This window comes from Balaenoptera borealis (genome assembly GCF_965194805.1).
Source record: "Balaenoptera borealis genome assembly, contig: HAP1_SCAFFOLD_1224, whole genome shotgun sequence".
NCBI lineage: Eukaryota > Metazoa > Chordata > Mammalia > Artiodactyla > Balaenopteridae > Balaenoptera > Balaenoptera borealis.
Window position 1 is genome coordinate 6,283 of NW_028122992.1, and position 144,179 is coordinate 150,461.

Below are 144,179 nucleotides of genomic sequence, written 5' to 3' on the forward strand. Positions count from 1 at the left end.
TCTAAAAATAGAAAATAAGGGAAAAAATATTAAGAAAACATTTATTAGGAAAAAAAATTTTTTTGAGTGAACAAAAAAACAAAGAAAAAAAACATGGACGGACCTAACCCTAGGACTAATGGTGAAAGCAAAGCTATACAGACAAAATCTCACCCAGAAGCATACACATATACACTCACAAAAAAAGGAAAAGGGGAAAAATTAATATATTCTGCTCCCAAAGTCCACCTCTTGAATTTGGGATGATTCGTTGTCTATTCAGGTATTCAACAGATGCAGGCACATCAAGTTGTTTGTGGAGCTTTAACCCACTGCTTCTGAGGCTGCTGGGAGAGACTTCCCTTTCTCTTCTTTGTTCGTACAGCTCCCGGAGTTCAGCTTTGGATTTGGACCCGCCTCTGCGTGTAGGTCGCCTGAGGGCGTCTGTTCCCCGCCCAGACAGGACGGGGTTAAAGAAGCAGCTGCTTCGGGAGCTCTGGCTCACTCAGGCCGGGGGGAGGGAGCGGTATGGAGGAGGCGGGGCAAGCCTGCGGCAGCAGAGGCCGGCGTGACGTTGCAGCAGCCTGAGGCGCGCCGTGCGTTCTCCCGGCGAAGTTGTCCCTGGATCACGGGACCCTGGCAGTGGCGAGCTGCACAGGCTCCCGGGAGGGGCGGTGTGTAGAGTGACCTGTGCTCGCACACAGGCTTCTTGGTGGCGGCAGCAGCAGCCTTAGCGTCTCCCGCCCGTCTCTGGGGTCCACGCTGATAACCGCGGCTCACGCCCGTCTCTGGGGTCCGCGCTGTTAGCCACGGCTCGCGCCCGCCTCTGGGGTCCGCGCTTATAGCCGCGGCTCGCGCCCGTCTCTGGAGCTCGTTTAGGCGGCGCTCTGAATCCCCTCTCCTTGCGCGCCACGAAACAAAGAGGCAAGAAAAAGTCTCTTGCCTCTTTGGCAGCTGCAGACTTTTTCCCGGACTCCCTCTCGGCTAGCACCGAAGCCCGAGCCTCAGCTCCCAGCCCCCACCCGCCCCAGCGGCTGAGCAGACAAGCCTCTCGGGCTGGTGAGTGCCACTCAGCACCGCTCCTCCGTGCGGGAATCTCTCCGCTTTGCCCTCCGCACCCCTGTGGCTGCGCTCTCCTCCGTGGCTCCGAAGCTTCCCCCCTCTGCCACCCACAGTCTCTGCCCGTGAAGGGGCTTCCTAGTGTGTGGAAACCTTTCCTCCTTCACAGCTCCCTCCCACTGGTGCAGGTCCTGTCCCTATTCTTTTGTCTCTGTTTTTTCTTTTTTCTTTTGCCCTACCCAAGTACGTGGGGAGTCTCTTGCCTTTTGGGAGTTCTGACGTCTTCTGCCAGCGTTCAGTGGGTGTTCTGTAGGAGCAGTTCCACGTGTAGATGTATTTCTACTGTATCTGTGGGAAGGAAGGTGATCTCCTCGTCTTACTCTTCCGCCATCTTGCCCCTCTCCCTATACTTCTTTAGACATGGTTTCATTTAGTTCTTTGAACATATTTTAAATAGCTATTTTAACATCTTCATTTAGTAAGTCCAATGTCTGAGATTCCTCACAGACAGTTTCTAAACTTTTGTATGGTCCATATATTTTGTTTTTACTTTGAATTTCCATATCTTGTAACTTTTTGTTGAAAACTCGACATCTTAAAAAATATAATGTGACAACCCTGGAAATCAGAGTCTACTACCTCCCTACAGTTTCCTGCTGTTGCTTTACGCTGTTTTTTTTTTAAGTAACTTTTCTGAACAAATTCTATGAAGTCTACTGAAGCTGCCACTCAACTAGCTTAGTGGTCAGCTAATGCCTAGATGGAGGTATCCTTAAACATCTAGAAACAATAAATCTCCCAGTCTTTGCCGAGGGACTACGTGCACATAGCCATCAATGCTGAGGGCAGGGAGTTATCAATTCTGCCTTAGCCTTCCCTTTCTTCTTGCCCAGAGCCTCAAGGGCAGCCAAAGGTAAAGGGTAGGCCCCTCTCAGATCTTTCCTGAGCATGCACTCAGGCCTGTGCACACTTGTGGTCTTCTAGAGTCCTAGGAATATATCAATGCTTTTCAAAATATCTATGGACATCTCATCCTCAGTTTTTCCGTTAAAGCTTTTGGTTAGTCTATTGTTTGTCTAAAGTGTTATCCACTGCCTCCTGCATTGTGACATTAAAACAGTTGCCTGGGGACTTCCCTGGTGGTCTAGGGGGTAAGACTCCGGGCTCCCAATGCAGGGGCCCCGGGATCGATCCCTGGTCAGGGAACTAGGTCCTGCAACTAAGGAGTCCGCATGCCGCAACGAAGATCCTGAGTGGTGCAACTAAGACCCGGCGCAGCCAAAATAAATAAATAAAATAAATAAATATTTAAGAAACTAAAATAAAACACTTGCCTGTAAGTGTTTTTTGACAAACACCTCACACATAGACACAGAGGCTCATACGCACTGGATAGCTCTGGGTAAGGTCAAATAAAGATAAGCCTTTTGAGTGGAGTCTTCCAGAGAGCCATCAGACAGATCAAATACTGACAATTCTTTGGGAATGAAATTGTGAAAGAGGTCCAGCTCTGTTCTGCTCCCTCCAGTCCTGGGAATGCAGGCTGATATTTTTCAAGGTTATCACTGAGCTGAGTGTGGCAATGAGAATAGGGCAAGGTAAAATGCCACAAGCTTACTATTCTTATCAAGGTTCAGCCATTTTTCTTGAATAAATGCTTACTACAAAAGCTACAAGCCTTTGGTTAATTTCGAGTTTTGGAAAAGTTTTCCATAAAGTTTTGCCAAAATTCTGTTGCTTTTATCACAGGGCAAAATGTTGGAGGTCTTTACTCCACCATTTTTTTCTGCTATTAACTCCTCACTTTGTTTTAAAAATCCCAACCAGTTCTCTCCCCATGGCTTTTTGCTCCTATTGACAGTACTAGTACACAAAATATTTAAATGTCTTTAAATGAATATAAAAATAACATCTATATTATATATTGGTATGAGGTATAAAATGGCTTACAAAAAAAAAGACATAGTACCTATCTTCACAGAACTTACTGTCAGATATAAATGAAATCCTGTTACTACTTCAGAGTGTTACTTGACCTAATGAGTAAATCTCTAACATCTATCTCTTTCTTTGCGAGGTTACCTTTGCCTTGTTTTTTTGTTTTTGTTTTGTTTTTAATTTATTTATTTTTATTTTTGCCTGTGTAGGGTCTTCGGTGCTGTGCACGGGCTTCCTCTAGTTGCGGCGAGCGGGGGCTACATTTCGTTGCAGTGCGCGGGCTTCTCATTGCAGTGGCTTCTCTTGTTGTGGAGCACGGGCTCTAGGCATGCGGGCTTCAGTAGTCGTGGCTCGCAGGCTCTAAAGCGCAGGCTCAGTAGTTGTGGCGCACAGGCTTAGTTGCTCTGTGGCATGTGGGATCTTCCCGGACCAGGGCTGGAACCCGTGTCCTCTGTATTGGCAGGCGGATTCTTAACCACTGCGCCACCAGGGAAGTCCCTTTGTTTTTGTCTCTAAAAGAATTTTATGAGTTCAATTGTTTACTCATTCTCAACTGAGGAGAAATTATTTGGTCCAAATATCTGCAATGGTTTATGACTTGCCCTTGGCCCCAAACTCTAGTTGGATCTTTCTAGTATCTATAGAATCACAACATACTAATAGACACTATCTATCAGAACAATTCCTAGGCTTTCATCTAGATCAGCTCTACTGGTCTAAGAAACTATTATTTTCTACTGTCAACTCCCTCACTCTCAGAATAGATGCAGAACATGATAAATGACAACCTCAAGTATATATAGCCAACAGATCTCTTCTTGTCTAACTGATGCATTCAGTACTTTATTTATACGGACAGTATTTCTCAGGATACAGTGTACCATCCCTGAGTCATTTCCTCTTCCCACTACTGTCCAATTTTTCTCAAAGTTAATGTCTCCAAAGGGAAGAGTTAGGATGTAAATGAATAGAAGTACACAGGAGGCCTCAAAAAATACTGGAACACCTGATTAGACTTCTATTGGTACATTCTGTCTTCTGAACTAGGGGGCTGAAAGTGAGACTGAGATAAAAGATTTTCCTACCTACAATCAATTAAGTAAGCTTGTTTTATGTCTCGTAGCCACTAAGTGAGTTTTTAAAATCATAGCCATGCAGGTAGTGAAAATTTCTTCCAGTTCCTGGTTATAGGCTTCATAATCAATCCTAACATATGAGCATTTTGTGGTTCTTTTTTTCAGTGGCATCACAGTGGGAAATCAGGAGCAATTATATCGGGGCTTTAACTCAGTTACCATTAGATACTAGTTGGGTCCTCTTAAAATTAACAGAAAATCTGCGTAAGACCAGGGACAACTACTTTCTTTTTAATTTCTACACCTATAAAGATGTCTATTGACAAATCATGAACAATTTATATCTAAACTGAACCAAGTCAACTCCTGTGGACCAATCAATATGTTATCCCAACAATCAAAACCCCGCACCATACCAACTCTGTATCCTTATAATTTTCCACAGAAAATATTTATTCAGTTCCTCCACAGGATGCTATTCATTTTCTAAATCTGCAGTTCTATTGTGGTGATCTCACAGGGATGTTGTGGGATATTTTAAAATTCTAGAGAAAGAGTGATATGTAATATCTGGTGTACAGGACAAAAACTAATCGCTAAAGATAGTTTAAAGTTTCAACATTAGATACTGCTACATTCCTTTCAATGCTGCTGTCTGTATCTCTGCAGAGTTGGATTTTTGACGGTTTCTGTAACAAAAGCAATAAATGAGGGTGGTTGTGTCCAATCTCATCTCAAGGTTTGAGAAACTGTGCCCTAATAGCCACACATATCTCGTTAGCAAGTAATTATGCATATTTCTGAACAAAGTAAAATGTTTTCTTTCAAACACAAAACGAAAAATATTTTTGCTTATTAAGCTGTTAGATCAAAACGCTAAGTATTTTTATACCCTAATAACATAATAGCTTAGTGTCTGAAAAAATACTTCATGTATTTATATGCTGCTGATGATTTATATCCCCACGATGATGAGAAAAGAAATCACCCAAACACTAAGGTGACTGTGAACAGAGAAAACTTGGAAACCTTTGTCCTAGATGGAGTCCACTAACCCAAACAAGTAACTGTTCATACAATTTTCTTCAAATATTTATCAAATGTTTGAGTGTACACAATACATCTGACCAAATAACTCACCTATCTGAACCAGAGCCTGTGTCATGAAAATCTCCATGTTTCACTTAAAGATTAAAGAGCACTGAGCTTTCATATGTCATCCAGAATTAAACAGCCAATCCACAAATAAAATTTCAAAAAATAAAATTTTGAATAATTTCTGCATAATACCTGAGTGTGAGCTCTCAATGGTGGTGTCTGACTTGGAATCCAGAGATGAAGGAATTTGTCTTAATTGGGGAACATAGTACATCTTTGTACTACCAGAAGGCTTATATGGCAACAGTAAAGGCTGGCCTAAGGACATAAAGATCAGAATAATTAATAAGAAAACATTTATTAATTAACTGAACAAATATTAAGCACCTTTAATGTGCCAAGCAGTGGTCAAGATTCTTGGAATGTATCAGTAAACTAGCATTCTAGAAGAGGGAGATAGACAGTAAACAATTAGCATACTAAATAAGTAAATCATCTAGTATTTTTATAAATTATTAGTGACATAAAAAATTAGAAAATACTGGGACTTCCCTGGTGGTGCAGTGGGTTAAGAATCTGCCTGCCAATGCAGGGGACAGGGGTTCGATACCTGGTCTGGGAAGATCTCACATGCTGTGGAGCAACTAAGCCTGTGCACCACAACTACTGAGCCTGCGTGCCACAACTACCAAAGCCCGCCCGCCCTAGAGCCCGAGCGCCACAACTACTGAGCCCATGTGCCGCAACTACTGAAGCCCACGTGCTCTAGGGCCCTTGTGCTGCGAGTACTGAGCCCTCGTGCTGCAACTACTGAAGCCTGTGCGCCTAGAGCCCACGCTCTGCAACAGGAGAAGCCACCACAATAAGAAACCCATGCACCACAACGAAGAGTAGCCCCTACTCACCACAGCTAGGGAAAGCCCGTGTGCAGCAACAAAGACCCAAAACAGCCACTCCCCCCCCAAAAATTAGAAAATGCTGAGGAAGATTAGAAGTATTTGGGAAATTGCAGCAGGATGCAGTTTAAATAGAGTGGTAAGGGTAGGATTCATTGAGAAGACGACTTCCTAGCAATCTATTCCATATTTAGATGGCTCTAACTAAGAAACACTTTATCTTATATTGAACCCAAACCTGGTCGTTGTTAACCCCTACTACTGATCTTTGAAGGTTCTCCCTCCAGAGTCATAGAAAGTAAATCTAATTCTCTTCTATGTGGCAGATTTTCAAAATAAGTTTCCCATTAAAAAAGTATAACTTCTCAATATTAAAAAAATACACAGAAATAAAAAAGACAAAGTCTTACCACTCAAAGATAACTATTATTAATATTTTAATGTATTTCTACAGGTCTTTCCTCTGTATTTCTTATTTGTTTACATAGTTGTGTATAGTATGTATAATGTGGAATTCAGTTTTTCTACTTTACATTGATAATAAAATATTCATTTTATTTCCTATCGTCACATTTTTTATCATTCTACTACACATTAAGTGTATTTAACCCTTCTCATAATGTTAAAAATTTAGGCTGGATTAAATTTTCAATAATAAAGAATTCTGTAATAAAGACTTCCTGTTTATAGCATACCCATTCTCCCCTGCTGCCCCATTTCACATAAGTTTTCTGATTTCAGAGTGAAAAATTATGTCATTTATAAAGTTTCTTTTTTTTAAATACTAACTGCTAAAATTCTTTCTAAAATGTCTGTGACATGGTAGTAATTTGATTATTATAGAAGATGAAATCTTTTTCTTCTTCTTCTTATTTTTTTGCTTCATTGGGTCTTCATTGCTGCACGCGGGCTTTCTCTAGTTGCGGTGTGGGGGGGCTACTGTTCGTTGTGGTGCGCGAGCTTCTCACTCTTCTCACTGCAGTGGCTTCTCTTGTTGTGGAGCACAGGCTCTAGGCACGCAGGCTTCAGTAGTTGTGGAGCATGGGCTCAGTAGTTGTGGCTCGCAGGCTCTAGAGCACAGGCTCAGTAGTTGTGGCACACGGGCTTAGTTGCTCTGCGGCATGTGGGATCTTCCCGGACCAGGGCTCGAACCCGTGTCCCCTGCACTGGCAGGTGGATTCTTAACCACTGCGCCACCAGGGAAGTCCCTGAAATCTTTTTCTATACACTTGTTTTTCTTTCATGATGTGGTAGAAACTCTCTCTCTCTCTGTAACAGCATTTTGATATTTAGCTGGGTACATACTGCTCATCTGTACACTGTATTTCCCAATCTCCCTTGCAGACATGTATGGACATATGACTAAGTCTGGGCCCATAGGTCAAGGGTGAGAATAATGTCTGCAACTTCCAGGCATCCCATTAAAACACTCCACCGGCTGCTGCTAAAATTTATCCTCCCCATTACTCTTCTTTTCCAGTATTTTCTTTATTAGTCTTCCGGAAAAAACTTAAGATCAATTAAACAAGTTCAAAAGAACAATTCCATTAGAATTTTGAGTAGAATTACATTAGAGTTTAAATTCATTTGGGAATAAATGACATCTTTAAATATTCAATTTTCCCATTCAGAAATATCCCATCCCTCCTTTTAGTCTACTCTCCTTTTCTATGCCTACACAAAGGATTAGTATTGCCATCACATGAGTCCTATAAAATTCTTGTTTAGGTTACTCCTCAGTATTCATGGGGTTGTACTGCTCATTCAAATAGAATTTTGTAGATAGCTACCACTTCTCCTGATTAAACACAACAGCTTCTTCAGTTTATCCTTATGGACCATGGTCTTCTCTTGCATCCTGTAATCACCTCTAGATGGACTCCTAGTTGCCCATGTCTAGTTTATAAAAATCAAAATACTCTAGACAGAGTCTGATAGTCCCAGAGTAGAATGAGATCTCCTTCATTCTGGACGCAATAACAACTTTTATATTACTTAGAATTGTGTTACCATCCTTGACCACTCCATCATTCTGATGATTTGACATGGAATCCATATTACTAGTACCCTGCTTCCAACCAAGGAACTGACTTCATAGTGAAGGAAATGAGACAACAGGCTGATGCCTAAAGGGAGTCACTGTTCTCCTCACAAGCCTGATCACCCACAGCTATGGTAAACTCAAAAACAAAAAAGCGAGTGAACAATTTACTGATAACTGTCATGGCACAAGCTGGGAGGCATCACTTTCTGAGGCTGGAATGCTAGCTTGCCAAATACGGCATGTGCTCAGAACCACATATGGCACTTGCCTATCCTACAGACAGAATGCATATATTTAGGAACAAAGGCAGAAGCCTTTAAAATCTTTTGCTTTCTATCTCTGTGACTCTGCTTTGTTTGATGGAAGATCTTAGAAATAAGGGAGGGGCACTTCTACCGGGAGACAGGAGCCATCTAGTCATTTTACATTCTTTATGTCACTGAAACAATACAGGGAATAGGATGCCATAGTGTTGACTAAAACTACAATTGACCTTAACTATCAGGGAGAAATAAGGTTACCTTAAAAGAAGAAAGTCAGTAGGAGTATGGCTTACACCTAGGGGACCACTTTACCAAGCCTGGTCATAGAAATTAACAAAAAATGACCTTAAACCTATGCAGGGCTAGCAAAGCCTTAGACTACTTAGGAATACTTGTACCAACCTATCAGGCAAAGCCCCAGCCAATGAGAACCTGGCTGAATTCAAGGAGAATGAAGAAATGTATAGAGGCTGGAAGAATTTAAATAACAGGAAAAATAGGCTGTAGCCTCTACTTCTCTTTGGACGTTGCTGTAGTCATTATTGTTAGAATATTGACTTAGTAGTTTTCTTCCTCCACCAGTGTATATAAAGCTTGGTGGTGATGGTTAAATTTACCATTTAGTTCAAAGTTTGCAGAAAATGGACAACAACAATTGGGCAGAATTACAATGGACCCAGGGCAAGAATGGCTACCATGTGGAGATGGAGAATTCAGAGGCAAGATAAGTGGCTTTTTGAAATTCTCAACAACTTTCTGTTTGGATGCAGAAGTCTTAAAGTTACTTTGGACTGCCTATCTCTGGGGGAAGAAGCGACTATTCAGCAAATAATGGTTGTTCCTGGGAGAGAAAGAAAGGACTGCAGAAGGGTAAAGAAGAAAGTCCAACCATAAACTTTATTCCTTCAAAAAACTTGCAAATGGAACTAAATATAAACATATAGCATATTACTCTTAATTTGTTAATTCAGAGCAGTGGACACATAGTCATAAATTCAACATGCTATTCTGTATACTTTTAAAATATTTTTAAAATTTTACTTCTGAATCCACAGAGTTAAAAATCTTTTATTATTAAACCAAATAATATTTCTCTTTTAAAGGAGTCTTTTCTACCAAGTACCTGTATGTAAAGGTAAGACCGTGAACTGTGGGCTCTATGTAGACCGATCCATTTGATGTCAGAAGAGGTATAAAATACACTTTCACAGTTGGATTTCCTCTCCTGTGCTCTGCCACCAACATGAAAACAGCATACCCAGAGTAGCCTGGGTTTCAGTACAAGGCATGTGGAACAGACCCAAACCGTTTTTGCATCCTGATGCCAAACTCCAACTGACTCATAAGCCCATGAGTGAGGAAAGCAAATGTCTGTTGTTACGAAGCACTGAGATTTTCGAGGTTCTTATACAGTATCACGGTGGCAATAGGTAACTGACACATTAAAGGTGTTCTGTGTGATATTGATTAGACTATACATTTGGGGGGCATAATTTTATATCACAATAAAAATGTATAAGATATATAACCATCTCGGGTTTCCCTGATAGCGCAGTGGTTAAGAATCCGCCTGCCAATGCAGGGGACACGGGTGCCAGCCCTGGTCCGGGAAGATCCCCCATGCCGCGGAGCAACTAAGCCCATGTGCCACAACTACTGAGCCTGCGCTCTAGAGCCCGCGAGCCACAACTACTGAGCCCATGCACCGAAGCCCACGCGCCTAGAGCCCGTGCTCCACCACAAGAGAAGCCACCGCAATGAGAAGCCCGTGCACCGCAACGAAGAGTAGCCCCCGCTCGCCGCAACTAGAGAAAGGCTGCACGCAGCGATGAAGACCCAACACAGCCAAAAATAAAATAAATAAAAGTAAAAAAAAAAAAAAGAAAAGAAATATAACCATTTCAACATATAAATGTATTTATTCAAATTAAATTCAGTGCAATTTACATGTGGAACTAAGCAATTTTCTTTATACATTTAGGCATATTCCATTTATACCTACAGACAGGTAAACTTTTTGCACAAGTAGGAAAACTTAAAATATATTTTGAATAGATTTGTACAAACTGTTGAATACTTTAAAATTAGTAATTGAAAGTTCCCACCCTCATTTGGAGGTAGAATGGGAACTTAACTTTCCAGTTACTGGTCTGAAAAAGAAAATAACTTGCTATAATTTTGAATGTTATATAGTATAAGCACTATAAAAATATCACTGTCATGATAGCATAGGAACACTCTAAATGTAGACCTTATGGTAGAAATTGCTAGCTGTTCACCAAAACTCATTTCTTCTTCATCCTGGAAAGCACAGCTAAACTATTCCTAGTCAGTGGAAAGTGATGTGGGCCACACCTAGGCCTAGCCCATAAAAGCCTCCCAACATGTGCTCCTCCATGCTTTTCGTCCCTTCCAGTTGACTATGATGATGAATCCAAGGTTCCATGTTTTAAAGAAAGCAGAGTCACAGTCAACCTGGGTCCCTGCTCAACGTTTCTTGAGCAAGAAATAGACTGGTATTGTGTTTGCTATCTGTTCACTGTATCATGCAAAACAATAGTAAAAGAAACAATGCCAAATAGTTATCTACCTCCCTAAAATTGAACCTCTATAGTTTTTATGTTTTCATGAACTACTTGCATTCTTATGACAAGTATTATGAGTTGAAAATACGTCAGCCACAAGTAGCATGAGTTTCACATAGGTTGTTAACTTCACTAGAAATTGAAGTAAAAACATAATAAATTATATTCTCTTCATAGCTATGTAAATAAAAGATGTTTTAATCATGTACAACCTAATGCTTAAAATTAAAATTAGGTTTTCTAACTAGAAAGACCCAATCAAGAAATTTCTTAGTTAATGACACACAAAAGTTGGTAATGTGACCTAAAATTCTCTTACCATCTGTGCCATGAAGAACAGTAATCTGTTGGACTGAAGATGATGAAGCAAACTTGACAGGAACTTTGCCCAACTTCTGTGTACTGAGGTCTGGAATATCATGTCCACGATCTTCAGCATTAACAAAAATCTCAGATGAAAACATGGTTTTTCCTGGACTCTCTGTTGTTATCTGAGTGACTGCATCAGATGATAATTTTCCAGAGAAGGGAGAAAACGGGGTCTTAATCTCCTTTGGTGATCTGAACAAAAAAGAGAAAGCACACAGCAGGTCATATCCTTGGCTTATCAAATACTGTAATTTCTTTCCAAATGTGGCTTCAATATTTTTTGGAGACACATCCAACTCAAATGGTTAAGTTATTTCTGCAGTACCCTGTGCTTTTTTACATACTTATTACAGGGTGATCATGCATGAGTTTACTTTTACTTATTTTAAAATCTACTTTTATTTTGGATTTAGAATGCTATTATATAAGGAAAGGGTACTTTTCAGTTGAAGTGGAAAGATATCCATTAAAAAATAATTACTGGAAGTCCACTATAAATTAGGGGACTATGCTAAACGCATAGAGTGTACAAAAATAAAAAAGAAACAGAGCCTTTCCTCAAAAAGTTTATATGTCAGTGGGGGAACCAGAGGTTTTTAAGGTTGTAATTATGTATATAGATTATAAAGAATCCATATTAAAACATAATGGAGTAAATAAATGAGTGTATAAATAAATAAATAATAGGAGGGAGGGAGAAGACAAATCTTGCCAACAGAAGAATTCCATATGTAGGTAACCTCCCCCCCGCCCCCCCCCGGCATCCATCTCCTCCCCAAGGAGGTGGAGGTGAAGCTTAATCTTCCCCTTAAGTCCAGTCCTGGGCTGGCCTTAATGATTGAATTCCAGAGACAGTATAAAATGGGAGAAAAAGTAACTTTACAGTGGAGAAACCAAGCAAACACCATGTTATGCAAGTGATGATGTTTCACATCACCAGTGATGTCACGGAGACACTACATACTCTCTGTTATGATGTGATGAGACGGTTACTTCGCTTCTGCGGTATTCTTTGTCAAAACCTATAACTCCAGTCGAATCATGAGAAAAACATCAGCCAAACCCAGACTGAGAACAATTCTACAAAATATCAGACAAATATTCCTCAAGACTGTCAAAATCATGAAAAACAAGGAAGGAATGAGGAACTGTCATAGACCAGAGAAGACTAAGGAGACATGACAACTAACTAAGTGGAATGTGATATACTGGATTGGGTCCTAGAACAGAAAAAGGTCATTAACAGGAAAACTGGTGAAATCCAAAAAAAGTCTTAAGTTTAGTTAATAGTAATGTATAAATGTTGGCTTTTTAATTTTGAAAAATATACTATGGTAGTATAAGATGTTAGCAATAGGAAAAACTGGGAGAGAGGTAAAGGGAACTCTGTTTGTATCTTTTCTGCAGATTTGAAATTATTTGAAAATGAAAAAGGTCATTTTTAAAAAATGGAGTAATACTGTATTGTATTATATCACAGAAGAAGAAGACCTTTTAAAAGGTCTTTTAAATCTCTACCCTCTATATACTATTCACTAATTAAAAGGACAATTATGAGAAAAGAAAATAGGCCCATCTCCCTTATGTATACAGAAGCAAAAATCATACACAAAATGTTAGACAATCAAATGTAGAGTGTGTGAGTGAGTGAATGTGTGTGTGTGTGTGTGTGTGTGTGTGTGTGTGTGTGTGTGAATTCCTACCAAGTTGTTTTACTCCAGAAATGCAAGGTGAGTTAACATTCAAATATCAATAAATGTCATGCACCACATCCATAAAATAAAGGAGAAAATGTATATGATCATATCAGTATAGTCAGATAAAGCATTTGATAAAATTCAATAATTATGTATGATTAAAAACTCATAGCAAAGGGAAACTACAAAAAACTTTAGAGCCACCATCCTATTTATAGTGAAATGTGGAGAACGTCCACTGTAAGATTAGGAACAAAATAAGAATGCCAACTCTTACCTTTTCTATTCAACCTATTAGTAAAAGTATTAAATGGCATTAGCAGTAAGGCAGGAAAAAGAAATCAGAAATATAAGGCTAAGAAAGGAAGAAATCATACTGTCACTTTCCATAGTTGATATAATTAAGGATACAGAAAATCCAAAACCATCTACAGATAACTTATTAGAATATCAGTTAGTTTTTAGAAGAGTTGCCAGATAAGAGACCAAACATTAAAAAATTCCACTAACATTTTTCTGTGTCTGAAAAGTTATAAAATTAAAAACTAAAAAATATGCCATCTACATTATCATCAAAACATCATATACCTAATAATAAGTGTAATAAAAAATGTAAGAACCCTATTAGAATAGAAAACTATTGATATATCATAGAGAGAAATTAAAGGTGATCTAAATAGGATTTCTGCTTTGAGGCAGGATGTATAGGCATACCTCACTTTATTGCACTTCACTTTATTGTACCTTGCAGATAATGCTTTTTTTTTTTTTTTTTTTTTTTTTTTTTTTTTTACAAATTGAAGGTTTGTGGCAACCCTGTGTCAAGCAGCTCTACTGGTGGTGCCATTTTTCCAACAGCATTTGCTCACTTCGTGTCTCTATGTCATGTTTTGGTAAGTCTCACAATATTTCAAACTTTTTCACTATTATACTTGTTACATGATCTGTGATCAGTGATCTTTGATGTTACTATTGCAAAAAGATTACAGCTTGCTGAAGGCTCAGATGATGGGTAGCATTCTTAAAGTCTACTTTCAAATTAAGATATGTACTTTTTTTAGACATAATGCTATTGCACACTTAATAGACTACAGTATAGCATAAACATAACTTGTACATGCACTGGGAAACCAAACAACTCGTGTGACTTGCTTTCTTATGATATTCTCCTTATTGTGGTGTCTGGGACCAAAGCCATATCTCCATAATAATATGCCTGCACTAGGTAGGCACAGGCCATCACTCCTGCTGCAACGAGCAAACAAACTTGAATAAAAGATCATCGAGCTAAGGAAGCAATCAAGAAACAATATCAACTAATATGCTAGAGAGGGACATTTAGAGATTTGGAGCAGGGGTTTGGTGTAGGGAGACATACTCCACTGGAAAAGAGAAATCACCATATCTTTTGATGAACTCATTTGCTGGCATGATGGAGTGAAATCTAGCAGAATGTCAAGCCGATTTCCCCCACAGGACATTTCCTTAGTGTCAGGGTGGTATAGGATGATGGGGGACTGAGCCAAGAAAGCAGAGTGAAATTTCCTGCACAGTCATGGCACTAACAAACCAAATCCCGCTAGATAAAGGGGCCTGTGACAATCATTAGGTCTCCTCTTCAAGACATTTGCCAGTTTTTGAACCTATATAAAGCAGGAAGCTAAATACCTAATGCCTGAGGGAGAGAACTTTCCAAAGTGAGGAATTAGAGACCTACCAGACTCACAGTAAAAACCCAGAAGTGCCATCCCCAAGAAGGGGGCTGAGTCAGAAAAAGTGAAGTCATCTGCAATGTTTCAGTGTTTATGAGACAAATTTTCACTGAGAAAGTGTAACGGCAACAAATACATAGCTGGTCTCTCCTTACATTTGCCATACTCTGAAGCTGTGAGAACTGAGAGCCTAAAGAGCTGAATTCAAACATCTGAAAGACTGAAGTCAATAACTGACTGTATTTATTGAAGAATCAAAGACCTGTCAGGCTCACAGCAAAAATCCAGGGAGGCCACAAATTAGGAAAAATCATAGGTAGGATGAGACAACTAAAGCTCCAACCCAGTTCTGACCTAGTAAAATTCCTGAAATGACTGAAATGATCAGCCACTCTGATTAACAGAGAAAAGGGTAAATCTTCTCTGGTGCAAAGTAATAGCATCTTCAGTCTCTATGAATTTTTTATTCACCACGTCCAGCACACAATCAAAAATTATGAAATTCCTGAAGCAGGAAAAAGTGACTAAAACTTAAGACAAAAAAAAAAACAAAAAAAAAAAACCAAGAAAAATTGATTTAGAGGGAATTCAGATTCTGGAGTTAGCACAGAACTTTAAAATGACTATATTGAGAGTAAAAGATGGGGATTAATAGATTAAAATATGGAGAATCTCAACAGAAAATTGGAATCAATTTTAAAAAATCAAATACAGATAAATGAAAAATAAGAAAACTGATCCCCAGCAGACCTTAGGGAATACTAGAAGAAATTTTTTTGGGCTGAAGTAAAATGGCCCAACATAGAACAGAGCTGGGCTCTCGGTCCCATATTGAACTCGAGTTGGAAGAGGCGAGTCCGGTCTCAAAACGGAGGTAAAACCGCCGCCCGGTCGCCCCCAGCCCGACTCCGGCCGCCGCCGCCGCCGGGGGGAGGAGGGCCATGATCCAAAGGAACCAGAACAGTTGAGAAAACTGTTTATTGGTGGTCTGAGCTTTGAAACTACAGACGATAGCTTAAGAGAACATTTTGAGAAATGGGGCACACTTACAGATTGTGTGGTGATGAGAGACCCCCAGACAAACCGTTCCAGGGGCTTTGGTTTTGTGACTTACTCTTGGGTTGAAGAGGTGGATGCAGCAATGTGTGCTCGACCACACAAGGTTGATGGGCGTGTAGTGGAACCAAAGAGAGCTGTTTCTAGAGAGGATTCTGTAAAGCCTGGTGCCCGTCTAACAGTGAAGAAAATTTTTGTTGGTGGTATTAAAGAAGATACAGAAGAATGTAATTCGAGAGACTACTTTGAAAAGTATGGCAAGATTGAAACCATAGGAGTTATGGAAGACAGGCAGAGTGGAAAAAAGAGAGGATTTGCTTTTGTAACTTTTGATGATCATGATACAGTTGATAAAATTGTTGTTCAGAAATACCACACTATTAATGGGCATAATTGTAAGTGAAAAAGGCCCTTTCTAAACAAGAAATGCAATCTGCTGGATCACAGAGAGGTCGTGGAGGTGGATCTGGCAACTTTATGGGTCGTGGAGGAAACTTTGGAGGTGGTGGAGGTAACTTTGGCCGTGGTGGAAACTTTGGTGGAAGAGGAGGCTATGGTGGTGGAGGTGGTGGCAGCAGAGGTAGTTATGGAGGAGGTGATGGTGGATAAAACGGATTTGGAGGCGACGGTGGTAACGATGGTGGTGGTCCTGGTTACAGTAGTAGAGGAGGCTATGGTGGTGGTGGACCAGGATATGGAAACCAAGATGGTGGATATGGTGGCGGTGGTGGAGGATATGATGCTTACAATGAAGGAGGAAATTTTGGAGGTAACTATGGTGGTGGTGGTGGGAGCTATAATGATTTTGGAAATTATAGTGGACAACAGCAATCAAATTATGGACCCATGAAGGGGGGCAGTTTTGGTGGAAGAAGCTCGGGAAGTCCCTATGGTGGTGGTTATGGATCTGGTGGTGGAAGTGGTGGATATGGTAGCAGAAGGTTCTCAAAACTCAGAAGAAAAGGGCTACAGTTCTTAGCAGGAGAGAGAGCGAGGAGTTGTCAGGAAAGCTGCAGGTTACTTTGAGACAGTCGTCCCAAATGCATTAGAGGAACTGTAAAAACCTGCCGCAGAAGGAACGATGATCCATAGTCAGAAAAGTTACTGCAGCTTAAACAGGAAACCCTTCTTGTTCAGGACTGTCCTAGCCACAGTTTGCAAAAAGTGCAGCTATTGATTCATGCAACGGAGGGTCAATTAGATGTACATTCCTGAGGTCTTTTATCTGTTGTAGCTTTGTCTTTTTCTTTTCATTACATCAGGTATATTGCCCTGTAAATTGTGGTAGTGGTACCAGGAATAAAAAATTAAGGAATTTTAAACTTTTCAATATTTGTGTAGTTCAGTTTTTCTACATTTTAGTACAGAAACTTTAACAAAATGCAGTTTTGAAGGTGTTTCCTTGTGAGTTAACAAGTAAAGAAGATCATTGTTCATTAATATTTTGTATGAATTTTGCTAAAGTTAACTGTAAAGAAACACCTGCTGACTTGCAGTTTAAGGGGATCTATTCTCCCCATTTCCAAACCATGAAATGAATGGGCTCTGACATGTGGAGAGAATAGATATTTGTATGTTTGCAATGTGTGTTTTAGATAATAGAATTGGGTATTTAAATTAGCATATTTGTGAATTTAATAGCTTTAAGATTTACTTCAAATGAAAAATCTCAGAATTCAAAAAAAAAAAAACAAAAGAACAGAGCTGGGAGCGCGATTGGCGCTGCCTGCGGGGGAGGAGCGCCGCCGCCGCCGCGAGCTGGGAGCTCGATTGGCGCTCCCTGCGGGGGAGGAGCGCCGCCGCCGCCGCCGCCGCGAGCTGGGAGCTCGACTGGCGCTCCCTGCGGGGGAGGAGCGCCGCCGTCGCCGCCGCGAGCCGGGAGCTCGATTGTCGCTGCCTGCGGGGGAGGAGCGCCGCCGCCGCGAGCTGGGAGCTCGCTTGGCACTGCCTGCGGGGGAGGAGCGCCGCCGCCGCCGCCGCCGCCGCGAGCTGGATTGGCGCTGCCTGCGGGGGAGGAGCGCCGCCGCGGCCGCCGCCGCGAGCTGGGAGCTCGTTTGGCGCTGCCTGCGGGGGAGGAGCGCCGCCGCCGCCGCCGCCGCGAGCTGGGAGCTCCATTGGCGCTGCCTGCGGGGGAGGAGCGCCGCCGCCGCCGCCGCCGCCGCCGCCGCCGCCGCCGCCGCGAGCTGGGAGCTCGACTGGCGCTCCCTGCGGGGGAGGAGCGCCGCCGCCGCCGCCGCCGCGAGCTGGGAGCTCGATTGGCGCTGCCTGTGGGGGAGGAGCGCCGCCGCCGTCGCCGCCGCGAGCTGGGAGCTCGCTTGGCGCTGCCTGCGGGGGAGGAGCGCCGCCGCCGCGAGCTGGGAGCTCGCTTGGCACTGCCTGCGGGGGAGGAGCGCCGCCGCCGCCGCCGCCGCCGCCGCGAGCTGGATTGGCGCTGCCTGCGGGGGAGGAGCGCCGCCGCCGCCGCCGCCGCGAGCTGGGAGCTCGTTTGGCGCTGCCTGCGGGGGAGGAGCGCCGCCGCCGCCGCCGCGAACTGGGAGCTCGATTGGCGCTGCCCTGCGGGGGAGGAGCGCCGCCGCCGCCGCCGCCGCCGCCGCCGCCACGAGCTGGGAGCTCGATTGGCGCTGCCTGCGGGGGAGGAGCGCCGCCGCCGCGAGCTGGGAGCTCGATTGGCGCTGCCTGCGTGGGAGGAGCGCCGCCGCCGTCGCCGCCGCGAGCTGGGAGCTCGGTTGGCGCTGCCTGCGGGGGAGGAGCGCCGCCGCCGCCGCCGCGAGCTGGGAGCTCGACTGGCGCTCCCTGCGGGGGAGGAGCGCCGCCGTCGCCGCCGCGAGCCGGGAGCTCGATTGTCGCTGCCTGCGGGGGAGGAGCGCCGCCGCCGCGAGCTGGGAGCTCGCTTGGCACTGCCTGCGGGGGAGGAGCGCCGCCGCCGCCGCCGCCGCCGCGAGCTGGATTGGCGCTGCTTGCGGGGGAGGAGCGCCGCCGCCGCCGCGGCCGCGAGCTGGGAGCTCGATTGGCGCTGCCTGCGGGGGAGGAGCGCCGCCGCCGTCGCCGCCGCGAGCTGGGAGCTCGATTGGCGCTGCCTGCGTGGGAGGAGCGCCGCCGCCGTCGCCGCCGCGAGCTGGGAGCTCGATTGGCGCTGCCTGCGTGGGAGGAGCGCCGCCGCCGTCGCCGCCGCGAGCTGGGAGCTCGATTGGCGCTGCCTGCGTGGGAGGAGCGCCGCCGCCGCCGCCGCCCCCGCCGTCGCAGTCGTCGTGAGTGAAGAAGCGCCTCGGTGACGCCTGGTGAGGGCCCTCGCCGACGCCTGGGCTTACCTGCCGCCCGGCCAGCTCCGCTCGTTTCCCGTCCCCCGCGGCCCGGCGCGGGGCAGGCCTGCCAGGGCCATGGAGGACGAGGTGGTCCGCATTGCCAAGAAGATGGACAAGATGGTGCAGAAGAAAAACGCGGTGAGCGCGGCGGGCGGCGCGGGCCGGAGGGAGGCCGGGCGGCGGGCGGGGGCCAGTCGGCCTGAGGGGGCTCCCGGCCCGCGGTGAGCGCGGCGGGTGCTGCGAGACGGCGGCGAGGCCCGCGCTCTGGGGAGGGGTTCCTGGGGAGGGGGGAGCTTCGTGTCCCGCGGCCGCGTCCCGGGCAGGGGTTCTGGGGGGCGTCCTGTCCCGCAGCTGCGTCCCGGGCAGGGGTCTGGGGGGCGTCCTGTCCCGCAGCTGCGTCCCGGGCAGGGGTTCTGGGGGGCGTCCTGTCCCGCGGCCGCGTCCCGGGGAGGGGGTCCTGGGGGGGTCCCGGGGAGGGCGTCCGGTCCCGCGGCCACCGGCGCTGGGATCCGCCCTGGGCGCCCGAGGCCCCTCGTGATTAGCGCAGCCCGGTAAACTCTATGGAGGCATCCTCCTCATTATTTTAAACGTGACGGTGGTAAAGCCTCGCTGGTTTAGCTGAAGAGTGCAGAGAGCCCTCCCTGTTTGAAAGAATTGGTTCTCTTTCCCGGGCTCATTGGCCAGCAGCGAGAAAACAACATCAAACAGAGGTTTGTGATCAGTTTTAGACATGAAACTGTTCAAGCAAAACGTGAATTTCCTGGATCTTATTTTTGAGGAAGGCTGAACATTCCCTTGATTGTCTCAACTCCCCTGCATGTTTGCTTAGCAATTAAAAAAGGTGAACTACGCCAGTGTACTTGGCAAGTTGCTAAACTTTTTGGAAAAAGTGGATCTTGTTAGGCCGCGGAGTGCGGGGAGCTGTGTTTAAGGCATTGCCGCCGACGAGGCTGTGCTGCCGGCTGGATTTGGACACATGTCGTTGCTGGTCCTCTCAGTGGTTTACAGTTGCTACCGGTGGCGTTTTCTGTCACTGATAACGTGTGCACGTGAACGTGGTCTCTTGCGGTTTGTATGAGGTGCTCCAGTTTCTGCATTTCTTTCCACCTGTGTGGGCCACTCTCAGTCCCTTGCTTCCGAGTCGTCTGTATTTTCAGCTAAACTTCTGAAATTCTAAGTCCAACGAATGTGAAGGAGAGAAGGGCTGCTCTGATTTGCACAGCACTTTGGAGTTACAAAGCGTTTGTGCAGAATTCTTTGGGGACTCACGACAGCTGTGTTGCATTCATTTTACAGAATAAGAAACTGAGTCAGACCAAGCAGTTCACCTCCTTAAATGAAGTGTGCGTTGTGGATTAAGCCAGGACCCGAGTTTTCTGCTGGGCAGCATGCAGAAGTAGTGTTAAACACCGAATTCTTAAGACTTCAGACTTGGTGTGCGCCTCTTTTCCTTTAACAGGTGCATTGCCCGGCGTGTAATTTCATACCCTGTTCATCTGTCTTTGCAATTTTGGCTTTTTAAAGGATTTCCTGTTTGTTTTCTGTTGCAGACGTTGCCGGTGCCATTTATTGTTTCTGTTGATACAGGCCTTTCATTCCTCACTGCAAGTGATGAGTTCTGTATATTTGATTGGCTGAACGTTTCTGTTATTCTGTTTAAACTGGCAAGTTTTTTTTCTTTGCCTAGAGAACCCTAGACTCCCCTAGTAGAAGCTGGCTCCTAGGGAAAAAGGCCGTTTCTTCGGTAATTTTTTTCTCGAACTCAGGCTATAAAATGTGTACCTTTTAATCATCTAGTGCACTAGGTGTTTTTGTTTGTTTCCTTTCCTTGAAATAGACGTTTCCTAGAAATGAGGAATTCCTTAGTGAGCAAGTATGGAGAAGACCAGTTTGTATTTATCTGCAGTTCTCAAATTATAAACATATAATGCGTCAGCAGGAGAATGAGGATAAGCTCCACAGATGATCCTCAAGTCTCACTTTTCTTTTCAAATCTTATATTTCTAGTAGTACAGAACTTTACCAATATAAAAACTTGCCCCCCCCGCCCCCCAAAAAAAAGAACACAACTGCAGGAAAGAACAAAGAGCACTTAAAGTGTGTGTGTGTCTAATATATACATGTACATATACCCAGGTACATACACCTTTATATTTATATGTTATTTTGTAAATAAGTGACAATAATAATGTCTTGTGGAGATGTAGAACAGAAGTATACAACGAAAGCACAAACAGCAGGAGGGGCAAATGGAGTTAAACTGTTCAACCTCCATGGGATGGTTCCATGGAGGAGGCAGAGAGGGGGATGGGATCCTCGAAGAGCTGCTGAAGACCTTGCATTTTTTGCAGATCTCTTTAGAATGCTACTTGCATATTGTGCTCTCACTGAATGCACCTGGCTGAGCTATGGCACATTAGCACGGTAAACATTTGTCAGATTTGCCCTAGTCAGAAAATTTTCTATACCTGCCATCCTGCTTGGCACTTAAAAAAAAATTTTTTTTTTTTAAGCTCTCTATGATATAGGGATGATGGGTGAAGAAGGTAGGCTGCAGGGTAATATGTAGTATGTATGATCCCATTTTGATACAGTAAACAGAAAGTATTAAATGCATGCCTGTTTGTATGAGCAGTGAGTTTGCATGGTTATCTCAAGAGGGAGGGAATGGGACGGGTAGAGAAAGAGACTGACCACAGACTATTGTTTTACTTGTTACAAGAGGCATGTGTTGCCTTCATTTCTGATTAAACTTTTTGTGTCCAGATTATTGTAGGTTTACATGCAGTTGTAAGAAATAATAGTGCGATAGCTCCTGTGTGTCCTTTACCCAGTTTTCCCCAATGGTAACATCTTACAGAATCATAGTATACTGTCACAACCTGGGTATTGCCATTGACACAGTCAAGATAGAGAACATTTCCATCCCACAGGATCTCTCCTGATGCCATTTTATAGCCACTGCTGCTCCCCCACTCCCCACCAAATCATAGTGATCTGATAGTGCAGTGGATAAAGTTGCAATTAAAGTTTTTGTGCAGATGATCAAGGGAAAATACCCCCTGGGGAAGATGGCCCATCTCCCACTCCCCCGGCCCTATCTGTCCCTGGCAACCTGTCATTTCAAGAATGTTATGTGGGACTTCCCTGGTGGCGCAGCGGTTAAGAATCTGCCTGCCATTGCAGGGGACATGGGTTTGATCCCTTGTCCGGGAAGATCCCACATGCCGCGGAGCAGCTAAGCCCATGCGCCACAACGACTGAGCCTGCGCTTTAGAGCCCGGGAGCCACAACTACTGAGCCCACGTGCCACAACTACTGAAGCCCGCGTGCCTAGAGCCCGTGCTCTGCAACAAGAGAAGCCACCGCAGCGAGAAGCCCGCACACTGCAACAAAGAGTAGCCCCCGCTCGCCGCAACTAGAGAAAGCCCACACGCAGCAACGAAGACCCAACGCAGCCAAAAATAAAATAAATTAACTAATTAATTAAAAAAAAAGAATGTTATGTGAATAAAATCATATAGTGTGTAACCTTTTTTTTTTTTTAAGTAAAAAAAATTTTTTTTTGGCTGCGCTGCCGGTTGTGCGATCTTAGTTCCCCGACCAAGGATTGAACCCAGCCCAGGTAGTGAAAGTGCTGAGTGCTAAACACTGGACCGCCAGGGAATTCCCAGTATGCAACCTTTTGGATTGGCCTTTTTCAATCAGTGTAATTCCCTGGAGAGTCATCCAAATTGCATGAATCAACAGTGCTCCTCTTTTTTAAAAAAAATATTTATTTATTTATTTATTTGGCTGTGCGGGTCTTTAGTTGCAGCATGCGGGATCTAGTTCTCTGACCAGGGATGGAACCTGGGCCCCCTGCATTGAGAGTGCAGAGTCTTAACCGCTGGAACACCAGAGAGGTCCCAGTGCCGCTTTCTTTTTAATTGCTGAGTAGTATTCCATGGTTTGGCTGTACTTCAGTTTGTTTAATCACTTGCCCATTGAAGAACATCTGAGTTTTTTTCCCATTTCCTGACTATTACTGATAGAGATGCTGTGGACATTTGTGTACCTTTTTTTGTGCGAACATGCGTTCTCTGGGATAAATGCCGTAGGGTATGTGTTGCTTTTTTTGTTTTTTTTCCGGCTACGCTGTGCCACATGTGGGATCTTGGTTCCCCAATCAGGGATCGAGCCCGTGCCCCCTGCATTGGGAGCTTGGAGTCTTAACCACTGGACTGCCAGGGAAATTCCTGTATTGCTCCCCCCGCCCCACTTGATTGATTGATTGGTTGATTGGCTGTATTGGGTCTTAGTTGCGGCACGCGGGACCTTCGTTAAGGCATGTGGGATCTTTATTGTCGTTGCGGCGCACGGGCTCTTCGTTGCAGCATGAGAGCTTCTCTCTAGTTGTGGCGTGCGGGTTTTCTCTCTCTAGTTGTGGCACGTGGGCTCTGTAGTTGTGGCGTGCAGGCTCCAGAGCGCGTGGGCTCTGTAGTTTGCTGCACGTGGGCTACCTCATTGAGGTGTGCGAGCTCAGTAGTTTGGTGCGAGGGCTTAGTTGCCCCGCGGCATGTGGGATCTTAGTTCCCCGACCGGGAATCGAACCCGCGTCCCCTGCATTGCAGGACGGATTCTTTACCACTGAACCACCAGGGAAGTCCCTGTATTGCTTTTTTAAATTCAAAAAAAAAAAAAAGGAAAAGCAATTAGAGGTGAAACAACTAATTATATGATGGCCTTTCAAAGTACATATTCAAACCCTACATTCTTGGTGTACATAAGTTATTTATGTTGATTTGTGGTGTTTAGCTCTAGCAACAAGGCAATAATAATAACGCTGTAGTTTTCCTTGTTTCTTTCAACTGATGATCTGTGTATTTATTACAAATATTAATTAACACTCACAAGCTACCAGGAGGCAAGTAATGGTTAGCGCTGGTGTGGTTAACTCCTTTATAGATAGGGAGGTTGAGGCATGGGTATTGTGGAATTTGCCATGTTGAGGCATGGGTATTGTGGAATTTGCCTAAGGTTATATAGCACTGTGTTCTGACTCAGATTCATTCAGATTTATTCCTTCCCTTTCTGTCTCCTGAATTAACGCTTTGTAATTTTGACCTAGGTGTGAGGACACGAAAAGGGTTTTTTTCTGTATCTGAGGTTTAGTGCTTGTTTTATAGAAGCAATATAGTATAGTGGTTAGAGTAGGCACTTTAGCATCTGAGTTTTGTTTTTTTCTTAAGTCTTTAATGAATTTGTTACAATATTGCTTCTGTTTTATGTTTTGCACATGCCGGAAAGGTAATAGGCCTTGGCCCCTGGGCCTGGGCTTCGTCTCTTGTGCTGTCTCCTGTCCCTGTTGCCCCCGCGCGCTGGCCCGTCCGCGCTGTGCCAGGGGGTATTGGTCGTCTCGCGGCTCAGTTCACAGTAGCTGAAAGGGACTGTGTGTGATGGTCTCATTTCTGCCCATCGTTTTCAAAGGGAGGCTCTGGCCATTGCTCCTCGGGTAAAATGCAGAGGGAGTGCTTTTTAAGATGGGACTGTCAGTGTTGGGGACACTCCTTAATTACCAAAACGGAATCCCCTTCAGTTCCTCCAGCTGTGTTGTTTTGGCACAGAAGATGTGAGTAATAGGAACTGGAGCTAAGTTGGAGTGAAAAAACGCACCGGTCCCGCCGAATTTTCCATCGAAACAGTTGATTTGTGTTGTCTGTAGGAATTCTAAAGGGCGTACCGTTGCTTCCTAACCGGAGTCATTTGAGAGATCTACCTCTGTACGTTCAAATGATTAATTTTGAGACTTTGCTCATGTGTGCAGTAAACCCTTTAATTCCCTAAGACCTTCCTTTCCTCCATCTCCTACCCCATTAAGCCCGCTTCAGTTCATCTCCTGAATTTCTTTGGAATCTGTCAGCTCTCCCTCAACACCCTAATACTGAACTTGCCTGTGTGTTGCGATTAGGTCCTAACTAGTGTCCATATATCTTGTTTCCTTCCAATCCATTCTTCACACAAAAAACCTTCAAGGCAAGTTGGAACATTGCTCATAAACATCGCTCACAAACATTGTTTTGAGAATAGAAAACACAGTGTTTGTTGGCCTTTAAGACTCTGCGTGGTCTAGAATCCTCTCTGCTTCTCTAGCCCCATCTTGTGCCACTTGTGCCCTCACTTTCTATGCTTCAGATACACTGAATTAACCTTAGTTCTCACTCATCTGACAGAAGTCAGTTCAGATATTATTTTTCACTGTGATCCCTAGCATTAAGCAAGTTGATTATCACGTTTTGTATGAGGACTAAAACTAAACTGGGAAGTGGAAGAATTGAGTTTAAACTGTTTCAGTCAACACGCATGTATTAATGATACCTACATATTGAACACCGGGCTAGGTTTCATGAGGGATACAGAAGTTCTGGCCATCTCTGGTTTTGGATATCCCTTATTTGTTGAGACCTTTGCGTTGTTTGGTTGCCTTTTGTCTGTTTTCAAGATGGGAAAACAGGAACGAGGGAAGTATAGGTTATTACTAGGTGGGGTTGAACAAGTGGAGCAGCAAACTGCAAGGCAGAAAGAAGAGGGACGTACTATAGAGGGATATGATTTCCATTCTCAAGGCGCCTGCATCCTGTGCAGGGAGACAGCCTAACATAAAATGTGCCTAACAACAAATATATTGACTTCTTACTAAAAATCTGCAGTTCATATAACCAAGGGGTTTATAACTTCTCCTTTAAAAGTGATATTCCTGGGACTTCCCTGGTGGTCCAGTGGTGAAGACTCTGCGCTTCCAATGCAGCAGGCGTGGGTTCAATTCCTGGTTGGGGAGCTAAGATCCCACATGCTGCGCAGCCAAAGAAATTTTTTTCAAAAGTTATACTCCTGTATTATTGAATTTAGTGGTTTAGATTTTGTTTTAATGTTAAGAAGATTTCAGTTTATTTACCAGGAACAAACAAAACATAATGTAAAAATAGTTTCCCAGAAACGATTTCCATCATTCTCTTCTTCCCTTTCTCCCGCAGACTGGTGTTTCATCTTTACAAGCTCTCTGTCTTTCCATAGGAAAGCTGTCTGGCTTGGAGGTTGCAATCCCAGGGAATTTTTCATCAGCGGGGAAGTCTCCATCACTACAGAGGGATCAAGGGAGAAGTCAGTCCCTGGTAAGTGAGATGCTCCCCCTAAACACCAACACAGCAGTCGTGTACCTTTTAAGGGGTTCAAGGGCAAGATGGGCTAGGCATTTCTACTAACTCTTCTTAAGGATCATGGACAGTGCCGTAAGCTACGAGGTAAGCGGTGACTGTTGTAATTCTTACTGGTGATCATTTCCTGTCACTGATTCTCGGCTTTCTTTGTATTTCATAGGACTGTTGTCAGTCCAATAGAAAATGAGTCTTATTTTTAAAAAACTGAAATGTTTTACAAAGCCTAGCATTCTCATATAGAGTCCCTTCAATTCTCCCCACTTTCCCAAGAGGCTATGAACGCTTCACACCATGAACTAGGAGAGGGGGTAGAGCCCTTTCTGATGAAATACATCAACAAAGACAGAGTCTTAGCCTGCTTGCTCTCTGGACAGGATCTCGGACTACAAGGTCTTCAATCCTGGTATAAATGAAGGAAGTGAGGACAGTTCAACTGGCACTCTCATAACAAGAGTTGTGAAACACCTTCCAAAGAGACTATAGCAGTAGATGAGGGAAGGGAGTGCTACAGTGTGGTAGTACAGGGGGAATGATCGGCTACAGCAGTGAAAAATGTGGTACCTATTGGTGTGCTCTCGGGGTTCTTGTACATGTAGCATAGATGACCTTTACAGTGGCCCTCTCACCTTCCCACCTGCATTAGGTGTTCTTTTTTTTTTAAATTTATGTTTATTTATTTATTTATTGTTTGAACTTATTTATTCTATGTGTTTATTTTTTTGGCTGCACTGGGTCTTCATTGCTGTGCACGGGCTTTCTCTAGTTGGCGGCTAGCGGGGGCTACTCTTGGTTGCGGTGTGCGGGCGTCTCATCGCGGTGGCGTCTATTGTTGCGGAGCATGCGCTCTAGGCGCGTGGGCTTCGGTAGTTGCGGCTCACGGGCTCTAGAATGCAGGCTCAGTAGTTGTGGCACATGGGCTTAGTTGCTCCACGGCATGTGGGATCTTCGCAGACCAGGGCTCGAACCCGTGTCCCCCGCATTGCATTGGCAGGTGGATTCTTAACCACTGCGCCACCAGGGAAGCCCTATTCTGTATACTTTTAAAATATTTTTTAAAATTTTACTTCTGAATCCACAGAGTTAAAAATCTTTTATTATTAAACCAAATAATATTTCTCTTTTAAAGGAGTCCTTTCTACCAAGTACCTGTATGTAAAGGTAAGACCGTGAACTGTGGGCTCTATGTAGACCGATCCATTTGATGTCAGAAGAGGTATAAAATACACTTTCACAGTTGGATTTCCTCTCCTGTGCTCTGCCACCAACATGAAAACAGCATACCCAGAGTAGCCTGGGTTTCAGTACAAGGCATGTGGAACAGACCCAAACCGTTTTTGCATCCTGATGCCAAACTCCAACTGACTCATAAGCCCATGAGTGAGGAAAGCAAATGTCTGTTGTTACGAAGCACTGAGATTTTCGAGGTTCTTATACAGTATCACGGTGGCAATAGGTAACTGACACATTAAAGGTGTTCTGTGTGATATTGATTAGACTATACATTTGGGGGGCATAATTTTATATCACAATAAAAATGTATAAGATATATAACCATCTCGGGTTTCCCTGATAGCGCAGTGGTTAAGAATCCGCCTGCCAATGCAGGGGACACGGGTGCCAGCCCTGGTCCGGGAAGATCCCCCATGCCGCGGAGCAACTAAGCCCATGTGCCACAACTACTGAGCCTGCGCTCTAGAGCCCGCGAGCCACAACTACTGAGCCCATGCACCGAAGCCCACGCGCCTAGAGCCCGTGCTCCACCACAAGAGAAGCCACCGCAATGAGAAGCCCGTGCACCGCAACGAAGAGTAGCCCCCGCTCGCCGCAACTAGAGAAAGGCTGCACGCAGCGATGAAGACCCAACACAGCCAAAAATAAAATAAATAAAAGTAAAAAAAAAAAAAAGAAAAGAAATATAACCATTTCAACATATAAATGTATTTATTCAAATTAAATTCAGTGCAATTTACATGTGGAACTAAGCAATTTTCTTTATACATTTAGGCATATTCCATTTATACCTACAGACAGATAAACTTTTTGCACAAGTAGGAAAACTTAAAATATATTTTGAATAGATTTGTACAAACTGTTGAATACTTTAAAATTAGTAATTGAAAGTTCCCACCCTCATTTGGAGGTAGAATGGGAACTTAACTTTCCAGTTACTGGTCTGAAAAAGAAAATAACTTGCTATAATTTTGAATGTTATATAGTATAAGCACTATAAAAATATCACTGTCATGATAGCATAGGAACACTCTAAATGTAGACCTTATGGTAGAAATTGCTAGCTGTTCACCAAAACTCATTTCTTCTTCATCCTGGAAAGCACAGCTAAACTATTCCTAGTCAGTGGAAAGTGATGTGGGCCACACCTAGGCCTAGCCCATAAAAGCCTCCCAACATGTGCTCCTCCATGCTTTTCGTCCCTTCCAGTTGACTATGATGATGAATCCAAGGTTCCATGTTTTAAAGAAAGCAGAGTCACAGTCAACCTGGGTCCCTGCTCAACGTTTCTTGAGCAAGAAATAGACTGGTATTGTGTTTGCTATCTGTTCACTGTATCATGCAAAACAATAGTAAAAGAAACAATGCCAAATAGTTATCTACCTCCCTAAAATTGAACCTCTATAGTTTTTATGTTTTCATGAACTACTTGCATTCTTATGACAAGTATTATGAGTTGAAAATACGTCAGCCACAAGTAGCATGAGTTTCACATAGGTTGTTAACTTCACTAGAAATTGAAGTAAAAACATAATAAATTATATTCTCTTCATAGCTATGTAAATAAAAGATGTTTTAATCATGTACAACCTAATGCTTAAAATTAAAATTAGGTTTTCTAACTAGAAAGACCCAATCAAGAAATTTCTTAGTTAATGACACACAAAAGTTGGTAATGTGACCTAAAATTCTCTTACCATCTGTGCCATGAAGAACAGTAATCTGTTGGACTGAAGATGATGAAGCAAACTTGACAGGAACTTTGCCCAACTTCTGTGTACTGAGGTCTGGAATATCATGTCCACGATCTTCAGCATTAACAAAAATCTCAGATGAAAACATGGTTTTTCCTGGACTCTCTGTTGTTATCTGAGTGACTGCATCAGATGATAATTTTCCAGAGAAGGGAGAAAACGGGGTCTTAATCTCCTTTGGTGATCTGAACAAAAAAGAGAAAGCACACAGCAGGTCATATCCTTGGCTTATCAAATACTGTAATTTCTTTCCAAATGTGGCTTCAATATTTTTTGGAGACACATCCAACTCAAATGGTTAAGTTATTTCTGCAGTACCCTGTGCTTTTTTACATACTTATTACAGGGTGATCATGCATGAGTTTACTTTTACTTATTTTAAAATCTACTTTTATTTTGGATTTAGAATGCTATTATATAAGGAAAGGGTACTTTTCAGTTGAAGTGGAAAGATATCCATTAAAAAATAATTACTGGAAGTCCACTATAAATTAGGGGACTATGCTAAACGCATAGAGTGTACAAAAATAAAAAAGAAACAGAGCCTTTCCTCAAAAAGTTTATATGTCAGTGGGGGAACCAGAGGTTTTTAAGGTTGTAATTATGTATATAGATTATAAAGAATCCATATTAAAACATAATGGAGTAAATAAATGAGTGTATAAATAAATAAATAATAGGAGGGAGGGAGAAGACAAATCTTGCCAACAGAAGAATTCCATATGTAGGTAACCTCCCCCCCGCCCCCCCCCGGCATCCATCTCCTCCCCAAGGAGGTGGAGGTGAAGCTTAATCTTCCCCTTAAGTCCAGTCCTGGGCTGGCCTTAATGATTGAATTCCAGAGACAGTATAAAATGGGAGAAAAAGTAACTTTACAGTGGAGAAACCAAGCAAACACCATGTTATGCAAGTGATGATGTTTCACATCACCAGTGATGTCACGGAGACACTACATACTCTCTGTTATGATGTGATGAGACGGTTACTTCGCTTCTGCGGTATTCTTTGTCAAAACCTATAACTCCAGTCGAATCATGAGAAAAACATCAGCCAAACCCAGACTGAGAACAATTCTACAAAATATCAGACAAATATTCCTCAAGACTGTCAAAATCATGAAAAACAAGGAAGGAATGAGGAACTGTCATAGACCAGAGAAGACTAAGGAGACATGACAACTAACTAAGTGGAATGTGATATACTGGATTGGGTCCTAGAACAGAAAAAGGTCATTAACAGGAAAACTGGTGAAATCCAAAAAAAGTCTTAAGTTTAGTTAATAGTAATGTATAAATGTTGGCTTTTTAATTTTGAAAAATATACTATGGTAGTATAAGATGTTAGCAATAGGAAAAACTGGGAGAGAGGTAAAGGGAACTCTGTTTGTATCTTTTCTGCAGATTTGAAATTATTTGAAAATGAAAAAGGTCATTTTTAAAAAATGGAGTAATACTGTATTGTATTATATCACAGAAGAAGAAGACCTTTTAAAAGGTCTTTTAAATCTCTACCCTCTATATACTATTCACTAATTAAAAGGACAATTATGAGAAAAGAAAATAGGCCCATCTCCCTTATGTATACAGAAGCAAAAATCATACACAAAATGTTAGACAATCAAATGTAGAGTGTGTGAGTGAGTGAATGTGTGTGTGTGTGTGTGTGTGTGTGTGTGTGTGTGTGTGTGAATTCCTACCAAGTTGTTTTACTCCAGAAATGCAAGGTGAGTTAACATTCAAATATCAATAAATGTCATGCACCACATCCATAAAATAAAGGAGAAAATGTATATGATCATATCAGTATAGTCAGATAAAGCATTTGATAAAATTCAATAATTATGTATGATTAAAAACTCATAGCAAAGGGAAACTACAAAAAACTTTAGAGCCACCATCCTATTTATAGTGAAATGTGGAGAACGTCCACTGTAAGATTAGGAACAAAATAAGAATGCCAACTCTTACCTTTTCTATTCAACCTATTAGTAAAAGTATTAAATGGCATTAGCAGTAAGGCAGGAAAAAGAAATCAGAAATATAAGGCTAAGAAAGGAAGAAATCATACTGTCACTTTCCATAGTTGATATAATTAAGGATACAGAAAATCCAAAACCATCTACAGATAACTTATTAGAATATCAGTTAGTTTTTAGAAGAGTTGCCAGATAAGAGACCAAACATTAAAAAATTCCACTAACATTTTTCTGTGTCTGAAAAGTTATAAAATTAAAAACTAAAAAATATGCCATCTACATTATCATCAAAACATCATATACCTAATAATAAGTGTAATAAAAAATGTAAGAACCCTATTAGAATAGAAAACTATTGATATATCATAGAGAGAAATTAAAGGTGATCTAAATAGGATTTCTGCTTTGAGGCAGGATGTATAGGCATACCTCACTTTATTGCACTTCACTTTATTGTACCTTGCAGATAATGCTTTTTTTTTTTTTTTTTTTTTTTTTTTTTTTTTTACAAATTGAAGGTTTGTGGCAACCCTGTGTCAAGCAGCTCTACTGGTGGTGCCATTTTTCCAACAGCATTTGCTCACTTCGTGTCTCTATGTCATGTTTTGGTAAGTCTCACAATATTTCAAACTTTTTCACTATTATACTTGTTACATGATCTGTGATCAGTGATCTTTGATGTTACTATTGCAAAAAGATTACAGCTTGCTGAAGGCTCAGATGATGGGTAGCATTCTTAAAGTCTACTTTCAAATTAAGATATGTACTTTTTTTAGACATAATGCTATTGCACACTTAATAGACTACAGTATAGCATAAACATAACTTGTACATGCACTGGGAAACCAAACAACTCGTGTGACTTGCTTTCTTATGATATTCTCCTTATTGTGGTGTCTGGGACCAAAGCCATATCTCCATAATAATATGCCTGCACTAGGTAGGCACAGGCCATCACTCCTGCTGCAACGAGCAAACAAACTTGAATAAAAGATCATCGAGCTAAGGAAGCAATCAAGAAACAATATCAACTAATATGCTAGAGAGGGACATTTAGAGATTTGGAGCAGGGGTTTGGTGTAGGGAGACATACTCCACTGGAAAAGAGAAATCACCATATCTTTTGATGAACTCATTTGCTGGCATGATGGAGTGAAATCTAGCAGAATGTCAAGCCGATTTCCCCCACAGGACATTTCCTTAGTGTCAGGGTGGTATAGGATGATGGGGGACTGAGCCAAGAAAGCAGAGTGAAATTTCCTGCACAGTCATGGCACTAACAAACCAAATCCCGCTAGATAAAGGGGCCTGTGACAATCATTAGGTCTCCTCTTCAAGACATTTGCCAGTTTTTGAACCTATATAAAGCAGGAAGCTAAATACCTAATGCCTGAGGGAGAGAACTTTCCAAAGTGAGGAATTAGAGACCTACCAGACTCACAGTAAAAACCCAGAAGTGCCATCCCCAAGAAGGGGGCTGAGTCAGAAAAAGTGAAGTCATCTGCAATGTTTCAGTGTTTATGAGACAAATTTTCACTGAGAAAGTGTAACGGCAACAAATACATAGCTGGTCTCTCCTTACATTTGCCATACTCTGAAGCTGTGAGAACTGAGAGCCTAAAGAGCTGAATTCAAACATCTGAAAGACTGAAGTCAATAACTGACTGTATTTATTGAAGAATCAAAGACCTGTCAGGCTCACAGCAAAAATCCAGGGAGGCCACAAATTAGGAAAAATCATAGGTAGGATGAGACAACTAAAGCTCCAACCCAGTTCTGACCTAGTAAAATTCCTGAAATGACTGAAATGATCAGCCACTCTGATTAACAGAGAAAAGGGTAAATCTTCTCTGGTGCAAAGTAATAGCATCTTCAGTCTCTATGAATTTTTTATTCACCACGTCCAGCACACAATCAAAAATTATGAAATTCCTGAAGCAGGAAAAAGTGACTAAAACTTAAGACAAAAAAAAAAACAAAAAAAAAAAACCAAGAAAAATTGATTTAGAGGGAATTCAGATTCTGGAGTTAGCACAGAACTTTAAAATGACTATATTGAGAGTAAAAGATGGGGATTAATAGATTAAAATATGGAGAATCTCAACAGAAAATTGGAATCAATTTTAAAAAATCAAATACAGATAAATGAAAAATAAGAAAACTGATCCCCAGCAGACCTTAGGGAATACTAGAAGAAATTTTTTTGGGCTGAAGTAAAATGGCCCAACATAGAACAGAGCTGGGCTCTCGGTCCCATATTGAACTCGAGTTGGAAGAGGCGAGTCCGGTCTCAAAACGGAGGTAAAACCGCCGCCCGGTCGCCCCCAGCCCGACTCCGGCCGCCGCCGCCGCCGGGGGGAGGAGGGCCATGATCCAAAGGAACCAGAACAGTTGAGAAAACTGTTTATTGGTGGTCTGAGCTTTGAAACTACAGACGATAGCTTAAGAGAACATTTTGAGAAATGGGGCACACTTACAGATTGTGTGGTGATGAGAGACCCCCAGACAAACCGTTCCAGGGGCTTTGGTTTTGTGACTTACTCTTGGGTTGAAGAGGTGGATGCAGCAATGTGTGCTCGACCACACAAGGTTGATGGGCGTGTAGTGGAACCAAAGAGAGCTGTTTCTAGAGAGGATTCTGTAAAGCCTGGTGCCCGTCTAACAGTGAAGAAAATTTTTGTTGGTGGTATTAAAGAAGATACAGAAGAATGTAATTCGAGAGACTACTTTGAAAAGTATGGCAAGATTGAAACCATAGGAGTTATGGAAGACAGGCAGAGTGGAAAAAAGAGAGGATTTGCTTTTGTAACTTTTGATGATCATGATACAGTTGATAAAATTGTTGTTCAGAAATACCACACTATTAATGGGCATAATTGTAAGTGAAAAAGGCCCTTTCTAAACAAGAAATGCAATCTGCTGGATCACAGAGAGGTCGTGGAGGTGGATCTGGCAACTTTATGGGTCGTGGAGGAAACTTTGGAGGTGGTGGAGGTAACTTTGGCCGTGGTGGAAACTTTGGTGGAAGAGGAGGCTATGGTGGTGGAGGTGGTGGCAGCAGAGGTAGTTATGGAGGAGGTGATGGTGGATAAAACGGATTTGGAGGCGACGGTGGTAACGATGGTGGTGGTCCTGGTTACAGTAGTAGAGGAGGCTATGGTGGTGGTGGACCAGGATATGGAAACCAAGATGGTGGATATGGTGGCGGTGGTGGAGGATATGATGCTTACAATGAAGGAGGAAATTTTGGAGGTAACTATGGTGGTGGTGGTGGGAGCTATAATGATTTTGGAAATTATAGTGGACAACAGCAATCAAATTATGGACCCATGAAGGGGGGCAGTTTTGGTGGAAGAAGCTCGGGAAGTCCCTATGGTGGTGGTTATGGATCTGGTGGTGGAAGTGGTGGATATGGTAGCAGAAGGTTCTCAAAACTCAGAAGAAAAGGGCTACAGTTCTTAGCAGGAGAGAGAGCGAGGAGTTGTCAGGAAAGCTGCAGGTTACTTTGAGACAGTCGTCCCAAATGCATTAGAGGAACTGTAAAAACCTGCCGCAGAAGGAACGATGATCCATAGTCAGAAAAGTTACTGCAGCTTAAACAGGAAACCCTTCTTGTTCAGGACTGTCCTAGCCACAGTTTGCAAAAAGTGCAGCTATTGATTCATGCAACGGAGGGTCAATTAGATGTACATTCCTGAGGTCTTTTATCTGTTGTAGCTTTGTCTTTTTCTTTTCATTACATCAGGTATATTGCCCTGTAAATTGTGGTAGTGGTACCAGGAATAAAAAATTAAGGAATTTTAAACTTTTCAATATTTGTGTAGTTCAGTTTTTCTACATTTTAGTACAGAAACTTTAACAAAATGCAGTTTTGAAGGTGTTTCCTTGTGAGTTAACAAGTAAAGAAGATCATTGTTCATTAATATTTTGTATGAATTTTGCTAAAGTTAACTGTAAAGAAACACCTGCTGACTTGCAGTTTAAGGGGATCTATTCTCCCCATTTCCAAACCATGAAATGAATGGGCTCTGACATGTGGAGAGAATAGATATTTGTATGTTTGCAATGTGTGTTTTAGATAATAGAATTGGGTATTTAAATTAGCATATTTGTGAATTTAATAGCTTTAAGATTTACTTCAAATGAAAAATCTCAGAATTCAAAAAAAAAAAAACAAAAGAACAGAGCTGGGAGCGCGATTGGCGCTGCCTGCGGGGGAGGAGCGCCGCCGCCGCCGCGAGCTGGGAGCTCGATTGGCGCTCCCTGCGGGGGAGGAGCGCCGCCGCCGCCGCCGCCGCGAGCTGGGAGCTCGACTGGCGCTCCCTGCGGGGGAGGAGCGCCGCCGTCGCCGCCGCGAGCCGGGAGCTCGATTGTCGCTGCCTGCGGGGGAGGAGCGCCGCCGCCGCGAGCTGGGAGCTCGCTTGGCACTGCCTGCGGGGGAGGAGCGCCGCCGCCGCCGCCGCCGCCGCGAGCTGGATTGGCGCTGCCTGCGGGGGAGGAGCGCCGCCGCGGCCGCCGCCGCGAGCTGGGAGCTCGTTTGGCGCTGCCTGCGGGGGAGGAGCGCCGCCGCCGCCGCCGCCGCGAGCTGGGAGCTCCATTGGCGCTGCCTGCGGGGGAGGAGCGCCGCCGCCGCCGCCGCCGCCGCCGCCGCCGCCGCCGCCGCGAGCTGGGAGCTCGACTGGCGCTCCCTGCGGGGGAGGAGCGCCGCCGCCGCCGCCGCCGCGAGCTGGGAGCTCGATTGGCGCTGCCTGTGGGGGAGGAGCGCCGCCGCCGTCGCCGCCGCGAGCTGGGAGCTCGCTTGGCGCTGCCTGCGGGGGAGGAGCGCCGCCGCCGCGAGCTGGGAGCTCGCTTGGCACTGCCTGCGGGGGAGGAGCGCCGCCGCCGCCGCCGCCGCCGCCGCGAGCTGGATTGGCGCTGCCTGCGGGGGAGGAGCGCCGCCGCCGCCGCCGCCGCGAGCTGGGAGCTCGTTTGGCGCTGCCTGCGGGGGAGGAGCGCCGCCGCCGCCGCCGCGAACTGGGAGCTCGATTGGCGCTGCCCTGCGGGGGAGGAGCGCCGCCGCCGCCGCCGCCGCCGCCGCCGCCACGAGCTGGGAGCTCGATTGGCGCTGCCTGCGGGGGAGGAGCGCCGCCGCCGCGAGCTGGGAGCTCGATTGGCGCTGCCTGCGTGGGAGGAGCGCCGCCGCCGTCGCCGCCGCGAGCTGGGAGCTCGGTTGGCGCTGCCTGCGGGGGAGGAGCGCCGCCGCCGCCGCCGCGAGCTGGGAGCTCGACTGGCGCTCCCTGCGGGGGAGGAGCGCCGCCGTCGCCGCCGCGAGCCGGGAGCTCGATTGTCGCTGCCTGCGGGGGAGGAGCGCCGCCGCCGCGAGCTGGGAGCTCGCTTGGCACTGCCTGCGGGGGAGGAGCGCCGCCGCCGCCGCCGCCGCCGCGAGCTGGATTGGCGCTGCTTGCGGGGGAGGAGCGCCGCCGCCGCCGCGGCCGCGAGCTGGGAGCTCGATTGGCGCTGCCTGCGGGGGAGGAGCGCCGCCGCCGTCGCCGCCGCGAGCTGGGAGCTCGATTGGCGCTGCCTGCGTGGGAGGAGCGCCGCCGCCGTCGCCGCCGCGAGCTGGGAGCTCGATTGGCGCTGCCTGCGTGGGAGGAGCGCCGCCGCCGTCGCCGCCGCGAGCTGGGAGCTCGATTGGCGCTGCCTGCGTGGGAGGAGCGCCGCCGCCGCCGCCGCCCCCGCCGTCGCAGTCGTCGTGAGTGAAGAAGCGCCTCGGTGACGCCTGGTGAGGGCCCTCGCCGACGCCTGGGCTTACCTGCCGCCCGGCCAGCTCCGCTCGTTTCCCGTCCCCCGCGGCCCGGCGCGGGGCAGGCCTGCCAGGGCCATGGAGGACGAGGTGGTCCGCATTGCCAAGAAGATGGACAAGATGGTGCAGAAGAAAAACGCGGTGAGCGCGGCGGGCGGCGCGGGCCGGAGGGAGGCCGGGCGGCGGGCGGGGGCCAGTCGGCCTGAGGGGGCTCCCGGCCCGCGGTGAGCGCGGCGGGTGCTGCGAGACGGCGGCGAGGCCCGCGCTCTGGGGAGGGGTTCCTGGGGAGGGGGGAGCTTCGTGTCCCGCGGCCGCGTCCCGGGCAGGGGTTCTGGGGGGCGTCCTGTCCCGCAGCTGCGTCCCGGGCAGGGGTCTGGGGGGCGTCCTGTCCCGCAGCTGCGTCCCGGGCAGGGGTTCTGGGGGGCGTCCTGTCCCGCGGCCGCGTCCCGGGGAGGGGGTCCTGGGGGGGTCCCGGGGAGGGCGTCCGGTCCCGCGGCCACCGGCGCTGGGATCCGCCCTGGGCGCCCGAGGCCCCTCGTGATTAGCGCAGCCCGGTAAACTCTATGGAGGCATCCTCCTCATTATTTTAAACGTGACGGTGGTAAAGCCTCGCTGGTTTAGCTGAAGAGTGCAGAGAGCCCTCCCTGTTTGAAAGAATTGGTTCTCTTTCCCGGGCTCATTGGCCAGCAGCGAGAAAACAACATCAAACAGAGGTTTGTGATCAGTTTTAGACATGAAACTGTTCAAGCAAAACGTGAATTTCCTGGATCTTATTTTTGAGGAAGGCTGAACATTCCCTTGATTGTCTCAACTCCCCTGCATGTTTGCTTAGCAATTAAAAAAGGTGAACTACGCCAGTGTACTTGGCAAGTTGCTAAACTTTTTGGAAAAAGTGGATCTTGTTAGGCCGCGGAGTGCGGGGAGCTGTGTTTAAGGCATTGCCGCCGACGAGGCTGTGCTGCCGGCTGGATTTGGACACATGTCGTTGCTGGTCCTCTCAGTGGTTTACAGTTGCTACCGGTGGCGTTTTCTGTCACTGATAACGTGTGCACGTGAACGTGGTCTCTTGCGGTTTGTATGAGGTGCTCCAGTTTCTGCATTTCTTTCCACCTGTGTGGGCCACTCTCAGTCCCTTGCTTCCGAGTCGTCTGTATTTTCAGCTAAACTTCTGAAATTCTAAGTCCAACGAATGTGAAGGAGAGAAGGGCTGCTCTGATTTGCACAGCACTTTGGAGTTACAAAGCGTTTGTGCAGAATTCTTTGGGGACTCACGACAGCTGTGTTGCATTCATTTTACAGAATAAGAAACTGAGTCAGACCAAGCAGTTCACCTCCTTAAATGAAGTGTGCGTTGTGGATTAAGCCAGGACCCGAGTTTTCTGCTGGGCAGCATGCAGAAGTAGTGTTAAACACCGAATTCTTAAGACTTCAGACTTGGTGTGCGCCTCTTTTCCTTTAACAGGTGCATTGCCCGGCGTGTAATTTCATACCCTGTTCATCTGTCTTTGCAATTTTGGCTTTTTAAAGGATTTCCTGTTTGTTTTCTGTTGCAGACGTTGCCGGTGCCATTTATTGTTTCTGTTGATACAGGCCTTTCATTCCTCACTGCAAGTGATGAGTTCTGTATATTTGATTGGCTGAACGTTTCTGTTATTCTGTTTAAACTGGCAAGTTTTTTTTCTTTGCCTAGAGAACCCTAGACTCCCCTAGTAGAAGCTGGCTCCTAGGGAAAAAGGCCGTTTCTTCGGTAATTTTTTTCTCGAACTCAGGCTATAAAATGTGTACCTTTTAATCATCTAGTGCACTAGGTGTTTTTGTTTGTTTCCTTTCCTTGAAATAGACGTTTCCTAGAAATGAGGAATTCCTTAGTGAGCAAGTATGGAGAAGACCAGTTTGTATTTATCTGCAGTTCTCAAATTATAAACATATAATGCGTCAGCAGGAGAATGAGGATAAGCTCCACAGATGATCCTCAAGTCTCACTTTTCTTTTCAAATCTTATATTTCTAGTAGTACAGAACTTTACCAATATAAAAACTTGCCCCCCCCGCCCCCCAAAAAAAAGAACACAACTGCAGGAAAGAACAAAGAGCACTTAAAGTGTGTGTGTGTCTAATATATACATGTACATATACCCAGGTACATACACCTTTATATTTATATGTTATTTTGTAAATAAGTGACAATAATAATGTCTTGTGGAGATGTAGAACAGAAGTATACAACGAAAGCACAAACAGCAGGAGGGGCAAATGGAGTTAAACTGTTCAACCTCCATGGGATGGTTCCATGGAGGAGGCAGAGAGGGGGATGGGATCCTCGAAGAGCTGCTGAAGACCTTGCATTTTTTGCAGATCTCTTTAGAATGCTACTTGCATATTGTGCTCTCACTGAATGCACCTGGCTGAGCTATGGCACATTAGCACGGTAAACATTTGTCAGATTTGCCCTAGTCAGAAAATTTTCTATACCTGCCATCCTGCTTGGCACTTAAAAAAAAATTTTTTTTTTTTAAGCTCTCTATGATATAGGGATGATGGGTGAAGAAGGTAGGCTGCAGGGTAATATGTAGTATGTATGATCCCATTTTGATACAGTAAACAGAAAGTATTAAATGCATGCCTGTTTGTATGAGCAGTGAGTTTGCATGGTTATCTCAAGAGGGAGGGAATGGGACGGGTAGAGAAAGAGACTGACCACAGACTATTGTTTTACTTGTTACAAGAGGCATGTGTTGCCTTCATTTCTGATTAAACTTTTTGTGTCCAGATTATTGTAGGTTTACATGCAGTTGTAAGAAATAATAGTGCGATAGCTCCTGTGTGTCCTTTACCCAGTTTTCCCCAATGGTAACATCTTACAGAATCATAGTATACTGTCACAACCTGGGTATTGCCATTGACACAGTCAAGATAGAGAACATTTCCATCCCACAGGATCTCTCCTGATGCCATTTTATAGCCACTGCTGCTCCCCCACTCCCCACCAAATCATAGTGATCTGATAGTGCAGTGGATAAAGTTGCAATTAAAGTTTTTGTGCAGATGATCAAGGGAAAATACCCCCTGGGGAAGATGGCCCATCTCCCACTCCCCCGGCCCTATCTGTCCCTGGCAACCTGTCATTTCAAGAATGTTATGTGGGACTTCCCTGGTGGCGCAGCGGTTAAGAATCTGCCTGCCATTGCAGGGGACATGGGTTTGATCCCTTGTCCGGGAAGATCCCACATGCCGCGGAGCAGCTAAGCCCATGCGCCACAACGACTGAGCCTGCGCTTTAGAGCCCGGGAGCCACAACTACTGAGCCCACGTGCCACAACTACTGAAGCCCGCGTGCCTAGAGCCCGTGCTCTGCAACAAGAGAAGCCACCGCAGCGAGAAGCCCGCACACTGCAACAAAGAGTAGCCCCCGCTCGCCGCAACTAGAGAAAGCCCACACGCAGCAACGAAGACCCAACGCAGCCAAAAATAAAATAAATTAACTAATTAATTAAAAAAAAAGAATGTTATGTGAATAAAATCATATAGTGTGTAACCTTTTTTTTTTTTTAAGTAAAAAAAATTTTTTTTTGGCTGCGCTGCCGGTTGTGCGATCTTAGTTCCCCGACCAAGGATTGAACCCAGCCCAGGTAGTGAAAGTGCTGAGTGCTAAACACTGGACCGCCAGGGAATTCCCAGTATGCAACCTTTTGGATTGGCCTTTTTCAATCAGTGTAATTCCCTGGAGAGTCATCCAAATTGCATGAATCAACAGTGCTCCTCTTTTTTAAAAAAAATATTTATTTATTTATTTATTTGGCTGTGCGGGTCTTTAGTTGCAGCATGCGGGATCTAGTTCTCTGACCAGGGATGGAACCTGGGCCCCCTGCATTGAGAGTGCAGAGTCTTAACCGCTGGAACACCAGAGAGGTCCCAGTGCCGCTTTCTTTTTAATTGCTGAGTAGTATTCCATGGTTTGGCTGTACTTCAGTTTGTTTAATCACTTGCCCATTGAAGAACATCTGAGTTTTTTTCCCATTTCCTGACTATTACTGATAGAGATGCTGTGGACATTTGTGTACCTTTTTTTGTGCGAACATGCGTTCTCTGGGATAAATGCCGTAGGGTATGTGTTGCTTTTTTTGTTTTTTTTCCGGCTACGCTGTGCCACATGTGGGATCTTGGTTCCCCAATCAGGGATCGAGCCCGTGCCCCCTGCATTGGGAGCTTGGAGTCTTAACCACTGGACTGCCAGGGAAATTCCTGTATTGCTCCCCCCGCCCCACTTGATTGATTGATTGGTTGATTGGCTGTATTGGGTCTTAGTTGCGGCACGCGGGACCTTCGTTAAGGCATGTGGGATCTTTATTGTCGTTGCGGCGCACGGGCTCTTCGTTGCAGCATGAGAGCTTCTCTCTAGTTGTGGCGTGCGGGTTTTCTCTCTCTAGTTGTGGCACGTGGGCTCTGTAGTTGTGGCGTGCAGGCTCCAGAGCGCGTGGGCTCTGTAGTTTGCTGCACGTGGGCTACCTCATTGAGGTGTGCGAGCTCAGTAGTTTGGTGCGAGGGCTTAGTTGCCCCGCGGCATGTGGGATCTTAGTTCCCCGACCGGGAATCGAACCCGCGTCCCCTGCATTGCAGGACGGATTCTTTACCACTGAACCACCAGGGAAGTCCCTGTATTGCTTTTTTAAATTCAAAAAAAAAAAAAAGGAAAAGCAATTAGAGGTGAAACAACTAATTATATGATGGCCTTTCAAAGTACATATTCAAACCCTACATTCTTGGTGTACATAAGTTATTTATGTTGATTTGTGGTGTTTAGCTCTAGCAACAAGGCAATAATAATAACGCTGTAGTTTTCCTTGTTTCTTTCAACTGATGATCTGTGTATTTATTACAAATATTAATTAACACTCACAAGCTACCAGGAGGCAAGTAATGGTTAGCGCTGGTGTGGTTAACTCCTTTATAGATAGGGAGGTTGAGGCATGGGTATTGTGGAATTTGCCATGTTGAGGCATGGGTATTGTGGAATTTGCCTAAGGTTATATAGCACTGTGTTCTGACTCAGATTCATTCAGATTTATTCCTTCCCTTTCTGTCTCCTGAATTAACGCTTTGTAATTTTGACCTAGGTGTGAGGACACGAAAAGGGTTTTTTTCTGTATCTGAGGTTTAGTGCTTGTTTTATAGAAGCAATATAGTATAGTGGTTAGAGTAGGCACTTTAGCATCTGAGTTTTGTTTTTTTCTTAAGTCTTTAATGAATTTGTTACAATATTGCTTCTGTTTTATGTTTTGCACATGCCGGAAAGGTAATAGGCCTTGGCCCCTGGGCCTGGGCTTCGTCTCTTGTGCTGTCTCCTGTCCCTGTTGCCCCCGCGCGCTGGCCCGTCCGCGCTGTGCCAGGGGGTATTGGTCGTCTCGCGGCTCAGTTCACAGTAGCTGAAAGGGACTGTGTGTGATGGTCTCATTTCTGCCCATCGTTTTCAAAGGGAGGCTCTGGCCATTGCTCCTCGGGTAAAATGCAGAGGGAGTGCTTTTTAAGATGGGACTGTCAGTGTTGGGGACACTCCTTAATTACCAAAACGGAATCCCCTTCAGTTCCTCCAGCTGTGTTGTTTTGGCACAGAAGATGTGAGTAATAGGAACTGGAGCTAAGTTGGAGTGAAAAAACGCACCGGTCCCGCCGAATTTTCCATCGAAACAGTTGATTTGTGTTGTCTGTAGGAATTCTAAAGGGCGTACCGTTGCTTCCTAACCGGAGTCATTTGAGAGATCTACCTCTGTACGTTCAAATGATTAATTTTGAGACTTTGCTCATGTGTGCAGTAAACCCTTTAATTCCCTAAGACCTTCCTTTCCTCCATCTCCTACCCCATTAAGCCCGCTTCAGTTCATCTCCTGAATTTCTTTGGAATCTGTCAGCTCTCCCTCAACACCCTAATACTGAACTTGCCTGTGTGTTGCGATTAGGTCCTAACTAGTGTCCATATATCTTGTTTCCTTCCAATCCATTCTTCACACAAAAAACCTTCAAGGCAAGTTGGAACATTGCTCATAAACATCGCTCACAAACATTGTTTTGAGAATAGAAAACACAGTGTTTGTTGGCCTTTAAGACTCTGCGTGGTCTAGAATCCTCTCTGCTTCTCTAGCCCCATCTTGTGCCACTTGTGCCCTCACTTTCTATGCTTCAGATACACTGAATTAACCTTAGTTCTCACTCATCTGACAGAAGTCAGTTCAGATATTATTTTTCACTGTGATCCCTAGCATTAAGCAAGTTGATTATCACGTTTTGTATGAGGACTAAAACTAAACTGGGAAGTGGAAGAATTGAGTTTAAACTGTTTCAGTCAACACGCATGTATTAATGATACCTACATATTGAACACCGGGCTAGGTTTCATGAGGGATACAGAAGTTCTGGCCATCTCTGGTTTTGGATATCCCTTATTTGTTGAGACCTTTGCGTTGTTTGGTTGCCTTTTGTCTGTTTTCAAGATGGGAAAACAGGAACGAGGGAAGTATAGGTTATTACTAGGTGGGGTTGAACAAGTGGAGCAGCAAACTGCAAGGCAGAAAGAAGAGGGACGTACTATAGAGGGATATGATTTCCATTCTCAAGGCGCCTGCATCCTGTGCAGGGAGACAGCCTAACATAAAATGTGCCTAACAACAAATATATTGACTTCTTACTAAAAATCTGCAGTTCATATAACCAAGGGGTTTATAACTTCTCCTTTAAAAGTGATATTCCTGGGACTTCCCTGGTGGTCCAGTGGTGAAGACTCTGCGCTTCCAATGCAGCAGGCGTGGGTTCAATTCCTGGTTGGGGAGCTAAGATCCCACATGCTGCGCAGCCAAAGAAATTTTTTTCAAAAGTTATACTCCTGTATTATTGAATTTAGTGGTTTAGATTTTGTTTTAATGTTAAGAAGATTTCAGTTTATTTACCAGGAACAAACAAAACATAATGTAAAAATAGTTTCCCAGAAACGATTTCCATCATTCTCTTCTTCCCTTTCTCCCGCAGACTGGTGTTTCATCTTTACAAGCTCTCTGTCTTTCCATAGGAAAGCTGTCTGGCTTGGAGGTTGCAATCCCAGGGAATTTTTCATCAGCGGGGAAGTCTCCATCACTACAGAGGGATCAAGGGAGAAGTCAGTCCCTGGTAAGTGAGATGCTCCCCCTAAACACCAACACAGCAGTCGTGTACCTTTTAAGGGGTTCAAGGGCAAGATGGGCTAGGCATTTCTACTAACTCTTCTTAAGGATCATGGACAGTGCCGTAAGCTACGAGGTAAGCGGTGACTGTTGTAATTCTTACTGGTGATCATTTCCTGTCACTGATTCTCGGCTTTCTTTGTATTTCATAGGACTGTTGTCAGTCCAATAGAAAATGAGTCTTATTTTTAAAAAACTGAAATGTTTTACAAAGCCTAGCATTCTCATATAGAGTCCCTTCAATTCTCCCCACTTTCCCAAGAGGCTATGAACGCTTCACACCATGAACTAGGAGAGGGGGTAGAGCCCTTTCTGATGAAATACATCAACAAAGACAGAGTCTTAGCCTGCTTGCTCTCTGGACAGGATCTCGGACTACAAGGTCTTCAATCCTGGTATAAATGAAGGAAGTGAGGACAGTTCAACTGGCACTCTCATAACAAGAGTTGTGAAACACCTTCCAAAGAGACTATAGCAGTAGATGAGGGAAGGGAGTGCTACAGTGTGGTAGTACAGGGGGAATGATCGGCTACAGCAGTGAAAAATGTGGTACCTATTGGTGTGCTCTCGGGGTTCTTGTACATGTAGCATAGATGACCTTTACAGTGGCCCTCTCACCTTCCCACCTGCATTAGGTGTTCTTTTTTTTTTAAATTTATGTTTATTTATTTATTTATTGTTTGAACTTATTTATTCTATGTGTTTATTTTTTTGGCTGCACTGGGTCTTCATTGCTGTGCACGGGCTTTCTCTAGTTGGCGGCTAGCGGGGGCTACTCTTGGTTGCGGTGTGCGGGCGTCTCATCGCGGTGGCGTCTATTGTTGCGGAGCATGCGCTCTAGGCGCGTGGGCTTCGGTAGTTGCGGCTCACGGGCTCTAGAATGCAGGCTCAGTAGTTGTGGCACATGGGCTTAGTTGCTCCACGGCATGTGGGATCTTCGCAGACCAGGGCTCGAACCCGTGTCCCCCGCATTGCATTGGCAGGTGGATTCTTAACCACTGCGCCACCAGGGAAGCCCTATTCTGTATACTTTTAAAATATTTTTTAAAATTTTACTTCTGAATCCACAGAGTTAAAAATCTTTTATTATTAAACCAAATAATATTTCTCTTTTAAAGGAGTCCTTTCTACCAAGTACCTGTATGTAAAGGTAAGACCGTGAACTGTGGGCTCTATGTAGACCGATCCATTTGATGTCAGAAGAGGTATAAAATACACTTTCACAGTTGGATTTCCTCTCCTGTGCTCTGCCACCAACATGAAAACAGCATACCCAGAGTAGCCTGGGTTTCAGTACAAGGCATGTGGAACAGACCCAAACCGTTTTTGCATCCTGATGCCAAACTCCAACTGACTCATAAGCCCATGAGTGAGGAAAGCAAATGTCTGTTGTTACGAAGCACTGAGATTTTCGAGGTTCTTATACAGTATCACGGTGGCAATAGGTAACTGACACATTAAAGGTGTTCTGTGTGATATTGATTAGACTATACATTTGGGGGGCATAATTTTATATCACAATAAAAATGTATAAGATATATAACCATCTCGGGTTTCCCTGATAGCGCAGTGGTTAAGAATCCGCCTGCCAATGCAGGGGACACGGGTGCCAGCCCTGGTCCGGGAAGATCCCCCATGCCGCGGAGCAACTAAGCCCATGTGCCACAACTACTGAGCCTGCGCTCTAGAGCCCGCGAGCCACAACTACTGAGCCCATGCACCGAAGCCCACGCGCCTAGAGCCCGTGCTCCACCACAAGAGAAGCCACCGCAATGAGAAGCCCGTGCACCGCAACGAAGAGTAGCCCCCGCTCGCCGCAACTAGAGAAAGGCTGCACGCAGCGATGAAGACCCAACACAGCCAAAAATAAAATAAATAAAAGTAAAAAAAAAAAAAAGAAAAGAAATATAACCATTTCAACATATAAATGTATTTATTCAAATTAAATTCAGTGCAATTTACATGTGGAACTAAGCAATTTTCTTTATACATTTAGGCATATTCCATTTATACCTACAGACAGATAAACTTTTTGCACAAGTAGGAAAACTTAAAATATATTTTGAATAGATTTGTACAAACTGTTGAATACTTTAAAATTAGTAATTGAAAGTTCCCACCCTCATTTGGAGGTAGAATGGGAACTTAACTTTCCAGTTACTGGTCTGAAAAAGAAAATAACTTGCTATAATTTTGAATGTTATATAGTATAAGCACTATAAAAATATCACTGTCATGATAGCATAGGAACACTCTAAATGTAGACCTTATGGTAGAAATTGCTAGCTGTTCACCAAAACTCATTTCTTCTTCATCCTGGAAAGCACAGCTAAACTATTCCTAGTCAGTGGAAAGTGATGTGGGCCACACCTAGGCCTAGCCCATAAAAGCCTCCCAACATGTGCTCCTCCATGCTTTTCGTCCCTTCCAGTTGACTATGATGATGAATCCAAGGTTCCATGTTTTAAAGAAAGCAGAGTCACAGTCAACCTGGGTCCCTGCTCAACGTTTCTTGAGCAAGAAATAGACTGGTATTGTGTTTGCTATCTGTTCACTGTATCATGCAAAACAATAGTAAAAGAAACAATGCCAAATAGTTATCTACCTCCCTAAAATTGAACCTCTATAGTTTTTATGTTTTCATGAACTACTTGCATTCTTATGACAAGTATTATGAGTTGAAAATACGTCAGCCACAAGTAGCATGAGTTTCACATAGGTTGTTAACTTCACTAGAAATTGAAGTAAAAACATAATAAATTATATTCTCTTCATAGCTATGTAAATAAAAGATGTTTTAATCATGTACAACCTAATGCTTAAAATTAAAATTAGGTTTTCTAACTAGAAAGACCCAATCAAGAAATTTCTTAGTTAATGACACACAAAAGTTGGTAATGTGACCTAAAATTCTCTTACCATCTGTGCCATGAAGAACAGTAATCTGTTGGACTGAAGATGATGAAGCAAACTTGACAGGAACTTTGCCCAACTTCTGTGTACTGAGGTCTGGAATATCATGTCCACGATCTTCAGCATTAACAAAAATCTCAGATGAAAACATGGTTTTTCCTGGACTCTCTGTTGTTATCTGAGTGACTGCATCAGATGATAATTTTCCAGAGAAGGGAGAAAACGGGGTCTTAATCTCCTTTGGTGATCTGAACAAAAAAGAGAAAGCACACAGCAGGTCATATCCTTGGCTTATCAAATACTGTAATTTCTTTCCAAATGTGGCTTCAATATTTTTTGGAGACACATCCAACTCAAATGGTTAAGTTATTTCTGCAGTACCCTGTGCTTTTTTACATACTTATTACAGGGTGATCATGCATGAGTTTACTTTTACTTATTTTAAAATCTACTTTTATTTTGGATTTAGAATGCTATTATATAAGGAAAGGGTACTTTTCAGTTGAAGTGGAAAGATATCCATTAAAAAATAATTACTGGAAGTCCACTATAAATTAGGGGACTATGCTAAACGCATAGAGTGTACAAAAATAAAAAAGAAACAGAGCCTTTCCTCAAAAAGTTTATATGTCAGTGGGGGAACCAGAGGTTTTTAAGGTTGTAATTATGTATATAGATTATAAAGAATCCATATTAAAACATAATGGAGTAAATAAATGAGTGTATAAATAAATAAATAATAGGAGGGAGGGAGAAGACAAATCTTGCCAACAGAAGAATTCCATATGTAGGTAACCTCCCCCCCGCCCCCCCCCGGCATCCATCTCCTCCCCAAGGAGGTGGAGGTGAAGCTTAATCTTCCCCTTAAGTCCAGTCCTGGGCTGGCCTTAATGATTGAATTCCAGAGACAGTATAAAATGGGAGAAAAAGTAACTTTACAGTGGAGAAACCAAGCAAACACCATGTTATGCAAGTGATGATGTTTCACATCACCAGTGATGTCACGGAGACACTACATACTCTCTGTTATGATGTGATGAGACGGTTACTTCGCTTCTGCGGTATTCTTTGTCAAAACCTATAACTCCAGTCGAATCATGAGAAAAACATCAGCCAAACCCAGACTGAGAACAATTCTACAAAATATCAGACAAATATTCCTCAAGACTGTCAAAATCATGAAAAACAAGGAAGGAATGAGGAACTGTCATAGACCAGAGAAGACTAAGGAGACATGACAACTAACTAAGTGGAATGTGATATACTGGATTGGGTCCTAGAACAGAAAAAGGTCATTAACAGGAAAACTGGTGAAATCCAAAAAAAGTCTTAAGTTTAGTTAATAGTAATGTATAAATGTTGGCTTTTTAATTTTGAAAAATATACTATGGTAGTATAAGATGTTAGCAATAGGAAAAACTGGGAGAGAGGTAAAGGGAACTCTGTTTGTATCTTTTCTGCAGATTTGAAATTATTTGAAAATGAAAAAGGTCATTTTTAAAAAATGGAGTAATACTGTATTGTATTATATCACAGAAGAAGAAGACCTTTTAAAAGGTCTTTTAAATCTCTACCCTCTATATACTATTCACTAATTAAAAGGACAATTATGAGAAAAGAAAATAGGCCCATCTCCCTTATGTATACAGAAGCAAAAATCATACACAAAATGTTAGACAATCAAATGTAGAGTGTGTGAGTGAGTGAATGTGTGTGTGTGTGTGTGTGTGTGTGTGTGTGTGTGTGAATTCCTACCAAGTTGTTTTACTCCAGAAATGCAAGGTGAGTTAACATTCAAATATCAATAAATGTCATGCACCACATCCATAAAATAAAGGAGAAAATGTATATGATCATATCAGTATAGTCAGATAAAGCATTTGATAAAATTCAATAATTATGTATGATTAAAAACTCATAGCAAAGGGAAACTACAAAAAACTTTAGAGCCACCATCCTATTTATAGTGAAATGTGGAGAACGTCCACTGTAAGATTAGGAACAAAATAAGAATGCCAACTCTTACCTTTTCTATTCAACCTATTAGTAAAAGTATTAAATGGCATTAGCAGTAAGGCAGGAAAAAGAAATCAGAAATATAAGGCTAAGAAAGGAAGAAATCATACTGTCACTTTCCATAGTTGATATAATTAAGGATACAGAAAATCCAAAACCATCTACAGATAACTTATTAGAATATCAGTTAGTTTTTAGAAGAGTTGCCAGATAAGAGACCAAACATTAAAAAATTCCACTAACATTTTTCTGTGTCTGAAAAGTTATAAAATTAAAAACTAAAAAATATGCCATCTACATTATCATCAAAACATCATATACCTAATAATAAGTGTAATAAAAAATGTAAGAACCCTATTAGAATAGAAAACTATTGATATATCATAGAGAGAAATTAAAGGTGATCTAAATAGGATTTCTGCTTTGAGGCAGGATGTATAGGCATACCTCACTTTATTGCACTTCACTTTATTGTACCTTGCAGATAATGCTTTTTTTTTTTTTTTTTTTTTTTTTTTTTTTTTTTTACAAATTGAAGGTTTGTGGCAACCCTGTGTCAAGCAGCTCTACTGGTGGTGCCATTTTTCCAACAGCATTTGCTCACTTCGTGTCTCTATGTCATGTTTTGGTAAGTCTCACAATATTTCAAACTTTTTCACTATTATACTTGTTACATGATCTGTGATCAGTGATCTTTGATGTTACTATTGCAAAAAGATTACAGCTTGCTGAAGGCTCAGATGATGGGTAGCATTCTTAAAGTCTACTTTCAAATTAAGATATGTACTTTTTTTAGACATAATGCTATTGCACACTTAATAGACTACAGTATAGCATAAACATAACTTTTACATGCACTGGGAAACCAAACAACTCGTGTGACTTGCTTTCTTATGATATTCTCCTTATTGTGGTGTCTGGGACCAAAGCCATATCTCCATAATAATATGCCTGCACTAGGTAGGCACAGGCCATCACTCCTGCTGCAACGAGCAAACAAACTTGAATAAAAGATCATCGAGCTAAGGAAGCAATCAAGAAACAATATCAACTAATATGCTAGAGAGGGACATTTAGAGATTTGGAGCAGGGGTTTGGTGTAGGGAGACATACTCCACTGGAAAAGAGAAATCACCATATCTTTTGATGAACTCATTTGCTGGCATGATGGAGTGAAATCTAGCAGAATGTCAAGCCGATTTCCCCCACAGGACATTTCCTTAGTGTCAGGGTGGTATAGGATGATGGGGGACTGAGCCAAGAAAGCAGAGTGAAATTTCCTGCACAGTCATGGCACTAACAAACCAAATCCCGCTAGATAAAGGGGCCTGTGACAATCATTAGGTCTCCTCTTCAAGACATTTGCCAGTTTTTGAACCTATATAAAGCAGGAAGCTAAATACCTAATGCCTGAGGGAGAGAACTTTCCAAAGTGAGGAATTAGAGACCTACCAGACTCACAGTAAAAACCCAGAAGTGCCATCCCCAAGAAGGGGGCTGAGTCAGAAAAAGTGAAGTCATCTGCAATGTTTCAGTGTTTATGAGACAAATTTTCACTGAGAAAGTGTAACGGCAACAAATACATAGCTGGTCTCTCCTTACATTTGCCATACTCTGAAGCTGTGAGAACTGAGAGCCTAAAGAGCTGAATTCAAACATCTGAAAGACTGAAGTCAATAACTGACTGTATTTATTGAAGAATCAAAGACCTGTCAGGCTCACAGCAAAAATCCAGGGAGGCCACAAATTAGGAAAAATCATAGGTAGGATGAGACAACTAAAGCTCCAACCCAGTTCTGACCTAGTAAAATTCCTGAAATGACTGAAATGATCAGCCACTCTGATTAACAGAGAAAAGGGTAAATCTTCTCTGGTGCAAAGTAATAGCATCTTCAGTCTCTATGAATTTTTTATTCACCACGTCCAGCACACAATCAAAAATTATGAAATTCCTGAAGCAGGAAAAAGTGACTAAAACTTAAGACAAAAAAAAAAACAAAAAAAAAAAACCAAGAAAAATTGATTTAGAGGGAATTCAGATTCTGGAGTTAGCACAGAACTTTAAAATGACTATATTGAGAGTAAAAGATGGGGATTAATAGATTAAAATATGGAGAATCTCAACAGAAAATTGGAATCAATTTTAAAAAATCAAATACAGATAAATGAAAAATAAGAAAACTGATCCCCAGCAGACCTTAGGGAATACTAGAAGAAATTTTTTTGGGCTGAAGTAAAATGGCCCAACATAGAACAGAGCTGGGCTCTCGGTCCCATATTGAACTCGAGTTGGAAGAGGCGAGTCCGGTCTCAAAACGGAGGTAAAACCGCCGCCCGGTCGCCCCCAGCCCGACTCCGGCCGCCGCCGCCGCCGGGGGGAGGAGGGCCATGATCCAAAGGAACCAGAACAGTTGAGAAAACTGTTTATTGGTGGTCTGAGCTTTGAAACTACAGACGATAGCTTAAGAGAACATTTTGAGAAATGGGGCACACTTACAGATTGTGTGGTGATGAGAGACCCCCAGACAAACCGTTCCAGGGGCTTTGGTTTTGTGACTTACTCTTGGGTTGAAGAGGTGGATGCAGCAATGTGTGCTCGACCACACAAGGTTGATGGGCGTGTAGTGGAACCAAAGAGAGCTGTTTCTAGAGAGGATTCTGTAAAGCCTGGTGCCCGTCTAACAGTGAAGAAAATTTTTGTTGGTGGTATTAAAGAAGATACAGAAGAATGTAATTCGAGAGACTACTTTGAAAAGTATGGCAAGATTGAAACCATAGGAGTTATGGAAGACAGGCAGAGTGGAAAAAAGAGAGGATTTGCTTTTGTAACTTTTGATGATCATGATACAGTTGATAAAATTGTTGTTCAGAAATACCACACTATTAATGGGCATAATTGTAAGTGAAAAAGGCCCTTTCTAAACAAGAAATGCAATCTGCTGGATCACAGAGAGGTCGTGGAGGTGGATCTGGCAACTTTATGGGTCGTGGAGGAAACTTTGGAGGTGGTGGAGGTAACTTTGGCCGTGGTGGAAACTTTGGTGGAAGAGGAGGCTATGGTGGTGGAGGTGGTGGCAGCAGAGGTAGTTATGGAGGAGGTGATGGTGGATAAAACGGATTTGGAGGCGACGGTGGTAACGATGGTGGTGGTCCTGGTTACAGTAGTAGAGGAGGCTATGGTGGTGGTGGACCAGGATATGGAAACCAAGATGGTGGATATGGTGGCGGTGGTGGAGGATATGATGCTTACAATGAAGGAGGAAATTTTGGAGGTAACTATGGTGGTGGTGGTGGGAGCTATAATGATTTTGGAAATTATAGTGGACAACAGCAATCAAATTATGGACCCATGAAGGGGGGCAGTTTTGGTGGAAGAAGCTCGGGAAGTCCCTATGGTGGTGGTTATGGATCTGGTGGTGGAAGTGGTGGATATGGTAGCAGAAGGTTCTCAAAACTCAGAAGAAAAGGGCTACAGTTCTTAGCAGGAGAGAGAGCGAGGAGTTGTCAGGAAAGCTGCAGGTTACTTTGAGACAGTCGTCCCAAATGCATTAGAGGAACTGTAAAAACCTGCCGCAGAAGGAACGATGATCCATAGTCAGAAAAGTTACTGCAGCTTAAACAGGAAACCCTTCTTGTTCAGGACTGTCCTAGCCACAGTTTGCAAAAAGTGCAGCTATTGATTCATGCAACGGAGGGTCAATTAGATGTACATTCCTGAGGTCTTTTATCTGTTGTAGCTTTGTCTTTTTCTTTTCATTACATCAGGTATATTGCCCTGTAAATTGTGGTAGTGGTACCAGGAATAAAAAATTAAGGAATTTTAAACTTTTCAATATTTGTGTAGTTCAGTTTTTCTACATTTTAGTACAGAAACTTTAACAAAATGCAGTTTTGAAGGTGTTTCCTTGTGAGTTAACAAGTAAAGAAGATCATTGTTCATTAATATTTTGTATGAATTTTGCTAAAGTTAACTGTAAAGAAACACCTGCTGACTTGCAGTTTAAGGGGATCTATTCTCCCCATTTCCAAACCATGAAATGAATGGGCTCTGACATGTGGAGAGAATAGATATTTGTATGTTTGCAATGTGTGTTTTAGATAATAGAATTGGGTATTTAAATTAGCATATTTGTGAATTTAATAGCTTTAAGATTTACTTCAAATGAAAAATCTCAGAATTCAAAAAAAAAAAAACAAAAGAACAGAGCTGGGAGCGCGATTGGCGCTGCCTGCGGGGGAGGAGCGCCGCCGCCGCCGCGAGCTGGGAGCTCGATTGGCGCTCCCTGCGGGGGAGGAGCGCCGCCGCCGCCGCCGCCGCGAGCTGGGAGCTCGACTGGCGCTCCCTGCGGGGGAGGAGCGCCGCCGTCGCCGCCGCGAGCCGGGAGCTCGATTGTCGCTGCCTGCGGGGGAGGAGCGCCGCCGCCGCGAGCTGGGAGCTCGCTTGGCACTGCCTGCGGGGGAGGAGCGCCGCCGCCGCCGCCGCCGCCGCGAGCTGGATTGGCGCTGCCTGCGGGGGAGGAGCGCCGCCGCGGCCGCCGCCGCGAGCTGGGAGCTCGTTTGGCGCTGCCTGCGGGGGAGGAGCGCCGCCGCCGCCGCCGCCGCGAGCTGGGAGCTCCATTGGCGCTGCCTGCGGGGGAGGAGCGCCGCCGCCGCCGCCGCCGCCGCCGCCGCCGCCGCCGCGAGCTGGGAGCTCGACTGGCGCTCCCTGCGGGGGAGGAGCGCCGCCGCCGCCGCCGCCGCGAGCTGGGAGCTCGATTGGCGCTGCCTGTGGGGGAGGAGCGCCGCCGCCGTCGCCGCCGCGAGCTGGGAGCTCGCTTGGCGCTGCCTGCGGGGGAGGAGCGCCGCCGCCGCGAGCTGGGAGCTCGCTTGGCACTGCCTGCGGGGGAGGAGCGCCGCCGCCGCCGCCGCCGCCGCCGCCGCCGCCGCCGCGAGCTGGGAGCTCGACTGGCGCTCCCTGCGGGGGAGGAGCGCCGCCGCCGCCGCCGCCGCGAGCTGGGAGCTCGATTGGCGCTGCCTGTGGGGGAGGAGCGCCGCCGCCGTCGCCGCCGCGAGCTGGGAGCTCGCTTGGCGCTGCCTGCGGGGGAGGAGCGCCGCCGCCGCGAGCTGGGAGCTCGCTTGGCACTGCCTGCGGGGGAGGAGCGCCGCCGCCGCCGCCGCCGCCGCCGCCGCCGCCGCGAGCTGGATTGGCGCTGCCTGCGGGGGAGGAGCGCCGCCGCCGCCGCCGCCGCGAGCTGGGAGCTCGTTTGGCGCTGCCTGCGGGGGAGGAGCGCCGCCGCCGCCGCCGCGAACTGGGAGCTCGATTGGCGCTGCCCTGCGGGGGAGGAGCGCCGCCGCCGCCGCCGCCGCCGCCGCCGCCACGAGCTGGGAGCTCGATTGGCGCTGCCTGCGGGGGAGGAGCGCCGCCGCCGCGAGCTGGGAGCTCGATTGGCGCTGCCTGCGTGGGAGGAGCGCCGCCGCCGTCGCCGCCGCGAGCTGGGAGCTCGGTTGGCACTGCCTGCGGGGGAGGAGCGCCGCCGCCGCCGCCGCGAGCTGGATTGGCGCTGCTTGCGGGGGAGGAGCGCCGCCGCCGCCGCGGCCGCGAGCTGGGAGCTCGATTGGCGCTGCCTGCGGGGGAGGAGCGCCGCCGCCGTCGCCGCCGCGAGCTGGGAGCTCGATTGGCGCTGCCTGCGTGGGAGGAGCGCCGCCGCCGTCGCCGCCGCGAGCTGGGAGCTCGATTGGCGCTGCCTGCGTGGGAGGAGCGCCGCCGCCGTCGCCGCCGCGAGCTGGGAGCTCGATTGGCGCTGCCTGCGTGGGAGGAGCGCCGCCGCCGCCGCCGCCCCCGCCGTCGCAGTCGTCGTGAGTGAAGAAGCGCCTCGGTGACGCCTGGTGAGGGCCCTCGCCGACGCCTGGGCTTACCTGCCGCCCGGCCAGCTCCGCTCGTTTCCCGTCCCCCGCGGCCCGGCGCGGGGCAGGCCTGCCAGGGCCATGGAGGACGAGGTGGTCCGCATTGCCAAGAAGATGGACAAGATGGTGCAGAAGAAAAACGCGGTGAGCGCGGCGGGCGGCGCGGGCCGGAGGGAGGCCGGGCGGCGGGCGGGGGCCAGTCGGCCTGAGGGGGCTCCCGGCCCGCGGTGAGCGCGGCGGGTGCTGCGAGACGGCGGCGAGGCCCGCGCTCTGGGGAGGGGTTCCTGGGGAGGGGGGAGCTTCGTGTCCCGCGGCCGCGTCCCGGGCAGGGGTTCTGGGGGGCGTCCTGTCCCGCAGCTGCGTCCCGGGCAGGGGTCTGGGGGGCGTCCTGTCCCGCAGCTGCGTCCCGGGCAGGGGTTCTGGGGGGCGTCCTGTCCCGCGGCCGCGTCCCGGGGAGGGGGTCCTGGGGGGGTCCCGGGGAGGGCGTCCGGTCCCGCGGCCACCGGCGCTGGGATCCGCCCTGGGCGCCCGAGGCCCCTCGTGATTAGCGCAGCCCGGTAAACTCTATGGAGGCATCCTCCTCATTATTTTAAACGTGACGGTGGTAAAGCCTCGCTGGTTTAGCTGAAGAGTGCAGAGAGCCCTCCCTGTTTGAAAGAATTGGTTCTCTTTCCCGGGCTCATTGGCCAGCAGCGAGAAAACAACATCAAACAGAGGTTTGTGATCAGTTTTAGACATGAAACTGTTCAAGCAAAACGTGAATTTCCTGGATCTTATTTTTGAGGAAGGCTGAACATTCCCTTGATTGTCTCAACTCCCCTGCATGTTTGCTTAGCAATTAAAAAAGGTGAACTACGCCAGTGTACTTGGCAAGTTGCTAAACTTTTTGGAAAAAGTGGATCTTGTTAGGCCGCGGAGTGCGGGGAGCTGTGTTTAAGGCATTGCCGCCGACGAGGCTGTGCTGCCGGCTGGATTTGGACACATGTCGTTGCTGGTCCTCTCAGTGGTTTACAGTTGCTACCGGTGGCGTTTTCTGTCACTGATAACGTGTGCACGTGAACGTGGTCTCTTGCGGTTTGTATGAGGTGCTCCAGTTTCTGCATTTCTTTCCACCTGTGTGGGCCACTCTCAGTCCCTTGCTTCCGAGTCGTCTGTATTTTCAGCTAAACTTCTGAAATTCTAAGTCCAACGAATGTGAAGGAGAGAAGGGCTGCTCTGATTTGCACAGCACTTTGGAGTTACAAAGCGTTTGTGCAGAATTCTTTGGGGACTCACGACAGCTGTGTTGCATTCATTTTACAGAATAAGAAACTGAGTCAGACCAAGCAGTTCACCTCCTTAAATGAAGTGTGCGTTGTGGATTAAGCCAGGACCCGAGTTTTCTGCTGGGCAGCATGCAGAAGTAGTGTTAAACACCGAATTCTTAAGACTTCAGACTTGGTGTGCGCCTCTTTTCCTTTAACAGGTGCATTGCCCGGCGTGTAATTTCATACCCTGTTCATCTGTCTTTGCAATTTTGGCTTTTTAAAGGATTTCCTGTTTGTTTTCTGTTGCAGACGTTGCCGGTGCCATTTATTGTTTCTGTTGATACAGGCCTTTCATTCCTCACTGCAAGTGATGAGTTCTGTATATTTGATTGGCTGAACGTTTCTGTTATTCTGTTTAAACTGGCAAGTTTTTTTTCTTTGCCTAGAGAACCCTAGACTCCCCTAGTAGAAGCTGGCTCCTAGGGAAAAAGGCCGTTTCTTGGGTAATTTTTTTCTCGAACTCAGGCTATAAAATGTGTACCTTTTAATCATCTAGTGCACTAGGTGTTTTTGTTTGTTTCCTTTCCTTGAAATAGACGTTTCCTAGAAATGAGGAATTCCTTAGTGAGCAAGTATGGAGAAGACCAGTTTGTATTTATCTGCAGTTCTCAAATTATAAACATATAATGCGTCAGCAGGAGAATGAGGATAAGCTCCACAGATGATCCTCAAGTCTCACTTTTCTTTTCAAATCTTATATTTCTAGTAGTACAGAACTTTACCAATATAAAAACTTGCCCCCCCCGCCCCCCAAAAAAAAGAACACAACTGCAGGAAAGAACAAAGAGCACTTAAAGTGTGTGTGTGTCTAATATATACATGTACATATACCCAGGTACATACACCTTTATATTTATATGTTATTTTGTAAATAAGTGACAATAATAATGTCTTGTGGAGATGTAGAACAGAAGTATACAACGAAAGCACAAACAGCAGGAGGGGCAAATGGAGTTAAACTGTTCAACCTCCATGGGATGGTTCCATGGAGGAGGCAGAGAGGGGGATGGGATCCTCGAAGAGCTGCTGAAGACCTTGCATTTTTTGCAGATCTCTTTAGAATGCTACTTGCATATTGTGCTCTCACTGAATGCACCTGGCTGAGCTATGGCACATTAGCACGGTAAACATTTGTCAGATTTGCCCTAGTCAGAAAATTTTCTATACCTGCCATCCTGCTTGGCACTTAAAAAAAAATTTTTTTTTTTTAAGCTCTCTATGATATAGGGATGATGGGTGAAGAAGGTAGGCTGCAGGGTAATATGTAGTATGTATGATCCCATTTTGATACAGTAAACAGAAAGTATTAAATGCATGCCTGTTTGTATGAGCAGTGAGTTTGCATGGTTATCTCAAGAGGGAGGGAATGGGACGGGTAGAGAAAGAGACTGACCACAGACTATTGTTTTACTTGTTACAAGAGGCATGTGTTGCCTTCATTTCTGATTAAACTTTTTGTGTCCAGATTATTGTAGGTTTACATGCAGTTGTAAGAAATAATAGTGCGATAGCTCCTGTGTGTCCTTTACCCAGTTTTCCCCAATGGTAACATCTTACAGAATCATAGTATACTGTCACAACCTGGGTATTGCCATTGACACAGTCAAGATAGAGAACATTTCCATCCCACAGGATCTCTCCTGATGCCATTTTATAGCCACTGCTGCTCCCCCACTCCCCACCAAATCATAGTGATCTGATAGTGCAGTGGATAAAGTTGCAATTAAAGTTTTTGTGCAGATGATCAAGGGAAAATACCCCCTGGGGAAGATGGCCCATCTCCCACTCCCCCGGCCCTATCTGTCCCTGGCAACCTGTCATTTCAAGAATGTTATGTGGGACTTCCCTGGTGGCGCAGCGGTTAAGAATCTGCCTGCCATTGCAGGGGACATGGGTTTGATCCCTTGTCCGGGAAGATCCCACATGCCGCGGAGCAGCTAAGCCCATGCGCCACAACGACTGAGCCTGCGCTTTAGAGCCCGGGAGCCACAACTACTGAGCCCACGTGCCACAACTACTGAAGCCCGCGTGCCTAGAGCCCGTGCTCTGCAACAAGAGAAGCCACCGCAGCGAGAAGCCCGCACACTGCAACAAAGAGTAGCCCCCGCTCGCCGCAACTAGAGAAAGCCCACACGCAGCAACGAAGACCCAACGCAGCCAAAAATAAAATAAATTAACTAATTAATTAAAAAAAAAGAATGTTATGTGAATAAAATCATATAGTGTGTAACCTTTTTTTTTTTTTAAGTAAAAAAAATTTTTTTTTGGCTGCGCTGCCGGTTGTGCGATCTTAGTTCCCCGACCAAGGATTGAACCCAGCCCAGGTAGTGAAAGTGCTGAGTGCTAAACACTGGACCGCCAGGGAATTCCCAGTATGCAACCTTTTGGATTGGCCTTTTTCAATCAGTGTAATTCCCTGGAGAGTCATCCAAATTGCATGAATCAACAGTGCTCCTCTTTTTTAAAAAAAATATTTATTTATTTATTTATTTGGCTGTGCGGGTCTTTAGTTGCAGCATGCGGGATCTAGTTCTCTGACCAGGGATGGAACCTGGGCCCCCTGCATTGAGAGTGCAGAGTCTTAACCGCTGGAACACCAGAGAGGTCCCAGTGCCGCTTTCTTTTTAATTGCTGAGTAGTATTCCATGGTTTGGCTGTACTTCAGTTTGTTTAATCACTTGCCCATTGAAGAACATCTGAGTTTTTTTCCCATTTCCTGACTATTACTGATAGAGATGCTGTGGACATTTGTGTACCTTTTTTTGTGCGAACATGCGTTCTCTGGGATAAATGCCGTAGGGTATGTGTTGCTTTTTTTGTTTTTTTTCCGGCTACGCTGTGCCACATGTGGGATCTTGGTTCCCCAATCAGGGATCGAGCCCGTGCCCCCTGCATTGGGAGCTTGGAGTCTTAACCACTGGACTGCCAGGGAAATTCCTGTATTGCTCCCCCCGCCCCACTTGATTGATTGATTGGTTGATTGGCTGTATTGGGTCTTAGTTGCGGCACGCGGGACCTTCGTTAAGGCATGTGGGATCTTTATTGTCGTTGCGGCGCACGGGCTCTTCGTTGCAGCATGAGAGCTTCTCTCTAGTTGTGGCGTGCGGGTTTTCTCTCTCTAGTTGTGGCACGTGGGCTCTGTAGTTGTGGCGTGCAGGCTCCAGAGCGCGTGGGCTCTGTAGTTTGCTGCACGTGGGCTACCTCATTGAGGTGTGCGAGCTCAGTAGTTTGGTGCGAGGGCTTAGTTGCCCCGCGGCATGTGGGATCTTAGTTCCCCGACCGGGAATCGAACCCGCGTCCCCTGCATTGCAGGACGGATTCTTTACCACTGAACCACCAGGGAAGTCCCTGTATTGCTTTTTTAAATTCAAAAAAAAAAAAAAGGAAAAGCAATTAGAGGTGAAACAACTAATTATATGATGGCCTTTCAAAGTACATATTCAAACCCTACATTCTTGGTGTACATAAGTTATTTATGTTGATTTGTGGTGTTTAGCTCTAGCAACAAGGCAATAATAATAACGCTGTAGTTTTCCTTGTTTCTTTCAACTGATGATCTGTGTATTTATTACAAATATTAATTAACACTCACAAGCTACCAGGAGGCAAGTAATGGTTAGCGCTGGTGTGGTTAACTCCTTTATAGATAGGGAGGTTGAGGCATGGGTATTGTGGAATTTGCCATGTTGAGGCATGGGTATTGTGGAATTTGCCTAAGGTTATATAGCACTGTGTTCTGACTCAGATTCATTCAGATTTATTCCTTCCCTTTCTGTCTCCTGAATTAACGCTTTGTAATTTTGACCTAGGTGTGAGGACACGAAAAGGGTTTTTTTCTGTATCTGAGGTTTAGTGCTTGTTTTATAGAAGCAATATAGTATAGTGGTTAGAGTAGGCACTTTAGCATCTGAGTTTTGTTTTTTTCTTAAGTCTTTAATGAATTTGTTACAATATTGCTTCTGTTTTATGTTTTGCACATGCCGGAAAGGTAATAGGCCTTGGCCCCTGGGCCTGGGCTTCGTCTCTTGTGCTGTCTCCTGTCCCTGTTGCCCCCGCGCGCTGGCCCGTCCGCGCTGTGCCAGGGGGTATTGGTCGTCTCGCGGCTCAGTTCACAGTAGCTGAAAGGGACTGTGTGTGATGGTCTCATTTCTGCCCATCGTTTTCAAAGGGAGGCTCTGGCCATTGCTCCTCGGGTAAAATGCAGAGGGAGTGCTTTTTAAGATGGGACTGTCAGTGTTGGGGACACTCCTTAATTACCAAAACGGAATCCCCTTCAGTTCCTCCAGCTGTGTTGTTTTGGCACAGAAGATGTGAGTAATAGGAACTGGAGCTAAGTTGGAGTGAAAAAACGCACCGGTCCCGCCGAATTTTCCATCGAAACAGTTGATTTGTGTTGTCTGTAGGAATTCTAAAGGGCGTACCGTTGCTTCCTAACCGGAGTCATTTGAGAGATCTACCTCTGTACGTTCAAATGATTAATTTTGAGACTTTGCTCATGTGTGCAGTAAACCCTTTAATTCCCTAAGACCTTCCTTTCCTCCATCTCCTACCCCATTAAGCCCGCTTCAGTTCATCTCCTGAATTTCTTTGGAATCTGTCAGCTCTCCCTCAACACCCTAATACTGAACTTGCCTGTGTGTTGCGATTAGGTCCTAACTAGTGTCCATATATCTTGTTTCCTTCCAATCCATTCTTCACACAAAAAACCTTCAAGGCAAGTTGGAACATTGCTCATAAACATCGCTCACAAACATTGTTTTGAGAATAGAAAACACAGTGTTTGTTGGCCTTTAAGACTCTGCGTGGTCTAGAATCCTCTCTGCTTCTCTAGCCCCATCTTGTGCCACTTGTGCCCTCACTTTCTATGCTTCAGATACACTGAATTAACCTTAGTTCTCACTCATCTGACAGAAGTCAGTTCAGATATTATTTTTCACTGTGATCCCTAGCATTAAGCAAGTTGATTATCACGTTTTGTATGAGGACTAAAACTAAACTGGGAAGTGGAAGAATTGAGTTTAAACTGTTTCAGTCAACACGCATGTATTAATGATACCTACATATTGAACACCGGGCTAGGTTTCATGAGGGATACAGAAGTTCTGGCCATCTCTGGTTTTGGATATCCCTTATTTGTTGAGACCTTTGCGTTGTTTGGTTGCCTTTTGTCTGTTTTCAAGATGGGAAAACAGGAACGAGGGAAGTATAGGTTATTACTAGGTGGGGTTGAACAAGTGGAGCAGCAAACTGCAAGGCAGAAAGAAGAGGGACGTACTATAGAGGGATATGATTTCCATTCTCAAGGCGCCTGCATCCTGTGCAGGGAGACAGCCTAACATAAAATGTGCCTAACAACAAATATATTGACTTCTTACTAAAAATCTGCAGTTCATATAACCAAGGGGTTTATAACTTCTCCTTTAAAAGTGATATTCCTGGGACTTCCCTGGTGGTCCAGTGGTGAAGACTCTGCGCTTCCAATGCAGCAGGCGTGGGTTCAATTCCTGGTTGGGGAGCTAAGATCCCACATGCTGCGCAGCCAAAGAAATTTTTTTCAAAAGTTATACTCCTGTATTATTGAATTTAGTGGTTTAGATTTTGTTTTAATGTTAAGAAGATTTCAGTTTATTTACCAGGAACAAACAAAACATAATGTAAAAATAGTTTCCCAGAAACGATTTCCATCATTCTCTTCTTCCCTTTCTCCCGCAGACTGGTGTTTCATCTTTACAAGCTCTCTGTCTTTCCATAGGAAAGCTGTCTGGCTTGGAGGTTGCAATCCCAGGGAATTTTTCATCAGCGGGGAAGTCTCCATCACTACAGAGGGATCAAGGGAGAAGTCAGTCCCTGGTAAGTGAGATGCTCCCCCTAAACACCAACACAGCAGTCGTGTACCTTTTAAGGGGTTCAAGGGCAAGATGGGCTAGGCATTTCTACTAACTCTTCTTAAGGATCATGGACAGTGCCGTAAGCTACGAGGTAAGCGGTGACTGTTGTAATTCTTACTGGTGATCATTTCCTGTCACTGATTCTCAGCTTTCTTTGTATTTCATAGGACTGTTGTCAGTCCAATAGAAAATGAGTCTTATTTTTAAAAAACTGAAATGTTTTACAAAGCCTAGCATTCTCATATAGAGTCCTTTCAATTCTCCCCACTTTCCCAAGAGGCTATGAACGCTTCACACCATGAACTAGGAGAGGGGGTAGAGCCCTTTCTGATGAAATACATCAACAAAGACAGAGTCTTAGCCTGCTTGCTCTCTGGACAGGATCTCGGACTACAAGGTCTTCAATCCTGGTATAAATGAAGGAAGTGAGGACAGTTCAACTGGCACTCTCATAACAAGAGTTGTGAAACACCTTCCAAAGAGACTATAGCAGTAGATGAGGGAAGGGAGTGCTACAGTGTGGTAGTACAGGGGGAATGATCGGCTACAGCAGTGAAAAATGTGGTACCTATTGGTGTGCTCTCGGGGTTCTTGTACATGTAGCATAGATGACCTTTACAGTGGCCCTCTCACCTTCCCACCTGCATTAGGTGTTCTTTTTTTTTTAAATTTATGTTTATTTATTTATTTATTGTTTGAACTTATTTATTCTATGTGTTTATTTTTTTGGCTGCACTGGGTCTTCATTGCTGTGCACGGGCTTTCTCTAGTTGGCGGCTAGCGGGGGCTACTCTTGGTTGCGGTGTGCGGGCGTCTCATCGCGGTGGCGTCTATTGTTGCGGAGCATGCGCTCTAGGCGCGTGGGCTTCGGTAGTTGCGGCTCACGGGCTCTAGAATGCAGGCTCAGTAGTTGTGGCACATGGGCTTAGTTGCTCCACGGCATGTGGGATCTTCGCAGACCAGGGCTCGAACCCGTGTCCCCCGCATTGCATTGGCAGGTGGATTCTTAACCACTGCGCCACCAGGGAAGCCCTATTCTGTATACTTTTAAAATATTTTTTAAAATTTTACTTCTGAATCCACAGAGTTAAAAATCTTTTATTATTAAACCAAATAATATTTCTCTTTTAAAGGAGTCCTTTCTACCAAGTACCTGTATGTAAAGGTAAGACCGTGAACTGTGGGCTCTATGTAGACCGATCCATTTGATGTCAGAAGAGGTATAAAATACACTTTCACAGTTGGATTTCCTCTCCTGTGCTCTGCCACCAACATGAAAACAGCATACCCAGAGTAGCCTGGGTTTCAGTACAAGGCATGTGGAACAGACCCAAACCGTTTTTGCATCCTGATGCCAAACTCCAACTGACTCATAAGCCCATGAGTGAGGAAAGCAAATGTCTGTTGTTACGAAGCACTGAGATTTTCGAGGTTCTTATACAGTATCACGGTGGCAATAGGTAACTGACACATTAAAGGTGTTCTGTGTGATATTGATTAGACTATACATTTGGGGGGCATAATTTTATATCACAATAAAAATGTATAAGATATATAACCATCTCGGGTTTCCCTGATAGCGCAGTGGTTAAGAATCCGCCTGCCAATGCAGGGGACACGGGTGCCAGCCCTGGTCCGGGAAGATCCCCCATGCCGCGGAGCAACTAAGCCCATGTGCCACAACTACTGAGCCTGCGCTCTAGAGCCCGCGAGCCACAACTACTGAGCCCATGCACCGAAGCCCACGCGCCTAGAGCCCGTGCTCCACCACAAGAGAAGCCACCGCAATGAGAAGCCCGTGCACCGCAACGAAGAGTAGCCCCCGCTCGCCGCAACTAGAGAAAGGCTGCACGCAGCGATGAAGACCCAACACAGCCAAAAATAAAATAAATAAAAGTAAAAAAAAAAAAAAGAAAAGAAATATAACCATTTCAACATATAAATGTATTTATTCAAATTAAATTCAGTGCAATTTACATGTGGAACTAAGCAATTTTCTTTATACATTTAGGCATATTCCATTTATACCTACAGACAGATAAACTTTTTGCACAAGTAGGAAAACTTAAAATATATTTTGAATAGATTTGTACAAACTGTTGAATACTTTAAAATTAGTAATTGAAAGTTCCCACCCTCATTTGGAGGTAGAATGGGAACTTAACTTTCCAGTTACTGGTCTGAAAAAGAAAATAACTTGCTATAATTTTGAATGTTATATAGTATAAGCACTATAAAAATATCACTGTCATGATAGCATAGGAACACTCTAAATGTAGACCTTATGGTAGAAATTGCTAGCTGTTCACCAAAACTCATTTCTTCTTCATCCTGGAAAGCACAGCTAAACTATTCCTAGTCAGTGGAAAGTGATGTGGGCCACACCTAGGCCTAGCCCATAAAAGCCTCCCAACATGTGCTCCTCCATGCTTTTCGTCCCTTCCAGTTGACTATGATGATGAATCCAAGGTTCCATGTTTTAAAGAAAGCAGAGTCACAGTCAACCTGGGTCCCTGCTCAACGTTTCTTGAGCAAGAAATAGACTGGTATTGTGTTTGCTATCTGTTCACTGTATCATGCAAAACAATAGTAAAAGAAACAATGCCAAATAGTTATCTACCTCCCTAAAATTGAACCTCTATAGTTTTTATGTTTTCATGAACTACTTGCATTCTTATGACAAGTATTATGAGTTGAAAATACGTCAGCCACAAGTAGCATGAGTTTCACATAGGTTGTTAACTTCACTAGAAATTGAAGTAAAAACATAATAAATTATATTCTCTTCATAGCTATGTAAATAAAAGATGTTTTAATCATGTACAACCTAATGCTTAAAATTAAAATTAGGTTTTCTAACTAGAAAGACCCAATCAAGAAATTTCTTAGTTAATGACACACAAAAGTTGGTAATGTGACCTAAAATTCTCTTACCATCTGTGCCATGAAGAACAGTAATCTGTTGGACTGAAGATGATGAAGCAAACTTGACAGGAACTTTGCCCAACTTCTGTGTACTGAGGTCTGGAATATCATGTCCACGATCTTCAGCATTAACAAAAATCTCAGATGAAAACATGGTTTTTCCTGGACTCTCTGTTGTTATCTGAGTGACTGCATCAGATGATAATTTTCCAGAGAAGGGAGAAAACGGGGTCTTAATCTCCTTTGGTGATCTGAACAAAAAAGAGAAAGCACACAGCAGGTCATATCCTTGGCTTATCAAATACTGTAATTTCTTTCCAAATGTGGCTTCAATATTTTTTGGAGACACATCCAACTCAAATGGTTAAGTTATTTCTGCAGTACCCTGTGCTTTTTTACATACTTATTACAGGGTGATCATGCATGAGTTTACTTTTACTTATTTTAAAATCTACTTTTATTTTGGATTTAGAATGCTATTATATAAGGAAAGGGTACTTTTCAGTTGAAGTGGAAAGATATCCATTAAAAAATAATTACTGGAAGTCCACTATAAATTAGGGGACTATGCTAAACGCATAGAGTGTACAAAAATAAAAAAGAAACAGAGCCTTTCCTCAAAAAGTTTATATGTCAGTGGGGGAACCAGAGGTTTTTAAGGTTGTAATTATGTATATAGATTATAAAGAATCCATATTAAAACATAATGGAGTAAATAAATGAGTGTATAAATAAATAAATAATAGGAGGGAGGGAGAAGACAAATCTTGCCAACAGAAGAATTCCATATGTAGGTAACCTCCCCCCCGCCCCCCCCCGGCATCCATCTCCTCCCCAAGGAGGTGGAGGTGAAGCTTAATCTTCCCCTTAAGTCCAGTCCTGGGCTGGCCTTAATGATTGAATTCCAGAGACAGTATAAAATGGGAGAAAAAGTAACTTTACAGTGGAGAAACCAAGCAAACACCATGTTATGCAAGTGATGATGTTTCACATCACCAGTGATGTCACGGAGACACTACATACTCTCTGTTATGATGTGATGAGACGGTTACTTCGCTTCTGCGGTATTCTTTGTCAAAACCTATAACTCCAGTCGAATCATGAGAAAAACATCAGCCAAACCCAGACTGAGAACAATTCTACAAAATATCAGACAAATATTCCTCAAGACTGTCAAAATCATGAAAAACAAGGAAGGAATGAGGAACTGTCATAGACCAGAGAAGACTAAGGAGACATGACAACTAACTAAGTGGAATGTGATATACTGGATTGGGTCCTAGAACAGAAAAAGGTCATTAACAGGAAAACTGGTGAAATCCAAAAAAAGTCTTAAGTTTAGTTAATAGTAATGTATAAATGTTGGCTTTTTAATTTTGAAAAATATACTATGGTAGTATAAGATGTTAGCAATAGGAAAAACTGGGAGAGAGGTAAAGGGAACTCTGTTTGTATCTTTTCTGCAGATTTGAAATTATTTGAAAATGAAAAAGGTCATTTTTAAAAAATGGAGTAATACTGTATTGTATTATATCACAGAAGAAGAAGACCTTTTAAAAGGTCTTTTAAATCTCTACCCTCTATATACTATTCACTAATTAAAAGGACAATTATGAGAAAAGAAAATAGGCCCATCTCCCTTATGTATACAGAAGCAAAAATCATACACAAAATGTTAGACAATCAAATGTAGAGTGTGTGAGTGAGTGAATGTGTGTGTGTGTGTGTGTGTGTGTGTGTGTGTGTGTGAATTCCTACCAAGTTGTTTTACTCCAGAAATGCAAGGTGAGTTAACATTCAAATATCAATAAATGTCATGCACCACATCCATAAAATAAAGGAGAAAATGTATATGATCATATCAGTATAGTCAGATAAAGCATTTGATAAAATTCAATAATTATGTATGATTAAAAACTCATAGCAAAGGGAAACTACAAAAAACTTTAGAGCCACCATCCTATTTATAGTGAAATGTGGAGAACGTCCACTGTAAGATTAGGAACAAAATAAGAATGCCAACTCTTACCTTTTCTATTCAACCTATTAGTAAAAGTATTAAATGGCATTAGCAGTAAGGCAGGAAAAAGAAATCAGAAATATAAGGCTAAGAAAGGAAGAAATCATACTGTCACTTTCCATAGTTGATATAATTAAGGATACAGAAAATCCAAAACCATCTACAGATAACTTATTAGAATATCAGTTAGTTTTTAGAAGAGTTGCCAGATAAGAGACCAAACATTAAAAAATTCCACTAACATTTTTCTGTGTCTGAAAAGTTATAAAATTAAAAACTAAAAAATATGCCATCTACATTATCATCAAAACATCATATACCTAATAATAAGTGTAATAAAAAATGTAAGAACCCTATTAGAATAGAAAACTATTGATATATCATAGAGAGAAATTAAAGGTGATCTAAATAGGATTTCTGCTTTGAGGCAGGATGTATAGGCATACCTCACTTTATTGCACTTCACTTTATTGTACCTTGCAGATAATGCTTTTTTTTTTTTTTTTTTTTTTTTTTTTTTTTTTTTACAAATTGAAGGTTTGTGGCAACCCTGTGTCAAGCAGCTCTACTGGTGGTGCCATTTTTCCAACAGCATTTGCTCACTTCGTGTCTCTATGTCATGTTTTGGTAAGTCTCACAATATTTCAAACTTTTTCACTATTATACTTGTTACATGATCTGTGATCAGTGATCTTTGATGTTACTATTGCAAAAAGATTACAGCTTGCTGAAGGCTCAGATGATGGGTAGCATTCTTAAAGTCTACTTTCAAATTAAGATATGTACTTTTTTTAGACATAATGCTATTGCACACTTAATAGACTACAGTATAGCATAAACATAACTTTTACATGCACTGGGAAACCAAACAACTCGTGTGACTTGCTTTCTTATGATATTCTCCTTATTGTGGTGTCTGGGACCAAAGCCATATCTCCATAATAATATGCCTGCACTAGGTAGGCACAGGCCATCACTCCTGCTGCAACGAGCAAACAAACTTGAATAAAAGATCATCGAGCTAAGGAAGCAATCAAGAAACAATATCAACTAATATGCTAGAGAGGGACATTTAGAGATTTGGAGCAGGGGTTTGGTGTAGGGAGACATACTCCACTGGAAAAGAGAAATCACCATATCTTTTGATGAACTCATTTGCTGGCATGATGGAGTGAAATCTAGCAGAATGTCAAGCCGATTTCCCCCACAGGACATTTCCTTAGTGTCAGGGTGGTATAGGATGATGGGGGACTGAGCCAAGAAAGCAGAGTGAAATTTCCTGCACAGTCATGGCACTAACAAACCAAATCCCGCTAGATAAAGGGGCCTGTGACAATCATTAGGTCTCCTCTTCAAGACATTTGCCAGTTTTTGAACCTATATAAAGCAGGAAGCTAAATACCTAATGCCTGAGGGAGAGAACTTTCCAAAGTGAGGAATTAGAGACCTACCAGACTCACAGTAAAAACCCAGAAGTGCCATCCCCAAGAAGGGGGCTGAGTCAGAAAAAGTGAAGTCATCTGCAATGTTTCAGTGTTTATGAGACAAATTTTCACTGAGAAAGTGTAACGGCAACAAATACATAGCTGGTCTCTCCTTACATTTGCCATACTCTGAAGCTGTGAGAACTGAGAGCCTAAAGAGCTGAATTCAAACATCTGAAAGACTGAAGTCAATAACTGACTGTATTTATTGAAGAATCAAAGACCTGTCAGGCTCACAGCAAAAATCCAGGGAGGCCACAAATTAGGAAAAATCATAGGTAGGATGAGACAACTAAAGCTCCAACCCAGTTCTGACCTAGTAAAATTCCTGAAATGACTGAAATGATCAGCCACTCTGATTAACAGAGAAAAGGGTAAATCTTCTCTGGTGCAAAGTAATAGCATCTTCAGTCTCTATGAATTTTTTATTCACCACGTCCAGCACACAATCAAAAATTATGAAATTCCTGAAGCAGGAAAAAGTGACTAAAACTTAAGACAAAAAAAAAAACAAAAAAAAAAAACCAAGAAAAATTGATTTAGAGGGAATTCAGATTCTGGAGTTAGCACAGAACTTTAAAATGACTATATTGAGAGTAAAAGATGGGGATTAATAGATTAAAATATGGAGAATCTCAACAGAAAATTGGAATCAATTTTAAAAAATCAAATACAGATAAATGAAAAATAAGAAAACTGATCCCCAGCAGACCTTAGGGAATACTAGAAGAAATTTTTTTGGGCTGAAGTAAAATGGCCCAACATAGAACAGAGCTGGGCTCTCGGTCCCATATTGAACTCGAGTTGGAAGAGGCGAGTCCGGTCTCAAAACGGAGGTAAAACCGCCGCCCGGTCGCCCCCAGCCCGACTCCGGCCGCCGCCGCCGCCGGGGGGAGGAGGGCCATGATCCAAAGGAACCAGAACAGTTGAGAAAACTGTTTATTGGTGGTCTGAGCTTTGAAACTACAGACGATAGCTTAAGAGAACATTTTGAGAAATGGGGCACACTTACAGATTGTGTGGTGATGAGAGACCCCCAGACAAACCGTTCCAGGGGCTTTGGTTTTGTGACTTACTCTTGGGTTGAAGAGGTGGATGCAGCAATGTGTGCTCGACCACACAAGGTTGATGGGCGTGTAGTGGAACCAAAGAGAGCTGTTTCTAGAGAGGATTCTGTAAAGCCTGGTGCCCGTCTAACAGTGAAGAAAATTTTTGTTGGTGGTATTAAAGAAGATACAGAAGAATGTAATTCGAGAGACTACTTTGAAAAGTATGGCAAGATTGAAACCATAGGAGTTATGGAAGACAGGCAGAGTGGAAAAAAGAGAGGATTTGCTTTTGTAACTTTTGATGATCATGATACAGTTGATAAAATTGTTGTTCAGAAATACCACACTATTAATGGGCATAATTGTAAGTGAAAAAGGCCCTTTCTAAACAAGAAATGCAATCTGCTGGATCACAGAGAGGTCGTGGAGGTGGATCTGGCAACTTTATGGGTCGTGGAGGAAACTTTGGAGGTGGTGGAGGTAACTTTGGCCGTGGTGGAAACTTTGGTGGAAGAGGAGGCTATGGTGGTGGAGGTGGTGGCAGCAGAGGTAGTTATGGAGGAGGTGATGGTGGATAAAACGGATTTGGAGGCGACGGTGGTAACGATGGTGGTGGTCCTGGTTACAGTAGTAGAGGAGGCTATGGTGGTGGTGGACCAGGATATGGAAACCAAGATGGTGGATATGGTGGCGGTGGTGGAGGATATGATGCTTACAATGAAGGAGGAAATTTTGGAGGTAACTATGGTGGTGGTGGTGGGAGCTATAATGATTTTGGAAATTATAGTGGACAACAGCAATCAAATTATGGACCCATGAAGGGGGGCAGTTTTGGTGGAAGAAGCTCGGGAAGTCCCTATGGTGGTGGTTATGGATCTGGTGGTGGAAGTGGTGGATATGGTAGCAGAAGGTTCTCAAAACTCAGAAGAAAAGGGCTACAGTTCTTAGCAGGAGAGAGAGCGAGGAGTTGTCAGGAAAGCTGCAGGTTACTTTGAGACAGTCGTCCCAAATGCATTAGAGGAACTGTAAAAACCTGCCGCAGAAGGAACGATGATCCATAGTCAGAAAAGTTACTGCAGCTTAAACAGGAAACCCTTCTTGTTCAGGACTGTCCTAGCCACAGTTTGCAAAAAGTGCAGCTATTGATTCATGCAACGGAGGGTCAATTAGATGTACATTCCTGAGGTCTTTTATCTGTTGTAGCTTTGTCTTTTTCTTTTCATTACATCAGGTATATTGCCCTGTAAATTGTGGTAGTGGTACCAGGAATAAAAAATTAAGGAATTTTAAACTTTTCAATATTTGTGTAGTTCAGTTTTTCTACATTTTAGTACAGAAACTTTAACAAAATGCAGTTTTGAAGGTGTTTCCTTGTGAGTTAACAAGTAAAGAAGATCATTGTTCATTAATATTTTGTATGAATTTTGCTAAAGTTAACTGTAAAGAAACACCTGCTGACTTGCAGTTTAAGGGGATCTATTCTCCCCATTTCCAAACCATGAAATGAATGGGCTCTGACATGTGGAGAGAATAGATATTTGTATGTTTGCAATGTGTGTTTTAGATAATAGAATTGGGTATTTAAATTAGCATATTTGTGAATTTAATAGCTTTAAGATTTACTTCAAATGAAAAATCTCAGAATTCAAAAAAAAAAAAACAAAAGAACAGAGCTGGGAGCGCGATTGGCGCTGCCTGCGGGGGAGGAGCGCCGCCGCCGCCGCGAGCTGGGAGCTCGATTGGCGCTCCCTGCGGGGGAGGAGCGCCGCCGCCGCCGCCGCCGCGAGCTGGGAGCTCGACTGGCGCTCCCTGCGGGGGAGGAGCGCCGCCGTCGCCGCCGCGAGCCGGGAGCTCGATTGTCGCTGCCTGCGGGGGAGGAGCGCCGCCGCCGCGAGCTGGGAGCTCGCTTGGCACTGCCTGCGGGGGAGGAGCGCCGCCGCCGCCGCCGCCGCCGCGAGCTGGATTGGCGCTGCCTGCGGGGGAGGAGCGCCGCCGCGGCCGCCGCCGCGAGCTGGGAGCTCGTTTGGCGCTGCCTGCGGGGGAGGAGCGCCGCCGCCGCCGCCGCCGCGAGCTGGGAGCTCCATTGGCGCTGCCTGCGTGGGAGGAGCGCCGCCGCCGCCGCCGCCCCCGCCGTCGCAGTCGTCGTGAGTGAAGAAGCGCCTCGGTGACGCCTGGTGAGGGCCCTCGCCGACGCCTGGGCTTACCTGCCGCCCGGCCAGCTCCGCTCGTTTCCCGTCCCCCGCGGCCCGGCGCGGGGCAGGCCTGCCAGGGCCATGGAGGACGAGGTGGTCCGCATTGCCAAGAAGATGGACAAGATGGTGCAGAAGAAAAACGCGGTGAGCGCGGCGGGCGGCGCGGGCCGGAGGGAGGCCGGGCGGCGGGCGGGGGCCAGTCGGCCTGAGGGGGCTCCCGGCCCGCGGTGAGCGCGGCGGGTGCTGCGAGACGGCGGCGAGGCCCGCGCTCTGGGGAGGGGTTCCTGGGGAGGGGGGAGCTTCGTGTCCCGCGGCCGCGTCCCGGGCAGGGGTTCTGGGGGGCGTCCTGTCCCGCAGCTGCGTCCCGGGCAGGGGTCTGGGGGGCGTCCTGTCCCGCAGCTGCGTCCCGGGCAGGGGTTCTGGGGGGCGTCCTGTCCCGCGGCCGCGTCCCGGGGAGGGGGTCCTGGGGGGGTCCCGGGGAGGGCGTCCGGTCCCGCGGCCACCGGCGCTGGGATCCGCCCTGGGCGCCCGAGGCCCCTCGTGATTAGCGCAGCCCGGTAAACTCTATGGAGGCATCCTCCTCATTATTTTAAACGTGACGGTGGTAAAGCCTCGCTGGTTTAGCTGAAGAGTGCAGAGAGCCCTCCCTGTTTGAAAGAATTGGTTCTCTTTCCCGGGCTCATTGGCCAGCAGCGAGAAAACAACATCAAACAGAGGTTTGTGATCAGTTTTAGACATGAAACTGTTCAAGCAAAACGTGAATTTCCTGGATCTTATTTTTGAGGAAGGCTGAACATTCCCTTGATTGTCTCAACTCCCCTGCATGTTTGCTTAGCAATTAAAAAAGGTGAACTACGCCAGTGTACTTGGCAAGTTGCTAAACTTTTTGGAAAAAGTGGATCTTGTTAGGCCGCGGAGTGCGGGGAGCTGTGTTTAAGGCATTGCCGCCGACGAGGCTGTGCTGCCGGCTGGATTTGGACACATGTCGTTGCTGGTCCTCTCAGTGGTTTACAGTTGCTACCGGTGGCGTTTTCTGTCACTGATAACGTGTGCACGTGAACGTGGTCTCTTGCGGTTTGTATGAGGTGCTCCAGTTTCTGCATTTCTTTCCACCTGTGTGGGCCACTCTCAGTCCCTTGCTTCCGAGTCGTCTGTATTTTCAGCTAAACTTCTGAAATTCTAAGTCCAACGAATGTGAAGGAGAGAAGGGCTGCTCTGATTTGCACAGCACTTTGGAGTTACAAAGCGTTTGTGCAGAATTCTTTGGGGACTCACGACAGCTGTGTTGCATTCATTTTACAGAATAAGAAACTGAGTCAGACCAAGCAGTTCACCTCCTTAAATGAAGTGTGCGTTGTGGATTAAGCCAGGACCCGAGTTTTCTGCTGGGCAGCATGCAGAAGTAGTGTTAAACACCGAATTCTTAAGACTTCAGACTTGGTGTGCGCCTCTTTTCCTTTAACAGGTGCATTGCCCGGCGTGTAATTTCATACCCTGTTCATCTGTCTTTGCAATTTTGGCTTTTTAAAGGATTTCCTGTTTGTTTTCTGTTGCAGACGTTGCCGGTGCCATTTATTGTTTCTGTTGATACAGGCCTTTCATTCCTCACTGCAAGTGATGAGTTCTGTATATTTGATTGGCTGAACGTTTCTGTTATTCTGTTTAAACTGGCAAGTTTTTTTTCTTTGCCTAGAGAACCCTAGACTCCCCTAGTAGAAGCTGGCTCCTAGGGAAAAAGGCCGTTTCTTCGGTAATTTTTTTCTCGAACTCAGGCTATAAAATGTGTACCTTTTAATCATCTAGTGCACTAGGTGTTTTTGTTTGTTTCCTTTCCTTGAAATAGACGTTTCCTAGAAATGAGGAATTCCTTAGTGAGCAAGTATGGAGAAGACCAGTTTGTATTTATCTGCAGTTCTCAAATTATAAACATATAATGCGTCAGCAGGAGAATGAGGATAAGCTCCACAGATGATCCTCAAGTCTCACTTTTCTTTTCAAATCTTATATTTCTAGTAGTACAGAACTTTACCAATATAAAAACTTGCCCCCCCCGCCCCCCAAAAAAAAGAACACAACTGCAGGAAAGAACAAAGAGCACTTAAAGTGTGTGTGTGTCTAATATATACATGTACATATACCCAGGTACATACACCTTTATATTTATATGTTATTTTGTAAATAAGTGACAATAATAATGTCTTGTGGAGATGTAGAACAGAAGTATACAACGAAAGCACAAACAGCAGGAGGGGCAAATGGAGTTAAACTGTTCAACCTCCATGGGATGGTTCCATGGAGGAGGCAGAGAGGGGGATGGGATCCTCGAAGAGCTGCTGAAGACCTTGCATTTTTTGCAGATCTCTTTAGAATGCTACTTGCATATTGTGCTCTCACTGAATGCACCTGGCTGAGCTATGGCACATTAGCACGGTAAACATTTGTCAGATTTGCCCTAGTCAGAAAATTTTCTATACCTGCCATCCTGCTTGGCACTTAAAAAAAAATTTTTTTTTTTTAAGCTCTCTATGATATAGGGATGATGGGTGAAGAAGGTAGGCTGCAGGGTAATATGTAGTATGTATGATCCCATTTTGATACAGTAAACAGAAAGTATTAAATGCATGCCTGTTTGTATGAGCAGTGAGTTTGCATGGTTATCTCAAGAGGGAGGGAATGGGACGGGTAGAGAAAGAGACTGACCACAGACTATTGTTTTACTTGTTACAAGAGGCATGTGTTGCCTTCATTTCTGATTAAACTTTTTGTGTACAGATTATTGTAGGTTTACATGCAGTTGTAAGAAATAATAGTGCGATAGCTCCTGTGTGTCCTTTACCCAGTTTTCCCCAATGGTAACATCTTACAGAATCATAGTATACTGTCACAACCTGGGTATTGCCATTGACACAGTCAAGATAGAGAACATTTCCATCCCACAGGATCTCTCCTGATGCCATTTTATAGCCACTGCTGCTCCCCCACTCCCCACCAAATCATAGTGATCTGATAGTGCAGTGGATAAAGTTGCAATTAAAGTTTTTGTGCAGATGATCAAGGGAAAATACCCCCTGGGGAAGATGGCCCATCTCCCACTCCCCCGGCCCTATCTGTCCCTGGCAACCTGTCATTTCAAGAATGTTATGTGGGACTTCCCTGGTGGCGCAGCGGTTAAGAATCTGCCTGCCATTGCAGGGGACATGGGTTTGATCCCTTGTCCGGGAAGATCCCACATGCCGCGGAGCAGCTAAGCCCATGCGCCACAACGACTGAGCCTGCGCTTTAGAGCCCGGGAGCCACAACTACTGAGCCCACGTGCCACAACTACTGAAGCCCGCGTGCCTAGAGCCCGTGCTCTGCAACAAGAGAAGCCACCGCAGCGAGAAGCCCGCACACTGCAACAAAGAGTAGCCCCCGCTCGCCGCAACTAGAGAAAGCCCACACGCAGCAACGAAGACCCAACGCAGCCAAAAATAAAATAAATTAACTAATTAATTAAAAAAAAAGAATGTTATGTGAATAAAATCATATAGTGTGTAACCTTTTTTTTTTTTTAAGTAAAAAAAATTTTTTTTTGGCTGCGCTGCCGGTTGTGCGATCTTAGTTCCCCGACCAAGGATTGAACCCAGCCCAGGTAGTGAAAGTGCTGAGTGCTAAACACTGGACCGCCAGGGAATTCCCAGTATGCAACCTTTTGGATTGGCCTTTTTCAATCAGTGTAATTCCCTGGAGAGTCATCCAAATTGCATGAATCAACAGTGCTCCTCTTTTTTAAAAAAAATATTTATTTATTTATTTATTTGGCTGTGCGGGTCTTTAGTTGCAGCATGCGGGATCTAGTTCCCTGACCAGGGATGGAACCTGGGCCCCCTGCATTGAGAGTGCAGAGTCTTAACCGCTGGAACACCAGAGAGGTCCCAGTGCCGCTTTCTTTTTAATTGCTGAGTAGTATTCCATGGTTTGGCTGTACTTCAGTTTGTTTAATCACTTGCCCATTGAAGAACATCTGAGTTTTTTTCCCATTTCCTGACTATTACTGATAGAGATGCTGTGGACATTTGTGTACCTTTTTTTGTGCGAACATGCGTTCTCTGGGATAAATGCCGTAGGGTATGTGTTGCTTTTTTTGTTTTTTTTCCGGCTACGCTGTGCCACATGTGGGATCTTGGTTCCCCAATCAGGGATCGAGCCCGTGCCCCCTGCATTGGGAGCTTGGAGTCTTAACCACTGGACTGCCAGGGAAATTCCTGTATTGCTCCCCCCGCCCCACTTGATTGATTGATTGGTTGATTGGCTGTATTGGGTCTTAGTTGCGGCACGCGGGACCTTCGTTAAGGCATGTGGGATCTTTATTGTCGTTGCGGCGCACGGGCTCTTCGTTGCAGCATGAGAGCTTCTCTCTAGTTGTGGCGTGCGGGTTTTCTCTCTCTAGTTGTGGCACGTGGGCTCTGTAGTTGTGGCGTGCAGGCTCCAGAGCGCGTGGGCTCTGTAGTTTGCTGCACGTGGGCTACCTCATTGAGGTGTGCGAGCTCAGTAGTTTGGTGCGAGGGCTTAGTTGCCCCGCGGCATGTGGGATCTTAGTTCCCCGACCGGGAATCGAACCCGCGTCCCCTGCATTGCAGGACGGATTCTTTACCACTGAACCACCAGGGAAGTCCCTGTATTGCTTTTTTAAATTCAAAAAAAAAAAAAAGGAAAAGCAATTAGAGGTGAAACAACTAATTATATGATGGCCTTTCAAAGTACATATTCAAACCCTACATTCTTGGTGTACATAAGTTATTTATGTTGATTTGTGGTGTTTAGCTCTAGCAACAAGGCAATAATAATAACGCTGTAGTTTTCCTTGTTTCTTTCAACTGATGATCTGTGTATTTATTACAAATATTAATTAACACTCACAAGCTACCAGGAGGCAAGTAATGGTTAGCGCTGGTGTGGTTAACTCCTTTATAGATAGGGAGGTTGAGGCATGGGTATTGTGGAATTTGCCATGTTGAGGCATGGGTATTGTGGAATTTGCCTAAGGTTATATAGCACTGTGTTCTGACTCAGATTCATTCAGATTTATTCCTTCCCTTTCTGTCTCCTGAATTAACGCTTTGTAATTTTGACCTAGGTGTGAGGACACGAAAAGGGTTTTTTTCTGTATCTGAGGTTTAGTGCTTGTTTTATAGAAGCAATATAGTATAGTGGTTAGAGTAGGCACTTTAGCATCTGAGTTTTGTTTTTTTCTTAAGTCTTTAATGAATTTGTTACAATATTGCTTCTGTTTTATGTTTTGCACATGCCGGAAAGGTAATAGGCCTTGGCCCCTGGGCCTGGGCTTCGTCTCTTGTGCTGTCTCCTGTCCCTGTTGCCCCCGCGCGCTGGCCCGTCCGCGCTGTGCCAGGGGGTATTGGTCGTCTCGCGGCTCAGTTCACAGTAGCTGAAAGGGACTGTGTGTGATGGTCTCATTTCTGCCCATCGTTTTCAAAGGGAGGCTCTGGCCATTGCTCCTCGGGTAAAATGCAGAGGGAGTGCTTTTTAAGATGGGACTGTCAGTGTTGGGGACACTCCTTAATTACCAAAACGGAATCCCCTTCAGTTCCTCCAGCTGTGTTGTTTTGGCACAGAAGATGTGAGTAATAGGAACTGGAGCTAAGTTGGAGTGAAAAAACGCACCGGTCCCGCCGAATTTTCCATCGAAACAGTTGATTTGTGTTGTCTGTAGGAATTCTAAAGGGCGTACCGTTGCTTCCTAACCGGAGTCATTTGAGAGATCTACCTCTGTACGTTCAAATGATTAATTTTGAGACTTTGCTCATGTGTGCAGTAAACCCTTTAATTCCCTAAGACCTTCCTTTCCTCCATCTCCTACCCCATTAAGCCCGCTTCAGTTCATCTCCTGAATTTCTTTGGAATCTGTCAGCTCTCCCTCAACACCCTAATACTGAACTTGCCTGTGTGTTGCGATTAGGTCCTAACTAGTGTCCATATATCTTGTTTCCTTCCAATCCATTCTTCACACAAAAAACCTTCAAGGCAAGTTGGAACATTGCTCATAAACATCGCTCACAAACATTGTTTTGAGAATAGAAAACACAGTGTTTGTTGGCCTTTAAGACTCTGCGTGGTCTAGAATCCTCTCTGCTTCTCTAGCCCCATCTTGTGCCACTTGTGCCCTCACTTTCTATGCTTCAGATACACTGAATTAACCTTAGTTCTCACTCATCTGACAGAAGTCAGTTCAGATATTATTTTTCACTGTGATCCCTAGCATTAAGCAAGTTGATTATCACGTTTTGTATGAGGACTAAAACTAAACTGGGAAGTGGAAGAATTGAGTTTAAACTGTTTCAGTCAACACGCATGTATTAATGATACCTACATATTGAACACCGGGCTAGGTTTCATGAGGGATACAGAAGTTCTGGCCATCTCTGGTTTTGGATATCCCTTATTTGTTGAGACCTTTGCGTTGTTTGGTTGCCTTTTGTCTGTTTTCAAGATGGGAAAACAGGAACGAGGGAAGTATAGGTTATTACTAGGTGGGGTTGAACAAGTGGAGCAGCAAACTGCAAGGCAGAAAGAAGAGGGACGTACTATAGAGGGATATGATTTCCATTCTCAAGGCGCCTGCATCCTGTGCAGGGAGACAGCCTAACATAAAATGTGCCTAACAAAAAATATATTGACTTCTTACTAAAAATCTGCAGTTCATATAACCAAGGGGTTTATAACTTCTCCTTTAAAAGTGATATTCCTGGGACTTCCCTGGTGGTCCAGTGGTGAAGACTCTGCGCTTCCAATGCAGCAGGCGTGGGTTCAATTCCTGGTTGGGGAGCTAAGATCCCACATGCTGCGCAGCCAAAGAAATTTTTTTCAAAAGTTATACTCCTGTATTATTGAATTTAGTGGTTTAGATTTTGTTTTAATGTTAAGAAGATTTCAGTTTATTTACCAGGAACAAACAAAACATAATGTAAAAATAGTTTCCCAGAAACGATTTCCATCATTCTCTTCTTCCCTTTCTCCCGCAGACTGGTGTTTCATCTTTACAAGCTCTCTGTCTTTCCATAGGAAAGCTGTCTGGCTTGGAGGTTGCAATCCCAGGGAATTTTTCATCAGCGGGGAAGTCTCCATCACTACAGAGGGATCAAGGGAGAAGTCAGTCCCTGGTAAGTGAGATGCTCCCCCTAAACACCAACACAGCAGTCGTGTACCTTTTAAGGGGTTCAAGGGCAAGATGGGCTAGGCATTTCTACTAACTCTTCTTAAGGACCATGGACAGTGCCGTAAGCTACGAGGTAAGCGGTGACTGTTGTAATTCTTACTGGTGATCATTTCCTGTCACTGATTCTCGGCTTTCTTTGTATTTCATAGGACTGTTGTCAGTCCAATAGAAAATGAGTCTTATTTTTAAAAAACTGAAATGTTTTACAAAGCCTAGCATTCTCATATAGAGTCCTTTCAATTCTCCCCACTTTCCCAAGAGGCTATGAACGCTTCACACCATGAACTAGGAGAGGGGGTAGAGCCCTTTCTGATGAAATACATCAACAAAGACAGAGTCTTAGCCTGCTTGCTCTCTGGACAGGATCTCGGACTACAAGGTCTTCAATCCTGGTATAAATGAAGGAAGTGAGGACAGTTCAACTGGCACTCTCATAACAAGAGTTGTGAAACACCTTCCAAAGAGACTATAGCAGTAGATGAGGGAAGGGAGTGCTACAGTGTGGTAGTACAGGGGGAATGATCGGCTACAGCAGTGAAAAATGTGGTACCTATTGGTGTGCTCTCGGGGTTCTTGTACATGTAGCATAGATGACCTTTACAGTGGCCCTCTCACCTTCCCACCTGCATTAGGTGTTCTTTTTTTTTTAAATTTATGTTTATTTATTTATTTATTGTTTGAACTTATTTATTCTATGTGTTTATTTTTTTGGCTGCACTGGGTCTTCATTGCTGTGCACGGGCTTTCTCTAGTTGGCGGCTAGCGGGGGCTACTCTTGGTTGCGGTGTGCGGGCGTCTCATCGCGGTGGCGTCTATTGTTGCGGAGCATGCGCTCTAGGCGCGTGGGCTTCGGTAGTTGCGGCTCACGGGCTCTAGAATGCAGGCTCAGTAGTTGTGGCACATGGGCTTAGTTGCTCCACGGCATGTGGGATCTTCGCAGACCAGGGCTCGAACCCGTGTCCCCCGCATTGCATTGGCAGGTGGATTCTTAACCACTGCGCCACCAGGGAAGCCCTATTCTGTATACTTTTAAAATATTTTTTAAAATTTTACTTCTGAATCCACAGAGTTAAAAATCTTTTATTATTAAACCAAATAATATTTCTCTTTTAAAGGAGTCCTTTCTACCAAGTACCTGTATGTAAAGGTAAGACCGTGAACTGTGGGCTCTATGTAGACCGATCCATTTGATGTCAGAAGAGGTATAAAATACACTTTCACAGTTGGATTTCCTCTCCTGTGCTCTGCCACCAACATGAAAACAGCATACCCAGAGTAGCCTGGGTTTCAGTACAAGGCATGTGGAACAGACCCAAACCGTTTTTGCATCCTGATGCCAAACTCCAACTGACTCATAAGCCCATGAGTGAGGAAAGCAAATGTCTGTTGTTACGAAGCACTGAGATTTTCGAGGTTCTTATACAGTATCACGGTGGCAATAGGTAACTGACACATTAAAGGTGTTCTGTGTGATATTGATTAGACTATACATTTGGGGGGCATAATTTTATATCACAATAAAAATGTATAAGATATATAACCATCTCGGGTTTCCCTGATAGCGCAGTGGTTAAGAATCCGCCTGCCAATGCAGGGGACACGGGTGCCAGCCCTGGTCCGGGAAGATCCCCCATGCCGCGGAGCAACTAAGCCCATGTGCCACAACTACTGAGCCTGCGCTCTAGAGCCCGCGAGCCACAACTACTGAGCCCATGCACCGAAGCCCACGCGCCTAGAGCCCGTGCTCCACCACAAGAGAAGCCACCGCAATGAGAAGCCCGTGCACCGCAACGAAGAGTAGCCCCCGCTCGCCGCAACTAGAGAAAGGCTGCACGCAGCGATGAAGACCCAACACAGCCAAAAATAAAATAAATAAAAGTAAAAAAAAAAAAAAGAAAAGAAATATAACCATTTCAACATATAAATGTATTTATTCAAATTAAATTCAGTGCAATTTACATGTGGAACTAAGCAATTTTCTTTATACATTTAGGCATATTCCATTTATACCTACAGACAGATAAACTTTTTGCACAAGTAGGAAAACTTAAAATATATTTTGAATAGATTTGTACAAACTGTTGAATACTTTAAAATTAGTAATTGAAAGTTCCCACCCTCATTTGGAGGTAGAATGGGAACTTAACTTTCCAGTTACTGGTCTGAAAAAGAAAATAACTTGCTATAATTTTGAATGTTATATAGTATAAGCACTATAAAAATATCACTGTCATGATAGCATAGGAACACTCTAAATGTAGACCTTATGGTAGAAATTGCTAGCTGTTCACCAAAACTCATTTCTTCTTCATCCTGGAAAGCACAGCTAAACTATTCCTAGTCAGTGGAAAGTGATGTGGGCCACACCTAGGCCTAGCCCATAAAAGCCTCCCAACATGTGCTCCTCCATGCTTTTCGTCCCTTCCAGTTGACTATGATGATGAATCCAAGGTTCCATGTTTTAAAGAAAGCAGAGTCACAGTCAACCTGGGTCCCTGCTCAACGTTTCTTGAGCAAGAAATAGACTGGTATTGTGTTTGCTATCTGTTCACTGTATCATGCAAAACAATAGTAAAAGAAACAATGCCAAATAGTTATCTACCTCCCTAAAATTGAACCTCTATAGTTTTTATGTTTTCATGAACTACTTGCATTCTTATGACAAGTATTATGAGTTGAAAATACGTCAGCCACAAGTAGCATGAGTTTCACATAGGTTGTTAACTTCACTAGAAATTGAAGTAAAAACATAATAAATTATATTCTCTTCATAGCTATGTAAATAAAAGATGTTTTAATCATGTACAACCTAATGCTTAAAATTAAAATTAGGTTTTCTAACTAGAAAGACCCAATCAAGAAATTTCTTAGTTAATGACACACAAAAGTTGGTAATGTGACCTAAAATTCTCTTACCATCTGTGCCATGAAGAACAGTAATCTGTTGGACTGAAGATGATGAAGCAAACTTGACAGGAACTTTGCCCAACTTCTGTGTACTGAGGTCTGGAATATCATGTCCACGATCTTCAGCATTAACAAAAATCTCAGATGAAAACATGGTTTTTCCTGGACTCTCTGTTGTTATCTGAGTGACTGCATCAGATGATAATTTTCCAGAGAAGGGAGAAAACGGGGTCTTAATCTCCTTTGGTGATCTGAACAAAAAAGAGAAAGCACACAGCAGGTCATATCCTTGGCTTATCAAATACTGTAATTTCTTTCCAAATGTGGCTTCAATATTTTTTGGAGACACATCCAACTCAAATGGTTAAGTTATTTCTGCAGTACCCTGTGCTTTTTTACATACTTATTACAGGGTGATCATGCATGAGTTTACTTTTACTTATTTTAAAATCTACTTTTATTTTGGATTTAGAATGCTATTATATAAGGAAAGGGTACTTTTCAGTTGAAGTGGAAAGATATCCATTAAAAAATAATTACTGGAAGTCCACTATAAATTAGGGGACTATGCTAAACGCATAGAGTGTACAAAAATAAAAAAGAAACAGAGCCTTTCCTCAAAAAGTTTATATGTCAGTGGGGGAACCAGAGGTTTTTAAGGTTGTAATTATGTATATAGATTATAAAGAATCCATATTAAAACATAATGGAGTAAATAAATGAGTGTATAAATAAATAAATAATAGGAGGGAGGGAGAAGACAAATCTTGCCAACAGAAGAATTCCATATGTAGGTAACCTCCCCCCCGCCCCCCCCCGGCATCCATCTCCTCCCCAAGGAGGTGGAGGTGAAGCTTAATCTTCCCCTTAAGTCCAGTCCTGGGCTGGCCTTAATGATTGAATTCCAGAGACAGTATAAAATGGGAGAAAAAGTAACTTTACAGTGGAGAAACCAAGCAAACACCATGTTATGCAAGTGATGATGTTTCACATCACCAGTGATGTCACGGAGACACTACATACTCTCTGTTATGATGTGATGAGACGGTTACTTCGCTTCTGCGGTATTCTTTGTCAAAACCTATAACTCCAGTCGAATCATGAGAAAAACATCAGCCAAACCCAGACTGAGAACAATTCTACAAAATATCAGACAAATATTCCTCAAGACTGTCAAAATCATGAAAAACAAGGAAGGAATGAGGAACTGTCATAGACCAGAGAAGACTAAGGAGACATGACAACTAACTAAGTGGAATGTGATATACTGGATTGGGTCCTAGAACAGAAAAAGGTCATTAACAGGAAAACTGGTGAAATCCAAAAAAAGTCTTAAGTTTAGTTAATAGTAATGTATAAATGTTGGCTTTTTAATTTTGAAAAATATACTATGGTAGTATAAGATGTTAGCAATAGGAAAAACTGGGAGAGAGGTAAAGGGAACTCTGTTTGTATCTTTTCTGCAGATTTGAAATTATTTGAAAATGAAAAAGGTCATTTTTAAAAAATGGAGTAATACTGTATTGTATTATATCACAGAAGAAGAAGACCTTTTAAAAGGTCTTTTAAATCTCTACCCTCTATATACTATTCACTAATTAAAAGGACAATTATGAGAAAAGAAAATAGGCCCATCTCCCTTATGTATACAGAAGCAAAAATCATACACAAAATGTTAGACAATCAAATGTAGAGTGTGTGAGTGAGTGAATGTGTGTGTGTGTGTGTGTGTGTGTGTGTGTGTGTGTGTGAATTCCTACCAAGTTGTTTTACTCCAGAAATGCAAGGTGAGTTAACATTCAAATATCAATAAATGTCATGCACCACATCCATAAAATAAAGGAGAAAATGTATATGATCATATCAGTATAGTCAGATAAAGCATTTGATAAAATTCAATAATTATGTATGATTAAAAACTCATAGCAAAGGGAAACTACAAAAAACTTTAGAGCCACCATCCTATTTATAGTGAAATGTGGAGAACGTCCACTGTAAGATTAGGAACAAAATAAGAATGCCAACTCTTACCTTTTCTATTCAACCTATTAGTAAAAGTATTAAATGGCATTAGCAGTAAGGCAGGAAAAAGAAATCAGAAATATAAGGCTAAGAAAGGAAGAAATCATACTGTCACTTTCCATAGTTGATATAATTAAGGATACAGAAAATCCAAAACCATCTACAGATAACTTATTAGAATATCAGTTAGTTTTTAGAAGAGTTGCCAGATAAGAGACCAAACATTAAAAAATTCCACTAACATTTTTCTGTGTCTGAAAAGTTATAAAATTAAAAACTAAAAAATATGCCATCTACATTATCATCAAAACATCATATACCTAATAATAAGTGTAATAAAAAATGTAAGAACCCTATTAGAATAGAAAACTATTGATATATCATAGAGAGAAATTAAAGGTGATCTAAATAGGATTTCTGCTTTGAGGCAGGATGTATAGGCATACCTCACTTTATTGCACTTCACTTTATTGTACCTTGCAGATAATGCTTTTTTTTTTTTTTTTTTTTTTTTTTTACAAATTGAAGGTTTGTGGCAACCCTGTGTCAAGCAGCTCTACTGGTGGTGCCATTTTTCCAACAGCATTTGCTCACTTCGTGTCTCTATGTCATGTTTTGGTAAGTCTCACAATATTTCAAACTTTTTCACTATTATACTTGTTACATGATCTGTGATCAGTGATCTTTGATGTTACTATTGCAAAAAGATTACAGCTTGCTGAAGGCTCAGATGATGGGTAGCATTCTTAAAGTCTACTTTCAAATTAAGATATGTACTTTTTTTAGACATAATGCTATTGCACACTTAATAGACTACAGTATAGCATAAACATAACTTGTACATGCACTGGGAAACCAAACAACTCGTGTGACTTGCTTTCTTATGATATTCTCCTTATTGTGGTGTCTGGGACCAAAGCCATATCTCCATAATAATATGCCTGCACTAGGTAGGCACAGGCCATCACTCCTGCTGCAACGAGCAAACAAACTTGAATAAAAGATCATCGAGCTAAGGAAGCAATCAAGAAACAATATCAACTAATATGCTAGAGAGGGACATTTAGAGATTTGGAGCAGGGGTTTGGTGTAGGGAGACATACTCCACTGGAAAAGAGAAATCACCATATCTTTTGATGAACTCATTTGCTGGCATGATGGAGTGAAATCTAGCAGAATGTCAAGCCGATTTCCCCCACAGGACATTTCCTTAGTGTCAGGGTGGTATAGGATGATGGGGGACTGAGCCAAGAAAGCAGAGTGAAATTTCCTGCACAGTCATGGCACTAACAAACCAAATCCCGCTAGATAAAGGGGCCTGTGACAATCATTAGGTCTCCTCTTCAAGACATTTGCCAGTTTTTGAACCTATATAAAGCAGGAAGCTAAATACCTAATGCCTGAGGGAGAGAACTTTCCAAAGTGAGGAATTAGAGACCTACCAGACTCACAGTAAAAACCCAGAAGTGCCATCCCCAAGAAGGGGGCTGAGTCAGAAAAAGTGAAGTCATCTGCAATGTTTCAGTGTTTATGAGACAAATTTTCACTGAGAAAGTGTAACGGCAACAAATACATAGCTGGTCTCTCCTTACATTTGCCATACTCTGAAGCTGTGAGAACTGAGAGCCTAAAGAGCTGAATTCAAACATCTGAAAGACTGAAGTCAATAACTGACTGTATTTATTGAAGAATCAAAGACCTGTCAGGCTCACAGCAAAAATCCAGGGAGGCCACAAATTAGGAAAAATCATAGGTAGGATGAGACAACTAAAGCTCCAACCCAGTTCTGACCTAGTAAAATTCCTGAAATGACTGAAATGATCAGCCACTCTGATTAACAGAGAAAAGGGTAAATCTTCTCTGGTGCAAAGTAATAGCATCTTCAGTCTCTATGAATTTTTTATTCACCACGTCCAGCACACAATCAAAAATTATGAAATTCCTGAAGCAGGAAAAAGTGACTAAAACTTAAGACAAAAAAAAAAACAAAAAAAAAAAACCAAGAAAAATTGATTTAGAGGGAATTCAGATTCTGGAGTTAGCACAGAACTTTAAAATGACTATATTGAGAGTAAAAGATGGGGATTAATAGATTAAAATATGGAGAATCTCAACAGAAAATTGGAATCAATTTTAAAAAATCAAATACAGATAAATGAAAAATAAGAAAACTGATCCCCAGCAGACCTTAGGGAATACTAGAAGAAATTTTTTTGGGCTGAAGTAAAATGGCCCAACATAGAACAGAGCTGGGCTCTCGGTCCCATATTGAACTCGAGTTGGAAGAGGCGAGTCCGGTCTCAAAACGGAGGTAAAACCGCCGCCCGGTCGCCCCCAGCCCGACTCCGGCCGCCGCCGCCGCCGGGGGGAGGAGGGCCATGATCCAAAGGAACCAGAACAGTTGAGAAAACTGTTTATTGGTGGTCTGAGCTTTGAAACTACAGACGATAGCTTAAGAGAACATTTTGAGAAATGGGGCACACTTACAGATTGTGTGGTGATGAGAGACCCCCAGACAAACCGTTCCAGGGGCTTTGGTTTTGTGACTTACTCTTGGGTTGAAGAGGTGGATGCAGCAATGTGTGCTCGACCACACAAGGTTGATGGGCGTGTAGTGGAACCAAAGAGAGCTGTTTCTAGAGAGGATTCTGTAAAGCCTGGTGCCCGTCTAACAGTGAAGAAAATTTTTGTTGGTGGTATTAAAGAAGATACAGAAGAATGTAATTCGAGAGACTACTTTGAAAAGTATGGCAAGATTGAAACCATAGGAGTTATGGAAGACAGGCAGAGTGGAAAAAAGAGAGGATTTGCTTTTGTAACTTTTGATGATCATGATACAGTTGATAAAATTGTTGTTCAGAAATACCACACTATTAATGGGCATAATTGTAAGTGAAAAAGGCCCTTTCTAAACAAGAAATGCAATCTGCTGGATCACAGAGAGGTCGTGGAGGTGGATCTGGCAACTTTATGGGTCGTGGAGGAAACTTTGGAGGTGGTGGAGGTAACTTTGGCCGTGGTGGAAACTTTGGTGGAAGAGGAGGCTATGGTGGTGGAGGTGGTGGCAGCAGAGGTAGTTATGGAGGAGGTGATGGTGGATAAAACGGATTTGGAGGCGACGGTGGTAACGATGGTGGTGGTCCTGGTTACAGTAGTAGAGGAGGCTATGGTGGTGGTGGACCAGGATATGGAAACCAAGATGGTGGATATGGTGGCGGTGGTGGAGGATATGATGCTTACAATGAAGGAGGAAATTTTGGAGGTAACTATGGTGGTGGTGGTGGGAGCTATAATGATTTTGGAAATTATAGTGGACAACAGCAATCAAATTATGGACCCATGAAGGGGGGCAGTTTTGGTGGAAGAAGCTCGGGAAGTCCCTATGGTGGTGGTTATGGATCTGGTGGTGGAAGTGGTGGATATGGTAGCAGAAGGTTCTCAAAACTCAGAAGAAAAGGGCTACAGTTCTTAGCAGGAGAGAGAGCGAGGAGTTGTCAGGAAAGCTGCAGGTTACTTTGAGACAGTCGTCCCAAATGCATTAGAGGAACTGTAAAAACCTGCCGCAGAAGGAACGATGATCCATAGTCAGAAAAGTTACTGCAGCTTAAACAGGAAACCCTTCTTGTTCAGGACTGTCCTAGCCACAGTTTGCAAAAAGTGCAGCTATTGATTCATGCAACGGAGGGTCAATTAGATGTACATTCCTGAGGTCTTTTATCTGTTGTAGCTTTGTCTTTTTCTTTTCATTACATCAGGTATATTGCCCTGTAAATTGTGGTAGTGGTACCAGGAATAAAAAATTAAGGAATTTTAAACTTTTCAATATTTGTGTAGTTCAGTTTTTCTACATTTTAGTACAGAAACTTTAACAAAATGCAGTTTTGAAGGTGTTTCCTTGTGAGTTAACAAGTAAAGAAGATCATTGTTCATTAATATTTTGTATGAATTTTGCTAAAGTTAACTGTAAAGAAACACCTGCTGACTTGCAGTTTAAGGGGATCTATTCTCCCCATTTCCAAACCATGAAATGAATGGGCTCTGACATGTGGAGAGAATAGATATTTGTATGTTTGCAATGTGTGTTTTAGATAATAGAATTGGGTATTTAAATTAGCATATTTGTGAATTTAATAGCTTTAAGATTTACTTCAAATGAAAAATCTCAGAATTCAAAAAAAAAAAAACAAAAGAACAGAGCTGGGAGCGCGATTGGCGCTGCCTGCGGGGGAGGAGCGCCGCCGCCGCCGCGAGCTGGGAGCTCGATTGGCGCTCCCTGCGGGGGAGGAGCGCCGCCGCCGCCGCCGCCGCCGCGAGCTGGGAGCTCGACTGGCGCTCCCTGCGGGGGAGGAGCGCCGCCGTCGCCGCCGCGAGCCGGGAGCTCGATTGTCGCTGCCTGCGGGGGAGGAGCGCCGCCGCCGCGAGCTGGGAGCTCGCTTGGCACTGCCTGCGGGGGAGGAGCGCCGCCGCCGCCGCCGCCGCCGCGAGCTGGATTGGCGCTGCCTGCGGGGGAGGAGCGCCGCCGCGGCCGCCGCCGCGAGCTGGGAGCTCGTTTGGCGCTGCCTGCGTGGGAGGAGCGCCGCCGCCGTCGCCGCCGCGAGCTGGGAGCTCGGTTGGCGCTGCCTGCGGGGGAGGAGCGCCGCCGCCGCGAGCTGGATTGGCGCTGCTTGCGGGGGAGGAGCGCCGCCGCCGCCGCGGCCGCGAGCTGGGAGCTCGATTGGCGCTGCCTGCGGGGGAGGAGCGCCGCCGCCGTCGCCGCCGCGAGCTGGGAGCTCGATTGGCGCTGCCTGCGTGGGAGGAGCGCCGCCGCCGTCGCCGCCGCGAGCTGGGAGCTCGATTGGCGCTGCCTGCGTGGGGCTCGCTTGGCACTGCCTGCGGGGGAGGAGCGCCGCCGCCGCCGCCGCCGCCGCCGCGAGCTGGATTGGCGCTGCCTGCGGGGGAGGAGCGCCGCCGCCGCCGCCGCCGCGAGCTGGGAGCTCGTTTGGCGCTGCCTGCGGGGGAGGAGCGCCGCCGCCGCCGCCGCGAACTGGGAGCTCGATTGGCGCTGCCCTGCGGGGGAGGAGCGCCGCCGCCGCCGCCGCCGCCGCCGCCGCCACGAGCTGGGAGCTCGATTGGCGCTGCCTGCGGGGGAGGAGCGCCGCCGCCGCGAGCTGGGAGCTCGATTGGCGCTGCCTGCGTGGGAGGAGCGCCGCCGCCGTCGCCGCCGCGAGCTGGGAGCTCGGTTGGCGCTGCCTGCGGGGGAGGAGCGCCGCCGCCGCCGCCGCGAGCTGGGAGCTCGACTGGCGCTCCCTGCGGGGGAGGAGCGCCGCCGTCGCCGCCGCGAGCCGGGAGCTCGATTGTCGCTGCCTGCGGGGGAGGAGCGCCGCCGCCGCGAGCTGGGAGCTCGCTTGGCACTGCCTGCGGGGGAGGAGCGCCGCCGCCGCCGCCGCCGCCGCGAGCTGGATTGGCGCTGCTTGCGGGGGAGGAGCGCCGCCGCCGCCGCGGCCGCGAGCTGGGAGCTCGATTGGCGCTGCCTGCGGGGGAGGAGCGCCGCCGCCGTCGCCGCCGCGAGCTGGGAGCTCGATTGGCGCTGCCTGCGTGGGAGGAGCGCCGCCGCCGTCGCCGCCGCGAGCTGGGAGCTCGATTGGCGCTGCCTGCGTGGGAGGAGCGCCGCCGCCGTCGCCGCCGCGAGCTGGGAGCTCGATTGGCGCTGCCTGCGTGGGAGGAGCGCCGCCGCCGCCGCCGCCCCCGCCGTCGCAGTCGTCGTGAGTGAAGAAGCGCCTCGGTGACGCCTGGTGAGGGCCCTCGCCGACGCCTGGGCTTACCTGCCGCCCGGCCAGCTCCGCTCGTTTCCCGTCCCCCGCGGCCCGGCGCGGGGCAGGCCTGCCAGGGCCATGGAGGACGAGGTGGTCCGCATTGCCAAGAAGATGGACAAGATGGTGCAGAAGAAAAACGCGGTGAGCGCGGCGGGCGGCGCGGGCCGGAGGGAGGCCGGGCGGCGGGCGGGGGCCAGTCGGCCTGAGGGGGCTCCCGGCCCGCGGTGAGCGCGGCGGGTGCTGCGAGACGGCGGCGAGGCCCGCGCTCTGGGGAGGGGTTCCTGGGGAGGGGGGAGCTTCGTGTCCCGCGGCCGCGTCCCGGGCAGGGGTTCTGGGGGGCGTCCTGTCCCGCAGCTGCGTCCCGGGCAGGGGTCTGGGGGGCGTCCTGTCCCGCAGCTGCGTCCCGGGCAGGGGTTCTGGGGGGCGTCCTGTCCCGCGGCCGCGTCCCGGGGAGGGGGTCCTGGGGGGGTCCCGGGGAGGGCGTCCGGTCCCGCGGCCACCGGCGCTGGGATCCGCCCTGGGCGCCCGAGGCCCCTCGTGATTAGCGCAGCCCGGTAAACTCTATGGAGGCATCCTCCTCATTATTTTAAACGTGACGGTGGTAAAGCCTCGCTGGTTTAGCTGAAGAGTGCAGAGAGCCCTCCCTGTTTGAAAGAATTGGTTCTCTTTCCCGGGCTCATTGGCCAGCAGCGAGAAAACAACATCAAACAGAGGTTTGTGATCAGTTTTAGACATGAAACTGTTCAAGCAAAACGTGAATTTCCTGGATCTTATTTTTGAGGAAGGCTGAACATTCCCTTGATTGTCTCAACTCCCCTGCATGTTTGCTTAGCAATTAAAAAAGGTGAACTACGCCAGTGTACTTGGCAAGTTGCTAAACTTTTTGGAAAAAGTGGATCTTGTTAGGCCGCGGAGTGCGGGGAGCTGTGTTTAAGGCATTGCCGCCGACGAGGCTGTGCTGCCGGCTGGATTTGGACACATGTCGTTGCTGGTCCTCTCAGTGGTTTACAGTTGCTACCGGTGGCGTTTTCTGTCACTGATAACGTGTGCACGTGAACGTGGTCTCTTGCGGTTTGTATGAGGTGCTCCAGTTTCTGCATTTCTTTCCACCTGTGTGGGCCACTCTCAGTCCCTTGCTTCCGAGTCGTCTGTATTTTCAGCTAAACTTCTGAAATTCTAAGTCCAACGAATGTGAAGGAGAGAAGGGCTGCTCTGATTTGCACAGCACTTTGGAGTTACAAAGCGTTTGTGCAGAATTCTTTGGGGACTCACGACAGCTGTGTTGCATTCATTTTACAGAATAAGAAACTGAGTCAGACCAAGCAGTTCACCTCCTTAAATGAAGTGTGCGTTGTGGATTAAGCCAGGACCCGAGTTTTCTGCTGGGCAGCATGCAGAAGTAGTGTTAAACACCGAATTCTTAAGACTTCAGACTTGGTGTGCGCCTCTTTTCCTTTAACAGGTGCATTGCCCGGCGTGTAATTTCATACCCTGTTCATCTGTCTTTGCAATTTTGGCTTTTTAAAGGATTTCCTGTTTGTTTTCTGTTGCAGACGTTGCCGGTGCCATTTATTGTTTCTGTTGATACAGGCCTTTCATTCCTCACTGCAAGTGATGAGTTCTGTATATTTGATTGGCTGAACGTTTCTGTTATTCTGTTTAAACTGGCAAGTTTTTTTTCTTTGCCTAGAGAACCCTAGACTCCCCTAGTAGAAGCTGGCTCCTAGGGAAAAAGGCCGTTTCTTGGGTAATTTTTTTCTCGAACTCAGGCTATAAAATGTGTACCTTTTAATCATCTAGTGCACTAGGTGTTTTTGTTTGTTTCCTTTCCTTGAAATAGACGTTTCCTAGAAATGAGGAATTCCTTAGTGAGCAAGTATGGAGAAGACCAGTTTGTATTTATCTGCAGTTCTCAAATTATAAACACATAATGCGTCAGCAGGAGAATGAGGATAAGCTCCACAGATGATCCTCAAGTCTCACTTTTCTTTTCAAATCTTATATTTCTAGTAGTACAGAACTTTACCAATATAAAAACTTGCCCCCCCCGCCCCCCAAAAAAAAGAACACAACTGCAGGAAAGAACAAAGAGCACTTAAAGTGTGTGTGTGTCTAATATATACATGTACATATACCCAGGTACATACACCTTTATATTTATATGTTATTTTGTAAATAAGTGACAATAATAATGTCTTGTGGAGATGTAGAACAGAAGTATACAACGAAAGCACAAACAGCAGGAGGGGCAAATGGAGTTAAACTGTTCAACCTCCATGGGATGGTTCCATGGAGGAGGCAGAGAGGGGGATGGGATCCTCGAAGAGCTGCTGAAGACCTTGCATTTTTTGCAGATCTCTTTAGAATGCTACTTGCATATTGTGCTCTCACTGAATGCACCTGGCTGAGCTATGGCACATTAGCACGGTAAACATTTGTCAGATTTGCCCTAGTCAGAAAATTTTCTATACCTGCCATCCTGCTTGGCACTTAAAAAAAAATTTTTTTTTTTTAAGCTCTCTATGATATAGGGATGATGGGTGAAGAAGGTAGGCTGCAGGGTAATATGTAGTATGTATGATCCCATTTTGATACAGTAAACAGAAAGTATTAAATGCATGCCTGTTTGTATGAGCAGTGAGTTTGCATGGTTATCTCAAGAGGGAGGGAATGGGACGGGTAGAGAAAGAGACTGACCACAGACTATTGTTTTACTTGTTACAAGAGGCATGTGTTGCCTTCATTTCTGATTAAACTTTTTGTGTCCAGATTATTGTAGGTTTACATGCAGTTGTAAGAAATAATAGTGCGATAGCTCCTGTGTGTCCTTTACCCAGTTTTCCCCAATGGTAACATCTTACAGAATCATAGTATACTGTCACAACCTGGGTATTGCCATTGACACAGTCAAGATAGAGAACATTTCCATCCCACAGGATCTCTCCTGATGCCATTTTATAGCCACTGCTGCTCCCCCACTCCCCACCAAATCATAATGATCTGATAGTGCAGTGGATAAAGTTGCAATAAAGTTTTTGTGCAGATGATCAAGGGAAAATACCCCCTGGGGAAGATGGCCCGTCTCCCACTCCCCCGGCCCTATCTGTCCCTGGCAACCTGTCATTTCAAGAATGTTATGTGGGACTTCCCTGGTGGCGCAGCGGTTAAGAATCTGCCTGCCATTGCAGGGGACATGGGTTTGATCCCTTGTCCGGGAAGATCCCACATGCCGCGGAGCAACTAAGCCCATGCGCCACAACGACTGAGCCTGCGCTTTAGAGCCCGGGAGCCACAACTACTGAGCCCACGTGCCACAACTACTGAAGCCCGCGTGCCTAGAGCCCGTGCTCTGCAACAAGAGAAGCCACCGCAGCGAGAAGCCCGCACACTGCAACAAAGAGTAGCCCCCGCTCGCCGCAACTAGAGAAAGCCCACACGCAGCAACGAAGACCCAACGCAGCCAAAAATAAAATAAATTAACTAATTAATTAAAAAAAAAAGAATGTTATGTGAATAAAATCATATAGTGTGTAACCTTTTTTTTTTTTTAAGTAAAAAAAATTTTTTTTTGGCTGCGCTGCCGGTTGTGCGATCTTAGTTCCCCGACCAAGGATTGAACCCAGCCCAGGTAGTGAAAGTGCTGAGTGCTAAACACTGGACCGCCAGGGAATTCCCAGTATGCAACCTTTTGGATTGGCCTTTTTCAATCAGTGTAATTCCCTGGAGAGTCATCCAAATTGCATGAATCAACAGTGCTCCTCTTTTTTAAAAAAAATATTTATTTATTTATTTATTTGGCTGTGCGGGTCTTTAGTTGCAGCATGCGGGATCTAGTTCCCTGACCAGGGATGGAACCTGGGCCCCCTGCATTGAGAGTGCAGAGTCTTAACCGCTGGAACACCAGAGAGGTCCCAGTGCCGCTTTCTTTTTAATTGCTGAGTAGTATTCCATGGTTTGGCTGTACTTCAGTTTGTTTAATCACTTGCCCATTGAAGAACATCTGAGTTTTTTTTCCCATTTCCTGACTATTACTGATAGAGATGCTGTGGACATTTGTGTACCTTTTTTTGTGCGAACATGCGTTCTCTGGGATAAATGCCGTAGGGTATGTGTTGCTTTTTTTGTTTTTTTTTCGGCTACGCTGTGCCACATGTGGGATCTTGGTTCCCCAATCAGGGATCGAGCCCGTGCCCCCTGCATTGGGAGCTTGGAGTCTTAACCACTGGACTGCCAGGGAAATTCCTGTATTGCTCCCCCCGCCCCACTTGATTGATTGATTGGTTGATTGGCTGTATTGGGTCTTAGTTGCGGCACGCGGGACCTTCGTTAAGGCATGTGGGATCTTTATTGTCGTTGCGGCGCACGGGCTCTTCGTTGCAGCATGAGAGCTTCTCTCTAGTTGTGGCGTGCGGGTTTTCTCTCTCTAGTTGTGGCACGTGGGCTCTGTAGTTGTGGCGTGCAGGCTCCAGAGCGCGTGGGCTCTGTAGTTTGCTGCACGTGGGCTACCTCATTGAGGTGTGCGAGCTCAGTAGTTTGGTGCGAGGGCTTAGTTGCCCCGCGGCATGTGGGATCTTAGTTCCCCGACCGGGAATCGAACCCGCGTCCCCTGCATTGCAGGACGGATTCTTTACCACTGAACCACCAGGGAAGTCCCTGTATTGCTTTTTTAAATTAAAAAAAAAAAAAAAGGAAAAGCAATTAGAGGTGAAACAACTAATTATATGATGGCCTTTCAAAGTACATATTCAAACCCTACATTCTTGGTGTACATAAGTTATTTATGTTGATTTGTGGTGTTTAGCTCTAGCAACAAGGCAATAATAATAACGCTGTAGTTTTCCTTGTTTCTTTCAACTGATGATCTGTGTATTTATTACAAATATTAATTAACACTCACAAGCTACCAGGAGGCAAGTAATGGTTAGCGCTGGTGTGGTTAACTCCTTTATAGATAGGGAGGTTGAGGCATGGGTATTGTGGAATTTGCCATGTTGAGGCATGGGTATTGTGGAATTTGCCTAAGGTTATATAGCACTGTGTTCTGACTCAGATTCATTCAGATTTATTCCTTCCCTTTCTGTCTCCTGAATTAACGCTTTGTAATTTTGACCTAGGTGTGAGGACACGAAAAGGGTTTTTTTCTGTATCTGAGGTTTAGTGCTTGTTTTATAGAAGCAATATAGTATAGTGGTTAGAGTAGGCACTTTAGCATCTGATTTTTGTTTTTTTCTTAAGTCTTTAATGAATTTGTTACAATATTGCTTCTGTTTTATGTTTTGCACATGCCGGAAAGGTAATAGGCCTTGGCCCCTGGGCCTGGGCTTCGTCTCTTGTGCTGTCTCCTGTCCCTGTTGCCCCCGCGCGCTGGCCCGTCCGCGCTGTGCCAGGGGGTATTGGTCGTCTCGCGGCTCAGTTCACAGTAGCTGAAAGGGACAGTGTGTGATGTTCTCATTTCTGCCCATCGTTTTCAAAGGGAGGCTCTGGCCATTGCTCCTCGGGTAAAATGCAGAGGGAGTGCTTTTTAAGATGGGACTGTCAGTGTTGGGGACACTCCTTAATTACCAAAACGGAATCCCCTTCAGTTCCTCCAGCTGTGTTGTTTTGGCACAGAAGATGTGAGTAATAGGAACTGGAGCTAAGTTGGAGTGAAAAAACGCACCGGTCCCGCCGAATTTTCCATCGAAACAGTTGATTTGTGTTGTCTCTAGGAATTCTAAAGGGCGTACCGTTGCTTCCTAACCGGAGTCATTTGAGAGATCTACCTCTGTACGTTCAAATGATTAATTTTGAGACTTTGCTCATGTGTGCAGTAAACCCTTTAATTCCCTAAGACCTTCCTTTCCTCCATCTCCTACCCCATTAAGCCCGCTTCAGTTCATCTCCTGAATTTCTTTGGAATCTGTCAGCTCTCCCTCAACACCCTAATACTGAACTTGCCTGTGTGTTGTGATTAGGTCCTAACTGGTGTCCATATATCTTGTTTCCTTCCAATCCATTCTTCACACAAAAAACCTTCAAAGCAAGTTGGAACATTGCTCATAAACATCGCTCACAAGCATTGTTTTGAGAATAGAAAACACAGTGTTGGCCTTTAAGACTCTGCGTGGTCTAGAATCCTCTCTGCTTTAGCCCCATCTTGTGCCACTTTTGCCCTCACTTTCTATGCTTCAGATACACTGAATTAACCTTAGTTCTCACTCATCTGACAGAAGTCAGTTCAGATACTATTTTTCACTGTGATTCCTAGCATTAAGGAATTTGATTATCAGGTTTTGTATGAGGACTATTTCATCAGGGGTACAGAAGTTCTGGCCATCTCTGGTTTTGGATATCCCTTATTTGTTGAGACCTTTGCGTTGTTTGGTTGCCTTTTGTCTGTTTTCCAGATGGGAAAACAGGAACAAGGGAAGTATAGGTTATTACTAGGTGGGGTTGAACAAGTGGAGCAGCAAACTGCAAAGCAGAAAGAAGAGGGACGTACTATAGAGGGATATGACTTCCATTTTCAAGGCGCCTGCATCCTGTGCAGGGCGACAGCCTAACATAAAATGTGCCTAACAACAAATATATTGACTTCTTACTAAAAATCTCCAGTTCATAGAACCGAGGGGTTTGTACCTTCTCCTTTAAAAGTGATAGTCCTGGGACTTCCCCGGTGGTCCCGTGGTGAAGACTCTGCGCTTCCAATGCAGCAGGCGTGGGTTCAATCCCTGGTTGGGGAGCTAAGATCCCACATGCTGCGCAGCCAAAGAAATTTTTTTCAAACGTTATACTCCTGTATTATTGGCTTTAGTGGTTTAGATTTTGTTTTACTGTTAAGAAGATTTCAGTTTATTTACCGGGAACAAACAACACATAATGTAAAAATAGTTTCCCAGAAACGATTTCCATCATTCTCTTCCTCCCTTTCTCCCGCAGACTGGTGTTTCACCTTGACAAGTTCTCTGTCATTCCATAGGAAAGCTGTCTGGCTTGGAGGTTGCAATCCCAGGGAATTTTTCATCAGCGGGGAAGTCTCCATCACTACAGAGGAATCAAGGGAGAAGTCAGTCCCTGGTAAGTGAGATGCTCCCCCTAAACACCAACACAGCAGTCGTGTACCTTTCAAGGGGTTCAGGGGCAAGATGGGCAAGGCATTTCTACTAACTCTTCTTAAGGATCACGGACAGTGCCCTATGCTACGAGGTAAGCGGTGACTGCTGTAGTTCTTACTGGTGATCCTTTCCTGTCACTGATTCTCGGCCTTCTTTGTATTTCATAGGACTGTTGTCAGTCCAATACAAAATGAGTCTTATTTTTAAAAACCTGAAATGTTTTACAGAGCCTAGCATTCTCATATAGGGTCCTTTCCATTCTCCCCACTTTCCCGAGAGGCCAAGAACACTTCACACCATGAACTAGGAGAGGGGGTAGAGCCCTTTCTGATGAAATACATCAACAAAGACAGAGTCTTAGCCTGCTTGCTCTCTGGACAGGATCTCGGACCACAAGGTCTTCAATCCTGGTATAAATGAAGGAAGTGAGGACAGTTCAACTGGCACTCTGATAACAAGAGTTCTGAAACACCTTCCAAAGAGACTATAGCAGTAGATGAGGGAAGGGAGTGCTACAGTGTGGCAGTACAGGGGGAATGATCGGCTACAGCAGTGAAAAGTGTGGTACCGATTGGTGTGCTCTCGGGGTTCTTGTACATGTAGCATAGATGACCTCTGCAGTGGCCCTCCCACCTTCCCACCTGCATTAGGTGTTCTTTTTTTTTGTAATTTATGTTTATGTATTTATTTACTGTTTGAACTTATTTATTCTACGTATTTATTTTTTTGGCTGCACTGGGTCTCTCATTGCTGTGCACGGGCTTTCTCTAGTTGGCGGCTAGCGGGGGCTACTCTCGGTTGCGGTGTGCGGGCATCTCATCGCGGTGGCTTCTCTTGTTGCGGAGCATGGGCTGTAGGCACGTGGGCTTCGGTAGTTGAGGCTCACGGGCTCTAGAATGCAGGCTCCGTCGTTGTGGCACATGCGCTTAGTTGCTGCACGGCATGTGGGATCTTCGCAGACCAGGGCTCGAACCCGTGTCCCCTGCATTGGCAGGCGCCACCAGGGAAGCCCTAGGTGTTCTCATATAGAGTCTAAAAACAGAGAGCACTGAGAGAAGGTAGTGGTTATTAAAGGCTCAGGATCTAAATTCTACCGGCCTCTACACCCCTTCCCAGCTGTCGATTTGACCCCATTTTTGAATGCCGACCTCATTCTTCAACTTTCTCTGGCGTTTGTTATACTCACCTTGAAAACTTGTTTCTGTGATGCGTTGAGCAGACACAGGGTGGCAGACTGCAGAGGTGGAAGCTGGTGGTCGGATATTTGTGGGCTGAATCTCCTTCAGTCCCATTCCCATTTCTGGTTGCCCAGAGGCCCGACTTCCTGTGTATGACGCCGAGCCGTAGGATTGCGGGCAGGAGCCAAGTTCTCCATACAGTAAAGACCCCAGTGTGCCTTGGTTATAGTAATATACCTGGCTCCCTTCCTGGCAGGGAAGTGGCAGGCGGCTCTGCCCCTGATTTGGAATCTGAGATGGTGTTCCCTGAGCAAGGCTGGCAGAAAGCGATGGATGTAGAGGGACCATGTTCTTGGCGTCTGAAGTTTTATCATACTGGGCTGCCAGAGACATGGAGGAGGCAGCTGTGTGGCGGTCAGTGAGTGCCAGAGTAAAGTCTCCGAGTGAAGAAGAATTCTTTTCAGTGCTTGCTGTGATGTCCCACTCAAGAACACCTGGATAGGAAGCAGCTGAAGTGGAGATCTGGCTGTGGTCAGTAACTCCAGATAACATAGTCGTGCTAGAATGTTGGTAAAGGTAGGCACTACCCATGAGTGTCTGGAAAGGGGTACCAGTAGCCGATGCCGAACTGACGGCAGGGGCAGAGACTCTGGAGAAGTTGCAGACACTTCGTGTTAGGGAAGTTGCATTGCTCACCACAGGAGGAGAATGCTGCAGAGAATTTAGAGTTCCAAGTAGAGATGGATGTTGGAAATTTTCTGTAAGAACAAGAGGGTCATGAAAAACTCAGGGAGGTTGAGAAATTCTCACTACGTTTGAGGAACGGCATCATCTGAAGGTTCTTGCTATCAGGACACCTCTACTATCACTACTTCCTGAGAAACCCAAAATCAGACAGTTAATGATGGCTGTAAGGACTGAGCAGTTTTCCACTCTTCTCTATTAACTGCCTGTGCTCCCATCTTGGGCACAGACGGGCAGAAGAGCCAAGTGGTATGGTTCAGAGATTGTTCTCTAGGCTGGAAGCAACCTTCTCCCTGCCCTGTCTTTCCCTTCAGCCTGCACTCGTATTGACTTCTATGCTATTTCCTAGACTGGAAGCATTTTAGAACTAGGAGGCCCTTAGAGAACTTCGATGTTCTCAGTCTCATTTCGTGAGTAAGGAAACTGAGGCTCAGAGAGGTCGGGTTGACTTGTTCAAGTTCTCTCATTATGTTAGTATCATTACCAGGTTTCAGAACCTAAGTATCCTGACTTCCTTGCCAGGACTCCACTCTGAGCATGATACTGCCAGAAAGCAGGAGAAATAGAACTTATAATATAGGCATTTTTTTTGTCCATTAGAAAACAGTACGGCTATTACCATGGTCGTCTTCAGTGTCTCCCTTTGCTTGTGCAGTTCCCACGCTATTACCTAGAGGTGACGTACAGCTCAGTCCAACTGGTGAATTGAAAGAGTCATTTTTGCCCTCTTCAAGCCCGGTTTCTCATCCTACCTCAAAATGATTACCCGAAAGTGGATTTCTTAAGTGCTTTTGGAAAGGGAAAAGTTATCTGATTACTTCAGATTCCTCACCTGTAAAGTGGTTATAACACCACCACCAATAATAATAGCAGTAATAATTAATAGATGAATAAGCTGATCTGTTGCGTATGATTTATATGGAGGAAGATACAATAAGTTCTAGAAAGACAAAGAAAAATCATGACAAGCATATTACGTTAACGAAAAAGAAATCCATAGATATTAATGAAAACTGGGGTATGTGGCAAGTATCGAAGCCTAATGAATTTACTAACAAATGGCATTCTGTACCATCCATGCAATATTATGAAAGTGAATTTTGCCCACTCTAGTTTAGTGAATACTATTAACCAGAAGACACGATGGAGGTGATAGAGGTGAATGAATTCCTAGCCAATGCATACAGACAGAGAAGGTATGTCAGTAAAAAATGCATAACAAGCAACAGAATGCAATAAATGTGCATGTATAGGTAGCCACAACACATATAGACAAGTATTTCAATGAAAACCGGTACGAAGCAGACAGCAAAATAATAAGTGTAAAAGAGTTTCATTATTGTGCTCCTTCATATTTTTACCCAGCAAGTAAGAGGTATTAAGCCTAGGAGAAATATATATTTCAATGAATATAGCTTATATAATAAGCAGAAAGGAAGCTTAAAATGTATCAGGAAGGTTTTTGGATTTATCCTAGAACTTAGATTAGAATCATCTTCAGCATCCAAGAAGATGGCATCCCAAAACCTCAAAAAACCATCATGCCTAGAATCCAATTAAAAAAGATTTTCAAATGTAAGAAAATCCACAGGACTCCACAATATGGTTTTCGATAAACGTGGATGTTTGTTTGTTTTGTTTCTTTGGCCGCGCCGCGTGGCCCTGGCCGTGAAAGCACCGAGTCCTAAGCACTGGACCGCCAGGGAATTCCCTAAGTGGGGGGAATTAGAGATGTGGGGCTTGACTTTTTCTTCTTCTTCTTCTTCTTCGGTAGCTAAGATCTACAAGCGAACGATGGCTGTTGATCAATGTGCTCTCTGTGTTAGGAAGGAAATAACTGTAAAAATGAAAAGCAGCCTTGCCTTAGAACCTACATATCACACCAAGGAAAATAGTCCTTCTGATTCAATTTAGAAGATATCACTTAAAATGTTGAATTGGTGAAATGTCTACCTAGTTTAAAAATTAGAAAGAATAAAACACTGAAAAGCAGCCCCCTAGATAACCACTGTGGTTGCTTGTTTATAGGAGGCATCATTTCTAAAACGTATTTCTAAAATGTTTATATTCAAAACTGTCAAGTGGCCAACTGTATTCAGAGAGGCAATAAAAGAAAGAAAACGGAGTATGACTTTTCTGATAAGCTGCCTTTCCCGGTGATCCCCTGTTCTGGCCTTACTTTCCTTCTTAAGTCTGTTAATGTAAGGGTTTGCTACCATCAACTTGGTTTTGCCCTGCTCTGAGCAGGTTTCCCTCTGTGCTGTTTCTGCTTTAATTGAAAATCTTTGGTTCCCATCAGCATTCCATTGCAAACTCCGTTTTTCTTGAGAGCTCCTCTATGCTTTCCCTCTTCATTCTTACATTTTCTCCCATCTCTTGGTGCCTGTTGGCCTGTGCTAATGAAAACCGTCCTAAACTTCCTTACGCTCGACTCTGTGCCTCCCTGTAGAGCCCAGTACTCTCCATCCTCTCTCCCTATTCTCTCTTTTCAACTAGTCGAAATCCTAGTGGAGGGAGACCATTAGAGATGAAACATCTTGGTATATATTGCTAGTTTTCTATGTCCCCTGGCTTTTCTGTGTTTCTGTTGAAACACTCTTGAGAAGTGTCTGATTTCGTTTTCTACATGGGTACCCTTTAAGGCTCAATACTGGAAAAGAAGGGGATCAGAGTGATCAACCCAATGTGGTATCCTAACGTAACAGTTAAGGAAAGCAACAGGCTTTGTGAGACAGCCAGTGATTTGTCCAAAGTCACACAGATAGTAAACGTCAAAGTCAAAAGTGAAATTAGGTCTCCAGACTTGTAGTTCAATACTTTCCCTCATTATTCCATGCTATTTTGAATCTCCTACTCAATTTAGGGGCAAAAGAAATCGAACGCAAAACTTTCCAAAGTTTCTTTTCTTACCTGACATGGTCAGAGAAGAGGAAGCATCCACTGCAGGTACAAGGGATGAGGAGACAACACTAGAGGATGTCTGAGTGGCTGCAGCTGAACGGCGCACGTGTCCAGTACAGAGGTCACTGGTTACTGGTCCAAACAGCTCCACGGAAACCCCAAGGCTCTACCAAGTGGTAGTAGGTTTGGGAGGAGAGTGATGTCACAAAGCAGGCAGTTGAAAGGTATGAGAGAGCCAATAGGGAGGTCCGATCCCCAACAGGAAGGCGGGCTTGGGTGAAGAGAGTGTAGGAGAGCTAAAACAACACCTGAGTTTCTGAGCTTTGGGGAGGAGGAAATCCTAGAAGACAGATTTACCTCCCCCAGGCTCTTCCATTAGGGAAATCATTGCAACATTTCTTACAGACGTTCATTAATACACTGAACTAAGAGTTACTTATATTCTACAGAGTATTCTATTTTATGTATCATATACTTAGAGCTATATAGATCTTATTTAATTAATAATCCTTAGGAAGGAAAGAGCCATCTAGTTTGAACTATTACAGTTGTTCTGAAATCAGATGTGTCTAATGAGTGAACTGATAGCAGCTTTTAAGGAGCCAAAGTAGGGATTAAGAAGCTCTCTTTGTAACTTGGTTCAAGAGTAGGGTGAAGTTTCTTGAGTGTACCTTGTGGAGAATGTTGTGGTCCAAGGCTCTTCTCTTTTAGTTTCTTCTCCTTGACTCCTACCTTCCTTGGGCTGGGCTAGGCTGGGGGCCAGGTTGGACTTGCGACTTAACATTTCTCTTCCGCTTTCTCTTTTTTTTTTTTCTTCCATTATGGGCATTGCTTCGAGGACAAGCCTTGATCTTGCATTGGACGTTACTTCCTGTCAACTTCCAGCAGCAGGAGTCTTCTTTTCAGTGCTTGATGCTTCACGAAATAGACTCTGCCCGTTGGCAGCAAATACCAGAGAGCTAGGAGACAGAGCTGGTTGCAGACCTTTCCTCTTCCAGCCTTTGGTTGCAATTGTTTGGCCCATAATTTGCTAGCTCTAGTTCCTTGGGCCACACAGGTATCCTGCCATCTCCAGCTCTTGTTATATGTGAGAGACATTCTGAACACTGTCCCTTTTTCTTTGCACAGAAGTATATACAGTGTGGCAGTTACTGTAATCTCCTCCGCCTTGCAAACAGCCACTCTAGAATCTTGGACCTCTAGGACTCTCTGTCTTGCATGCTTGGGGGCAAGGCCAAGCAAAATGAAGAGGAGAATAATTAGAGAAAGAGGAGGACGTTGGTGGAGAATTGGGAGCAGGTAAGGTGAAAGGGCACAGGAGAAAAGAGATGCATGTAGACTTTTTGGTTTCTGTGGGAAACAGGTTGACACACTTGGGCCTCATTTGGTATTAACAGAACAGAGAGTTAAAGATCTAAGTAGCTAGATAGTGTGCAGCAACTGCCATGAAGTCTGTACACTGAAGAGAAGAGTCTCACATCTAGTTTTCATTTTGTTTTATGTCATAGTACCTTATTTATAGCATTCACTGGTGTGTTTGTAGAATACAGATGTTTTCAAATGCTCTGGTTTTGTCTACATGGTTATCTCCTTGTCCTGTTTGTAAGGAATCCAACATTGTAAGACATATTGCATGTTTTTCTCTTGACGATTGTTGACCTTGAAGCGTCATGAACTAACTTGAGCTGTTGGATTCTGTGGAGAAACGTTCAAAAGGGTCTGTGAAAAAGGCACTGTGGTGAGTCGCATTATGCACCCGAGCGTAAGGAGCAAGATATCTGCCACCAGCCCAGCTTGGCCTGGATTGCCTCTGTTTTAGTTCCCCTGGTTAGTGCTTTTCTCCCTAACCACTCTTGTGACTGTGATAATGTGAGTAAGGGCGGAGTTGCTAATGATCTATGTGTGAGGTAAGCTGGTTTGAGGGAGGCAATCTATGGACCTAGTCATTTTCCTTGGTGGTAAGCTTTCAGGGGTGCAGAGATGGATCTTCCTGGGGCCTTTTCTGGTCCCAGGAAGATATCGCATAGATGGGACCTCCCAAGACACACATTGAATCTTTAGGCCTGTTTTTCCTATTATGAGGTACGAACGAGTTTCTTCACTGATGGGGATGATGCTTATCTGAGAAGAAATTGTGAAAGGTGGTGTAGTGTAGAGGTGTGGCTTAAGCTTTTAAGTTTTCCTCCAGGTTTTTCCCCTAAGCTTCCTACTTCGGACGGCCTACTTACATGATACTAGTAGGTGATGTCCGGCTAACAACTTCCTAAATATACCTGCAAGCCAGATCAGTGTCTCTTTTCTCTGTATTCCCATGGAAATCAAGAGTCCCGCCGAATTTTCCATCGAAACAGTTGATTTGTGTTGTCTCTAGGAATTCTAAAGGGCGTACCGTTGCTTCCTAACCGGTGTCATTTGGGAGATCCGCCTCTGTACGTTCAAATGATTAATTTTGAGACTTTGCTCATGTGTGCAGTAAACCCTTGAATTCCCTAAGACCTTCCTTTCCTCCATCTCCTACCCCATTAAGCCCGCTTCAGTTCATCTCCTGAATTTCTTTGGAATCTGTCAGCCAGCTCTTCCTCAACTTCCTAATACTGAACTTGCCTGTCTGTTGCGATTAGGTCCTAACTAGTGTCCATATATCTTGTTTCCTTCCAATCCACTCTTCACACAAGAAACCTTCAAAGCAAGTTGGAACGTTGCTCATAAACATCGCTCACAAGCATTGTTTTGAGAATAGAAAACACACTGTTGGCCTTTAAGACTCTGCGTGGTCTAGAATCCTCTCTGCTTCTCTAGCCCCATCTTGTGCCACTTTTGCCCTCACTTTCTATGCTTCAGATACACTGAATTAACCTTAGTTCTCACTCATCTGACAGAAGTCAGTTCAGATACTATTTTTCACTGTGATTCCTAGCATTAAGGAATTTGATTATCAGGTTTTGTATGAGGACTATTTCATCAGGGGTACAGAAGTTCTGGCCATCTCTGGTTTTGGATATCCCTTATTTGTTGAGACCTTTGCGTTGTTTGGTTGCCTTTTGTCTGTTTTCCAGATGGGAAAACAGGAACAAGGGAAGTATAGGTTATTACTAGGTGGGGTTGAACAAGTGGAGCAGCAAACTGCAAAGCAGAAAGAAGAGGGACGTACTATAGAGGGATATGACTTCCATTCTCAAGGCGCCTGCATCCTGTGCAGGGAGACAGCCTAACATAAAATGTGCCTAAAAACAAATATATTGACTTCTTACTAAAAATCTCCAGTTCATAGAACCGAGGGGTTTGTACCTTCTCCTTTAAAAGTGATAGTCCTGGGACTTCCCCGGTGGTCCCGTGGTGAAGACTCTGCGCTTCCAATGCAGCAGGCGTGGGTTCAATCCCTGGTTGGGGAGCTAAGATCCCACATGCTGCGCAGCCAAAGAAATTTTTGTCGAACGTTATACTCCTGTATTGTTGGCTTTAGTGGTTTAGATTTTGTTGTACTGTTAAGAAGATTTCAGTTTATTTACCGGGAACAAACAACACATAATGTAAAAATAGTTTCCCAGAAACGATTTCCATCATTCTCTTCCTCCCTTTCTCCCGCAGACTGGTGTTTCACCTTGACAAGTTCTCTGTCATTCCATAGGAAAGCTGTCTGGCTTGGAGGTTGCAATCCCAGGGAATTTTTCATCAGCGGGGAAGTCTCCATCACTACAGAGGAATCAAGGGAGAAGTCAGTCCCTGGTAAGTGAGATGCTCCCCCTAAACACCAACACAGCAGTCGTGTACCTTTCAAGGGGTTCAGGGGCAAGATGGGCAAGGCATTTCTACTAACTCTTCTTAAGGATCACGGACAGTGCCCTATGCTACGAGGTAAGCGGTGACTGCTGTAGTTCTTACTGGTGATCCTTTCCTGTCACTGATTCTCGGCTTTCTTTGTATTTCATAGGACTGTTGTCAGTCCAATACAAAATGAGTCTTATTTTTAAAAACCTGAAATGTTTTACAGAGCCTAGCATTCTCATATAGGGTCCTTTCCATTCTCCCCACTTTCCCGAGAGGCCAAGAACACTTCACACCATGAACTAGGAGAGGGGGTAGAGCCCTTTCTGATGAAATACATCAACAAAGACAGAGCCTTAGCCTGCTTGCTCTCTGGACAGGATCTCGGACCACAAGGTCTTCAATCCTGGTATAAATGAAGGAAGTGAGGACAGTTCAACTGGCACTCTGATAACAAGAGTTCGGAAACACCTTCCGAAGAGACTATAGCAGTAGATGAGGGAAGGGAGTGCTACAGTGTGGCAGTACAGGGGGAACGATCGGCTACAGCAGTGAAAAGTGTGGTACCGATTGGTGTGCTCTCGGGGTTCTTGTACATGTAGCATAGATGACCTCTACGGTGGCCCTCCCACCTTCCCACCTGCATTAGGTGTTCTTTTTTTTTGTAATTTATGTTTATGTATTTATTTACTGTTTGAACTTATTTATTCTACGTATTTATGTTTTTGGCTGCACTGGGTCTCTCATTGCTGTGCACGGGCTTTCTCTAGTTGGCGGCTAGCGGGGGCTACTCTCGGTTGCGGTGTGCGGGCATCTCATCGCGGTGGCTTCTCTTGTTGCGGAGCATGGGCTGTAGGCACGTGGGCTTCGGTAGTTGAGGCTCACGGGCTCTAGAATGCAGGCTCCGTCGTCGTGGCACATGCGCTTAGTTGCTGCACGGCATGTGGGATCTTCGCAGACCAGGGCTCGAACCCGTGTCCCCTGCATTGGCAGGCGCCACCAGGGAAGCCCTAGGTGTTCTCATATAGAGTCTAAAAACAGAGAGCACTGAGAGAAGGTAGTGGTTATTAAAGGCTCAGGATCTAAATTCTACCTGTCTCTACACCCCTTCCCAGCTGTCGATTTGACCCCATTTTTGAATGCTGACCTCATTGTTCAACTTTTCTCTGCCGTCTGTATACTCACCTTGAAAACTTGTTTCTGTGATGCGTTGAGCAGACACAGGGTGGCAGACTGCAGAGGTGGAAGCTGGTGGTCGGATATTTGTGGGCTGAATCTCCTTCAGTCCCATTCCCATTTCTGGTTGCCCAGAGGCCCTACTTCCTGTGTGTGACGCCGAGCCGTAGGATTGCGGGCAGGAGCCAAGTTCTCCATACAGTAAAGACCCCAGTGTGCCTTGGTTACAGTAATATACCTGGCTTCCTTCCTGGCAGGGAAGTGACAGGCGGCTATGCCCCTGCTTTGTTCGTGGGCCTCCTGATCCAGCAGTTCCCTTGGCTCTGCCCCTGTCGTCAGCTGCCCCTAGGATAACTCTGAGCCCTAGCCACTTCTCTGGTAGATTTCCCTATTCCCCCACTACAGTCACACCTGAATAAGGCAACTCAGACCTTTCAGAGATGTGTCCTGAACCTCTTGTTTTCTGAAATACCTATCTGGTGGTTGTGAGACTTAAGGCCAGCGTCCCCGAGAGACTTTTTCTATTTCTCCTAGTAAACCTAGACTCATCTTCTGTCACCTTCAACTCTACTCCAATTGTGTTCTTTCAACCCAGACCTCTGACCCTGCTTTTTACTTCTGCCATTTCATCCTCGCTCCTGCTTCCTTTCCTAAATCCATACGTCTCTTTTGGCCTTCCTAGCCCTGGGCCAAGTTCCTTCCTCTTTGCTCAGTTTTTACCCCTTTCCTTCATTCTCCCATCCAACTTTCAGTCCTTCCTTTCTCACGCCCCAGTTAGCAGCATCTGAAAATTCGAAAGGTTTGTTACTCGTCTATTAATTGTATTCCATTTACTTATTCAGTTCTATACCTGTCTTACCTGTGTATGGAAGAACAGCTGGTAGCCAAGGTGGCACCAAGAATCCTAGCAGCTCTCACTTGACGTATCCGTAGTAGTCGGCAATTTCCATTTCGTTTTCCCTCTCGGTGAAAAATTGCAGCTTGCCCGAAGAGGTGTATCTGGCAGCATTCTCCCGTTGTTGTTGAGCCCGCCTCTTCATGGCCTCTCGCTCTGGCCTCTGCTCTTGTTCGATGGGCTTTGACATGACTGGCTCAGGCACGTTGGGTTCCCTCCATGGAACTCGTTGCTTGCTGAAGTCTTGGAGTAGAAAGTGGGTTTGGAGCTTGGGTGGGGACTGGCGCTTATTCACAGCAGGGGGAACAGGCTCCCGCTGGAGAGGAGCGCCAGATGAAGTTTTGGAGGGTGCAGGCCTAGGAGCAGCAGACTGAGGGACACGAGGCTGGGTATGGTTGGGCCAAGCCGGTTGGGTTGGGTTGGTCACAGTTGGCTGAGCTGGTTTGGCGGGGCCTGGCAAAGAGGCAGGAGCTGGCTGGGATGAATTGGCTGCAGCAGGTTGAGCTGAGTCAGTAGAACCAGGCTGGGCACGGTAAGCCCCAGCAGGCCGATGTGAGGCCAGAGACTGTGGCCTCCGAGGAGCGGGTCGAGCTTGAGGCTTGTCCCAGGCAGAAAAAGGCAGAGGTATCAACTTGACCTTCCCAGGAGGAGGCCGCTCATACTGGGCTGGAGACGGACACTCTGTTTCAGCACTGCTGTCTGGTTTCTGGGCTTGGACTTGCGTTTTCTCAGGACCCTTCCCCTCACGTGGGGTATGCCGCCATGGCTGGATAGCTGGGGGTGGCTGGGGGTCTTTGGGGTTGCTTGACTTTCCCAAGAGCCGACAGGAAGAGAGCCCAGTTTTCGTCTCATTCTTCTTCCCCAGCGCATGAAGAACCTTCACAGACTCCAGCATGCGCACGCCAAGGGAGGTTCGAGGCTTTTGAAAGCTCTGTTGGAGAAGCTCAGTTTGGTGTTCCTTTCGCTTCGTGTGGGGGATTGCTGGCTTCTCTTCTGCCTTGACTTTGTTCCCTGACTGCTTGTTCTCCTCAGCCTTGTTTCTCCCTCTGGTCCTTTTGGTCTTTTCCTGCCCGTGGCTCTTAGTTTTGCTGATCTTTCTGGATGCAGCTTTCTGAGGTTTGCCTTGAGAGTGCTTGGCCGTGTTCACAGGAGCCCTGTCACTGACTGCAGCGTGGCATGTAACCACTTCTCCCCCTAACAGGCACTCTGGATTCTTTGGCTGGATTTTGGCCTTGGGAGCGCCACTGATAGGCTCAGAGGCTTTCTGTTTGTTCTTCCTGGGTTGATCAGAGGGAACCTTTATGACACTTGGCTTTTCCTGCACCTGATTCACCTTAATGGCTCTGGTGTCTTTAGCTTTGATCACGTTGGGACCTTGGGATTGATCAAGATCTTTCAAAGGATTAAAGAGCTGGGGAAGGTGAATATCCTCCGCCAGTGTAGTAATGTCTGCAAGACCACTGCTAGGTTCAATCCCATTTTCAAGTGTCCCTAGGTCCTGACGACTCCGGCTGTTCTCTCCCAGATCAGCATTTTCAGAACCAGGCTGCTCCTCTTGGCTGAGGGGATCGGTGCAGGCCAGCGGCTGGTGAATATCAGGGATTCCTAAAGGGAGTAGTGGAGGATCTTGGTTCTCTGTTGGGATCTGGTAGGCATCCAGAGGCTTTGAAAGCTTGGTTTTGATATCATCCACGTGCTTACTCTCTATTTGTCCCTGGCTTGGAGCTGGAGGCAGGGCCAGGAGACGCCTGGCACTCTGGACTGGAGCTGTCACTGAAATGTCCCCAAGTTCAGATGGTGGGTTACTCTCAAGTATGTGGCTGTTTCTGCTACTGCAGGACTTGGGGAGTTCTTGACTTTGTGTCACACAAAACGTCTGGCTTGGAGGTTGCAATCCCAGGGAATTTTTCATCACCAGGGGGGAGGTCTCCATCCCTACAAAGGGATCAAGGGAGAAGTCAGTCCCTGGTAAGTGAGATGCTCCCCCTAAACACCAACACAGCAGTCGTGTACCTTTCAAGGGGTTCAGGGGCAAGATGGGCAAGGCATTTCTACTAACTCTTCTTAAGGATCACGGACAGTGCCCTATGCTACGAGGTAAGCGGTGACTGTTGTAATTCTTACTGGTGAGCCTTTCCTGTCGCTGATTCTCGGCTCGCTTTGTATTTCATAGGACTGTTTATAAGTCCAATACAAAATGAGTCTTATTTTTAAAAACCTGAAATGTTTTACAAAGCCTAGCATTCTCATATAGGGTCCTTTCCATTCTCCCCACTTTCCCGAGAGGCCAAGAACACGTCACACCATGAACTAGGAGAGGGGGTAGAGCCCTTGCTGATGAAATACATCAACAAAGACAGAGTCTTAGCCTGCTTGCTCTCTGGACAGGATCTCGGACCACAAGGTCTTCAATCCTGGTATAAATGAAGGAAGTGAGGACAGTTCAACTGGCACTCTCATAACAAGAGTTCTGAAACACCTTCCGAAGAGACTATAGCAGTAGATGAGGGAAGGGAGTGCTACAGTGTGGCAGTACAGGGGGAACGATCGGCTACAGCAGTGAAAAGTGTGGTACCGATTGGTGTGCTCTCGGGGTTCTTGTACATGTAGCATAGATGACCTCTACAGTGGCCCTCCCACCGTCCCACCTGCATTAGGTGTTCTTTTTTTTTTGTAATTTATGTTTATGTATTTATTTACTGTTTGAACTTATTTATTCTACGTATTTATGTTTTTGGCTGCACTGGGTCTCTCATTGCTGTGCACGGGCTTTCTCTAGTTGGCGGCTAGCGGGGGCTACTCTTGGTTGCGGTGTGCGGGCTTCTCATCGCGGTGGCTTCTCTTGTTGCGGAGCATGGGCTGTAGGCACGTGGGCTTCGGTAGTTGAGGCTCACGGGCTCTAGAATGCAGGCTCCGTCGTTGTGGCACATGCGCTTAGTTGCTGCACGGCATGTGGGATCTTCGCAGACCAGGGCTCGAACCCGTGTCCCCCGCATTGCATTGGCAGGCGGATTCTTAACCACGGCGCCACCAGGGAAGCCCTAGGTGTTCTCATAGAGAGTCTAAAAACAGAGGGCACTGAGCGAAGGTAGTGGTTATTAAAGGCTCAGGATCTGAATTCTACCTGCCTCTACACCCCTTCCCAGCTGTCGATTTGACCCCATTTTTGAATGCCGACCTCATTCTTCAACTTTCTCTGGCGTTTGTTATACTCACCTTGAAAACTTGTTTCTGTGATGCGTTGAGCAGACACAGGGTGGCAGACTGCAGAGGTGGAAGCTGGTGGTCGGATATTTGTGGGCTGAATCTCCTTCGGTCCCATTCCCATTTCTGGTTGCCCAGAGGCCCGACTTCCTGTGTATGACGCCGAGCCGTAGGATTGCGGGCAGGAGCCAAGTTCTCCATACAGTAAAGACCCCAGTGTGCCTTGGTTATAGTAATATACCTGGCTCCCTTCCTGGCAGGGAAGTGGCAGGCGGCTCTGCCCCTGATTTGGAATCTGAGATGGTGTTCCCTGAGCAAGGCTGGCAGAAAGCGATGGATGTAGAGGGACCATGTTCTTGGCGTCTGAAGTTTTATCATACTGGGCTGCCAGAAACATGGAGGAGGCAGCTGTGTGGCGGTCAGTGAGTGCCAGAGTAAAGTCTCCGAGTGAAGAAGAATTCTTTTCAGTGCTTGCTGTGATGTCCCACTCAAGAACACCTGGATAGGAAGCAGCTGAAGTGGAGATCTGGCTGTGGTCAGTAACTCCAGATAACATAGTCGTGCTAGAATGTTGGTAAAGGTAGGCACTACCCATGAGTGTCTGGAAAGGGGTACCAGTAGCCGATGCCGAACTGACGGCAGGGGCAGAGACTCTGGAGAAGTTGCAGACACTTCGTGTTAGGGAAGTTGCATTGCTCACCACAGGAGGAGAATGCTGCAGAGAATCTAGAGTTCCAAGTAGAGATGGATGTTGGAAATTTTCTGTAAGAACAAGAGGGTCATGAAAAACTCAGGGAGGTTGAGAAATTCTCACTACGTTTGAGGAACGGCATCATCTGAAGGTTCTTGCTATCAGGACACCTCTACTATCACTACTTCCTGAGAAACCCAAAATCAGACAGTTGATGATGGCTGTAAGGACTGAGCAGTTTTCTACTCTTCTCTATTAACTGCCTGTGCTCCCATCTTGGGCACAGACGGGCAGAAGAGCCAAGTGGTGTGGTTCAGAGATTGTTCTCTAGGCTGGAAGCAACCTTCTCCCTGCCCTGTCTTTCCCTTCAGCCTGCACTCGTATTGACTTCTATGCTATTTCCTAGACTGGAAGCATTTTAGAACTAGGAGGCCCTTAGAGAACTTCGATGTTCTCAGTCTCATTTCGTGAGTAAGGAAACTGAGGCTCAGAGAGGTCGGGTTGACTTGTTCAAGTTCTCTCATTATGTTAGTATCATTACCAGGTTTCAGAACCTAAGTATCCTGACTTCCTTGCCAGGACTCCACTCTGAGCATGATACTGCCAGAAAGCAGGAGAAATAGAACTTATAATATAGGCATTTTTTTTGTCCATTAGAAAACAGTACGGCTATTACCATGGTCGTCTTCAGTGTCTCCCTTTGCTTGTGCAGTTCCCACGCTATTACCTAGAGGTGACGTACAGCTCAGTCCAACTGGTGAATTGAAAGAGTCATTTTTGCCCTCTTCAAGCCCGGTTTCTCATCCTACCTCAAAATGATTACCCGAAAGTGGATTTCTTAAGTGCTTTTGGAAAGGGAAAAGTTATCTGATTACTTCAGATTCCTCACCTGTAAAGTGGTTATAACACCACCACCAATAATAATAGCAGTAATAATTAATAGATGAATAAGCTGATCTGTTGCGTATGATTTATATGGAGGAAGATACAATAAGTTCTAGAAAGACAAAGAAAAATCATGACAAGCATATTACGTTAACGAAAAAGAAATCCATAGATATTAATGAAAACTGGGGTATGTGGCAAGTATCGAAGCCTAATGAATTTACTAACAAATGGCATTCTGTACCATCCATGCAATATTATGAAAGTGAATTTTGCCCACTCTATTTTAGTGAATACTATTAACCAGAAGACACGATGGAGGTGATAGAGGTGAATGAATTCCTAGCCAATGCATACAGACAGAGAAGGTATGTCAGTAAAAAATGCATAACAAGCAACAGAATGCAATAAATGTGCATGTATAGGTAGCCACAACACATATAGACAAGTATTTCAATGAAAACCGGTACGAAGCAGACAGCAAAATAATAAGTGTAAAAGAGTTTCATTATTGTGCTCCTTCATATTTTTACCCAGCAAGTAAGAGGTATTAAGCCTAGGAGAAATATATATTTCAATGAATATAGCTTATATAATAAGCAGAAAGGAAGCTTAAAATGTATCAGGAAGGTTTTTGGATTTATCCTAGAACTTAGATTAGAATCATCTTCAGCATCCAAGAAGATGGCATCCCAAAACCTCAAAAAACCATCATGCCTAGAATCCAATTAAAAAAGATTTTCAAATGTAAGAAAATCCACAGGACTCCACAATATGGTTTTCGATAAACGTGGATGTTTGTTTGTTTTGTTTCTTTGGCCGCGCCGCGTGGCCCTGGCCGTGAAAGCACCGAGTCCTAAGCACTGGACCGCCAGGGAATTCCCTAAGTGGGGGGAATTAGAGATGTGGGGCCTGACTTTTTCTTCTTCTTCTTCTTCTTCGGTAGCTAAGATCTACAAGCGAACGATGGCTGTTGATCAATGTGCTCTCTGTGTTAGGAAGGAAATAACTGTAAAAATGAAAAGCAGCCTTGCCTTAGAACCTACATATCACACCAAGGAAAATAGTCCTTCTGATTCAATTTAGAAGATATCACTTAAAATGTTGAATTGGTGAAATGTCTACCTAGTTTAAAAATTAGAAAGAATAAAACACTGAAAAGCAGCCCCCTAGATAACCACTGTGGTTGCTTGTTTATAGGAGGCATCATTTCTAAAACGTATTTCTAAAATGTTTATATTCAAAACTGTCAAGTGGCCAACTGTATTCAGAGAGGCAATAAAAGAAAGAAAACGGAGTATGACTTTTCTGATAAGCTGCCTTTCCCGGTGATCCCCTGTTCTGGCCTTACTTTCCTTCTTAAGTCTGTTAATGTAAGGGTTTGCTACCATCAACTTGGTTTTGCCCTGCTCTGAGCAGGTTTCCCTCTGTGCTGTTTCTGCTTTAATTGAAAATCTTTGGTTCCCATCAGCATTCCATTGCAAACTCCGTTTTTCTTGAGAGCTCCTCTATGCTTTCCCTCTTCATTCTTACATTTTCTCCCATCTCTTGGTGCCTGTTGGCCTGTGCTAATGAAAACCGTCCTAAACTTCCTTACGCTCGACTCTGTGCCTCCCTGTAGAGCCCAGTACTCTCCATCCTCTCTCCCTATTCTCTCTTTTCAACTAGTCGAAATCCTAGTGGAGGGAGACCATTAGAGATGAAACATCTTGGTATATATTGCTAGTTTTCTATGTCCCCTGGCTTTTCTGTGTTTCTGTTGAAACACTCTTGAGAAGTGTCTGATTTCGTTTTCTACATGGGTACCCTTTAAGGCTCAATACTGGAAAAGAAGGGGATCAGAGTGATCAACCCAATGTGGTATCCTAACGTAACAGTTAAGGAAAGCAACAGGCTTTGTGAGACAGCCAGTGATTTGTCCAAAGTCACACAGATAGTAAACGTCAAAGTCAAAAGTGAAATTAGGTCTCCAGACGTGTAGTTCAATACTTTCCCTCATTATTCCATGCTATTTTGAATCTCCTACTCAATTTAGGGGCAAAAGAAATCGAACGCAAAACTTTCCAAAGTTTCTTTTCTTACCTGACATGGTCAGAGAAGAGGAAGCATCCACTGCAGGTACAAGGGATGAGGAGACAACACTAGAGGATGTCTGAGTGGCTGCAGCTGAACGGCGCACGTGTCCAGTACAGAGGTCACTGGTTACTGGTCCAAACAGCTCCACGGAAACCCCAAGGCTCTACCAAGTGGTAGTAGGTTTGGGAGGAGAGTGATGTCACAAAGCAGGCAGTTGAAAGGTATGAGAGAGCCAATAGGGAGGTCCGATCCCCAACAGGAAGGCGGGCTTGGGTGAAGAGAGTGTAGGAGAGCTAAAACAACACCTGAGTTTCTGAGCTTTGGGGAGGAGGAAATCCTAGAAGACAGATTTACCTCCCCCAGGCTCTTCCATTAGGGAAATCATTGCAACATTTCTTACAGACGTTCATTAATACACTGAACTAAGAGTTACTTATATTCTACAGAGTATTCTATTTTATGTATCATATACTTAGAGCTATATAGATCTTCTTTAATTAATAATCCTTAGGAAGGAAAGAGCCATCTAGTTTGAACTATTACAGTTGTTCTGAAATCAGATGTGTCTAATGAGTGAACTGATAGCAGCTTTTAAGGAGCCAAAGTAGGGATTAAGAAGCTCTCTTTGTAACTTGGTTCAAGAGTAGGGTGAAGTTTCTTGAGTGTACCTTGTGGAGAATGTTGTGGTCCAAGGCTCTTCTCTTTTAGTTTCTTCTCCTTGACTCCTACCTTCCTTGGGCTGGGCTAGGCTGGGGGCCAGGTTGGACTTGCGACTTAACATTTCTCTTCCGCTTTCTCTTTTTTTTTTTTCTTCCATTATGGGCATTGCTTCGAGGACAAGCCTTGATCTTGCATTGGACGTTACTTCCTGTCACCTTCCAGCAGCAGGAGTCTTCTTTTCAGTGCTTGATGCTTCACGAAATAGACTCTGCCCGTTGGCAGCAAATACCAGAGAGCTAGGAGACAGAGCTGGTTGCAGACCTTTCCTCTTCCAGCCTTTGGTTGCAATTGTTTGGCCCATAATTTGCTAGCTCTAGTTCCTTGGGCCACACAGGTATCCTGCCATCTCCAGCTCTTGTTATATGTGAGAGACATTCTGAACACTGTCCCTTTTTCTTTGCACAGAAGTATATACAGTGTGGCAGTTACTGTAATCTCCTCCGCCTTGCAAACAGCCACTCTAGAATCTTGGACCTCTAGGACTCTCTGTCTTGCATGCTTGGGGGCAAGGCCAAGCAAAATGAAGAGGAGAATAATTAGAGAAAGAGGAGGACGTTGGTGGAGAATTGGGAGCAGGTAAGGTGAAAGGGCACAGGAGAAAAGAGATGCATGTAGACTTTTTGGTTTCTGTGGGAAACAGGTTGACACACTTGGGCCTCATTTGGTATTAACAGAACAGAGAGTTAAAGATCTAAGTAGCTAGATAGTGTGCAGCAACTGCCATGAAGTCTGTACACTGAAGAGAACAGTCTCACATCTAGTTTTCATTTTGTTTTATGTCATAGTACCTTATTTATAGCATTCACTGGTGTGTTTGTAGAATACAGATGTTTTCAAATGCTCTGGTTTTGTCTACATGGTTATCTCCTTGTCCTGTTTGTAAGGAATCCAACATTGTAAGACATATTGCATGTTTTTCTCTTGACGATTGTTGACCTTGAAGCGTCATGAACTAACTTGAGCTGTTGGATTCTGTGGAGAAACGTTCAAAAGGGTCTGTGAAAAAGGCACTGTGGTGAGTCGCATTATGCACCCGAGCGTAAGGAGCAGATATCTGCCACCAGCCCAGCTTGGCCTGGATTGCCTCTGTTTTAGTTCCCCTGGTTAGTGCTTTTCTCCCTAACCACTCTTGTGACTGTGATAATGTGAGTAAGGGCGGAGTTGCTAATGATCTATGTGTGAGGTAAGCTGGTTTGAGGGAGGAAATCTATGGACCTAGTCATTTTCCTTGGTGGTAAGCTTTCAGGGGTGCAGAGATTGATCTTCCTGGGGCCTTTTCTGGTCCCAGGAAGATATCGCATAGATGGGACCTCCCAAGACACACATTGAATCTTTAGGCCTGTTTTTCCTATTATGAGGTACGAGTTTCTTCACTGATGGGGATGATGCTTATCTGAGAAGAAATTGTGAAAGGTGGTGTAGTGTAGAGGTGTGGCTTAAGCTTTTAAGTTTTCCTCCAGGTTTTTCCCCTAAGCTTCCTACTTCGGACGGCCTACTTACATGATACTAGTAGGTGATGTCCGGCTAACAACTTCCTAAATATACCTGCAAGCCAGATCAGTGTCTCTTTTCTCTGTATTCCCATGGAAATCAAGAGTCCCGCCGAATTTTCCATCGAAACAGTTGATTTGTGTTGTCTCTAGGAATTCTAAAGGGCGTACCGTTGCTTCCTAACCGGTGTCATTTGGGAGATCCGCCTCTGTACGTTCAAATGATTAATTTTGAGACTTTGCTCATGTGTGCAGTAAACCCTTGAATTCCCTAAGACCTTCCTTTCCTCCATCTCCTACCCCATTAAGCCCGCTTCAGTTCATCTCCTGAATTTCTTTGGAATCTGTCAGCCAGCTCTTCCTCAACTTCCTAATACTGAACTTGCCTGTCTGTTGCGATTAGGTCCTAACTAGTGTCCATATATCTTGTTTCCTTCCAATCCACTCTTCACACAAGAAACCTTCAAAGCAAGTTGGAACGTTGCTCATAAACATCGCTCACAAGCATTGTTTTGAGAATAGAAAACACACTGTTGGCCTTTAAGACTCTGCGTGGTCTAGAATCCTCTCTGCTTCTCTAGTCCCATCTTGTGCCACTTTTGCCCTCACTTTCTATGCTTCAGATACACTGAATTAACCTTAGTTCTCACTCATCTGACAGAAGTCAGTTCAGATACTATTTTTCACTGTGATTCCTAGCATTAAGGAATTTGATTATCAGGTTTTGTATGAGGACTATTTCATCAGGGGTACAGAAGTTCTGGCCATCTCTGGTTTTGGATATCCCTTATTTGTTGAGACCTTTGCGTTGTTTGGTTGCCTTTTGTCTGTTTTCCAGATGGGAAAACAGGAACAAGGGAAGTATAGGTTATTACTAGGTGGGGTTGAGCAAGTGGAGCAGCAAACTGCAAAGCAGAAAGAAGAGGGACGTACTATAGAGGGATATGACTTCCATTCTCAAGGCGCCTGCATCCTGTGCAGGGAGACAGCCTAACATAAAATGTGCCTAACAACAAATATATTGACTTCTTACTAAAAATCTCCAGTTCATAGAACCGAGGGGTTTGTACCTTCTCCTTTAAAAGTGATAGTCCTGGGACTTCCCCGGTGGTCCCGTGGTGAAGACTCTGCGCTTCCAATGCAGCAGGCGTGGGTTCAATCCCTGGTTGGGGAGCTAAGATCCCACATGCTGCGCAGCCAAAGAAATTTTTGTCGAACGTTATACTCCTGTATTATTGGCTTTAGTGGTTTAGATTTTGTTTTACTGTTAGGAAGATTTCAGTTTATTTACCGGGAACAAACAACACATAATGTAAAAATAGTTTCCCAGAAACGATTTCCATCATTCTCTTCTTCCCTTTCTCCCGCAGACTGGTGTTTCACCTTGACAAGTTCTCTGTCATTCCATAGGAAAGCTGTCTGGCTTAGAGGTTGCAATCCCAGGGAATTTTTCATCAGCGGGGAAGTCTCCATCACTACAGAGGAATCAAGGGAGAAGTCAGTCCCTGGTAAGTGAGATGCTCCCCCTAAACACCAACACAGCAGTCGTGTACCTTTCAAGGGGTTCAGGGGCAAGATGGGCAAGGCATTTCTACTAACTCTTCTTAAGGATCACGGACAGTGCCCTATGCTACGAGGTAAGCGGTGACTGTTGTAGTTCTTACTGGTGATCCTTTCCTGTCACTGATTCTCGGCTTTCTTTGTATTTCATAGGACTGTTGTAAGTCCAATACAAAATGAGCCTTATTTTTAAAAACCTGAAATGTTTTACAGAGCCTAGCATTCTCATATAGGGTCCTTTCCATTCTCCCCACTTTCCCGAGAGGCCAAGAACACGTCACACCATGAACTAGGAGAGGGGGTAGAGCCCTTGCTGATGAAATACATCAACAAAGACAGAGTCTTAGCCTGCTTGCTCTCTGGACAGGATCTCGGACCACAAGGTCTTCAATCCTGGTATAAATGAAGGAAGTGAGGACAGTTCAACTGGCACTCTGATAACAAGAGTTCGGAAACACCTTCCAAAGAGACTATAGCAGTAGATGAGGGAAGGGAGTGCTACAGTGTGGCAGTACAGGGGGAATGATCGGCTACAGCAGTGAAAAGTGTGGTACCGATTGGTGTGCTCTCGGGGTTCTTGTACATGTAGCATAGATGACCTCTACAGTGGCCCTCGCACCTTCCCACCTGCATTAGGTGTTCTTTTTTTTTGTAATTTATGTTTATGTATTTATTTACTGTTTGAACTTATTTATTCTACGTATTTATTTTTTTGGCCGCACTGGGTCTCTCATTGCTGTGCACGGGCTTTCTCTAGTTGGCGGCTAGCGGGGGCTACTCTCGGTTGCGGTGTGCGGGCATCTCATCGCGGTGGCTTCTCTTGTTGCGGAGCATGGGCTGTAGGCACGTGGGCTTCGGTAGTTGAGGCTCACGGGCTCTAGAATGCAGGCTCCGTCGTTGTGGCACATGCGCTTAGTTGCTGCACGGCATGTGGGATCTTCGCAGACCAGGGCTCGAACCCGTGTCCCCTGCATTGGCAGGCGCCACCAGGGAAGCCCTAGGTGTTCTCATATAGAGTCTAAAAACAGAGAGCACTGAGAGAAGGTAGTGGTTATTAAAGGCTCAGGATCTAAATTCTACCTGTCTCTACACCCCTTCCCAGCTGTCGATTTGACCCCATTTTTGAATGCTGACCTCATTGTTCAACTTTTCTCTGCCGTCTGTATACTCACCTTGAAAACTTGTTTCTGTGATGCGTTGAGCAGACACAGGGTGGCAGACTGCAGAGGTGGAAGCTGGTGGTCGGATATTTGTGGGCTGAATCTCCTTCAGTCCCATTCCCATTTCTGGTTGCCCAGAGGCCCTACTTCCTGTGTGTGACGCCGAGCCGTAGGATTGCGGGCAGGAGCCAAGTTCTCCATACAGTAAAGACCCCAGTGTGCCTTGGTTATAGTAATATACCTGGCTTCCTTCCTGGCAGGGAAGTGACAGGCGGCTATGCCCCTGCTTTGTTCGTGGGCCTCCTGATCCAGCAGTTCCCTTGGCTCTGCCCCTGTCGTCAGCTGCCCCTAGGATAACTCTGAGCCCTAGCCACTTCTCTGGTAGATTTCCCTATTCCCCCACTACAGTCACACCTGAATAAGGCAACTCAGACCTTTCAGAGATGTGTCCTGAACCTCTTGTTTTCTGAAATACCTATCTGGTGGTTGTGAGACTTAAGGCCAGCGTCCCCGAGAGACTTTTTCTATTTCTCCTAGTAAACCTAGACTCATCTTCTGTCACCTTCAACTCTACTCCAATTGTGTTCTTTCAACCCAGACCTCTGACCCTGCTTTTTACTTCTGCCATTTCATCCTCGCTCCTGCTTCCTTTCCTAAATCCATACATCTCTTTTGGCCTTCCTAGCCCTGGGCCAAGTTCCTTCCTCTTTGCTCAGTTTTTACCCCTTTCCTTCATTCTCCCATCCAACTTTCAGTCCTTCCTTTCTCACGCCCCAGTTAGCAGCATCTGAAAATTCGAAAGGTTTGTTACTCGTCTATTAATTGTATTCCATTTACTTATTCAGTTCTATACCTATCTTACCTGTGTATGGAAGAACAGCTGGTAGCCAAGGTGGCACCAAGAATCCTAGCAGCTCTCACTTGACGTATCCGTAGTAGTCGGCAATTTCCATTTCGTTTTCCCTCTCGGTGAAAAATTGCAGCTTGCCCGAAGAGGTGTATCTGGCAGCATTCTCCCGTTGTTGTTGAGCCCGCCTCTTCATGGCCTCTCGCTCTGGCCTCTGCTCTTGTTCGATGGGCTTTGACATGACTGGCTCAGGCACGTTGGGTTCCCTCCATGGAACTCGTTGCTTGCTGAAGTCTTGGAGTAGAAAGTGGGTTTGGAGCTTGGGTGGGGACTGGCGCTTATTCACAGCAGGGGGAACAGGCTCCCGCTGGAGAGGAGCGCCAGATGAAGTTTTGGAGGGTGCAGGCCTAGGAGCAGCAGACTGAGGGACACGAGGCTGGGTATGGTTGGTCCAAGCCGGTTGGGTTGTGTTGGTCACAGTTGGCTGAGCTGGTTTGGCGGGGCCTGGCAAAGAGGCAGGAGCTGGCTGGGATGAATTGACTGCAGCAGGTTGAGCTGAGTCAGTAGAACCAGGCTGGGCACGGTAAGCCCCAGCAGGCCGATGTGAGGCCAGAGACTGTGGCCTCCGAGGAGCGGGTCGAGCTTGAGGCTTGTCCCAGGCAGAAAAAGGCAGAGGTATCAACTTGACCTTCCCAGGAGGAGGCCGCTCATACTGGGCTGGAGACGGACACTCTGTTTCAGCACTGCTGTCTGGTTTCTGGGCTTGGACTTGCGTTTTCTCAGGACCCTTCCCCTCACGTGGGGTATGCCGCCATGGCTGGATAGCTGGGGGTGGCTGGGGGTCTTTGGGGTTGCTTGACTTTCCCAAGAGCCGACAGGAAGAGAGCCCAGTTTTCGTCTCATTCTTCTTCCCCAGCGCATGAAGAACCTTCACAGACTCCAGCATGCGCACGCCAAGGGAGGTTCGAGGCTTTTGAAAGCTCTGTTGGAGAAGCTCAGTTTGGTGTTCCTTTCGCTTCGTGTGGGGGATTGCTGGCTTCTCTTCTGCCTTGACTTTGTTCCCTGACTGCTTGTTCTCTTCAGCCTTGTTTCTCCCTCTGGTCCTTTTGGTCTTTTCCTGCCCGTGGCTCTTAGTTTTGCTGATCTTTCTGGATGCAGCTTTCTGAGGTTTGCCTTGAGAGTGCTTGGCCGTGTTCACAGGAGCCCTGTCACTGACTGCAGCGTGGCATATAACCACTTCTCCCCCTAACAGGCACTCTGGATTCTTTGGCTGGATTTTGGCCTTGGGAGCGCCACTGATAGGCTCAGAGGCTTTCTGTTTGTTCTTCCTGGGTTGATCAGAGGGAACCTTTATGACACTTGGCTTTTCCTGCACCTGATTCACCTTAATGGCTCTGGTGTCTTTAGCTTTGATCACGTTGGGACCTTGGGATTGATCAAGATCTTTCAAAGGATTAAAGAGCTGGGGAAGGTGAATATCCTCCGCCAGTGTAGTAATGTCTGCAAGACCACTGCTAGGTTCAATCCCATTTTCAAGTGTCCCTAGGTCCTGACGACTCCGGCTGTTCTCTCCCAGATCAGCATTTTCAGAACCAGGCTGCTCCTCTTGGCTGAGGGGATCGGTGCAGGCCAGCGGCTGGTGACTATCAGGGATTCCTAAAGGGAGTAGTGGAGGATCTTGGTTCTCTGTTGGGATCTGGTAGGCATCCAGAGGCTTTGAAAGCTTGGTTTTGATATCATCCACGTGCTTACTCTCTATTTGTCCCTGGCTTGGAGCTGGAGGCAGGGCCAGGAGACGCCTGGCACTCTGGACTGGAGCTGTCACTGAAATGTCCCCAAGTTCAGATGGTGGGTTACTCTCAAGTATGTGGCTGTTTCTGCTACTGCAGGACTTGGGGAGTTCTTGACTTTGTGTCACACAAAACGTCTGGCTTGGAGGTTGCAATCCCAGGGAATTTTTCATCACCAGGGGGGAGGTCTCCATCCCTACAAAGGGATCAAGGGAGAAGTCAGTCCCTGGTAAGTGAGATGCTCCCCCTAAACACCAACACAGCAGTCATGTACCTTTCAAGGGGTTCAGGGGCAAGATGGGCAAGGCATTTCTACTAACTCTTCTTAAGGATCACGGACAGTGCCGTATGCTACGAGGTAAGCGGTGACTGTTGTAATTCTTACTGGTGAGCCTTTCCTGTCACTGATTCTCGGCTCGCTTTGTATTTCATAGGACTGTTATAAGTCCAATACAAAATGAGTCTTATTTTTAAAAACCTGAAATGTTTTACAAAGCCTAGCATTCTCATATAGGGTCCTTTCCATTCTCCCCACTTTCCCAAGAGGCCAAGAACACGTCACACCATGAACTAGGAGAGGGGGTAGAGCCCTTTCTGATGAAATACATCAACAAAGACAGAGTCTTAGCCTGCTTGCTCTCTGGACAGGATCTCGGACCACAAGGTCTTCAATCCTGGTATAAATGAAGGAAGTGAGGACAGTTCAACTGGCACTCTCATAACAAGAGTTCTGAAACACCTTCCGAAGAGACTATAGCAGTAGATGAGGGAAGGGAGTGCTACAGTGTGGCAGTACAGGGGGAATGATCGGCTACAGCAGTGAAAAGTGTGGTACCGATTGGTGTGCTCTCGGGGTTCTTGTACATGTAGCATAGATGACCTCTACAGTGGCCCTCCCACCTTCCCACCTGCATTAGGTGTTCTTTTTTTTGTAATTTATGTTTATGTATTTATTTACTGTTTGAACTTATTTATTCTACGTATTTATTTTTTTGGCTGCACTGGGTCTCTCATTGCTGTGCACGGGCTTTCTCTAGTTGGCGGCTAGCGGGGGCTACTCTTGGTTGCGGTGTGCGGGCTTCTCATCGCGGTGGCTTCTCTTGTTGCGGAGCATGGGCTGTAGGCACGTGGGCTTCGGTAGTTGAGGCTCACGGGCTCTAGAATGCAGGCTCCGTCGTTGTGGCACATGCGCTTAGTTGCTGCACGGCATGTGGGATCTTCGCAGACCAGGGCTCGAACCCGTGTCCCCCGCATTGCATTGGCAGGCGGATTCTTAACCACGGCGCCACCAGGGAAGCCCTAGGTGTTCTCATATAGAGTCTAAAAACAGAGGGCACTGAGCGAAGGTAGTGGTTATTAAAGGCTCAGGATCTAAATTCTACCTGCCTCTACACCCCTTCCCAGCTGTCGATTTGACCCCATTTTTGAATGCCGACCTCATTCTTCAACTTTCTCTGGCGTTTGTTATACTCACCTTGAAAACTTGTTTCTGTGATGCGTTGAGCAGACACAGGGTGGCAGACTGCAGAGGTGGAAGCTGGTGGTCGGATATTTGTGGGCTGAATCTCCTTCAGTCCCATTCCCATTTCTGGTTGCCCAGAGGCCCGACTTCCTGTGTATGACGCCGAGCCGTAGGATTGCGGGCAGGAGCCAAGTTCTCCATACAGTAAAGACCCCAGTGTGCCTTGGTTACAGTAATATACCTGGCTTCCTTCCTGGCAGGGAAGTGACAGGCGGCTCTGCCCCTGATTTGGAATCTGAGATGGTGTTCCCTGAGCAAGGCTGGCAGAAAGCGATGGATGTAGAGGGACCATGTTCTTGGCGTCTGAAGTTTTATCATCCTGGGCTGCCAGAAACATGGAGGAGGCAGCTGTGTGGCGGTCAGTGAGTGCCAGAGTAAAGTCTCCGAGTGAAGAAGAATTCTTTTCAGTGCTTGCTGTGATGTCCCACTCAAGAACACCTGGATAGGAAGCAGCTGAAGTGGAGATCTGGCTGTGGTCAGTAACTCCAGATAACATAGTCGTGCTAGAATGTTGGTAAAGGTAGGCACTACCCATGAGTGTCTGGAAAGGGGTACCAGTAGCCGATGCCGAACTGACGGCAGGGGCAGAGACTCTGGAGAAGTTGCAGACACTTCGTGTTAGGGAAGTTGCATTGCTCACCACAGGAGGAGAATGCTGCAGAGAATTTAGAGTTCCAAGTAGAGATGGATGTTGGAAATTTTCTGTAAGAACAAGAGGGTCATGAAAAACTCAGGGAGGTTGAGAAATTCTCACTACGTTTGAGGAACGGCATCATCTGAAGGTTCTTGCTATCAGGACACCTCTACTATCACTACTTCCTGAGAAACCCAAAATCAGACAGTTGATGATGGCTGTAAGGACTGAGCAGTTTTCCACTCTTCTCTATTCACTGCCTGTGCTCCCATCTTGGGCACAGACGGGCAGAAGAGCCAAGTGGTGTGGTTCAGAGATTGTTCTCTAGGCTGGAAGCAACCTTCTCCCTGCCCTGTCTTTCCCTTCAGCCTGCACTCGTATTGACTTCTATGCTATTTCCTAGACTGGAAGCATTTTAGAACTAGGAGGCCCTTAGAGAACTTCGATGTTCTCAGTCTCATTTCGTGAGTAAGGAAACTGAGGCTCAGAGAGGTCGGGTTGACTTGTTCAAGTTCTCTCATTATGTTAGTATCATTACCAGGTTTCAGAACCTAAGTATCCTGACTTCCTTGCCAGGACTCCACTCTGAGCATGATACTGCCAGAAAGCAGGAGAAATAGAACTTATAATATAGGCATTTTTTTTGTCCATTAGAAAACAGTACGGCTGTTACCATTGTCGTCTTCGGTGTCTCCCTTTGCTTGTGCAGTTCCCACGCTATTACCTAGAGGTGACGTACAGCTCAGTCCAACTGGTGAATTGAAAGAGTCATTTTTGCCCTCTTCAAGCCTGGTTTCTCATCCTACCTCAAAATGATTACCCGAAAGTGGATTTCTTAAGTGCTTTTGGAAAGGGAAGAGTTATCTGATTACTTCAGATTACTCATCTGTAAAGTGGTTATAACACCACCACCAATAATAATAGCAGTAATAATTAATAGATGAATAAGCTGATCTGTTGCGTATGATTTATATGGAGGAAGATACAATAAGTTCTAGAAAGACAAAGAAAAATCATGACAAGCATATTACGTTAACGAAAAAGAAATCCATAGATATTAATGAAAACTGGGGTATGTGGCAAGTATCGAAGCCTAATGAATTTACTAACAAATGGCATTCTGTACCATCCATGCAATATTATGAAAGTGAATTTTGCCCACTCTATTTTAGTGAATACTATTAACCAGAAGACACGATGGAGGTGATAGAGGTGAATGAATTCCTAGCCAATGCATACAGACAGAGAAGGTATGTCAGTAAAAAATGCATAACAAGCAACAGAATGCAATAAATGTGCATGTATAGGTAGCCACAACACATATAGACAAGTATTTCAATGAAAACCGGTACGAAGCAGACAGCAAAATAATAAGTGTAAAAGAGTTTCATTATTGTGCTCCTTCATATTTTTACCCAGCAAGTAAGAGGTATTAAGCCTAGGAGAAATATATATTTCAATGAATATAGCTTATATAATAAGCAGAAAGGAAGCTTAAAATGTATCAGGAAGGTTTTTGGATTTATCCTAGAACTTAGATTAGAATCATCTTCAGCATCCAAGAAGATGGCATCCCAAAACCTCAAAAAACCATCATGCCTAGAATCCAATTAAAAAAGATTTTCAAATGTAAGAAAATCCACAGGACTCCACAATATGGTTTTCGATAAATGTGGATGTTTGTTTGTTTTGTTTCTTTGGCCGCGCCGCGTGGCCCTGGCCGTGAAAGCACCGAGTCCTAAGCACTGGACCGCCAGGGAATTCCCTAAGTGGGGGGAATTAGAGATGTGGGGCTTGACTTTTTCTTCTTCTTCTTCTTCTTCTTCGGTAGCTAAGATCTACAAGCGAACGATGGCTGTTGATCAATGTGCTCTCTGTGTTAGGAAGGAAATAACTGTAAAAATGAAAAGCAGCCTTGCCTTAGAACCTACATATCACACCAAGGAAAATAGTCCTTCTGATTCAATTTAGAAGATATCACTTAAAATGTTGAATTGGTGAAATGTCTACCTAGTTTAAAAATTAGAAAGAATAAAACACTGAAAAGCAGCCCCCTAGATAACCACTGTGGTTGCTTGTTTATAGGAGGCATCATTTCTAAAACGTATTTCTAAAATGTTTATATTCAAAACTGTCAAGTGGCCAACTGTATTCAGAGAGGCAATAAAAGAAAGAAAACGGAGTATGACTTTTCTGATAAGCTGCCTTTCCTGGTGATCCCCTGTTCTGGCCTTACTTTCCTTCTTAGTCTGTTAATGTAAGGGTTTGCTACCATCAACTTGGTTTTGCCCTGCTCTGAGCAGGTTTCCCTCTGTGCTGTTGCTGCTTTAATTGAAAATCTTTGGTTCCCATCAGCATTCCATTGCAAACTCCGTTTTTCTTGAGAGCTCCTCTATGCTTTCCCTCTTCATTCTTACATTTTCTCCCATCTCTTGGTGCCTGTTGGCCTGTGCTAATGAAAACCATCCTAAACTTCCTTACGCTCGACTCTGTGCCTCCCTGTAGAGCCCAGTACTCTCCATCCTCTCTCCCTATTCTCTCTTTTCAACTAGTCGAAATCCTAGTGGAGGGAGACCATTAGAGATGAAACATCTTGGTATATATTGCTAGTTTTCTATGTCCCCTGGCTTTTCTATGTTTCTGTTGAAACACTCTTGAGAAGTGTCTGATTTCGTTTTCTACATGGGTACCCTTTAAGGCTCAATACTGGAAAAGAAGGGGATCAGAGTGATCAACCCAACGTGGTATCCTAACGTAACAGTTAAGGAAAGCAACAGGCTTTGTGAGACAGCCAGTGATTTGTCCAAAGTCACACAGATAGTAAACGTCAAAGTCAAAAGTGAAATTAGGTCTCCAGACGTGTAGTTCAATACTTTCCCTCATTATTCCATGCTATTTTGAATCTCCTACTCAATTTAGGGGCAAAAGAATCGAACGCAAAACTTTCCAAAGTTTCTTTTCTTACCTGACATGGTCAGAGAAGAGGAAGCATCCACTGCAGGTACCAGGGATGAGGAGACAACACTAGAGGATGTCCGAGTGGCTGCAGCTGAACGGCGCACGTGTCCAGTACAGAGGTCACTGGTTACTGGTCCAAACAGCTCCACGGAAACCCCAAGACTCTACCAAGTGGTAGTAGGTTTGGTAGGAGAGTGATGTCACAAAGCAGGCAGTTGAAAGGTATGAGAGAGCCAATAGGGAGGTCCGATCCCCAACAGGAAGGCGGGCTTGGGTGAAGAGAGTGTAGGAGAGCTAAAACAACACCTGAGTTTCTGAGCTCTGGGGAGGAAATCCTAGAAGACAGATTTACCTCCCCCAGGCTCTTCCATTAGGGAAATCATTGCCACATTTCTTACAGACGTTCATTAATACACTGAACTAAGAGTTACTTATATTCTACAGAGTATTCTATTTTATGTATCATATACTTAGAGCTATATAGATCTTCTTTAATTAATAATCCTTAGGAAGGAAAGAGCCATCTAGTTTGAACTATTACAGTTGTTCTGAAATCATATGTGTCTAATGAGTGAACTGATAGCAGCTTTTAAGGAGCCAAAGTAGGGATTAAGAAGCTCTCTTTGTAACTTGGTTCAAGAGTAGGGTGAAGTTTCTTGAGTGTACCTTGTGGAGAATGTTGTGGTCCAAGGCTCTTCTCTTTTAGTTTCTTCTCCTTGACTCCTACCTTCCTTGGGCTGGGCTAGGCTGGGGGCCAGGTTGGACTTGCGACTTAACATTTCACTTCCGCTTTCTCTTTTTTTTTTCTCTTCCATTATGGGCATTGCTTCGAGGACAAGCCTTGATCTTGCATTGGACGTTACTTCCTGTCACCTTCCAGCAGCAGGAGTCTTCTTTTCAGTGCTTGATGCTTCACGAAATAGACTCTGCCCGTTGGCAGCAAATACCAGAGAGCTAGGAGACAGAGCTGGTTGCAGACCTTTCCTCTTCCAGCCTTTGGTTGCAATTGTTTGGCCCATAATTTGCTAGCTCTAGTTCCTTGGGCCACACAGGTATCCTGCCATCTCCAGCTCTTGTTATATGTGAGAGACATTCTGAACACTGTCCCTTTTTCTTTGCACAGAAGTATATACAGTGTGGCAGTTACTGTAATCTCCTCCGCCTTGCAAACAGCCACTCTAGAATCTTGGACCTCTAGGACTCTCTGTCTTGCATGCTTGGGGGCAAGGCCAAGCAAAATGAAGAGGAGAATAATTAGAGAAAGAGGAGGACGTTGGTGGAGAATTGGGAGCAGGTAAGGTGAAAGGGCACAGGAGAAAAGAGATGCATGTAGACTTTTTGGTTTCTGTGGGAAACAGGTTGACACACTTGGGCCTCATTTGGTATTAACAGAACAGAGAGTTAAAGATCTAAGTAGCTAGATAGTGTGCAGCAACTGCCATGAAGTCTGTACACTGAAGAGAAGAGTCTCACATCTAGTTTTCATTTTGTTTTATGTCATAGTACCTTATTTATAGCATTCACTGGTGTGTTTGTAGAATACAGATGTTTTCAAATGCTCTGGTTTTGTCTACATGGTTATCTCCTTGTCCTGTTTGTAAGGAATCCAACATTGTAAGACATATTGCATGTTTTTCTCTTGACGATTGTTGACCTTGAAGCGTCATGAACTAACTTGAGCTGTTGGATTCTGTGGAGAAACGTTCAAAAGGGTCTGTGAAAAAGGCACTGTGGTGAGTCGCATTATGCACCCGAGCGTAAGGAGCAAGATATCTGCCACCAGCCCAGCTTGGCCTGGATTGCCTCTGTTTTAGTTCCCCTGGTTAGTGCTTTTCTCCCTAACCACTCTTGTGACTGTGATAATGTGAGTAAGGGCGGAGTTGCTAATGATCTATGTGTGAGGTAAGCTGGTTTGAGGGAGGCAATCTATGGACCTAGTCATTTTCCTTGGTGGTAAGCTTTCAGGGGTGCAGAGATGGATCTTCCTGGGGCCTTTTCTGGTCCCAGGAAGATATCGCATAGATGGGACCTCCCAAGACACACATTGAATCTTTAGGCCTGTTTTTCCTATTATGAGGTACGAACGAGTTTCTTCACTGATGGGGATGATGCTTATCTGAGAAGAAATTGTGAAAGGTGGTGTAGTGTAGAGGTGTGGCTTAAGCTTTTAAGTTTTCCTCCAGGTTTTTCCCCTAAGCTTCCTACTTCGGACGGCCTACTTACATGATACTAGTAGGTGATGTCCGGCTAACAACTTCCTAAATATACCTGCAAGCCAGATCAGTGTCTCTTTTCTCTGTATTCCCATGGAAATCAAGAGTCCCGCCGAATTTTCCATCGAAACAGTTGATTTGTGTTGTCTCTAGGAATTCTAAAGGGCGTACCGTTGCTTCCTAACCGGTGTCATTTGGGAGATCCGCCTCTGTACGTTCAAATGATTAATTTTGAGACTTTGCTCATGTGTGCAGTAAACCCTTGAATTCCCTAAGACCTTCCTTTCCTCCATCTCCTACCCCATTAAGCCCGCTTCAGTTCATCTCCTGAATTTCTTTGGAATCTGTCAGCCAGCTCTTCCTCAACTTCCTAATACTGAACTTGCCTGTCTGTTGCGATTAGGTCCTAACTAGTGTCCATATATCTTGTTTCCTTCCAATCCACTCTTCACACAAGAAACCTTCAAAGCAAGTTGGAACGTTGCTCATAAACATCGCTCACAAGCATTGTTTTGAGAATAGAAAACACACTGTTGGCCTTTAAGACTCTGCGTGGTCTAGAATCCTCTCTGCTTCTCTAGTCCCATCTTGTGCCACTTTTGCCCTCACTTTCTATGCTTCAGATACACTGAATTAACCTTAGTTCTCACTCATCTGACAGAAGTCAGTTCAGATACTATTTTTCACTGTGATTCCTAGCATTAAGGAATTTGATTATCAGGTTTTGTATGAGGACTATTTCATCAGGGGTACAGAAGTTCTGGCCATCTCTGGTTTTGGATATCCCTTATTTGTTGAGACCTTTGCGTTGTTTGGTTGCCTTTTGTCTGTTTTCCAGATGGGAAAACAGGAACAAGGGAAGTATAGGTTATTACTAGGTGGGGTTGAGCAAGTGGAGCAGCAAACTGCAAAGCAGAAAGAAGAGGGACGTACTATAGAGGGATATGACTTCCATTCTCAAGGCGCCTGCATCCTGTGCAGGGAGACAGCCTAACATAAAATGTGCCTAACAACAAATATATTGACTTCTTACTAAAAATCTCCAGTTCATAGAACCGAGGGGTTTGTACCTTCTCCTTTAAAAGTGATAGTCCTGGGACTTCCCCGGTGGTCCCGTGGTGAAGACTCTGCGCTTCCAATGCAGCAGGCGTGGGTTCAATCCCTGGTTGGGGAGCTAAGATCCCACATGCTGCGCAGCCAAAGAAATTTTTTTCGAACGTTATACTCCTGTATTATTGGCTTTAGTGGTTTAGATTTTGTTTTACTGTTAGGAAGATTTCAGTTTATTTACCGGGAACAAACAACACATAATGTAAAAATAGTTTCCCAGAAACGATTTCCATCATTCTCTTCTTCCCTTTCTCCCGCAGACTGGTGTTTCACCTTGACAAGTTCTCTGTCATTCCATAGGAAAGCTGTCTGGCTTGGAGGTTGCAATCCCAGGGAATTTTTCATCAGCGGGGAAGTCTCCATCACTACAGAGGAATCAAGGGAGAAGTCAGTCCCTGGTAAGTGAGATGCTCCCCCTAAACACCAACACAGCAGTCGTGTACCTTTCAAGGGGTTCAGGGGCAAGATGGGCAAGGCATTTCTACTAACTCTTCTTAAGGATCACGGACAGTGCCCTATGCTACGAGGTAAGCGGTGACTGTTGTAGTTCTTACTGGTGATCCTTTCCTGTCACTGATTCTCGGCTTTCTTTGTATTTCATAGGACTGTTGTAAGTCCAATACAAAATGAGCCTTATTTTTAAAAACCTGAAATGTTTTACAGAGCCTAGCATTCTCATATAGGGTCCTTTCCATTCTCCCCACTTTCCCGAGAGGCCAAGAACACGTCACACCATGAACTAGGAGAGGGGGTAGAGCCCTTGCTGATGAAATACATCAACAAAGACAGAGTCTTAGCCTGCTTGCTCTCTGGACAGGATCTCGGACCACAAGGTCTTCAATCCTGGTATAAATGAAGGAAGTGAGGACAGTTCAACTGGCACTCTGATAACAAGAGTTCGGAAACACCTTCCAAAGAGACTATAGCAGTAGATGAGGGAAGGGAGTGCTACAGTGTGGCAGTACAGGGGGAATGATCGGCTACAGCAGTGAAAAGTGTGGTACCGATTGGTGTGCTCTCGGGGTTCTTGTACATGTAGCATAGATGACCTCTACGGTGGCCCTCGCACCTTCCCACCTGCATTAGGTGTTCTTTTTTTTTGTAATTTATGTTTATGTATTTATTTACTGTTTGAACTTATTTATTCTACGTATTTATTTTTTTGGCCGCACTGGGTCTCTCATTGCTGTGCACGGGCTTTCTCTAGTTGGCGGCTAGCGGGGGCTACTCTCGGTTGCGGTGTGCGGGCATCTCATCGCGGTGGCTTCTCTTGTTGCGGAGCATGGGCTGTAGGCACGTGGGCTTCGGTAGTTGAGGCTCACGGGCTCTAGAATGCAGGCTCCGTCGTTGTGGCACATGCGCTTAGTTGCTGCACGGCATGTGGGATCTTCGCAGACCAGGGCTCGAACCCGTGTCCCCTGCATTGGCAGGCGCCACCAGGGAAGCCCTAGGTGTTCTCATATAGAGTCTAAAAACAGAGAGCACTGAGAGAAGGTAGTGGTTATTAAAGGCTCAGGATCTAAATTCTACCTGTCTCTACACCCCTTCCCAGCTGTCGATTTGACCCCATTTTTGAATGCTGACCTCATTGTTCAACTTTTCTCTGCCGTCTGTATACTCACCTTGAAAACTTGTTTCTGTGATGCGTTGAGCAGACACAGGGTGGCAGACTGCAGAGGTGGAAGCTGGTGGTCGGATATTTGTGGGCTGAATCTCCTTCAGTCCCATTCCCATTTCTGGTTGCCCAGAGGCCCTACTTCCTGTGTGTGACGCCGAGCCGTAGGATTGCGGGCAGGAGCCAAGTTCTCCATACAGTAAAGACCCCAGTGTGCCTTGGTTATAGTAATATACCTGGCTTCCTTCCTGGCAGGGAAGTGACAGGCGGCTATGCCCCTGCTTTGTTCGTGGGCCTCCTGATCCAGCAGTTCCCTTGGCTCTGCCCCTGTCGTCAGCTGCCCCTAGGATAACTCTGAGCCCTAGCCACTTCTCTGGTAGATTTCCCTATTCCCCCACTACAGTCACACCTGAATAAGGCAACTCAGACCTTTCAGAGATGTGTCCTGAACCTCTTGTTTTCTGAAATACCTATCTGGTGGTTGTGAGACTTAAGGCCAGCGTCCCCGAGAGACTTTTTCTATTTCTCCTAGTAAACCTAGACTCATCTTCTGTCACCTTCAACTCTACTCCAATTGTGTTCTTTCAACCCAGACCTCTGACCCTGCTTTTTACTTCTGCCATTTCATCCTCGCTCCTGCTTCCTTTCCTAAATCCATACGTCTCTTTTGGCCTTCCTAGCCCTGGGCCAAGTTCCTTCCTCTTTGCTCAGTTTTTACCCCTTTCCTTCATTCTCCCATCCAACTTTCAGTCCTTCCTTTCTCACGCCCCAGTTAGCAGCATCTGAAAATTCGAAAGGTTTGTTACTCGTCTATTAATTGTATTCCATTTACTTATTCAGTTCTATACCTATCTTACCTGTGTATGGAAGAACAGCTGGTAGCCAAGGTGGCACCAAGAATCCTAGCAGCTCTCACTTGACGTATCCGTAGTAGTCGGCAATTTCCATTTCGTTTTCCCTCTCGGTGAAAAATTGCAGCTTGCCCGAAGAGGTGTATCTGGCAGCATTCTCCCGTTGTTGTTGAGCCCGCCTCTTCATGGCCTCTCGCTCTGGCCTCTGCTCTTGTTCGATGGGCTTTGACATGACTGGCTCAGGCACGTTGGGTTCCCTCCATGGAACTCGTTGCTTGCTGAAGTCTTGGAGTAGAAATTGGGTTTGGAGCTTGGGTGGGGACTGGCGCTTATTCACAGCAGGGGGAACAGGCTCCCGCTGGAGAGGAGCGCCAGATGAAGTTTTGGAGGGTGCAGGCCTAGGAGCAGCAGACTGAGGGACACGAGGCTGGGTATGGTTGGTCCAAGCCGGTTGGGTTGGGTTGGTCACAGTTGGCTGAGCTGGTTTGGCGGGGCCTGGCAAAGAGGCAGGAGCTGGCTGGGATGAATTGACTGCAGCAGGTTGAGCTGAGTCAGTAGAACCAGGCTGGGCACGGTAAGCCCCAGCAGGCCGATGTGAGGCCAGAGACTGTGGCCTCCGAGGAGCGGGTCGAGCTTGAGGCTTGTCCCAGGCAGAAAAAGGCAGAGGTATCAACTTGACCTTCCCAGGAGGAGGCCGCTCATACTGGGCTGGAGACGGACACTCTGTTTCAGCACTGCTGTCTGGTTTCTGGGCTTGGACTTGCGTTTTCTCAGGACCCTTCCCCTCACGTGGGGTATGCCGCCATGGCTGGATAGCTGGGGGTGGCTGGGGGTCTTTGGGGTTGCTTGACTTTCCCAAGAGCCGACAGGAAGAGAGCCCAGTTTTCGTCTCATTCTTCTTCCCCAGCGCATGAAGAACCTTCACAGACTCCAGCATGCGCACGCCAAGGGAGGTTCGAGGCTTTTGAAAGCTCTGTTGGAGAAGCTCAGTTTGGTGTTCCTTTCGCTTCGTGTGGGGGATTGCTGGCTTCTCTTCTGCCTTGACTTTGTTCCCTGACTGCTTGTTCTCCTCAGCCTTGTTTCTCCCTCTGGTCCTTTTGGTCTTTTCCTGCCCGTGGCTCTTAGTTTTGCTGATCTTTCTGGATGCAGCTTTCTGAGGTTTGCCTTGAGAGTGCTTGGCCGTGTTCACAGGAGCCCTGTCACTGACTGCAGCGTGGCATATAACCACTTCTCCCCCTAACAGGCACTCTGGATTCTTTGGCTGGATTTTGGCCTTGGGAGCGCCACTGATAGGCTCAGAGGCTTTCTGTTTGTTCTTCCTGGGTTGATCAGAGGGAACCTTTATGACACTTGGCTTTTCCTGCACCTGATTCACCTTAATGGCTCTGGTGTCTTTAGCTTTGATCACGTTGGGACCTTGGGATTGATCAAGATCTTTCAAAGGATTAAAGAGCTGGGGAAGGTGAATATCCTCCGCCAGTGTAGTAATGTCTGCAAGACCACTGCTAGGTTCAATCCCATTTTCAAGTGTCCCTAGGTCCTGACGACTCCGGCTGTTCTCTCCCAGATCAGCATTTTCAGAACCAGGCTGCTCCTCTTGGCTGAGGGGATCGGTGCAGGCCAGTGGCTGGTGACTATCAGGGATTCCTAAAGGGAGTAGTGGAGGATCTTGGTTCTCTGTTGGGATCTGGTAGGCATCCAGAGGCTTTGAAAGCTTGGTTTTGATATCATCCACGTGCTTACTCTCTATTTGTCCCTGGCTTGGAGCTGGAGGCAGGGCCAGGAGACGCCTGGCACTCTGGACTGGAGCTGTCACTGAAATGTCCCCAAGTTCAGATGGTGGGTTACTCTCAAGTATGTGGCTGTTTCTGCTACTGCAGGACTTGGGGAGTTCTTGACTTTGTGTCACACAAAACGTCTGGCTTGGAGGTTGCAATCCCAGGGAATTTTTCATCACCAGGGGGGAGGTCTCCATCCCTACAAAGGGATCAAGGGAGAAGTCAGTCCCTGGTAAGTGAGATGCTCCCCCTAAACACCAACACAGCAGTCGTGTACCTTTCAAGGGGTTCAGGGGCAAGATGGGCAAGGCATTTCTACTAACTCTTCTTAAGGATCACGGACAGTGCCCTATGCTACGAGGTAAGCGGTGACTGTTGTAATTCTTACTGGTGAGCCTTTCCTGTCGCTGATTCTCGGCTCGCTTTGTATTTCATAGGACTGTTTATAAGTCCAATACAAAATGAGTCTTATTTTTAAAAACCTGAAATGTTTTACAAAGCCTAGCATTCTCATATAGGGTCCTTTCCATTCTCCCCACTTTCCCGAGAGGCCAAGAACACGTCACACCATGAACTAGGAGAGGGGGTAGAGCCCTTGCTGATGAAATACATCAACAAAGACAGAGTCTTAGCCTGCTTGCTCTCTGGACAGGATCTCGGACCACAAGGTCTTCAATCCTGGTATAAATGAAGGAAGTGAGGACAGTTCAACTGGCACTCTCATAACAAGAGTTCTGAAACACCTTCCGAAGAGACTATAGCAGTAGATGAGGGAAGGGAGTGCTACAGTGTGGCAGTACAGGGGGAACGATCGGCTACAGCAGTGAAAAGTGTGGTACCGATTGGTGTGCTCTCGGGGTTCTTGTACATGTAGCATAGATGACCTCTACAGTGGCCCTCCCACCGTCCCACCTGCATTAGGTGTTCTTTTTTTTTTGTAATTTATGTTTATGTATTTATTTACTGTTTGAACTTATTTATTCTACGTATTTATGTTTTTGGCTGCACTGGGTCTCTCATTGCTGTGCACGGGCTTTCTCTAGTTGGCGGCTAGCGGGGGCTACTCTTGGTTGCGGTGTGCGGGCTTCTCATCGCGGTGGCTTCTCTTGTTGCGGAGCATGGGCTGTAGGCACGTGGGCTTCGGTAGTTGAGGCTCACGGGCTCTAGAATGCAGGCTCCGTCGTTGTGGCACATGCGCTTAGTTGCTGCACGGCATGTGGGATCTTCGCAGACCAGGGCTCGAACCCGTGTCCCCCGCATTGCATTGGCAGGCGGATTCTTAACCACGGCGCCACCAGGGAAGCCCTAGGTGTTCTCATAGAGAGTCTAAAAACAGAGGGCACTGAGCGAAGGTAGTGGTTATTAAAGGCTCAGGATCTGAATTCTACCTGCCTCTACACCCCTTCCCAGCTGTCGATTTGACCCCATTTTTGAATGCCGACCTCATTCTTCAACTTTCTCTGGCGTTTGTTATACTCACCTTGAAAACTTGTTTCTGTGATGCGTTGAGCAGACACAGGGTGGCAGACTGCAGAGGTGGAAGCTGGTGGTCGGATATTTGTGGGCTGAATCTCCTTCGGTCCCATTCCCATTTCTGGTTGCCCAGAGGCCCGACTTCCTGTGTATGACGCCGAGCCGTAGGATTGCGGGCAGGAGCCAAGTTCTCCATACAGTAAAGACCCCAGTGTGCCTTGGTTATAGTAATATACCTGGCTTCCTTCCTGGCAGGGAAGTGGCAGGCGGCTCTGCCCCTGATTTGGAATCTGAGATGGTGTTCCCTGAGCAAGGCTGGCAGAAAGCGATGGATGTAGAGGGACCATGTTCTTGGCGTCTGAAGTTTTATCATCCTGGGCTGCCAGAAACATGGAGGAGGCAGCTGTGTGGCGGTCAGTGAGTGCCAGAGTAAAGTCTCCGAGTGAAGAAGAATTCTTTTCAGTGCTTGCTGTGATGTCCCACTCAAGAACACCTGGATAGGAAGCAGCTGAAGTGGAGATCTGGCTGTGGTCAGTAACTCCAGATAACATAGTCGTGCTAGAATGTTGGTAAAGGTAGGCACTACCCATGAGTGTCTGGAAAGGGGTACCAGTAGCCGATGCCGAACTGACGGCAGGGGCAGAGACTCTGGAGAAGTTGCAGACACTTCGTGTTAGGGAAGTTGCATTGCTCACCACAGGAGGAGAATGCTGCAGAGAATTTAGAGTTCCAAGTAGAGATGGATGTTGGAAATTTTCTGTAAGAACAAGAGGGTCATGAAAAACTCAGGGAGGTTGAGAAATTCTCACTACGTTTGAGGAACGGCATCATCTGAAGGTTCTTGCTATCAGGACACCTCTACTATCACTACTTCCTGAGAAACCCAAAATCAGACAGTTGATGATGGCTGTAAGGACTGAGCAGTTTTCCACTCTTCTCTATTCACTGCCTGTGCTCCCATCTTGGGCACAGACGGGCAGAAGAGCCAAGTGGTGTGGTTCAGAGATTGTTCTCTAGGCTGGAAGCAACCTTCTCCCTGCCCTGTCTTTCCCTTCAGCCTGCACTCGTATTGACTTCTATGCTATTTCCTAGACTGGAAGCATTTTAGAACTAGGAGGCCCTTAGAGAACTTCGATGTTCTCAGTCTCATTTCGTGAGTAAGGAAACTGAGGCTCAGAGAGGTCGGGTTGACTTGTTCAAGTTCTCTCATTATGTTAGTATCATTACCAGGTTTCAGAACCTAAGTATCCTGACTTCCTTGCCAGGACTCCACTCTGAGCATGATACTGCCAGAAAGCAGGAGAAATAGAACTTATAATATAGGCATTTTTTTTGTCCATTAGAAAACAGTACGGCTATTACCATTGTCGTCTTCAGTGTCTCCCTTTGCTTGTGCAGTTCCCACGCTATTACCTAGAGGTGACGTACAGCTCAGTCCAACTGGTGAATTGAAAGAGTCATTTTTGCCCTCTTCAAGCCTGGTTTCTCATCCTACCTCAAAATGATTACCCGAAAGTGGATTTCTTAAGTGCTTTTGGAAAGGGAAAAGTTATCTGATTACTTCAGATTCCTCACCTATAAAGTGGTTATAACACCACCACCAATAATAATAGCAGTAATAATTAATAGATGAATAAGCTGATCTATTGCGTATGATTTATATGGAGGAAGATACAATAAGTTCTAGAAAGACAAAGAAAAATCATGACAAGCATATTACGTTAACGAAAAAGAAATCCATAGATATTAATGAAAACTGGGGTATGTGGCAAGTATCGAAGCCTAATGAATTTACTAACAAATGGCATTCTGTACCATCCATGCAATATTATGAAAGTGAATTTTGCCCACTCTATTTTAGTGAATACTATTAACCAGAAAACACGATGGAGGTGATAGAGGTGAATGAATTCCTAGCCAATGCATACAGACAGAGAAGGTATGTCAGTAAAAAATGCATAACAAGCAACAGAATGCAATAAATGTGCATGTATAGGTAGCCACAACACATATAGACAAGTATTTCAATGAAAACCGGTACGAAGCAGACAGCAAAATAATAAGTGTAAAAGAGTTTCATTATTGTGCTCCTTCATATTTTTACCCAGCAAGTAAGAGGTATTAAGCCTAGGAGAAATATATATTTCAATGAATATAGCTTATATAATAAGCAGAAAGGAAGCTTAAAATGTATCAGGAAGGTTTTTGGATTTATCCTAGAACTTAGATTAGAATCATCTTCAGCATCCAAGAAGATGGCATCCCAAAACCTCAAAAAACCATCATGCCTAGAATCCAATTAAAAAAGATTTTCGAATGTAAGAAAATCCACAGGACTCCACAATATGGTTTTCGATAAACGTGGATGTTTGTTTGTTTTGTTTCTTTGGCCGCGCCGCGTGGCCCTGGCCGTGAAAGCACCGAGTCCTAAGCACTGGACCGCCAGGGAATTCCCTAAGTGGGGGGAATTAGAGATGTGGGGCTTGACTTTTTCTTCTTCTTCTTCTTCTTCGGTAGCTAAGCTCTACAAGCGAACGATGGCTGTTGATCAATGTGCTCTCTGTGTTAGGAAGGAAATAACTGTAAAAATGAAAAGCAGCCTTGCCTTAGAACCTACATATCACACCAAGGAAAATAGTCCTTCTGATTCAATTTAGAAGATATCACTTAAAATGTTGAATTGGTGAAATGTCTACCTAGTTTAAAAATTAGAAAGAATAAAACACTGAAAAGCAGCCCCCTAGATAACCACTGTGGTTGCTTGTTTATAGGAGGCATCATTTCTAAAACGTATTTCTAAAATGTTTATATTCAAAACTGTCAAGTGGCCAACTGTATTCAGAGAGGCAATAAAAGAAAGAAAACGGAGTATGACTTTTCTGATAAGCTGCCTTTCCCGGTGATCCCCTGTTCTGGCCTTACTTTCCTTCTTAAGTCTGTTAATGTAAGGGTTTGCTACCATCAACTTGGTTTTGCCCTGCTCTGAGCAGGTTTCCCTCTGTGCTGTTTCTGCTTTAATTGAAAATCTTTGGTTCCCATCAGCATTCCATTGCAAACTCCGTTTTTCTTGAGAGCTCCTCTATGCTTTCCCTCTTCATTCTTACATTTTCTCCCATCTCTTGGTGCCTGTTGGCCTGTGCTAATGAAAACCGTCCTAAACTTCCTTACGCTCGACTCTGTGCCTCCCTGTAGAGCCCAGTACTCTCCATCCTCTCTCCCTATTCTCTCTTTTCAACTAGTCGAAATCCTAGTGGAGGGAGACCATTAGAGATGAAACATCTTGGTATATATTGCTAGTTTTCTATGTCCCCTGGCTTTTCTATGTTTCTGTTGAAACACTCTTGAGAAGTGTCTGATTTCGTTTTCTACATGGGTACCCTTTAAGGCTCAATACTGGAAAAGAAGGGGATCAGAGTGATCAACCCAACGTGGTATCCTAACGTAACAGTTAAGGAAAGCAACAGGCTTTGTGAGACAGCCAGTGATTTGTCCAAAGTCACACAGATAGTAAACGTCAAAGTCAAAAGTGAAATTAGGTCTCCAGACGTGTAGTTCAATACTTTCCCTCATTATTCCATGCTATTTTGAATCTCCTACTCAATTTAGGGGCAAAAGAATCGAACGCAAAACTTTCCAAAGTTTCTTTTCTTACCTGACATGGTCAGAGAAGAGGAAGCATCCACTGCAGGTACCAGGGATGAGGAGACAACACTAGAGGATGTCCGAGTGGCTGCAGCTGAACGGCGCACGTGTCCAGTACAGAGGTCACTGGTTACTGGTCCAAACAGCTCCACGGAAACCCCAAGACTCTACCAAGTGGTAGTAGGTTTGGTAGGAGAGTGATGTCACAAAGCAGGCAGTTGAAAGGTATGAGAGAGCCAATAGGGAGGTCCGATCCCCAACAGGAAGGCGGGCTTGGGTGAAGAGAGTGTAGGAGAGCTAAAACAACACCTGAGTTTCTGAGCTCTGGGGAGGAAATCCTAGAAGACAGATTTACCTCCCCCAGGCTCTTCCATTAGGGAAATCATTGCCACATTTCTTACAGACGTTCATTAATACACTGAACTAAGAGTTACTTATATTCTACAGAGTATTCTATTTTATGTATCATATACTTAGAGCTATATAGATCTTCTTTAATTAATAATCCTTAGGAAGGAAAGAGCCATCTAGTTTGAACTATTACAGTTGTTCTGAAATCATATGTGTCTAATGAGTGAACTGATAGCAGCTTTTAAGGAGCCAAAGTAGGGATTAAGAAGCTCTCTTTGTAACTTGGTTCAAGAGTAGGGTGAAGTTTCTTGAGTGTACCTTGTGGAGAATGTTGTGGTCCAAGGCTCTTCTCTTTTAGTTTCTTCTCCTTGACTCCTACCTTCCTTGGGCTGGGCTAGGCTGGGGGCCAGGTTGGACTTGCGACTTAACATTTCACTTCCGCTTTCTCTTTTTTTTTTCTCTTCCATTATGGGCATTGCTTCGAGGACAAGCCTTGATCTTGCATTGGACGTTACTTCCTGTCACCTTCCAGCAGCAGGAGTCTTCTTTTCAGTGCTTGATGCTTCACGAAATAGACTCTGCCCGTTGGCAGCAAATACCAGAGAGCTAGGAGACAGAGCTGGTTGCAGACCTTTCCTCTTCCAGCCTTTGGTTGCAATTGTTTGGCCCATAATTTGCTAGCTCTAGTTCCTTGGGCCACACAGGTATCCTGCCATCTCCAGCTCTTGTTATATGTGAGAGACATTCTGAACACTGTCCCTTTTTCTTTGCACAGAAGTATATACAGTGTGGCAGTTACTGTAATCTCCTCCGCCTTGCAAACAGCCACTCTAGAATCTTGGACCTCTAGGACTCTCTGTCTTGCATGCTTGGGGGCAAGGCCAAGCAAAATGAAGAGGAGAATAATTAGAGAAAGAGGAGGACGTTGGTGGAGAATTGGGAGCAGGTAAGGTGAAAGGGCACAGGAGAAAAGAGATGCATGTAGACTTTTTGGTTTCTGTGGGAAACAGGTTGACACACTTGGGCCTCATTTGGTATTAACAGAACAGAGAGTTAAAGATCTAAGTAGCTAGATAGTGTGCAGCAACTGCCATGAAGTCTGTACACTGAAGAGAACAGTCTCACATCTAGTTTTCATTTTGTTTTATGTCATAGTACCTTATTTATAGCATTCACTGGTGTGTTTGTAGAATACAGATGTTTTCAAATGCTCTGGTTTTGTCTACATGGTTATCTCCTTGTCCTGTTTGTAAGGAATCCAACATTGTAAGACATATTGCATGTTTTTCTCTTGACGATTGTTGACCTTGAAGCGTCATGAACTAACTTGAGCTGTTGGATTCTGTGGAGAAACGTTCAAAAGGGTCTGTGAAAAAGGCACTGTGGTGAGTCGCATTATGCACCCGAGCGTAAGGAGCAAGATATCTGCCACCAGCCCAGCTTGGCCTGGATTGCCTCTGTTTTAGTTCCCCTGGTTAGTGCTTTTCTCCCTAACCACTCTTGTGACTGTGATAATGTGAGTAAGGGCGGAGTTGCTAATGATCTATGTGTGAGGTAAGCTGGTTTGAGGGAGGCAATCTATGGACCTAGTCATTTTCCTTGGTGGTAAGCTTTCAGGGGTGCAGAGATGGATCTTCCTGGGGCCTTTTCTGGTCCCAGGAAGATATCGCATAGATGGGACCTCCCAAGACACACATTGAATCTTTAGGCCTGTTTTTCCTATTATGAGGTACGAACGAGTTTCTTCACTGATGGGGATGATGCTTATCTGAGAAGAAATTGTGAAAGGTGGTGTAGTGTAGAGGTGTGGCTTAAGCTTTTAAGTTTTCCTCCAGGTTTTTCCCCTAAGCTTCCTACTTCGGACGGCCTACTTACATGATACTAGTAGGTGATGTCCGGCTAACAACTTCCTAAATATACCTGCAAGCCAGATCAGTGTCTCTTTTCTCTGTATTCCCATGGAAATCAAGAGTCCCGCCGAATTTTCCATCGAAACAGTTGATTTGTGTTGTCTCTAGGAATTCTAAAGGGCGTACCGTTGCTTCCTAACCGGTGTCATTTGGGAGATCCGCCTCTGTACGTTCAAATGATTAATTTTGAGACTTTGCTCATGTGTGCAGTAAACCCTTGAATTCCCTAAGACCTTCCTTTCCTCCATCTCCTACCCCATTAAGCCCGCTTCAGTTCATCTCCTGAATTTCTTTGGAATCTGTCAGCCAGCTCTTCCTCAACTTCCTAATACTGAACTTGCCTGTCTGTTGCGATTAGGTCCTAACTAGTGTCCATATATCTTGTTTCCTTCCAATCCACTCTTCACACAAGAAACCTTCAAAGCAAGTTGGAACGTTGCTCATAAACATCGCTCACAAGCATTGTTTTGAGAATAGAAAACACACTGTTGGCCTTTAAGACTCTGCGTGGTCTAGAATCCTCTCTGCTTCTCTAGTCCCATCTTGTGCCACTTTTGCCCTCACTTTCTATGCTTCAGATACACTGAATTAACCTTAGTTCTCACTCATCTGACAGAAGTCAGTTCAGATACTATTTTTCACTGTGATTCCTAGCATTAAGGAATTTGATTATCAGGTTTTGTATGAGGACTATTTCATCAGGGGTACAGAAGTTCTGGCCATCTCTGGTTTTGGATATCCCTTATTTGTTGAGACCTTTGCGTTGTTTGGTTGCCTTTTGTCTGTTTTCCAGATGGGAAAACAGGAACAAGGGAAGTATAGGTTATTACTAGGTGGGGTTGAGCAAGTGGAGCAGCAAACTGCAAAGCAGAAAGAAGAGGGACGTACTATAGAGGGATATGACTTCCATTCTCAAGGCGCCTGCATCCTGTGCAGGGAGACAGCCTAACATAAAATGTGCCTAACAACAAATATATTGACTTCTTACTAAAAATCTCCAGTTCATAGAACCGAGGGGTTTGTACCTTCTCCTTTAAAAGTGATAGTCCTGGGACTTCCCCGGTGGTCCCGTGGTGAAGACTCTGCGCTTCCAATGCAGCAGGCGTGGGTTCAATCCCTGGTTGGGGAGCTAAGATCCCACATGCTGCGCAGCCAAAGAAATTTTTTTCGAACGTTATACTCCTGTATTATTGGCTTTAGTGGTTTAGATTTTGTTTTACTGTTAGGAAGATTTCAGTTTATTTACCGGGAACAAACAACACATAATGTAAAAATAGTTTCCCAGAAACGATTTCCATCATTCTCTTCTTCCCTTTCTCCCGCAGACTGGTGTTTCACCTTGACAAGTTCTCTGTCATTCCATAGGAAAGCTGTCTGGCTTGGAGGTTGCAATCCCAGGGAATTTTTCATCAGCGGGGAAGTCTCCATCACTACAGAGGAATCAAGGGAGAAGTCAGTCCCTGGTAAGTGAGATGCTCCCCCTAAACACCAACACAGCAGTCGTGTACCTTTCAAGGGGTTCAGGGGCAAGATGGGCAAGGCATTTCTACTAACTCTTCTTAAGGATCACGGACAGTGCCCTATGCTACGAGGTAAGCGGTGACTGTTGTAGTTCTTACTGGTGATCCTTTCCTGTCACTGATTCTCGGCTTTCTTTGTATTTCATAGGACTGTTGTAAGTCCAATACAAAATGAGCCTTATTTTTAAAAACCTGAAATGTTTTACAGAGCCTAGCATTCTCATATAGGGTCCTTTCCATTCTCCCCACTTTCCCGAGAGGCCAAGAACACGTCACACCATGAACTAGGAGAGGGGGTAGAGCCCTTGCTGATGAAATACATCAACAAAGACAGAGTCTTAGCCTGCTTGCTCTCTGGACAGGATCTCGGACCACAAGGTCTTCAATCCTGGTATAAATGAAGGAAGTGAGGACAGTTCAACTGGCACTCTGATAACAAGAGTTCGGAAACACCTTCCAAAGAGACTATAGCAGTAGATGAGGGAAGGGAGTGCTACAGTGTGGCAGTACAGGGGGAATGATCGGCTACAGCAGTGAAAAGTGTGGTACCGATTGGTGTGCTCTCGGGGTTCTTGTACATGTAGCATAGATGACCTC

General features: G+C 45.2%; 1 protein-coding gene across 1 annotated transcript; it reads left to right on the forward strand.

Moving 5' to 3' along the window:
• Positions 1–15,551: 15,551 nt before the first annotated feature.
• On the forward strand, positions 15,552–70,651 carry LOC309621931 (uncharacterized protein; the record flags this gene model as incomplete). The annotated part of the gene is given in 13 exon segments (XM_082409207.1): positions 15,552–16,166; positions 16,172–16,378; positions 16,382–16,713; positions 33,506–34,106; positions 34,112–34,318; positions 34,322–34,702; positions 51,496–52,044; positions 52,050–52,215; positions 52,273–52,419; positions 69,459–70,066; positions 70,072–70,278; positions 70,282–70,613; positions 70,645–70,651. Coding segments are annotated over 13 exon segments (4,359 nt in total), but the record flags the coding sequence as incomplete, so codon positions are not given.
• Positions 70,652–144,179: the final 73,528 nt, after the last annotated feature.